Source organism: Amblyomma mixtum, chromosome 5 (genome assembly GCF_055824585.1).
Source record: "Amblyomma mixtum isolate Tamu chromosome 5, ASM5582458v1, whole genome shotgun sequence".
Taxonomy (NCBI): Eukaryota; Metazoa; Arthropoda; class Arachnida; order Ixodida; family Ixodidae; genus Amblyomma; species Amblyomma mixtum.
The window spans coordinates 89,720,694-89,842,589 of NC_143016.1; the positions used below are offsets into that span (position 1 = coordinate 89,720,694).

Here is a 121,896-nt window from a genome sequence, read left to right on the forward strand (position 1 = left end):
CTCTACAAATGCACGGCAGAAACCTTAGCAAAGGTAAGCTCTTAGCAAATGGTAGCACACAAGCTATTAATTCGTCAAACGATGAGGACATTCATTACAGTGGGCTATAAGAAGAATATTGCCCAGCTAGCACTGCCTCCGCCTATGAACAGTAAGAGAGCTGCATAAAATTCTTTTTTTTTGTACCTAACATGCATCGTCTGGCCCAAGCAGTTACATGACCAGAACACTATGCAGCCATTGTGGAGAAGGTAATGTCCCCGAAAGATGGTCTTCCACGTGGCATGTGTGCATCAGCTGTCCTTTTCTTAAGCTGCGTAACTGGCGAGTTCAGTCGGTTTTTGCATGGCACCTTCAGACAGGAACTGTTCTCGTCACTCAGAGATGGCTCGGCAGACCACACCACCACATGAAGCTCCTTGTGCATGTTGGTACACGTGCCGTAAATTCCAGAATACAGCTTGCAGGCTATGCACTTTCAAAAATGAAAATTTTGGGACAAATGAGGCCTTGGCTACCGAAGCCTTCATACGAAAGCGCTCAAATGAAAGTTCATGCCCCATTCTGTGGGCATCCCGACATTTGCCAGACCCGAACACAACCAAGTTGGACCCCACTTACATATGCACTACAGTGTGTGCGATACGTGCCTACACTTCTCTCCTGCTTTCACCAGTCCTCTATTCCTTTCCTCGGGTATCCACCCTGAGTGAGCCTAATTACTATGCCTTTCCTTTGCCAAAAATTGCAACCACTACAACCACTGTTTCTTCTGCATCCCCATCTACACTTATTTCCTATCGGCAAAATGCAAAATGACACCACTTCGAGTTAATGATCAATTCGCTCTCGCCCTACCATAAGTTTGCCGTCCCGGTTAGCTCAGTTGGTAGAGCGACTGCTCCGGTGAAGCGGTGGTCCCGGGTTCGAACCCTGGACCAGGACTAATTTTTCTTTAACTGCGAAGTTTCTGTGAAAGCTGTATAGCTTTCCTTTGTAGCCGTATGGCTGCGCTTGGGTGGATGCCAATGAGTAATTACTCCCATTTTACCAGCTTGTTCATCGCACCACACTCTGATGAACCAGTGGCCCACCTTCTGGTGCAAAGTAGTGTGGCAGACGACCACCTCGTCGAGCAGGGCCAGGTGCAGCGGTGTGTGCTCTGTGGACAGCTTGAAGTACGAGGGGTCCGACACTGTGTGCTCCACCCAGTGGACCACCCCGAGGGCCACCACAGGGTACCGCATGGCCTGAAACAGGGCACCCAGCTCTGGCACCAGCTCAGAGGAGCCCCGGCGCTCTTGGCACAGGGTGTGCACCTTCTCGACTGCCTGCTGCGTGGCCCGCAGCTCGTCCCGGTTCAGGGACTTCCGGACACCCTTGCGGCGCGTCTCGTACACACTGCCCGCGTACGCCAGCAGGTAGACATACTTGGGCCTGTGCTCGGGGTTCAGCCGTGAGCCAGGCCTGAACAGCGCGTCCAGCAGGAGGTCCAGAAAGTGGGGTTCTCGCAGGAGCTCAACGGGTGGTGGGTCGGGTGCCTGGTACATCTTGTGCAGGACGGTGACGTCGGCTGGGTTGAGGGCGTCCCGTGACAGCATGGCTGATAGGGCTTGGCAGGCACGTGGGTATGCGGCCGCACCATTGAGTGCCATGGTGATGGGTGTTGGGTCGTGGCCCGTGCGCTGAGCGTAGCGGCTGATCTCCTGTGCGAGCCGCTTGACGTTGGAGCCTCCACGGGGCTCCTGTGTTGTGGGAGAGGTACAAGGATGTGAAATAGCATGAAAAGAACATTTAGGAACTGGAGAACTCCCAGAGTTGCTGACACTGCAATAGCTGTAACCTCCTGACCCTATGAAAAAAAAAAAAAACGCACTCAAAGGCTTACATTCACCCAGCCACTACTTGGATTATGTTACCACACAAAGGATGCTCCTGATAGTGCCCCCTCCCTGGCCCACCTAAACAATACTCCCATTGGCCACTAGGTAGGTATGGGAATTTTCTGTCCAGATATATAATGATGACAATGCTGTCTGCCCCAGAAAAAGTTACATACACATCTGTCACTATGAAAATCATTATATTTTTATTTTCACTAGGGGTGTGCGAATATTCGAAATTTTCGAATATATTTCGAATATTATATTTTTAGTATTCGAATTCGATTCAAAATCCAAGTATTCGTGTTGTTTCGAATATTCGACCCGACGCGAATATTCGTATCTAGCCGAATATTCATTGTGAGCACCGGCGTGCATTTCGTTCCGCAAGCCCTATCGACAGATATATAACAACATGGCGGCGCCTACACGGAAGGAAAATTCTTTCTTCCTCCAAGGGCCATGCCGTAGCTGACTGCGCTGGTGAGCTTTTTTGTTGCTATACCTGCGAAGCTGGTGTAGTCAGAGCTGTGCACGATGTACCTCGCAATACGTGCCAGGTCAGTGCCAAGTGAGAGGGCATTTTCTGTAGCTGGAGGAGTCGTTCAGTTAGAAGGGAACTACTTCTGTCTGACCATGTGATGCAGCTGGTTTTCCTTCACGCCAACCTTTTACGTCATCCCAGCAATGCGCTTTTGTGCTGATGGCAAGCTAGCCTTAATCAATGCTGTGCACTAGCCATCTTCTCTGATATTTCCACTCTTCTAAGAATAATGTTCGAGACTTTGATACTTTTTGTGCAGCCATACACACGTTTTGTGTTCATTTGATCATCGATAGTTGAACTGTGACGTTCTTGGGTGCCCAAATAAATGTTTGGTAGTGACTAAATGCGTCTGTCCTTGATTATTCGATATTCGATTCGATATTCGGAACTAAGTATTCGTATTCGATTCGTATTCGAAAAATTTGATATTCGCACACCCCTAATTTTCACCCAACCAAAAAAATGAAACTACAAATATGTAAAGTTTTCGTAATCAAAGAAGAAACAGTCAAGCTGAGTGGAACAGGCGTTAACTAAAATCGGAATATGGTCCCTCCCATTCCTTCAGGCGGATCACATGAGATTTGTAGAGAAAAAGAGTATTTCTCTGTGCTTTCCTTGCCTGACTTATCAGTAAGTTAACATGCTGCTGGGCATTAACATGCTGCCGAACATCAATCGTGCTGGATTGAACAACTTCACCAGGATGTATGGGTACAGCTAGAGAGACAGAAGACCGATGACAATTTTTCCAATGGCTGAAAGAAGCAGTGCTGAGGAGAGCAATCTTGCCTCCATAGTGGGTACTCTTAGTTCTATCCTCGTTCCCACATTGGGACTCCCAGTACGGAATCATTGCATGTATCAGTGAGCAGCATATCCTGCTGAGCAGCAATAAAAGTGCATTTTGACTGACTACAAATGCCATTTTTCTTGACTGCCTGTAGACATTTTCATGACCCTTGGAACACCTTACTTTTGGACTGTGGGCACAGTGTGCAAGGGTCACATGCCACTTCTACACGCAGGTGTTTACCGCTGATCCCACAGTCCAATGCTGAATGCAGCAGTGGCCCTCAATGTCTTAGTGGAAAAGTCTATGGCCTAGTCTCTAGGCCTGTACCAGTCACTTTCTCCTAGGAATATGTGTTCTCTTCACCGCTCAGTTCGCTCACCTAGGAAACAGGAAACATTAGGAAGCAAAGGTAGACACAAGGGAGTTGCTCACCTGTGCGAGCGTGTGCAGCACTGATTGGCTGTACAGGTAGGTGTGCTCTCCGTGGCAGACCATGCGTGTGAGCTCGGATAGGTTCTGGCTCATGCGCTCCTCGCCACCCTCCAGGAAGTTGTCCGTAGCAGCCCGAAGCACACGTGAGAACACTTCTAGCTGCTGTGAGGCTGTTGAGATGGACGTGATCTCAGCCTACAGAGGCCATAGCAAGGGAAAAGTGGGTACAATGTTTTGTGTAAACAGCAAGCTTGTAGCACATGTCCACAAACGTGATTAAAAATAAACAACACACACACAAAAAAAACTGGCACCAGCAAACAGAAGCGTAACTGCAAGGATGTTCCTGATAGTGCCTCCTTCCTGGTCCACCTAAACAATACTCCCATTGGCCACAGCTTACTCAGTAAGCTGTGGCAATGGCAACCTGCACTCATGATGGACCCTCTGTCTTTTTGCATGTTAAATGAAACCTTTCCAATTGTGCAGTCTTTGCCAAAAGTAACCAGGCTGTCATGAAGGCTGTGGGAGCAGGTGCACGGCCGTGCGGCGGCGTTGCGTTCGCTGGTGCTTGCCGGTGATCGTTAGCACCGAGGGTATAGCAGCTGATGTAACTTCGCACTCTCAATCTCGTTCTTTGAATGATAAAAAACTAGGCGCATATGATGTGTGGGCTGAGCTTTCACGTTTTCGGAGCACGGTTGCGCCGAGCAAGGGTGCTCAGTAAGAAGTGGTGCTGTTCGTTCTTTTTGAGCAACTGCCCTGAGGCGGATATAATTAAGTCGTGTTTCTCGCTACATGATTATGCATGCTTAAGTTATGCGCACCGCCGCTTAAATAGATCAGCAAAGTAGCGCTTTTCTGCACGTTTGATGTGCCTGTAAATTAAAGCAGGGTAACGGACCTCGAAATTTCAACATGCTTTTTCCAGGGCGCCTTGCGTACTGCCACTTTATGCAGCTCGAATACAGAAATATGCTCTATTTTATATTTGCAAACCACGCCTGTTAGCCCCTCCGGTTAGTCCTCTGGTTTATTCTTCTAAAACAATGTTATTCCTGGCTTACGTCACAACAAATGCATGACACTAGAGCAAAGAGAACAGCTGTCTGCTCAGAAATCAGCAAAGTAGAACCTCTAATGTGAATGCTATTGGGCGCATTACGCCCGATAGTAAAGCTTACCGGTCTGTCTTTTACTCTGCTACTAAGGAAGACATATGTTAGAGGGGGTCAGCTGAGAAGTCATCTGAGTGGTTGGCTTGAGCCTTCAAGAGCATCCTAACCGGGCAATTCAAAATGGGAGGAAAAGGCTCAGTTGTCACTATGCCTTTGGGTTGCACGAAACAGTTGCCCTCTAAAGTGTTGCTGATGCCTTGGTGTGTCAATGGTCTCCAAGCGATCAAGGGGGTGGTCAGATAAAATCGGAAAACACAAAAGCAGGCAGTAGCTCTGACACCATGAGCTTGGGTTATTCATTTCTATGGCGAATGTGTTTGGTTTGCGAGACATTGTTGCCCAGGAATAAAGGGCTCTGCCTATTGAGAAAATTAATCAAGTGCACCTAATGGTTGAGCATGAGGAAGGCTTCATCACAGTCTATTTCTTGAATAAAAATCTTTCCCACAAGCAAATGCAAGAAATTATTACAATCAAGCATTGCACAGATTTATACAGTGTAACACACACAGCGTAACTAAGGAGCTAGCAGGCATGGCTTGTAAATATAAAATAGAGATAAGAGGGCTTGAAAGGGCTAATAAGCTTCCCTATATTTCTGTACTTAAGCCGCATAAAGTGGCAGTACGCATGGCGCCCCAGAAAAAGCATATTTAAATTTCGTAGTCTGTTACCCTGCTTTAATTTAGACACATCAAATGCATAGAAAAGCGCCATTTTGCTGATCCATTTCAGCAGCGGTGCAGAGAACTTAAGCACACGTAATTATATAGTGAAAAATGCGACCTATCTGCTTCATTCAGGGCAGTTGCTCGAAAAGAGCAACCAGCACCGTTGCTATACTGAGTGCCCTCGCTCGGCACAAACGTGCTCCGAAAACGTGAAAGCGCAGCCCGCACATCATATGTGCCTAGCTTTTATCATTGAAACAACGAGAGTGAGGGTGCGAAATTAGATCAGCTGCTATACCCTTGAAGCTGAAGAACGTCAGCGAACGCAACGCCACTGCACGGCCGCGCACCTGCTCTCGCAGCCTTCATGGCAGCCTGGTTACTTTTGGCAAAGATTGTACATTGCTTCTGCCTACTGCCTTGCAAAGATGAAATAAAGATGGGTGACTGCTAGGTGCTGCCTTTTACTTGGAATTGCATTAAAGCAGCGCAAAAAGATGCAATGAAGCACTATAGCCCTCAGCATCAAATTTGCGCACACTGCTTTGTACACAAGTGCATGCTTTACAAGTGTGGTTCTCCAGACAAAAATGGCAGCGTTACATGGTGAAAGCAATGATGCATAGCATTAATGAGACAACCTGTACTATGCTATTGCCAAGGAGCACCACTTCATTTTTTTCTGAGGTTCTGGTTCACTCTCTTCGATATTCATGTCTGTTGTCAAATATGGCACACTATAGGGGATATAGACATTCTAGCAGTCTGGTGAACCTCGTCAAGCCTGCAGCCTAAGCTTTTATTTCTTGAAGATGTGGAACTAGATTAAAGAAAAACAGGGTGCATGAGCACCCCATTCCCCACCACTGACCCTCAGTACATCCCCATTATACATGTTATAGTTAGTATTGTCCCTCTGTTTATAATACTCTTTTTTCATGCAGCTGTGAGCCGGGCTTTTCTACCTGGAACCCGGCATCTGAGATGAGCTTAATGGTGAAGTTGAGCATCAGGCAATCCGGGTACTCCTCAGCCAGCTTGTAGATGAGCGAACGCCAGGTGGGGTGCTCAATCATCTCCGTCAACCAGCCGGGTGTCTCGCCCTCGTCGTTGAAGATGGAGTCGGCCTTCTTTGGGTCGAAATGCTTCAGGATCATCTGCTTCAAGTGGTCTTCCACAAGGCCCTGGACCTGAAGCCATGATCGAAGCATCACACTATGACCAACTACAAGACAAGCCTTGACTGCTATTAAGTATTGCACCAGTTTTGCTAGATACTGTTACCACAGCGCAAGGGCACGCGGGCAAGGGGCCACTGTATGGGTGATATGCAGCACGTCTCAACACAGCAAACTTATGGCATTCATGTGGCTGCAAGTTAAAGGTTTGCACTGTGAAAAAAAAAAAAAAAGTTGAAATTGAAGACTAACACCATTGGAGCATTAGAAGGTTAAAAGAATTATTAGCTTCTGCTGATTCAAATACGTTCGGTGAGAAAGTAGGGTGGGTCGAGGCCGCCGCGGTGGCTCAGTGGTTATGGCGCTCGGCTGCTGACCCGAAAGACGCGGGTTCGATCCCGGCCGCGGCGGTCGAATTTCGATGGAGGCAAAATATTAGAGGCCCGTGTACTGTGCGATGTCAGGGCACGTTAAAGAACCCCAGGTGGTCGAAATTTCCGGAGCCCTTCACTACGGCGCCCCTCATAGCTTGTCGTTTTTTGACGTTAAACTCCCGTAAACCATCAAACAATCAAGGTGGATCGAAAGTCAGCTACGCAACATCAGTCTAGTTTAATCACAGCACCCGAAAAATGTCCAGGGCCAATTCAGATTGCTTGTTTACGTTAGTCACGTTACGCTCGTGTTCAAGACAGCGCTCCGCGAACGGCGGTCATGGAGACGATGGTACGTGACAGGTTGTCCGAGTTCATGGAATCCAAACACCTATTCGCAGACACCATGTTCGGGTTTCGCCCACAGAGATCTGCACAAGATGTCCTGCTACAACTCAATCGGGCTGTCCTCGACCTCGTGGAATGCCCTCACAATGACAAGGTCGTACTCACCTTGGATTTGAAGGGTGCATTCGACAACGTTACCCACGAGATCATTCTCACCCACCTCTCTCAAACTAACTGCGGCAGAAATGCCTTTCAATACATTCGGCAATTTTTAACCGACAGACAATCTTACATTCGGATCCAGGATAAAGAACATGGCCCTTTTCATTTAGGAACCAGGGGTACACCCCAGAGCGCGGTGCTCTCTCCCCTCTTATTCAATTTGGCTATGATGCGCCTACCAGCCCAGCTGGGCGCTGTCGCCGGTGTGCTGCATGCGCTGTATGCTGATGACATCACCCTGTGGGCCACGCAGGGTTCCCTTGCAGACATTGAGGCTAACCTGCAGGAGGCGGCGACCATAGTGGACCGTTATGCTCGCCGCTGCGGCCTCCAATGCTCCACCCAAAAGTCTGAATTTGTGCACATACGCCCCTCACCAAAGTGCACAGCCAAAATTTCATTGTCTCTCGAGACAGGTCCAATCCCTGAAAATATCGAAGTCCAGGTACTGGGGCTCTTTATACATCAAGACAGACGGTCAGAAACAACATTGGCCAAACTCCATCAGGTGGGGGACCAGGTGGGCCGCTTGGTACGCCGGGTTTCTAACAAGCGCGGGGGTTACGATGTAAGGACGCCTTGCGGCTGGCGCATGCATTTGTAACCAGTCGAATTCTATATTCGACTCCATACCTCCACCTGCGGAAGAAAGAAGAGGATTCACTCGAAGTCATCCTCCGCAAAATTATTAAGCGGGCTCTAGGCCTCCCCGTGACCACCTCCAACAAGCGCCTCCCGGGGCTAGGCATGGTGAACACATTTCGGGAGCTCCGGGAAGCCCACTTGACTAACCAATACACACGTCTCTCGAAGACATCGTCGGGTCGCCGCCTCCTTGCCCGACTACACATCCAACACACCACTCTCATGGAAGAGCGCGTACGTATTCCATCCCAGTGGAGATGCGCCCTCCACGTGCGCCCTCTTCCCGCGAACATGAATCGTGAGGACCATAATGGCCGGCGCCTGGCGCGGGCGGAAGCCCTGGCCCGCCACTATGGATCGAAACCCGGCGTATTCTACGTGGATGCCTCAGGCCCCCACCATGGGGGATGGTACACAGCCGCAGTCGTCCACCAATCCACAACAGTGAACGGCCTTACTTTCCGAGCCCGTGACATAACACACGCGGAGGAGGTCGCCATTGCGTTGGCTGCATCTGATTCCAATTCAAAAACAATTATTTCCGACTCGCGAGGGGCATGTCGGAACGTCGAGCAGGGCTGGGTATAGTATCTAGCCTACCGCATTCTTCAAAACAGCGTCTACACCGGTGACCCCGCGCACCGGCGTATCGTTTGGGCTCCCGCTCACATGGGCCTTGAGGGAAATGAGGCAGCTGACGCCGCCGCCCGCGCGCTCTCTCACCGGACATTCCCCTCCGACCCTGACGATCAGGAACTCGAATTTATTCCAGCTTACACCTTCAAAGACATCGTTTTACTCTATCAATCTGGCCATGGTCTTTGTCCCCGCCCGTGTAAAGGTCTGTCAAAGGCGGAGGAGCGGCTTCTGCTCCGCCTGTATACTAATACTTTGCTGTGCCCGGCAGCTCTGAAACACTTCGACCCTTCTTTCTTGGGCAGCTGTCCGCACTGTGCGGAGAAGTCTTCGGACATCTACCACATGGTGTGGGCCTGCCCCTCCAACCCTGCTATCCCCCCTCACCCCAACCCAACCCGGGAGGACTGGGAGGCGACCCTGCTCGGCTGCTCTGACCTGCAGGCCCAACGGGCCTTGGTCGCGCGAGCCTGGGCGGCGGCCGATGCCACTGGGGTCCCGAACTAGGGACCTCCCCCTAGTATTTGTAGGGGCTGGCCCCCTCTGGGTCAGCTCATGCATAACCTCCTGTATTATACCTGTACACCCTTCCAATTTTTTAACCTGAACGCGCGAGCGTCGACTGCCCGGTGCAGCGGTCCATAGGCGAAGAAGAGCGGAAATCTGGAGAGGGAATGAGCATGCGCGCCGATCATGTCGCTACAGCTATCGTCGTCTGCTTGGCTGTTCCGTTTCGTGCGAAGCAACCCCTGCGAAGCAATTTTTGTGGCCGATTTCTGTGAGCGTTTGTTTCGTGTTCTAACTGATGCGTGTTTATGGCTCTGGGATGGTGCAAACGTGTAGCGTTCCAGGCACGAGTCTAGGCTGCGGTTGCATATGTGGGTACCGTCTCGAGAGCATTTGCTTTAAGTAGCGAAATTAAACCGTAAATAGCAAGGCTCCACTTCAGTCAGGCTTTTTTGTAAGCAACGATTGCAACTGGTTTCTTGGCCATGCTAGGCTGTTCCCAAATGTATTCTCTTTTCAGAATCACCCACGCTACATGCAGCGGATAAAATCAATTGCTCGCAGCTTCTTGGGGCTTCGATGCATAACAGCCGATGATGGGCACGGGTTGCTCCGCACTAATCAGAACAGCCTAGCAGATGAACCGTACTGCAGCAGCATGAATTGAGGGCGTGCCGTTGCCCTCGCAAGCTATCTCCTCTCCTTCTTCCGGCGCCGCAGCACCGGGCAGTCGACACTCGTGCGTTCAGGTTAAAAAATTGGAAGGGTGTACATAAATGTTTTCCACCACCACCACCACAGGCTTACCTCTGTGATCTTCATTCCAGCCATAATTAGCCACTCGGCCAGAAGGTTTGCCGTCTGGGCTACGGCCTGATAGTTTTCAAGCAGCAGGTCCACGACTTGCTCCGGGTTTCCGCCTGCCTGGAAATAGCGTTTCAGTTGCACAAAGATGCCGGGTTCCATGATGAAGTCCAAGCTGCTGAACTTCTCGATGCACTCTTGTTGGATTCGCTCCACGAGCGCCTCCTGATCTTCACCCAGAGGTGAATCGGCGTCGCCTTCTTCCCATGCCCGGTCTTCATCGTACTCCTCCATCATCGACCTACAGAATATGTCCGGTAACTACTACAAACTTTTTTTACTGAAAGCAAGCGCTATTCGCGCTTCCGCCTGTTGCTGTTTCTCAACTTGACTTGGCTGAGATTGGCGTTGTGATGCTGGTACGGATTGTTTTCTCTTGTGAAGCACCGCCCACATTCAGCCTCCGCTCACAGAATCCCTCCACGACAAAAAAGTAATCCGATGATTAAATGTTTCTTCTTATGTAAACAAGAAGCTTAACAACAGATAAAAATTATCAGCTCTAGAATTCTGTTATGTGGATTGTTTGATTTAGTCAAATATTAAAAAACTGATTTCGTTCACAGTTGCAATTGGCTAGCAGAGTAATACAAAACGCCACGGACCGCGGCCCAATGTTAGCAACTGCTGTTTTTTTAAGTTGGCCATGGCGTTGGCCTTCTCTTTCAGTAATCTTTAGTACTCAAATGAAACGTCAGAAATATCTCCTGTGAGATCGTAGACCTCTGTTGCAAAGTTTTGATTATAGATCTTTTATATTTTTCATTTGATTAAAAAGTTATCTATAATGCTCTTGAGTCAACCTTATTCCTTGTTTCAACAAACTAATTATTCGTCAAAAATTTTGCGCGTAACTTATCACCTTAATGTTCTTTTTCATTAATGACAGCTTGTTTTGGGGGGCTGAAAGTAAATGCAAAGTAGATCTTGAGGTCTTGTCAGACGCTGGTGTGATCAGGCAACAATGTGCATACCGAGTTCGCGCTCGACAGCTGACAGACGTTTGTGCATTTTTTCTTGGCCGCTTCGTGTCCTTGTAATTTTAGTGAAGAAAAGTAATTTATAAACCTGTGTGCTCGCAGTGGGCATTACAGTCATCTGTCACCCGTAAAAAGACCGCACTAGTGCATTTTGACTCCCCTCTGGTTCTTTTTCGAAGTTTCCATCATCTTCTCGTAAGTTATACGTGTTCCGTTCTTACCGCCCCATTCATCGCAATCTCGCCGCACGAGCCTTCGTCCTGTTGTTCGTTTGGTTTTGCATTTGCTTTTGCATGTTCTATGGCCGCTTTGCTGCGTGACATTGTTTGCTAGCCATTTGAGTTAACTGCGAGCGCTTGCGACTACTGTGAAACCCGTACACTACCATACCTCCTTGTAGGAAATCTGAATTATGTTTGCCGTAACGCTTTTCAGCTACTTTGAGGCTTGCCTTCTGTTTCTATGCCTTCGCCTTTATTTTTGAATTGTTAATAAGCTAAATTATACTATCTATATAATTAGCCGTTATCGAGACACTCCTGCATTTTTTGCTCTAGGAAGTGCCCACCTTGCGTCGAATCCCTGTGACCTCTCCCCTTTGGTTAGCTGGGTCACTCACGGAGATCTGCCCTAAACTTATTTTGTGTGTATTATCACTGGAGTTTCCGTGCCAAGCTATACTGTGAAGGGCATGTTGACATTTTCCTTACTCGCATGCCCCGCATGACTGCCACTAGGTTTGAATTAAGTTTTTTTTTTTTTTCGTCTCATACTCGTACTTTTTGTTTCTGTTGAGATTGTGTGAGCTGTCGTTTGTCACGTTTGCGTAATGTGCCCGATCGCGACTGCAACAGGAATCATTTCTGAGCGAAAGAACTGGGTCGACGAACCTTTTTACCTTTTTTTAACGAATGCGTGCGGAAGTTGAACAATGGCTGCCTCCGGTCGCTCCTCTCTTGTAGATAGTACCAGCGAAAAAGAAAAAAAAAAAAGCTTTTTCTCTGGCATTACTTATTTTTATGAACTTAGAGCACGCTTCCCTCAATTCAACCGACCCTGCGTTCCATGAGGCTGATAGCGCCTAGCTCACGTTTGCGGCTACATTTATCAGCGCTGTTTTCCGGGCGACTTGTGCGCCTGTCTTTGAGACGGCAACAGCTTGGTCTTCTGAAAAGAATCTGCTAAGCCGCCGCGGCGCTGTGCTACCGGCGAGACGCAGCACCCGAAGAGACACTCCACCGAGGGAGCTAGGATAGGATCGCTGCCGCAGTGATGTTTGTCTGTGCAATTTGATATAGGGTGCTGGGTGTTGCTTTCGCCCTGTTAATGCTTCTGTCACTTTTATGAATAGTGTTGCTTTGAGCACGAAGTTGCACCTTCGGCTTTTTGTTTTCTTGATAATTATATTGTAAGCTGCCTATTCATGCTGCCATCTGTCTAATTTAAAATTTTTCTTTTCCCAGATACCTGCTTTGGTCAGACTGAAATTTCGCAGAGGGTCGCATTTTTGGTCTTCCTCACATAGTGATACATTCGGCATTGGACTTTGCAAGGTGTGCTTAGCACAAATGCTCGTCGGCTCTTGAAAAGCCAGCTTGTTTAGCTGCAGAGATTGGTGTCACCATCTGCTGGGCAGAGGACAGCCCAAGAAGCGGGCACTTGCATTGGTGGTTTTGGCGTTTGGCCGCTGATCTCAAGGTTGTGGTATTGAATCCCAGCTGCTGCGGCCACATTTTGGTGGAGATGAAATGCAAAAAATGCCTGTTTGCTGTGCAACATCGGTGCACATTAAAGATTCACGAGTGGTCGAAATAAATGCAGAGCCCTTCACTTCAGCGTCCCTCCTATTCCATGTGCAGATTCGGGATGTTTAACACTGCATGATGTAGTAGTAAGAAGCACGAATGCAGGGACATTGTGCTGCCAGTAGTCATGCGTTTCATCCTGAATGAAGTGAAATGTGTGTTGTGCGACTTGGGACAAAGCAGACCGATAAAACGGCCTTTTTGTGACAACCGCTTGGCCCGTGCAGCCACTGTGCCACTGCGCCTTGCACTACCAGTCTTCCATTTCAGGCAGACAGCAACACCACTCTGCATGCCTGAACATTTTTTCAGGGGTGGTCTCATATTTACAACGGCAATTTATTATTCCTACCACCTCTAGCAGCAAAGTAATGATGCTCATTGCATTATTGTACGAGGCAAATGAAAAATTTTATTACTGCGTAAAATTTGGCAATGATAAAATCTGAGCAGTCTAATAAAAAAACGAAGTTTAATAGGTGGAAGCATACTAATGCATCTCGTAGCATAAGTAAAGCGTGGTATGATATGATCTTTATAAATTAATTGAGCATTTATTTCTTTGTTGTAAGACCTGAGCATGTGAACATTCAGCATTTGAGCTTCTTGTTTTTCTCTCTTTTTTTCTTGCAATTCGAAACGTCCGTATGTACTGGAGCATATCCCATAGTAAACTATGCAGTGAGTGCTGGTGGTCACCATGTAATTGCTGTGTGCATGCTGTATTGGTGGTAGGTATGTATGCAGTTTATATATAAATGAGCCGTAAGGAAAGCAGTCAGCTTCATCCTTTGCATCGCTCTTCAAAAGACTAGTGACAGCAGCAACACCCATGAAACGATGGCAGGCCATGTCGTGTATAGGTTAGACACGCTTAGTGCAGCTCAATATCGAGGCATGTTATCAATTTAACTTTCAAGGTAACTTCAAAAAAAGTACCCCGAGTCTTATTCCTCAAGAAGAAATGGTTTAAGTGCGCCGCTTTTTCCCAGCTACTGATGTTTGCGATTGCAAGGAGGCTTCATTATGTGGTCCAGTGACCATATCTCTGTCGAAATAAGTTGCAAAAACACGAATTGTAAAATCCAGACATTTGTCCAAGAAACAGGCTGACTTTATGCTCTCTGCTTTTTGTGCCTTAAAGCTTGCAATTCTGGCATGGCTTCTAGTACTGCACGAGTTTGGAAACAGGCTTCAAGTGAACTTCCAGTGATATGTGTCTTGGGCAAGTGCACGTTGGAAGGGAACCTCATTTTGAAGCTACCATTGCAACCTTTGGTTCAACCATGCTGGCTGCAGTAAAATGCAGCTGCTGTGAATTGTTTGCGGTTACACGCAGAAATGAGGGCTCCTCCTTCTGCTTGGGGTCGGCCTTGCTACAGTAATAAAAACCTTGAGGCTGATTAGAACGCAAGCAGTAATGCGGAGAGCATTATGAAGGAAACCCATAAGAAGCCTCCAATTCACCAGAAAATGCTTCTAGAGCATGTGGTCAAACCTGTGCTAGACCTGGACTTTGAGGATGTTACTCCGTTACTCCTAAAGTCCCAAAACTGAGGTGACATTACTTCATAACTTTTCATAGCTGTTATTGGACATCTGCTATCCAATAATCGTTTTGCACAAGCTGGCCCCCAAATTTGCTGCTGTTTTGGGACCGTGTCTCTCGATTGACATTTAGTCTTTTTCTTTTGAGCGTAGAAGAGGGGACCATGTCACTGTCATCCCGTGCCCCGTCGCCGTCGACGGAGACCCGCTTGGAGGCCCTCGAGTCGTCGCTGCTCGTGCTGTCGCAGAAGATGGAGACGCTGCGGCCGCTGCTGCACCGTGTCCTGGAGAACAGCCAGGCGCTGCACCATGGTGGTGCGACTGCCTCGTCATCCTCCTCCGCCTCCCGTGGGGACGATGATCCAGCCACCTCGCAGTTCCTGCACGACTTCTTCACTGAGGACTACGATGAGGGTGGTGGAGGCGACTTCTCTGAATCGGACAGCCAGGTTGGTGACAGGATGGGGGTGAGGAGTATTCGTCATTTGATTGGCTGAGTTGCTCAGAATGTCAGTGGCACAGTCGCGTCATGCCTGGAGATATTTTTACTGTGCCAGACACAGACAGTGGCGAAAAAGCCACAGTCTGTGTGAAGCCTCCACACCCCAGTACCTGTGGTGTACTGAGGCACCTTGCACGAAAATGCATCTCCCACCTATGAGCCTTTACCCTCCAGATGCCCCCCCCCTACTCACCAGAGGACCGCACAGCAGCAGAATAAAAAGGCGGTACTGAAACAAAACTCAGACTCAATGGGAAGGCAGTCAGTGTAAAAGTGAAAGGCACCACCAATGCATATTTGTCACATGACATCATATGACTGCCTGTGCATTTTTTTCTTCCTCTCTGTTCTTGTCTCTGTGGAGGCCATCAATTTGTTTCTGATTTGTCTTGGGGGAGCTGGCACAAGTCAACAGTCTTTTTAGTGTGATAAAATTTGTTTACCATGTTAGCCTTCTCTTCCATGCAGGAGAGCCAGTGGGCAGAGGAGGACTTTTCCTCCAGCCGCCCAGTGGCGCCTTACATCGGCCGCTTCGTACGCCGGTGCTGGGAGGCTCGCGGGCGAGTTGTGCGCTGTCGCAAGGCTCGGGCTGCCTACCCCAACCCCAACCTGCCTTTCCTCAAGGTTTGTATATCTGCTGCCTTGGCCAACTTGACACACATTGAAAATTACAGCTGGTGCCGTCAAGGGAGGGATTGCTACGCACCTGTTTCTTAAAAGCCTTGCTACTGTATACCAGCGAATTCTTCTACAAGGGCAAGGTTGTGGGTTTTTGCTTCAAATCAATACATAATGCTACCACATGGAAACTAGTTCTTATGTGGGTGGTACCTGTACTGTTTTTAATTCATCAGTTTTAATCCCAGGTTTTAGTGTCATCTTGCATGTGATTCAAATGAGGTGACATAAAAGCATTGTCATACTGAGACGTGTCCTGTTTCCTTAGAAACATTAATATGGCAAACTAATAGTACTCACACTCTAGAGATGCTTGTTATAGTGAACTCCAGTCGCAGATTCGGAGTTTTTCTGGGTTAACTCCTCCTGCTCTTTTTTTTTTTTTTTTTTGGAGCAAGGCTGTTTTAAAGGGACACTGAGGAGAGCTCTATTAATATTTTTTTTTATAGCAAAATCCGATAGTTCGGCACTTCATGGCTTCGTTGCCACTTGGCCGGCAGCGAAAGATGCATTTATTTCGAAGAAATTTGGATTCGAAGTTGAAAAAGTTTTTCCCGCCGCTCTGATTCAAACTTGGGATTCTCCTATGATGACACAGGACTAAGTGACGTGAAACATGACGTGAACATGACGTAACGCACCCTCCGCGATTTCTGGCAGCCAGCAGTGCGGCCATGGAGGAAGAAAGTGCGGCCCAGCAGCAGCCGAAAAGAAAGCTTCGTTTACGTTCGCACCGGCGTTTTGCCAGCGTTTCAATGGATCCCATTCTCGAAGTCGTCAACGAAGTTCTCGCAAATAGACACCTTTAGCATACCGTGTACCTTGTTACCGTTAGCGGAATACCGGGAGCCCGCATAGCGCTGCAAGCAGGCGCTGATTGGTCCCGGCGCTGCAGGAGCGCGCATAGCTGTCGGGTACGTGGCGCGATCTGGCGACGTCAAGGAGATTTGGGCATGCATTTGCTGCGCCTCAGTGATTCGTGGCTTCTCGTGTTCTAGTGTTGCTAGAACTATTGGTTCTAGCAACACTGTTTTGTCCTATGACGTCATGAAGCTTGTACTTGCGAGTTTGGCCTGTGGCGGCGATACCTGTATTTTGGTACTTGCTCTTTTCTACGTTACAAGAGCTTTGTTGTCAGTATGAATGGCGTTTTTGTAATCAGGAGCTGGTATTCTGTCGATGCAAGTCAACTTCAATTTCTCCTCAGTGTCCCTTTAATGGCAGATTGGGATCACAGGTTGAGTGCAGACTGGGAGCAGCCACCAAGGTCACTCTATGGCGCAGTCTTAATTGCTCCGCTGAATCGGATATTCGACTGGAAGTCTGAGTGATGGATTTTGCTTCAGCAGTGCACTTCTTTCCAGCACCTTGCCATTTCTTGATCCATCGCAGACAGCTTGCATGGGAGAGCACAAGTAACGCCAGGTACTTTTTCTGTCGGTAGTGCGCGAGCACTCCTGGCATGCTCGGGCTGAAGCATGAGTGTTCCAGATGCAGATTTGGGGCGGGTGCTGTTCACCGGATTTAGGTGCTGCATTGCAGAGTGGATGGACCGCTGTTGACCTTTGATTGAAATTTGAGCCTTTGTACCGTAATGAAATTTCTACAGTAGCCTTTCATTTGATTGTAACTAGGTCTCATTGCCTTTTTTCATTTATCAGGTGAATAGTTTACAGCTGTAAACCTTGCATCACGGTGCTGTTTTGTAGCCGCAGGGCTGTCAGAGGCATTAAGCACAGAAGGCTTTGATTATCCTGTTTTCCGGGTTTTAAGACTTGAATTGCAAGAAAGTAGAGCTAAGTTCGCAGCTTAACTCAATGTCTGCTCACCATTATGTCTACAAAATTTCAGTCGCGAGGTCAAACTTTTTGACTCAGTTAGAAATTTTCTCATGGAGCCCCTGCAGTGGAGGACTGACGTTGATTGTACCATGCATGGCCATGAAAATTGTAGTGACATTAGGCTCTTCGCATGCTGCCATATCGCTTTTTCTTGCATACACTTTTTGCAGTGAGATAGACTGACAACTTTACTTGCTTCATATGTCTGACATTCTATTGTGAGGAGGCTTTATAGCGCATAAGGTCCTTGCAAGTGCACGTGTCTTGCTTCAGGTGCCCCGGCTGAACCCTGAGTTCGAGGGCTACAGCCGCTTCCGGGCCATTGGCCTGGACCGAGTGCGGGATGAAGCATTTGGCCGTACTCAGGCATCGGTGGTGGGCGCAGTCGGGGCCCTGGTGGACTTGCTTGACTGCTGTGACCGCTCTGGTCCGCACGTCGCTCGGCAGGTAAGCTTGCACCCAATAGGAGGGGAATTGTGGAAATGCACGCGTACACCACAGAGTGGTTGATTATGCCTCACTGATGTTGTCTGCTGGTGGAAAAAGATGAACTAACCTTATAAGGATGAGGAATTATAAGGAATTGTACTGCTAGCTAGGGGCCAAATCTGCCAGCTTCTTGCGCCCTTAATGATATGTGTTTGTGGGGGGGGGGGGGGGAATGTTAATATTACGTAGCTGATGAGCTATGCACTGTCTATTTCAGCACCCCTGAAACTCCTAAGGTATGAAGGGTCGAGAAGTAGTCTTTTGTCCTTACCCTTTAATAACTTCGTCCTTCACTGGTGCTGTGAGATCCATCTACACAGTTCAACAGCAGACCCTGATGCGCTGCCGCGGTGGCTCAGCGGTTATGGTGCTCGGCTGCTGACCCGAAAGACGCGGGTTTGATCTCGGCCGCGGCGGCTAGAATTTCTTTGGAGGAGAAATTCTAGAGGCCCGTGTACTGTGCGATGTCGGTGCACGTTAAAGAACCCCAGGTGGTTGAAATTTCCGGAGCCCTCCACTACGGCGTCTCTCATAGCCTTAGTCGCTTTGGGACGTTAAACCCCATAAAACCTAAGACCCTGATGCCTATCTTGATCAGAGCTGTACATTATGCAGAGTGTTAATCACCTATTGTAATCGAACCTTAAGTGCTGCATGCCATGATGTCTTCACACTGGCAGCTGACCACGGTCGGTATTTTTAAATGTGTCAACACTTGTGGCAACTCTGGTATGGCAGGCAGTGTGCACTTGCAGGGTCGGAGCCATCTGCTCCTCGTGTGTCGTAGGAGACATTCTGCTCGGTTTCCGGGCCCAGATGCAGTCGCTGGCTGCTCTCTGTCATGTCCTGGGCAATAAGTGTGGCCATGGTTGACTCGCTGGCAACCCTCGCCCACTCTAAAGTGCATCCACCTTTACTGTTGCTCTCCTGCTCAAGGGTAGCATGGGGAACGTGCAAGTGTGTGCCACTGCACCATGCCAATGTGTGCTCCTTTTTTGATGTAGCTTGACATGACAACAACAGCATGTCTTCATGTGTTCATAACGTGTACTTTTGGGGACAAAGGTCTTCAGGACACGCAAAAAGTGGTCTAGGTATGTCTGCCTACAATCGCCTCGTTTGACCACCACATATTAAGGCACCTCCATAGTGTGACCTTGAGCCACCGGCTTATAAGAGCTGTTGGTTGCTGCTGATGCTTCCTGGAGGCTTTCGTCCCTGGTAGTACCGTAAAAACCCGCGTATAATACGAGGTTTTTATCCCATAATTAGCGTCCTAAATTTCCGCCTCGTACTATTTGCGGATCTGAACAAAAATTTTCGAAGTTGCTCGAAGTTTTGGCTTCGTTTTTGCGGCGTGGCTACGGCTTGGCTTCGCTATTGGCGCGTGGCTACGGCTTGGCTTCGTTACTCTCGACAAACGACGTCACGACGTCGTTTCTTTGTTGATCCGTTGGGTGCGCTGGGGGGTCGCGGTGTGCCGTGCGCCTGTTGACAACGCACGTGCTCGCATGTAAGGCACGCTTCGTGAAGTGGATATTGTTTTAGAGAGCACGATGTCACAGTCTCGAAAACAGTACTCGGCTACTTTCAAGCGATTTTGGCTGCGGAGAACATCGGCAACGGTGCGGCCGGGAGGCAGTTTGGTGTTGTCGAAGGAAGCATTCGTGGATGGCCACAGCAGAAAGAAACCCTTTTCGCGTGCAGCGGAACGCGACAAAGCTTTCGCGGCTGTTTGATGGTTGTGTAAACAAACCGTTCAAGGACGCAGTCAGGCGGTGCTATGCAGAGTGGATGCGCTCAGGTGAGCCTGCAGTGACGCCAACCGGGCGGCTGAAGCGGGCTTAAGAAGTGCGGCATCTCGAACGCCCTCGATGGCACGGAAGATGAGTACATTTGGGATGATTTGTCGGACAAAGAAATGTCCGAAGAAAGCGCTACTGAAGAACAAAGTAATTGAAGTGAAGTGCGGGATGCGATTTGAATAAATGTCTTCTATGAGCTTGTGTTACTCGTATTATACGCGGGTGAAACTTTTTTTCCCATTTCGCGTCTCTAAAACTTAGCCCCGTATTATATTCGGGTTCGTATTATATGCGGGTTTTTACAGTACATTCTTACAATGTGGCCATAGGCTGTGATTACAGGAGAATGTGGCTGCTCTTTTAGGCTGTGGCCGAGCGCACGGGAGCCGCGCTGGCACACCTGGGTCGGGCCTTTGAGGCATTGTCGGAGGAGAGGCGCACCATGGTGCTGTCGCGGGTGGCACCTGACCAGCGGCGCCTACTTGAGGGCCTCGGTCCGGGCAATGCTGGTGGTGGTGACCAGTCGACGGAGTTCTTGTTTGGGCCGCGGCTGCGTGACCGGGCAGCCAAGCAGACGGAGTTTGTCAGCTTGTTGGACTTCCTGCGTGCTCGGGGACGTCAGCTGCAGCAGCAGCAGCAGCGGCAGATTGGGGGGAACCCGTCGGGCGAGAGGCGGCGGGCATCGCGGCGGCGACCGAGAACTCACTTTGGTGCCCCTGCCAGGCGTGAGTATGATGAGGCTGCTTGTGTGTGTCCCTGCATAATGGCTGGTATTTCGAATGTGCTGGTGCACTAGAATTTCGTTCCTTGCAAAGAAAAATAGTTTCTCATGGAGTATTTATTCGTTTTCCTCTGTTACAAAGATCGAATAGGAGTTCATTTGTTTGTTCATTATTTTTCTCATTCCGTGTCAGGAATGTTGACATGCTGTTAGCCTATTTACCTGTTTTTGGCACATGCTTTTACGGTTTTAATACCAGCATAAAGGCTGCAGCTGTACTTGTACTAAAATAATTCATTATCATCGCTGCAGGTACCGCCAGCCCTTGTCTGCAGAGCGTACCAGACGATATGTGTAGAAGTGAGCTTGAATTTGTTGCACAGCTGTAAAAAAATGACAGGTAAAAAGTTGGCAAGGAAGGTTAGCGTTCAAGCACCTGCTTGCAGTACTGAATTATTCCCTGACCCATGGGTTGGAGGGAAGCAGCGGTGTTAGGAGGCAGAAAGAGCAGCTCAATATTCTCCAGCCCTGACACGTTGTTGTGTGCACTGCAGTTGTGGAGGACAAGCAGTACCTTGTGTTTTTTCTCACAAAAGCTGTGGTGCAGTTGGTGCAGCCAGGCTTAAAATATTTTGGATATTTTGGATATTTTAGCCTTTTTGTTGGATTGGTAGTTGACGGGTAGCTGTTTTATATTCTTGAAGCACTGCAGTTTCTGCGATCTTCCAACTTTGTATCCTCAAGCACAAACTGAAGAATGCTCCTGCGGACTTGAAATTTTTAGCCTATTCATCATTAATCAGACCCAAGTTAGAATACGCTTGCATTGTCTGGGACCCATTTACTAAAACTAACATTCAAGCGCTTGAAATGATCCAGCGCAAGGCCATTCGATTCATCTTTTCAAAATACCGTTCAACCGACTCACCTACTGCCATAATGCGAGCAAACCGAATTCAAACATTGCAGGTAAGACGTAAATTCTCAGATTAAAATTTCTTTTCCTTCTCAAACATAACAAGTTGTCAATGTGCCCGGATCCCTACGTCAAGCCATTTTCCGCTCCACGACCAACAAGACATCACCACTCTGATTCACTAACTCCATTCACCGCCAGAACTAACCTATTTAAATACTCCTTCTTCCCCCGCACCGTAACTGAATGGAATGCTTTACCTTTAACAGCACTATGTGACATTGACTCCATTGAAGAAATAGAAGATTGACGCCATCTAACTTATTTGCTTTGTGTTTCGAATTTTCTTTCAGTGTTTTATTTTTGTATATTCATTTTGCACTGTATTGCCCCTCCTGCTAGGGCCCAGAAGGGCCTGCAGTATTCTGTAAATAAATAAATTAAATTAAAAAAAACCAGCAGCGGCAGCCATTCCGTGCCGGTCGTATTCGCAGCAAGCAAAACTGTCGCCCTGTCCTTACTGCGCTTGCCACCAACGCAAGGGTCTCCTTAAAAGCGATTGTCCTATCTGGCTGGGCCTTGTAGAAAAGTGCCGTCTCGTCGGCATTAAATACATTGCAGGGCTTATAAGCAGCGAGGTGCCTCGGAAGCTGTCTTCCAATCGTTCTCCAAGCTCGCATCCACAACACCTTCCTCGCGCAAGACCAAATTATGCCTCTTCTTGATGCGGTCAAACCACCCTTCTGATGCACTGAAACTTCCGATGTCCATCATTAGGGCATACTTTCCTGCTTATATGCAGATGAGAGGTCAGCTCAAAAGCAGCTGTGAATTTCCTGCGTCCGCAATCCAACGAAGCAGTGGTTCTTCTAGCTACGGGTATGCTACCGTTCGGAGTCTCTTCCGCTTGTTGGAGAACTGTTGAGCATCGTAAGCTTGAGCTTCAATTTTGATGTACGAGCTCAGCGTGCTATTCTTCGCGTTAATTCTTGTCATGATGGCCTGTCGCAGAATTCCTTCCTTGATAGCCTTCAGTATTTCGACTTTCTCTGCCAAGTCCTTTGTCACATACTTCGGCTGCTTCGCTGGGGCCGAAGAATTCAGCGTTACCGGGATTGTTGCAGAGAAGAACGCTGTCAACACAACACCTCCAGCACGTGCACACCTCGCTCCACGGCACATACACAAAGGGGAAAAAACGTTGAGGCACAGCAGCGCAGCCAGGCAACAAAAAAACAAGAAATAACCGATCCTCTGCCTTCTTGGCTGATGTTTACAGTGATGCGAATGGTGCCTTTACATTTCGGTTTAACACCAGCGCTGCTCTCGCTATCATCTCACCTCTGCAGCGCTCATGGCCTCAGTGTACACATGTAAGCTCTGCTGTCTGTTCGAATTAATCAAAGGGCGGCCAAATTCCTCCAAATTAACGGATTACGCCATAAAATAGTATATGTGGTTTGCGTGAACAGATGGGCTGTCTGAATTATCCTATTTTCTGAATTAGCGAGGGTCGAAGGGTTATATTAGTAATGTGCGTTTATTTGAAATTTTGAATAGCTTGTGAATAGTGGTTAGTGATTTGTGCGTGTACTTTTTGAAGGGTTTGAACTTTTGTTACATTTGAAAACTAAAAATAAATGCAGTTGGGCCTTGTTATAGCAAATGGATCAATATAGCTGAGATTGCAAATATCTGGTTGCAGATATCTGAGATTGCAGGTTTATATCTTGCAGATGTAAACCTGGCTGCAGCTGCCACAAGGATTCCGGTAGATAACACCAGGGAATTTGATACCTGGAAGGCAGTCCTTGACATTGACTATGGTGTTTCTTAGCTTGCAGGTTGGCACATGCCCATTGTACAAGTCATACTTCGTAAACACTCGGGACAAGGCTTTCCGTATCACCTGAACGTATGGAGTGCCTGCGCTGGCAGAAAAATTCTTCAACTCGGCTGTCTTTAGTTGCAGTACTTTCTTTTCAGTTCCTGCAACAAAATGGTCAGGGTAGCCATATCCGCAGAGTTCCCACCACGCCATCTTCAGCTCCAATTGCAGGCGGTCTTTTTCTGTGCAGGTCCGCATGGCACGCATCAACAGTGACGAAGTGACCGACTTATTGTGAGCCACAGGATGACTGGGTTAAAGCTAAGGTAGCGGCCCGTGTATGTAGGCTTGCGGTATATGGTGAAATACAGATAGCTCCCTTTTCGATGCACGAAGTTGTTAAAGAAGTGCAGGAAGTTCTCTCTTTGATTTCGGCAGTAAACTGCAAACTGGGGTTCAGTGCGTTTAATTCATTTAGAAGCCTTGTAGAATGCGGTTCTCCTTGAATCACCATTTATCCAATCAGTGAACGGGGCCATGAACCGCAAAGCAGGGGGCATGCCGCTAATTACACCCTGTCATTACATCACAAACTTTGCCCTTAAAATGCCACCTACTCATCTTGTCCACCTCATTGTGATTAAGGAACCCATACAGGTTCTGAAACATATTACATCATTGTTTGACATGGTTCAAAACTTCAAATTACGGTCCCTGCTGTAGTGGCAGGCGTAGGTCGGGCAACAAGAGGGCACAGGCTCGTACACCTGCCTGAACACAGTGTCTTACGCTGCATTCATTTTATTCAGCTGCACCTTTAACATGGCTGGCAGTTCTCGTAATGTGCCAGTCAACATGCTTGTTTTTTGCAGGAAAGCACAGGCACTTGTCAGAACTTTTGAGTTCAGCTGGAATCATGGAAAGGGACAAATCAACTGACTTCTAGCTGTCTATCTGTCATGGTGGCTCAGTATTGGCTATGGCATTTCGTTAATTAGCATGTGGTCACAGGATAAATTTGGTAGCAGTGGCCACATTGTGATGGATATGAAATACAGAAATGTTCATGTACCAAGATTGCAGTGTTCATTTACTCCCATGTGGCTAAAATTCACCTGGAACCCTTCTTCACGTTGCCCCTTATGGGCATTTCATTGATTTTGGCATGTAAAAACTGGTTTATATGGGGTATTTATGGAAGCAAACCGTGTGTAGTATTTCATGAATATCAAGTTGCCATTGCATACTGTAGCTACTGCACAAGATAGCTGTGCACTCATTGGCTTCTCTGGTGAAATGGTACATTTGTGAACCTGCTGTGTATTTTTTTTTTGTTGCCATTTTTCCTTTGTGCAGGACGAAGGACATAGCAGTCATCGGTTCCGTAGCCCCCTGCCATCCCTGTGCCTGTCAGCTCGATTTTCTCTGCAGTATATAATAAATAAACCTCATGAAAGTTTTGTGCAAAGAATTGTCCTGCCTCATTGTCTTTCTTACCTTTTTTGCTTTGTGATGCTTTGTGATGAGAGGGTGTGGTGAAGCCAAGTTCTGGTGTTTTGAAATCGACAAAACAGGACCGGTTTGCTTTGACAGCTTCACGTTTACAGGAGGGATGAAACATACATTTTATTCGCATATTTTGCCTTCCAGGCAGTAAAATGAAGTGCACGTTGTGACTGACATCATAGTCATTATACTTACATTATACATTATACTTGACCCAAACAAATAACGCCTTGCTGGGCTAGTTGTTTCATGTTATTCAGTAGTAAATTAACAGCACAAAGGAAGACTAGGCACAAGAGAACTGACTGGAGTGCTTGTCCAATCTGTTGCCTCTCTCTCTGTCTTGTTTTCTGTGCTGTTAATTTACCACTGAAAAAAAGAAAACATTTGTATAACGTATTCGTGCTACCAGGGACAGGCCCGCCCTTTTTTAGCTCTTTTAATTGTCCATAGTGTGGTAGTAATGCAGAAGCCCATCGGACAGCTGATCATCAGCCAGACTATGGCCTCTGCAGGGCAAAGGCCTCTCCCATGTCTCTTCAATTAGCCCTGTCTTTTGCCAGCTGCGACCACCGTATCCCTTCAAACTTGTAAATCTCGTCCGCCCACCCAACTTTCTTCTGCCCCCTGCTACGCTTGCCTTCTCTTGGAATACACTCCGTTACCCTTAAGGACTAGCGGTTATCTTGAATTCGCATTACATGCCTTGCCCAAGCACATTTCTTCCTCTTGATTTCGACTAGGATGTCATTCATCCACGTTTGTTCCCTCACCCACTCTGCCCGCTTCCGGTCTCTCAACGTTACACCTATCATTTTTCTTTCCATAGCTTGCAGTGTTGCCCTTAACGTAGGCTTAACCGGTTTTCATTAGCCTCCACGCTTCTGCCCCATAGGTGAGTACTGGTAAGGTACAGCTGTTGTATACTTTTCTCTTCAGGAATATTGGTAAACTGCCATTCATGATCTGAGAGAACCAGCCATGTGCACTCCACCCAATTCTTTCTAGTTATTTCCCTCTCATGATCCGGGACAGCGGCCACTACCTACCCTAAGCAGATGTATTTCCTTGCCACTTCCAGCACCTTGCTACCAATTGTGAACTGATTTTCCCTTTGAGACTGTTGAACATTACTTTGGTTTTCTGCATGTTAATTTTAAGACATACCGTTCTGCTCTGCCTGTCTAACTCGTTGATCATGCTTTGCAGCTCATCACCTGAGTGACTTCGCAATGCAATGTCATCAGCGAATTGCAGATTACTTACGTATTCTTCATTAGCTCTTATCTCCAACTGTTCCCAATTCTGACCTCGGAATACCTCCTGTAAACAGGTGGTGAATAGCATTGGCGAGATCGTGTCTCCCTGCCTGACGCCTTTCCTTATTGGAGACTTTATGAAGGAATATGGTAGCTGTGCAGTTGCTATAGGTATCTTCCAGTGTTTTCACATATGGCTCTTCTACACCCTGATTCCGCAATGCCTGCGTGACTGCTGAGGTTTCCACTGAGTGAAATGCTTTCTCGTAATCAATGAACGATGTATATATATATATAGGTTCGGTTATATTCTGCGCATTTCTCTATCACTTGATTGATGGTAAGGTCTATTAATTGTTGAGGAATCTTTACGAAAGCCTGCTTGATCATGTCCTTGAATGAAGTCTAAGGGTTTTGAAAGGTCGAGACAATAAGTTACTGCACGGTTACCAGTGCGTGCAGGACGAGGGGCGGAATTCAAAATGCGAAAAGTATAATTAAACCTTGCTAGAGGACAGCATCTCGTTCACGGGACAATGGCGTGTTGTATGTTCTGGAGCGAACTACGGTTCTCGAAGCACAACTTGAGTTGAAGCCTTCTCTCACAAAACTTAGCACAAGGTTTTAAGAGCCACGGTTAATCGTACCACACGTGTTCGCGCATTTGAGCCACCTACGATAACATGCGCGTTCGCAGACTGACGCTCGAAAACATTAACGCGCCACATGTTCAAATGCCACGGGGTAAGGTGGATGCACCTGTTAACGATCACATACAAGTTAGGACGTTCGGTATCGCGCAATATGGCAAGCGCCGCTTGTAACGGTACTCCATGGTCACCTTGACAACCCGCGTTGCCCACGAGGTGACAATCGTCTGCTGTAATCAAAACCGTAACTGTAATGATCAAAATATATAAATATAGTCAGAAGTTCAGAGTAGTTATCACGCTCATAAACGAATCAAAATTTAGTTACTAATAAAAGTGTCTTTAGTGGCAAAATAGCTAGCGTTATTTATATTTAGAACGGCCAGTTTGGTCGTGGTGAGTTCTAGCGCGATTATTGCGCAGCGAGAGCCTCAGCCCACGCATAAAAGCAACTGCGAGAAACGGGAAATGAAAATCGCAACCTTTGCGCCGGTTTCATTGCAATTAAACCAACGATTTGATTCCAGACACGTATTTGCTGTTGTTGTTCACTCCAGATGACTCATAGGAGGGGTGGAGGTGGGTCTATCTCGTGACGTCACAGCCTAAAGCAGCGTCCGTGCAGCGTCCGCCGATTTTTTTTGTGCGTCTTTTTAATCCCTTTGGATTGTGCGTGTGTGTGTGCGTGCGTGTGTGTGTGGCGGTCGCGATGGTGGTAAAATGTTGTGGGAGATGCTAGCAGCGACGAGTGGACCTGGATCTGAAAAGGCGTGGATGCGCTAGAATGAAGGTGGGTTGCATCGCTAGGTGCGAACCGAAGGACACTCAGGATCGACGCAGATAGTCCTCGGTACTCGGAAAGACATCGGCACCTCCGATCGCGGAGACAGCACTTCGCGAGGCGGGTTCTCGCCGCCTCACCCCCGTGTAGTGCGCTTTGCCATCCTAAGGAGCGCGGCTTTTGCGCTAGACTCGTTAGCTGGAGCCGGATTATCCGCGAGGAACCGTTTTCGTGGCCTGCATCGAAATAAAGCTGCCGGTATCCTGAGCAAAACGCCAGCGTCAGTGTACCGCGATGCCTACGGTCCATGTGCACTCAGCTCTGCTGCTGCTGTTACGATGATTGACATGCGAAGCTAGCTGAGCGAGCTCGCGGTCCCCCACGAAGAGCCTGTGCGCCGTGCCGTCGGTTTGCGACTGAGCTGATTTCGCACGCTCGAGACACACTCGATTCTTCCTAAAATCATTGCGCGTTTTCCCGGGGCTATGCGCGTGCAGCGGGGAAACCGTAAACCGCGGTTGCGCGTGTCGTCGTCTCCCGTATCCCCGCGGTGCCGTTATTCTAGCGGCGGCGATGTGCCTCAACAGGCGCCGTATCACCTAACCCTTATCGTGTGAATTCCTGACGCTCGAATTGCTGCCGCCCCTACGGAGGTGAGGCGATCCTCGGAGGTGCGCCTAGCCTGAAGTCTCCGAGTCAATTTTTCGTGAGGTAAGCGCGCGCGCGCCGGCGTGTCGGCCTTCGCGGGTGCGAGCTCGTGGCTGAAACCCCGGAGCTGGCAAAGCCGCCGCTGCAGGCGTCTGTAGTGTAAACAATTCATCTGAGCTGATCGTGCGGAGTGCTGTTTGCGGGCGAGCTGTTGTTTATTATTTTGGTTACGTGAGCTGACCCGTTTCCCGAGGAGGGCCGCTCATTTTTCATTCTACGTTGCCTGACACCGATCTGACAGCTTCCTTCGCCACCGGCTGTTCTGAGCCAGAGCGGAAAAAAGTCACTGGTCGTCTTTGAGCCGTATTGCAAAATGGCAGGCGCACATCGCTTGAAGAAGTAGTTTGTTCATTATCGGTTTAGTGTTGTCGGAGAAATGCTGATATGCAGGCATCTCAGCTACAGTGATACATGTGCAGTGCTTCACACTGGGCTTCTCTTTCACTCTGCCGGGTCCGGTGAGCGCGGTTATGACGCCGAGGAACTTTCACCTATGCTTTCACTTTTGAATGGAAGCCGCGCATTTTTTTTTTTTTAGTTCACAAATATTCGCACGCATTGCATGTTATCTAGCGCTACGTGATGACGTATATGTCATATGCTGCTGGAACCTAAGGCTTATGCCCTCTCACCGTTAATAAATCCCATTACGCATGCTTGTGCCTACGCTGTTCAACTTTGGACGCAGATGCATTTGTTTAACATGTGTTTGTTCTGAAATCTGCAAAGAGGCTTTCGGTCATAATATGCATCATAACTGCAAGCCACAATTGCTCACGTGACAATGTTCACCACATTGAATAGTTTTTTTGTTAGTGCACTAATCTTTCACGGATTGCCGTAGCCTTGTAATGACAAAGCATGAGCTCTTCCATGGGGCTGAACCTGTGTTGAACCTGAGTTTGTTCTGTGAATTTTTAGCTGTGGCATTGAATGAGACTTATATAGTTAATGTGTGTGGTACTCCTCTGTTTTTTTTTTTCGATGAGTGAATTGTGAATTTTGGGGCTTAACATACCGAAGCGACATGGGGGCTATGAGGGACACCGCGGTGGAGGGCTCTGAAGTAGTTTAGACAGCCTGCAGTTTTTTTAAAATGCGCTGACGTCACACAACACACAGGTGTTTTGGTATTTTCATCTCCATCAAAATATGGCTGCTGTGGTCAGGACTAAACTCAGCAGCCAGAGGCCAAAGCCACTAAGCTACAATGCTTCCAGACTAAGCCCGATAGCTCTGACATGCTTTGCTTTTTAGAAGACACCTGCCAGCATCGCAGCTCATTAAAATAAGCTTTAAAAAAACGTTCTCAGTCATAATAGAATTGTCTATGTTGAATGCACCTCTTGTTTGTGGTAAATTGGCAAACTTCCGGCTGAACTATTAGAAGGAAAATGCACTTTTCAGTGTGGCAGCTGTGTTTTGGCTTTTGAACAGAACAGTTTTTTTTTCTTATTGCTTGCACATGCGCTTCTATTCACTATGCACAGCTGGAAGGGAAAAAGAAAAGAGTGCTGTGCAAAAGCTTTCTTGGTCACAGCAGTTACACATTTATGGAGACAGGGATTGAAATGCTTCGCATGCTCTCCAGAAAGAAACTGAAGTGCCCCTCCACTTGCAAAAAATTTGTGGCAGTTGCGACAAAGTCATGCGAGTTAGTCGTGGCCATATTGTGAGCTGAGATGTCTTCACGCTTTGGGGCAATCACATGAGAGCGAGGGGCGAGAGGAGCACCACTGTACAAGCCATAAATAACACACAGCCACGCCTTTGTGCACAGTCTAGCAGGATGTCGCTGATAACTTGACTTGCTGACAAGAATACTGTGGTGACATCACTTTTGGATCTCTAGGTGTTTCAGAAGGCAGTGGAAATCGGGCCAGTTTTTCTTTTTGAACCCTTGCTGGAATTGCAAAGGCCTGTTTCTTTTCACAATGATTGATTTTTCTTTTCTGAGGAGCAGCAGCTCGCATGTTTTATTTTCATATACATTTATTTAAATGAACATTGACCTTGGAAAGGTGCTGAAAGGAGCTCAGGAACAGTGTTCATCTCCGTAAGACCTTTTGTGTGCTGTCTGCAGCTCTGATGGACACGTATCATGAGGCATCTGATTCACAGGTTCCGCCATTTCATGTGCCAGCTGTGCTACTCTCTCCAGATTTATTTGGGCATTAGCGTTGCGGAAACAGGATTCTTCCTCAGGCAGTTAGTGTTTTTTGAAATGAAGGTGACTGGTGTTAAAAAAATGCTAGGTTGTACGTTCCTTCTGAAAGCATTTCAGAGGCTATTGTGAGTCACAAGTAGTGAAGAGTGTGTGTTATCACTTATCGCTGATAAAAGCTGGGCAAGGTGCCTCCACTGCTTCATATCTTTGTCACTCTGCATATACGATGTCTTGGCTGATGTTGATTCCACCCTCTTGTGCAAAGAATACGGCTAAATCGCTGACTACGGCCACCTTACTTGATTTTATTGTGGATCTGAAGCTCTTGCTGTATTAATGTTGGTGTACTGAGCTAGAGATAGTCATTTGCTGTATGAAACATCAGCTGTTACCTTGAAAAACTTTCTGAACTGTTCTTGAAAGTCACTTGAGTTGTGTTTTGACATTATCAACCTCATCGTCAGTGTCGCAGGCAGCTACACAGCTTACAATACGTTTATGATCTGTGGAAAGTAAGCAGTGCTGTTGGTTTGCTTAGCCATGTATGCCAGAAAATGCTGCATTCGACAAATAAGTTAGTCAAGGAAATCCTGCACCTTGTTACGCCAGCATGAAAATGCAGAATGTGTCACCAGTAGAGCTATATCATATTGTTCCGGATATCCGAGAGGTTATCCCAGTTGAATTAGTATTTATACTGCTAGCAGGTTTTGCTTGCACATTTTGCTGCAGGATGAGATTTAGAAAGTGAGAGGTGATAAAACAGAAACTTGGCATGTTCTGTTTTAAAACTTTGCTAGAAATTCCTTTTTGAGGTCCGTCCATTCTCATCGCTTCAGCTTCGAGTTAGATTGCCAACCAGTATTTTGATGTCAGCTGTGTGGAGTTCTTTAAGCCAGCTTTTGTGGGTTTTCCCATACCTGCTATGAGTAACCAGCAGGCTTTACTTTAATATATATTATATGGATGTATGCAACTTTGTTGGCTGATGCCATGTGGTAATGAAAGCAGTGCGTGCAAGTTTTTGCGAGTTCTTTTTATTTAACAGGCAGCAGCCATAGATTATGCTAAAGCAGCAGCACTTACTGTAGTGTTTGGCGAAACATTATCACTTCTGCCAAAGGTGCAGGTGTCACAGAGGGAAAGGGCCATTCTACGCTTTAGATTATATATTGGGGATTCCTTAAACTTGCAGTTCTTACTCAGTGGTGCTTTTAGGCACAAAAAAAATACATGAAGAATAAACCCCGATTTCTTTTCCTTAAAGTTTCTGTGAAAATTTGATTTATTTTTTGTTCAGTTGATGTTGTCTATAATTATATCATTAAGTTTTAGGGTTTTGTGATTATTCATATCTTCTAAACATCAAATGAACTGATAAAATACTGTTCTCATGATCGGTCATGAGTTAATTTATTCTGTGGGCACTCAAATCATAGAGTAACAATGTAATTGACATCAGCCTAATGTCTGTTTGATATACAGGGTAAATGCACTTATTTGATATACAGGGTAAATGCACTTGTTTGTTACAGGGTAACTGCACTTGTTTTTTAAGCCTGTTTTGTTATTGTGTGCAGATTTTGAAGGTTTTGAGTGCCCGTCATGGAGTGAGCTCAGTGTGTGTATACATCTTCTGCTGTGTCTAAAGTATTGTTTCTGCATTACCTGTTTGACTTTATTCTTTCCGGGCTACCATGCGCTGTATCATTTTGGCAGATCTATTCTTTTTTAGGGCTACTTGAGATGTGTTATGAACAGATGCCAGACAATTCAGTGAACATTGTGCTGACACATGGTTTGTATGCCTTCATATGACAGTAATCTACTGGGAGCTGTTTGCCTCAGCCGGAACACTGTTCTCATTCCCTTAAGGAACGGTTGGTGGCCTGACCCTGCGTCCCTCTTGGGGCCAGTAGCAGTGGTGGAACATGGCTGACAACATGGATGACAAGCCGCCCGCACCCCCTGTTCGGCTCACCAGTGCTAGGTGAGGCTGCATTAGGCTTCTTTGAGGATCAAGCCCTTTTTAGCTCTAGCAGCAGTGTCATGACGTTTGATTCTAATCAGTGAATTAAACCATGCATTTTTTTTTGGCACTGGTAGGAAGCACAGCACTAAAGTAATATTGTTTTCTTAACCCCCCACTGTAGCAATATAGGGTAGCCATTCCAGGCACATCTGCTTTCCTGTGAAAGTTATAAGCAGAGGAGACTAAAGTTACTTTTGAGGCGATGGCTGCCTTTCACTTGCAAGGCTCCTTCTCACTGCTAAGTACCGCTGGTGCATTGCGTACAATCTTGTGCACCATGCTTTCAAAGCTGACGTCGGAACAACCAGATTTCTTTCATGCCAGTGCCACACATGCCAGTAGAAAATGCCAAAGCTGTGCTGCTAGCACGCTTTGGTCGCGGCTTCTATAACTGCACACAAACAAGGTCACTGATGGCTCTGTGGGAAGGGAAAGTTCGGGGAGCTCAAGGTTTAGGTACATGTCTCCACAACCTTTGTAATGGCCAGTGCGTCAGCTGGGGCAAAGCACGTGTGAAAATTTGCACATTGAGGATTATGATTTCATTTGAAATGGTGCTAGGGCAGCTTGGTGAAAGAGCACCTTGGCTAAAAAATTTTCCTATCACATATTGACGAAATATCTAGCATGAAGTGGAGCTAACTGCTCAGTAGATTTGTGGAGCTCACTGGTTCAGGTTTGTCTTACACACACCTATTATTTGTTTTTATGTTTTAACCTAGCCACGTGTTGTGTGTATGTTGTCTGCGGTATATTTTAGTTTGCTGCTGTGGAGGTGAAGGGGTGGGCTGTGAAAGCTTTGTGTGCAAGCGCATGCATGTTCTGCACTGTAGCACGGTGCGGGGCGCAAGTGTAACACCGGTGCGGGACTCGTCCTCGGTGCCCGTGGACATGCGGCCGCTGCCCAAGGAGCCCGAGCTGGAGAAGAAGGGCAAGCTCAAGCCCTCCAAAGGTACTCATCACACCCTCTTCATTTGTCTGTCTGACTGGGAGGGGTGCTATGTGTTGACAGTTGTACTATTGTGCTCAGTATGAGTTGCAATGCGTCTGGAGTGAACCAGCTGAGGATTCCGCTTTATTGTAAAATATTTAGCCCCGATACGGAGCTCTTAGATTCCACAAATATTGCGTACACATTCTTCCTTGCATCAATGGCTAAGTGCACAAATTTCAAGCAACACGGGTCTGGCACTGCTTTGAGAACTGACCTCCTGTCACAGCTCATACTGAGTGTGATAGTACATGAATGAAAATGACCAGCATGCGTATTCTCTGGCGATGCTGGTGTTTGTCTGGCAGGAAAAGACATATATTGGCGCGAAAGTTGGATTTCAAAATTCTGTCACCATTTGATCCAAGACTCGTGATGTCCAAAACAAAAAGAACCCCATGATAGCCATTTTGAAGTGGTGTAGCCTATAGTAGGATGCAACTTAAAAAAAAAACAGTGCTGACACTGGGCCGCGGTCCGCATCGTCCTGTATTACTCCGCTGGCCAATCGCAACGGTAAGCGAAAATAGATTTTTAATGTTCGACTATATCAAGCAGTCCACGTATCAAAATTCTAGAGCTCATAATTTTTTTTCTTGTGATAAGCTTCTTGTTTACGTAACAAGAAACGTTTAAGCAGCGGACTACTTTTTCGTCGTGGAGGAATTCTGTGCGCGGAGGCTGAATGTGGGCGAAGCTTCACTGCAGACTTAAGTTGTATCTGACTATAGCAATGGTGGAATTGCTGCTCCATTTGCGCCAAACTGTGCCAAATGGGCAATTCTACCTCATGCTGCCTCCAAGTCCTATTTTCGCTCACGTTTGCGCCACATCTACCGCAAAAGGCCACTAAGGAGTTCCGGCGAGTTCAAAACCGAAACCAAAAGTTGAGCTTTGACCCACGTGACCCGCCCGCGTTTGGCGGGCATGGCGGGTCGCGTCGGACCTGCGTCAGCGCGCTGCTTTCAGCGTACTCCCAGCCTGGACGAATCCTTCCTTGCTGCAATGTTTTGGTTGAAGCTCAGAGGTAAAAAACACGTGACCTAATATACCGGAGGAACTTTCTGTGGCAGTGCATTGGAAGCTGTTAGCGCAAGCTCTGGGCTTTCGGCTCCGCGTTGGCCCGCGCGGTCGTATGATGCCGGTTCTTTCAAAAGTGCTGGTGGCGTTCACTGTTGACTTTCGCGACAGTGCCGCAGAAAGTAGAGGTCGGCGGATACGCGAAATAGAATCGAAGTTTGTGAAGAGTGTTTTTTTATTTGATATTGACGGCGCTTTTGCCGTTCGAAGTATTGGAACGAATATTCGAAAATCGCGGATTTCCCTTCTGTCCTAAACTCCCGGGTTGACCTCGCGGTGTGTCCGAACGGCGCACATTAGTTTCTTACGCTGAACTGTCACATAAATGGACTTTCGCCTTTCGTGTTCTTAGGGCCATTGTTGGCACGCTTCAAAAGCGCGCTCGCGGATCGGAAAAACCACGTGGTGTGTCATCGCGCCAGACTGCGAGACAGTCGACGTTCTGGCTGTGAGCGCTTCGGCGAAGAAACTAAACGGGCGTCTATCGTTTTCGACTGCTTAGTTGACGCGGCGCATACTGACACGGGATTTGCGGAAGGTAGAGGGGCGAGCGAAAGGGGAAGGGGGGGGGGGGGGGGGGGGGTAAGCGTGCGCTCCTGCAGTCGCGGCGTTCTCTTTCAACCCGCACGGTTTTAGTTTTTTAGCCGTTTGGGACAGCAACAATCGGGTGACGTAAACGAAAGTATCAAATCCTGCTCGCGCAGCTGCGCTTCGTGCAGCGCGGCTTAGTTTCGTTTTCGCGCCATCGGTCGACCGCGGCCACCCCACTGTAGCTATGGATCCGCATCAACAGCCGCAATGAATATCACGTTGCCAATCTGGATACAGAGCGTCGTTTGGGAGTTTTCCTGAAAGTTTCTCGGACTCTAGCTTGCTAGTGCTGTTATGAAAGCTCACTTCAAACTCGCATGGGACTGTTCTCGTGAACAGTTTAAAGGAGCTATAAAGTTTTGTGTGCAGAATTAAATTCCAACGCTAAGGTCTCAGATCAGTCAACCGTTTTTCAGGTGCTGATAAGAAAACGTCACTGCACGATTACGAGTTTGTTACCTGAACGGTTCAGTGTTAGCTGGCTCGTGCTCGCAAAGATGTAAGACATGTTAGACTTGATATATTAGAATGAATGCTTGAACCACTCGGCCATCATCAGCTTAACTGATGATGATGAATGCTTTTAAGCATTAGAACCCCATGTCTGGTATGCCATCTGTAACCATTATTTACATGTCCAACCACCATGCAATGTTTAAAAGCATTCACTGTCAGTATTGAGTTGTACATAGTATAGTTTAAACCATTACAAGCTCAAGAGGCATGTGCGGCTGCTAAAATGTTGCTTCCGGCTTGGGTGTGGGTGCAGGTGCCAAGAAGGAGCGCAAGGAGCTTGAGAAGCCCATCATCTCGCCGCCAACCAACTTTGAGCACACGGTGCACGTGGGCTTCGACGCCGTGACGGGCGAGTTCACAGGCATGCCGGATTCGTGGGCGCGGCTGCTCCAGAACTCCAACATAACCAAGCTGGAGCAGAAGAAAAACCCCCAGGCTGTGCTGGACGTGCTCAACTGGTACGATGCCTCCACCAAGGACAAAGGAGCCTCCAAGTACATGACCATGAACCGGACACTTGGTGAGTCTCAGCGGGCAGTCTTACTCAGCAGAAGCACTCTCTCGGCTCCGTGACAGTGGAGATTTGTGGTCGCCCTCTTGTTGTTGTTGTTGTAGCCTACGACAGAATGGCACATACCCACTCTGGGGGATCGGCCAAGAATCGGGTGGTAAAGGTTGGTATTCACCTGTACGTAGTAAAGGCAAAAGGAAAGCACACGGGAGAGGAACACCGGGGCCCTCTTGAGGCCGAACTGCTGCTTAGTCTTCCTTTTTTTTTCTTCTTAGTTTATTAGTACTCTTGGAGGTTACCCTATTAGGCACTGCCTGGCATGAGCGTGATTATAGAAAAGGCGATAAAATGCCATTTTCACTCAGCACTTTCAGAATTCTGTTGGCTTTTTCCATAAAGGCGCTAACATTTATTTATTTGTTTCGTTCAGGTACTCTCAGTGCCCAGGGAGCATTTTTGGGGGGGGTAGTAGTGCATTAAACAGAAAAACTGTCAAATAAATGATGGAAGAATGAAAACATAAGGAAGAGAAAAGTGAACTAAATGCAAAAGTAAAGGCTTAATGATATTGCAAATTAAAACGAAACAGAAAAAAGAAGAGGATAATGAACAATAGCATCTTCGTGTAGCTGTCTCTGAATGTGAAATTGTGAAACAAAGACGTCAGCATCACTAAAGGGGACTGGTTTCACATCTGCCAAACTAGACTGATAAACATTATCTGGTGTGACAGTCAGTTGCTCTCCCATTGACTTGGCAGTGAAGGATGGAGCAATCAATGTGCCAGCTGTGCTCTTGTATTTTGTTCTGCTTCCTGAAATTGAGCTGCCTTGGAGAATCTAAATTTGAGTAGGTGAAAGCTAAGTTGCTTAGCCTTCATTTTAATTCTGAATGTACACCGGCCAAGCTGGCTCTGTACAGCATAGGACTTGAGCCAGTGGTTTAACGCTGGATTTGGTCGTATCCCTGACATATGATCAGTTTAATGCTCATCAAGGGCGATCATCAGTGGTATTGGAGGGCCGTGCACATGACCAGCTGTTTCACATCTTTGCAGTCTCTCTAAAACATGCATGTTATTTGACAGATATGAAGATACTTCAAGGAAAGCAACGAATAGATCAATAACCATATTTAGAAAATAAGTATTCTGTCTAACTTAGCTGTGTGGAAAGTACTGTTCTAAAATTTGTTTGGCATCAGCTACAGGCCAGCTGATGGTAGGCGATGCTGCATGCCTCATTTCAGAGCCATACCTTTTTTTGCAAGCATAGCTGCCACAAATTAATAAAAACGAAAGATGTCTCTGTCTACAGCTGTTGCTATTGCGACATTGGTGCGGGGTTGCTCTTTTCGTTTATTGCAGCTTTTCTCATTCATCATAGCGGCTGGAAAGGATAAAAAAGAAATGTACAATATATGAAAAAAGAAGAACATCATGCCACACAAATGGAAGAGCATTGTTTACATCTTACAGGCTGTGGAGCTGGCATTTTGTTTTGAACAAAATAAGTGTGAGTGAGTAAACATCTACAGCAATAGGTCTTGTGGTACACAAACTGTTTACTTTTATTGTAGCATTGTTTTTTTTAATGCTCTTTTAATCAGTGTACATCTATTGTGGCTATTCATGAACACCATCGAACAAAGTTAAGTGCTGGACTGTGAACATTCATAAAGCTGGTGGCCACTGTAGTTGGTGGTCAGTGGTCACAAGCTCATTGGGATTGGTTGTGTGCCAGAGGCTTGGCATTGTGTTGTCATTTTGGGGGATGGGATTGCAAGGTTCATTCTGCTAGTGCCATTGGTTCCGTGAGTTTTTATTACTTATGTGGCTTTGTTTCCAATGTTTGCCTGCCCTCTCACTGTGTCATGCTCTTCTCTTTCTAATGTGTTCCCACTCCACACCTTTTGTTTCTTCACCTCCTCACTTTCCACCTGCTTTACACTGGAACTCACCAGCTGAGCTTGTAGAGCTGTGGCAGATCTCACGTACGTAACACTCTGGCATTGTCTCTTCCAACCCTGCTTCTTGTTTACACTCCTACAACTGCATTTCATGGGGTTTCCTTTTTCCTTTTTTCCATTCCCACAATTCTCTCTCTCTCATCTATCTTGTGTTGTTTTAGTTTTATGACTATGTAGATTTGGGTGCCATTTTTCTTTTCTTTGTGCTGCAGCATGCTTTTGTGCCTTCTGTTCTCTTTCCTCGGAATGCTTGTCCATTATTTTACCCTTTTTTTATCCTTCGAAGTTTCAGCTACTGCAGTTGGTATGCTATGTCTGCAAATTGTCTTTCAGCAGAAGTGATGTCTTCAGATAGCAGCTGTAGCAGGTCCATCACCCTTGACTGGTGTAGGGATAACCGTGCAGCTACTGCTGCCCCTTACCTTAGATAGGGATGAGGGTGATAGCAACTGTGCATTTCATTTTTTTTGACCGAGCTTTGTTTACACACACCATTATCATTCGATTTAAGAGGAGTATCCCAAGAACAAGCCTGGGTCTATAGAACTCTTTGAGTTACGCACTATTATCATTTAGCGTAAGAGAAGGAGAAGGAGCAAGCAGTGAGCTTGAGACCGAAGAAACGTAAACTCACTGCTATGGGGCCTTGATCGTGCCAGTGAGGTAGTGAGGTCATGTGAAGCACACGCTCGCTGCTCTTTGTCTCCTACTTGCAGATCCCTCTCCCCGCCCAAGTTACTTGGGAGACAAGTATGCTGTCGCGACGACGGTGATTGGATCATCCACCTCGGTGAGTCAGGCCCATGGTTATGACCCTACCTGTGTGTTGTTCAATGCAGATGGCTTGTGTGTGCCTGTTGAGTCTGGCGGTCAGTTAGGGCACACACCAAGACATTTACCTCCTGCAACCCTTTACTCTTGGCATCACAGGAGGACAGCATATCTGAGCCAGAAAATGCACCCAAGTTCTTGTCGCCCCACGAGCCCCGAAAGAATGTCCCCGAGAAGATCATCTATAAGGTTAGTGCTTGTGCTCACATGGCGCCTGCTCTTTTCTTTTTTTGTTATGTGGTACTGCAGGTTTGTTTTAATTATTAAATGTGAATGCCGATCACAGAAGTGGAATCCTTAGAACTCTGATGAAGGATTCTTGGTAGTTCTGGCATTATTTTGGCCCTTGCCTTTCAGAAAATTAGTGCATTTCACATACCCTACGCTCCGCAACTTTTTCTGGCCATTGAGCAGAAGCTAGAAAGCGAAACACACCCTGCCCCCTCTCTTGTTACACAGTGTAATATTGTTCCCGCTTGCAGCTTTTAGTTTTCTCTTAAAACTTAGTATATCATCAATAGTCATTACTTAAGGAGTATCTTTAGCACAGCTGCCAGCTTTCAATCTTGAAAGTAAAATATAAAGCAGTTTTCATAATTACAACAAATTTGCTAGGCACATCTTGCTACAAGGAGCTTCAACAAATGGCACCAGCAGCTCGAGTAACAGCATGAAGTTACCGCAGGGAGGGGTACATGCCAGGTAGTGAGGCGCACGGTTTGGCGGAATAACACATTTGACGGATGCCCCACTCCTGTAGCCTTCCTTTCATTTACAAGAAAAGCTATTGTTGAGTATACAGATACTGCATGCATGGCTGTCGTATTCCCTGTCTCCAGCATACTGCATTGCTCATTACTATAGCTGGCAAATTTAGATGCATAGGTATGCATGTTAGGTGCACTGATAGAGTGCGAGTGCACCTCTCATTCAGAAATTTTGTGTTAGCATTTGCTGTTGGTATGCAGTTTGGGGGCAGCACTGACTTGGTGCTTCAGATTGCTAGCTCTAATGGGAATCTGTTGTGAAGGCTTAACTGCAGCGTAGAGCTTGGTCTCTTTGCAGTCTCAGCAGGAGCCGTCTTCTCCCGAGGAAGATGATGACGAGCCAGGCCCGCCACCCCCCATTGCCACCCGGCCAGACAAGACCAAGTCTATTGTGAGACACTGTCTTCTACCTCTGCTGTACTGTTTCACATGCTCATTCCTCCCAATTCGAGGCTGCATGAGACTGCGTGTACTAGGTAGACCGAGTGGTCTGAGCTTGGCTTCTGAAAATGTTGCCTTTCGTCATTGTGTTGCCACCTCTCGAGCTTCCATAAAAGCCATGATCGTTCATCGTATAGACTGTGGCACAGAGGGCATCGTGGACTATCACTTAATAACAGGTACTGCGACACTGCAAGCGCAAATCTATGTGGGAAACATCGTCGCACTGCCTACATAAAAATTAAATGCGAATGCATTTTCTATATTATCACTCAGTTCATGATGTGCCATTGTCACTGCTATCTATTGTGCTCCAGGCACACCTTTTCATGCCCAAGCTTGAATTGTGTTAGGTTCCTACTCGGGTGGATGCAGAAGTGTGAAAGAGCATGTTATAGGAAACAGGAATTTCATTTCATATGCTGGTAGTACTACATGCTATTGGCATCAAATGGAATGCAGATTAAGGAATCGTATTTGGGAAAAATGAGTAGATTCAGGTAAGAACAGCAAATGAAGAGTTGTCAGTTTTAGATGATTGACAGCCATCAAGCTGAGTGATTTGCTAGAACCTGGCTGGCCCCACACGATGTGGCTGGTGGACACTGGTCTTGCTTGTAATGGTTATCGTAGCACAGTGCCAACACATTATATTTCAGTAAAGCTTCTTTTGCATGAAAGCAGTTTGTTTGTATAAATACCAATAATTCATAGGTTTTCTGTGGCCCGTAATTTAAAAACGTAAATTATTCCAAATAATTTGAGCAGCCAGTATGCCTCCGGCCAGAAAATCTGTTGACTTTAGTAGCGGCCTCGAGACTCCTGATGCATGCAACACTCTGCTGTTTCTAGGTTGCCCTGAATGCCAGAGTGGCATTAAGTTTGCATGCTGACAGCTTAAAGTGATGTTTCGACACCTAGTTTGACCCACATAGCTTGTGGTTTCTATCCTTCAGGTTTTGTAAATTTTCTTTCTTTTAGTTCCTCCCCTCCTCTTTTTGTCCTCTGCAAACTGCAGCATTAGCACTGGTGTGCATTTTTCCTACAGCTACAGCTCCTATTGGCACTTGCCGTGAGATACGGGGCAGTGTCGTAGAAAAATTCACGTCACCTTGCTGCAGAGATCATTGCTAGTAGAGACTTACGTCATTGTCATATGATAATTATAAACCTTGAGGAATAATTCCTAGCATATAGTAGTTCGAGGTACAATCGCGCTTAGCATTACTTGCGACATACCAGCGGTGGCCTTATTCTAGTTTGTACTTGACAGCTAATAAATACCTCGTGATGACATCGTACGTGTTGGCACACTGCAGGGATGCTGAGTGCATAACGTTTCTGCAGAGCTTTGAATTGCACTACTTCATAAAGTGAACTCCGACCACCTGATGTTTGTTGCAGGTTGTACTGAGCATGACAGTACCTTGTACATCATTGTGTTGTAGATTTTGCAAATGCCCAGTGATTTCTGTTATGTGTTGTAGTTTATGCAAATGCCCAGTGATTTCTGTTTCAGTTTGGTTCAGAACAAAACGTCTGGTAATGTTCAGGGTTTGGCAATGGAAAACGCGAAAGTGCAATGCTTTTGTACTGCTCTTATAAAAGCAAGTCTAAAGCGGTTACCGTCTTTGCCGAAAGTAACCAGGCAATGGGGTTTGTTTATTAGCTGCGTAGCAGTGCACTTCTGACACCCTTAATTCTTTCCCTACCGCGCCCATTGAGCATCGTTAGCCCGCTAAAGTTCATTCATATCCCGATTTCAGAACCTTCTGCATTGCTAATGACCACGCTGCAGATGTAGTTTGTAGACCAGGAACCAAAGTTTTGTTTCCGATGTAGTTTTCTTTTGTCACGCGAGGGGGCACTTTCTAACGCGCTGCGAAGAAATGAAGATGCGGACTTGCGCTCATTGCCCGCCATGTTGCCCGCAGATGACGTCTTCGCCGCTCGACTTCGGAGCCTTCCGCGTTGCTTACAGGCACGATGCGCATCTGGCTTGTAGCCGTAGAACTGAAGTTTTGTTTCCGATGTAGTTTTTTTTGCCCCTACAAAACGGCATTTTTTAAACGCACTCCGAAGATTCCGTACCATCAAAGTCGCTTGGCAGCCTCCACATGCGCACCACGCGCTCTAAGACATAGCAAATCTCAGGACTCCATTTGGTCTGCGAGTGATTGAATTGACGTCCTGTGCAACAACGAGCCTGAAAATGTTGCATGGTGCTGAAGATGATTCAGTTTTCACATCGGTGATGATGGAAACCAGCCTGAAACACAGGCGGCTGCGCTCCGATGCACAACTATAGGGTTTCCAGTTATTGTTTTGTAGCAACAATACTATTCAAGATAGAAATGATTTTTTTTTTTGCAGAGAGTGGCCAATAGAGTAGCAAACATTTTGCATATTTCAAAAGATTTTTAACATTTTTTTTCTTTTTAAAAATACAAGCGCGTTTTTGCAAGTTTTGTTGAATTTTTTTTTGAAATCTCGTTTTTAGCAAATACTAAAATTTTTTGTTGCAACATGCAATTTATTGTTTAAACGTATATTAATAGAAAGCACCTTTATTCAGCTCTGTTTCTGGGTATTGCAATCAATATTGAATGCAATAGTTTTTACAGAAAAAAAAATGTACTGAACCTTCAGAAAATGGTCCTTTTCCCCATGGTACGGAAAGAGTTAAGCTGCAAATCTGTGCAAGGTCTGGAAAACCCTTGTCTTCACCTTATAAAGGGGTGCCGTATGGGCTCCTCTATTCGGCTGACAAGCAAATCCTGTTGCGTGGTTACTTTTGGCATAGATGGTACATGTTCAAGCAGTTGTGCAGCCAGCGTTCTTGAAAATGCATTAACCGGAGTTGCATGTTCTTGATTGAACTTTTCAATGCACCACACACTGTCACTCAGATGCCGGTGCATCAGGAGAAAAACTTTGCCGATAAGCAGCAGTGAATTTACCAGTCATTGAATAGTGATAGATACGCACGAGTATGCAAGGCCGGTTGTTCACTGCCAGTGTCTCAGCGGTTGTAGCTTTCACCTGCTGAGAGATAAGTTCAGAGGCTTGATACCAGGTGTTGCAGTTGCGTTTATATTCAGGTGGCTTTGTTTCTCCAGTGGTTGTTCACTCAGTGAGAATTATGCTGCATTGTGGTGCGCAGTACACAAAGCCCATCGAGGAGGAGAACAAGAATGGGGCGGCCCTGGGCTATGACGCGCGCGACATTGCCAACAACAACAGCACGGCTGCTGCGCCGGGTGCGGTGACACGGCCCCGCAAGAAGAAGATGACCGACGAGGAGATCATGGAGAAGCTGCGCAGCATCGTGTCCGTAGGCGACCCCAACCGCAAGTACACCAAAATGGAGAAGATCGGGCAGGGCGCCTCAGGCACGGTGAGCATCCGTCCGTTGCATGCTGAAAGGGTCGCAACCCCGAATTGTTGGGCTTGGAACTGCATGTTTCACCTTATAACTCCTTGTTCCAAGCCATTTCTCTTCAAGATATAGGTTCGTTCGATTCGTCAGACATTTTAAAAATACTTTTAAAAATTTCTCGTAAATAGCTGCCTTCGCTGTTTAATGATGAAATGATTACCGTCGTCAATAACCAATACTGGCCGAACCTTGTGTCGTCTGCTGCTTGTTCTTCTTCTTCTTCTGATTTCTTCTTTCTTTTTTGAGAGGTGAAAAAGTTGTTTTTGAGCAAGTTCTTACGTTTTGTACGTTTAAAGAGAGGATGTAGTGTTACTTTTGCGGTACCTTATGAGGAGCAGTTGTGCAGTGAGTGATGTAAAAGTGATGTGAAAGGCTACGAAGAAGGTTTGAAGTGAAATGGGAGGGGTGTACTCTGTCTCTCTGCAGGTGTTCACGGCAATCGAAACGTCGACGGGTACGGAGGTGGCCATCAAGCAGATGAACCTGGCACAGCAGCCCAAGAAGGAGCTCATCATCAATGAGATCCTGGTGATGCGCGAGAACAAGCACCCAAACGTGGTCAACTACCTGGACAGCTACTTGGTGGGCGACGGCGAGCTCTGGGTCGTCATGGAGTACCTGGCGGGCGGCTCGCTGACGGATGTCGTCACCGAGACGTGCATGGACGAGGGGCAGATTGCTGCGGTCTGCCGCGAGGTCCTGCAGGCACTGGAGTTCCTGCACCGCAACCACGTCATCCACCGCGACATCAAGAGTGACAACATCTTGCTCGGCATGGATGGCAGCGTCAAGCTCAGTGCGTGTCCCCAATTTGCTCCCCCTTTTTTATTGCTCAAATTGCACCCTTTTACTGTCATGCTGACTGGAAAGACTTGAAAAGACAGCAGTCTTCCTGTACTGGTGACTTTTTTCTTTCTGTGCTATTCGTATTTCTTTTTTGTATGCTTGGTTGGTCAGCTAGCAGCTTATGGCTTGCTTCATCCTTGAACTCTGCATTCTATGAAATGGTGCCAAAAGTCTGAGGGGTGAGAGCTGTTGCAGACCAGCAGGCTTCTGTTCTGAAGCCATTGCGTGCCTATCTTGAAAATCTTGGTCTGCCCAGGGTTACTTTTTATAGCTTTGGCTGATGTGAGCCACACGTGACTCATATTGGGTCATCCAATGCCAAACACACCATACTTTATGCTTGGCCTTCCCCAATTTCTGACGAAAAATTTATGACTCTTTATTGCACTGCGCAAAGTAATTTCCATCGAGATTTCTGCGAAAAATAATTTTCTGGTCGTGTGACACCCCTTTGTGTTTTCCAGAACAGTGCAAAACTAGATCTCGTTAAAAAATTTACATAAGGTTAGTTAATTTACATAAGGTTAGCTCATTTTCTATGTATTTTTCCTGAATAGTTTAGGAGCATTGTACTTCAGTATCAGCCACGAAACTCTGTTTATGTATTTTCATGTCTTTGCTTGATCCTAAAAAGGACCACAATTTTGCAGAAAATGTACATGACATTCATAAGCAATATAAAACGCTTCATTGGCTGTCTGGGATGTGTACGATTTGGTAAAAATGTAATTCAAGTAGAACAGAATAAATGAATGAAAACGAATTCTGGATATGCAAAAAAGTGTGATTTGCCTCACGTTCAGCCTTAAATTACATACAGAGGTGGTCCAAGTAAAATACAAAATGTGGCTTATTCATCATCATCATCAGCTTGACTACGCTCACTGCAGGGCAAAGGCCTGTCCCATGTCTCTCCAATTAACCCTGTCCTTTGTCAGCTGTCACATAGCCAATGTGATTGTAGTTAGTGATGCTTATCGGGGTAATTTTCGTTTTGGGCGAGCAAAAATTTTTGAAGTTTAATGTCATCACCGCGGGTAATTGCAGTCCCATAGTGTCGCTGCATTGCATGGCACGCTCTGACCACTTTTAAAGAGGCATATGCTGTCTGTTATACAGGGTGTTTCACCTAAGACTTTCTGCAATTTTTAAATATAAGCTATTTGAATTAGATGCGCGCTTTTTCTGGCATAGCATCGTCAGTGGTGTAGTACATCATAATGCAGCTAAGACGTGCTAACTAGCAGGCTTGTTAACCAATATTTAATAGTAAACTTTTAAACTATTACCGTTAGGCTCCTTAATTAATGAGAGCCATGTAGCCCACCGTAAGTAATGTCCATATCCGTTTTTAGAATTTCGAGAACGCGATTATCCTCGGCGCTGTGGCCCAACAAATTTTGGCTATCTCGACGAGTTAGGTTCACTGGAGAGGTTGCTTTGCCTGCAAGCTTCTCAAACCGCATGTATTTTGGCGCGATGTAGGCGAAATTTGTTGGGCCACAGCGCCGAGGGTAACCGCGTTTTCGAAATTCTAAAAACTGATATGGGTATTACTTACGGTGGGCTACATGCCTATCAATAATTAAGGAGCCCAACGGTAATAGTTTAAAAGTTAACTATTAAATATTGGTTAACAAGCCTGCTAGTTAGCACGTCTTAGCTGCATTATGATGTAGTACACCACTGACAATGCTATGACAGAAAAAGCGCGCATCTAATTCAAATAGCTTATTTTTAAAAATTGCAGAAAGTCTTAGGTGAAACACCCTGTATGCTGTGCTTTTCAAGTGGATGCTGAGAGCTGCAGAAACAAGGTACTTCCTCCAGCCACAGGTGTCATGACTGATTGTCATGACGTCACGGTTAATCCCCTAGCCTATGCCAGCCTCTTGTGATGTCATGCTACCAGGTACAAGGGGATTAGTACTAATCACAACATAATGGCAATTGATCATGCCGTTGCCTGGAGGGCCTGAGAAGCAGTTTCTGTTTTGCTCTTGACTTATATCCAGCTATGGATGCACTTTGCCTGCTTGCCCAAATGTGGGGCTGTTAAAGAAGTTTGGACCCTTTTTAAGTGCTTTCGAGTTTGCACTAGTAGCTGCAAGGCCGCCTTGGTGACAGACATAGGTAATGGATTTCTGTGGTCTCACTTGCATAATAGCTTCTGCCCATGCCCTCTTTCATGTATATTATCTCAGGTATCATCCTTTACCAGGTCAATGAATATATTTAGGCCATTTTCGGTTAGGGCATGTTGGTGCTTTCCACATAGTTTTTCCATGGTCTCCTGAGGTAGTACTTCTTAACGAGGTTTTGCTGTATTAGGAAGCTCATAGTGCCATGCCAGTCATCAATTCCCATGTTTTGAAGCAGAAGCTATGCTCCTAGGAGAGACGAAGTGCTTCTAATGATGAAAACGTCCACTTGAAGACACTGCTAGCTGTAATCATCCTTTTTTTATGTGTGTGCTTATGTTGTTCACGGCTATCTAACCGCTTCTTCCCCTGTGCTGTGCAGCGGATTTTGGGTTCTGCGCCCAGATCTCTCCCGAGCAGAGTAAGCGCACCACCATGGTGGGCACACCGTACTGGATGGCACCTGAGGTGGTGACGCGGAAGCAGTATGGCCCCAAGGTGGACGTCTGGTCCCTGGGCGTGATGGCCATTGAGATGGTCGAGGGCGAGCCCCCCTACCTCAATGAGAACCCCCTGCGTGCCCTCTACCTCATTGCCACCAACGGCAAACCTGAGATCAAGGAACGCGACAAGCTCAGCGCTGTCTTCCAAGACATGCTTGACCGGTGCCTCGAGGTCGACGTGGACCGCCGCTACTCCGCCTCTGAGCTGCTCAAGGTGAGAGGGAGCTGCTTGTGCCTTTATGTGATTCAGTTTGGCTGTTCTTTTTCTGTCCAAAGAAAAATTGTGAGTGGTCTCTAGCTGACAACCAAATCAGGAGAGAAACTGTAAACTCTGTTGCCCTATTAAGTGTTGTTGTTTGGTAGCAGTTATCGTCTCATGGACATAGGTGCAGGGAGAGTCCTTCAGTGGCTAAAATAGTGGTCCAATTCAAGGCATTCCATCCTGAGGGGACATAATTGACAGCTGCCTGGGGCAAATGACTGCACAACTTGAGAAAAGCCAGGCGTTGTGTGCAGCCAGTGCATGCATTCTAGGTCGAATGATTTGTCTGCATTTTTTATGGTGACGGCTTAATGGCACCTCTCAGTTAGTATAAGGTGAAAGTACTGGCTCATAAGTTTAACTCCTCTTCTAGGTTGTGGACTTGCTTGCGCTGTAATCCCTCAATGCTGTTTTGCTTGTGTGTGTTCCTCTCTACATTGCTTAACCTGAAGTGATTAGTTCTTGTCTGATAGACTAGGCCTGAAACTTTGTAGGCTGTCTGCCGTTCCCTGACGTGCTACTACTGTGCACATTGTTTAGGGTTTCCTCTTCATCATCTAACCAGCGTTCTCTAATTATCAGTTTTTATATTTCTTACTAATTTCGCATCCCTGTCCCTAGATATCTAGGCTGCTCAAACTTGCAAATGTACATACATGAGGTACGATTTTTAAAAAATGGTAGTTTGCATTTACGGCTGCACTTTCCCATTACAGCAGCACTGAAAACGTGATTTTAGCACTAGGCAATCCTCACTTCATTCTCTTTTTTAACCTCACTCTCTCTTTCTCCCCACTCCAGCATCCATTTCTGAAGCTGGCACGACCGCTCACCAGTCTACACCCACTCATCGTCGCCGCTAAGGAAGCAGCCAAGAGCCACTGAGGAACTGGTACTCTAGAAGAGGCAGGCCCACCGCCCCCTTCCACCACGCTGCTTCGGTCTACGTGGCTAACGGATTCGTGGTCCTCTATTTCAAGAAGGGGGCCGATTCTAATTATGTCCTCAGAAAGGGGGGGGGGGGGGGGGGGAATTGGGTCTGGCTCCGTCACTGTAAGGAGCACAGCCTCGAGAGCTGCAGGAAGGGGCTCCGAAAATGGGCCTATCGCAATGGCTCTGGTAAGCTGGCCCCGACTCGTTGGATTGGTGGCTGGCCTATCTGGTCGGTGCTGCATTCACTCTCAGGTGGCTTTTCACCAGTAGTGGCCTGGCTGGTAGCTGCCGCACACTACTAGCCCTGCAAGCTTCGCCACTGGGTGTGGCAACACTATGATTTGCTTTCCACGTCAATATTGGGATGGCTTTCTGTGACCCGCTGTTGCTGCCTTGGACACTCACGTGCAAAACGGCGTCTACGCACTGCACGACTTGCAGATGCCTTCTTCGGTTTCCTGTGAAAAGCTGTGTGAATCACTCTACGCACTGGATGGTGAGATGCACGCATGCTGCTGGGCGTAGCATTTTTCTGGCCCTCGGCTGCCTCGCGTGAAACATTGCTGGGCTGTCAGCATGCAGAAGCTCCGGACATGACTGGAGACCTTGACACCGTCACCGGAAGTAGCAGAGTGACCATCAACCACTCAGCAGGTACCTCGTTCACAACGTGCTGCAAGAAAGATCTCATCAAGGCAAGAGACGAATCAGGCAAGGGCCCATGGCAAGTGCTGTAGGTCTCACACTCGGAACGCTCGTGGCGTGTCGGCCACACTGCTGGGCTTAGTGTCTCTAGGGAAGAAAAACCAATTGTCAGCCTACTCTGCATTTAGGAACGCGCTGGTTATAGGAACCATGCACTGCTGGGGCATCAGGATGGTTTCCGAGGATGTAACTTATTGTTGGGTATTTGGGGTAGATTTTTTGTTGCAACAAGGTGAGACAAGACTGCATACAACAAAGCAGTACGGGGTAAAATTATGGGCCAGTAAGCTGCTGCGTTTGTCCAGTAATGGTTCCCACCATACTCTTAAAAAGTGACCTACAGAGTGTTGAAGGTGCTTCTTGATGCATGTCACTGACTTTCACAAACGGCCCGTTCTCAGTGCACTGTGGCTCTGTTGTAGGAAGCCCTCCCATAAATGATGAGGCACTTACAACACAGCTATTGCTCCTGCTTTTGGGAAACTTGAGCATGTAATAACTCCAACCAGGACAGAAACCTGGATGTAGCAAAGAGATGTCGCCGATTCGCTTTAATGTTAATTTTTTACGAGCAAGTTGCACTGCATAGTCCTGCGTCAGCTTTATTATGCTTGTTTTGGATTTTTTGAAAGCTCTTCTCTCTTGTAACGGCACAAATATTTATATAAATTGCTAGAAGAGAGCTTCCACCATGAGTGCTTGCAAGAAGGTGCCCATAAACTTACGAGCAGTAGCATATCAGTAATAGCAGGAACGTGCAGGACAGGCTAACCAAAACTTAAGTTAACCTCTGAGAGTTATGCTAGTGACGTGCATGTGGGAAGACGTCTTGCACTCAGTGTTTTGCTTTTCCATTGTGGCAAATGCAGCGTGCTGCTGCTTATTGCAATGTACAGCCACTTCGCTCAGTACCAGAACAGGGTTTATAGCTGAGCATTCAACCTTGGTTGAGAGTAGCTGTGGTGAGTGGTCAGAGCAGCTATGACATTGATGTGACATTGACGCAATGACATTGATGCTGCTGTATTAGATGCTGCTGTGCAGATTGGCAATGGGTTAAAATTCAAGCCATGAAGGCATGAAAGTGTGGCATCAGTGGCATGTGTTATCAAGCTTTGAATGAAAAATGTGCAAGTCATATCTTTGCTGACTTCACGAAACAGACAAAGAAAGGTCCTTCTCCTTGCTATACAAAACTGGCTCTCTGGCGAGTTTTATGGCTAAGCCCCAGAACTGTGATTGTCGTCATGTGACTGTGCTTTCTTCATTTACAATATTTTTGAGTAAGCACAGAGACACTGTGTGTGCTGATGATTAGGACGTGTGACTTTTGACAGGCATCAATGATTGCGGCTGCTGTTCCAGTATAGGCTGCATTTTGTGATGTGTGAATGCGTGAGGCTTCTGCGGTTGGTGCAGTTGGCATTGTCACGACTGCTTCCGTGTGCACTTGGTTGCGCCTCTTGATTGCACCTGAGAGTAGCAGCAGCAGCAGCATCAGCTGTGCTTTTATCTTGGTCTATTTCAGTGTCAGCTAGAGAGTTAGTATTGTGTGCAAGTGTGAACAGTCAGCATTGCACACATTACATGATCCTCTTTCATGGCTTATGTGCATTTTTGCTGTACTCAAAGCAGCACTGTGAGGATTCGGCTGGAGATTTGGTGGTTTGTGTCGAATTGAGTGCTGGGTTGGTTGGCCAGTCTATCATCATTGCACAGTTGTCCTTTGCAGAACTGGCTTTAACATACCTGTTCTATAGCTTGCATCTGTTGGGGCCCAGGACTAGCTAGAAGCATGCCTCAGTTTTGCCGGGTTGTTGGCAGCTCTTCGTGCGGTAGTGCGGTTTTCATCAGCAGTAAGAGACATATATAACTACTTTATAATAATGCAGCTCGGAAGCAGAATATTTTATTTGGCAGTGGAGAGTTTTTCAACACACCCACTTCTCTAGGGGTTTGCATTGTCGAGTGGCAGTCTTGTTTAATTGTGTTCACATCAAATCGAGCTGTGACTTTTGCAGTTTGTTCAGTTTTATGACTATATAGTAATGCTATTTACTTTTTAGTGTTGGCTTCTATTTATAATCGGTCAGGCGCCCTAGTATTTACACAATTTCTTTTTGTCACTCTCCACGCAGCCTTTACAACTGACCAATCGAGCGTGGAAGTGGCAGTGAGAGTAATCGTCAATGAAGTTTTTTTTTTTTTTGCTCTTGGCATTGCTGGTCTTCCAAACCTTGGCATGTGGCAGCATCATAGCTTATGCAAATGGTACCAAAGAGATGAATGATAGGCGCGATTGGTGATGTGGCAGTTGGCTTGCATGTCACATTTTCTTTTGCCACGGCACAGTCCTTATTTTCTATTGCTCGGTTGTTTGAAAAAACCTTTATAAGTTCTATTACATGATCTATTGCACTTGACAAGAGAAGAAAGCAGACTGAGCACGCACTGCTCTGAAGTCAGCTGGGAAAGTGTATGCGTCCACTTTGAAGTTGCTCTGCTAACAGCCATATATCGAGTCAATGTGAGGCAGCCAACTGGGGAATGTCACTCACTCTATTGTGCTGATGTATCTCCCACTAACACTAGTTTCAGGCTGTTGGGTTTTGGAGTTTTCATTGTGTTGTGTTTCCTGTGCAATATCGTTTTGTGTCACGTGGCTTCTTAATAACCAGTGTATTTTGGTGCATAATTTCAGTAAGGATCGTCAAAGTGGTGTTTTGCTGGTCACCGCTGCATAACAGTGTTGTATGGCAGCTCTTAGTTCCCTATTTTTCAGTTGCAGCTGCTCTCATATTCTTTGTTTCGTCAAGTTTTGTGGTTTTGTTTCTTGTGCCGAGGCGTCACTTACATCAGATATTTGTACGGGGCACGCTCCAGCTGAATTGTTGGATTGTTTTTGCACAACATAGAGTTTTTCTAGCACTTTGTCTCTGTGTTCTAGGGATGATTCATTTCGGTGCATAATGTTGTCTTCGCGTGTCGAGGAATAATTGGAAAGAGTACAATGGCCTATATTTTATGTTTTTCTTGAGACTGCATGCACTGCAAGGCAGAATTGCTGGCTCTTGCTTTTTCTTTTTAAATTTTGCATAATGATAATTTGTGCATAAATAGCACTTGTTCCCGTGTTCAACATTCTTAGTCAACATTCTTAGCTTTTACATCCTTTCTAAAACTGTGCCATCAGTTTTCTTGCTTCCCCAGTTCGTGATTTTTCGTTTTATGCGTCTTTGTTTTAGGAGTTTTCGGTACTAAGAGCCAGTGCTTACTTCCTAACCGCTACAAGCCGAATCGTGTTCTATTTTGTCTTGCTGTACTTTATTATCGTGTGCTCATTTTTTGTTAGAAGACAGCAGTGCGATCTTACATCCTTTCAGATTATTTGCACTGTGTGCAGTTGGGCAGCTTCGTTGCTGATTGTGTTTGTTTGTTAGCTTTTTTTTCTACCTTTTGTATTTACTCTTCTGGCAGCTTGATTGTCAGGTGTGTTGCACCTAGTGCACTGAAGCAAACAAAATGGTGCGCAGTTGTAGTACCGGTGTGCAGTTCTGTCTTGTTAAGCTGCTTGGTGCATGCAGTTTTTTGCATGAGGATATTATGTTTTCTCTGCTTGCTTCTTGCTGCATCTTGAAGTTGAACTTTGTGTTGCTGCTGGGATCTGTTTCTCAGAAGTTCAAGGTGCAGAACTCTTGTGCTTTGCATACAGCTAACTTCTTGCATTATTGTACAGCTTGCACATTATTTCAGTATAGTATGTTGATTGGCGTCCACTTTTTTTTAGTTGCCACCAGAGCATCACAAAAGCACGGGACATAACGTCTTGGTGTGATGTTCTCTTCTGTACGCAAAGAAAATTACCATTCTTATGTGTTACATGCTGGCAGTATGTGCCTGGCCTGTTATGGTCATGTCGCCATTCTTGCGTTATGCTTTGTGGATCGGTGTAACAATCTGTGGGCAGGAGTGCGTTACTGTTTGTGTGGTTACAGAAAAAAGCAACGGGAGGCAGAAAATTTTCCTGCCTCTTTTCACCATTTTAAGAACTCTCAGTTTGAATTTCCTTGTGCTGAAATATGTGCAGTGTTGAAATATGTGCGGCTAATGGGGTTACTGTTACCATCACCATGAGGTACACTGCAATTCTTTTGATTTCACCAGCCATGATAGAGAATGCAGTTTGCTCACTGCAGTTGCAGTCCGCCTTGTGTGAAGCATAAGAAAGATGCGTGCTATATGATACAAAGACTTGAGTGCATGAACAGAGAGGGTTTATAACTCATATTGCATGGGGTCATGTGCATATTGGGAACCAGAGTGAGAATTGGAATGCATGGGTCTCTTGTCGTTTGTTTCTTCAATGGATGTAGCAGGGGCAGGCAGGGCAGTTTACGAAAGGAATAATCTGGGCATAGTTTGCCTTGTTTAGTCATCGGATCGTGTTACACATGATTCAATCTTGCAAACATCTCCTGCCATTTAACCCCTTGGCAAGTCATTGTGCAGCCACTTCTCGTCTATGTGAAACTAGCATGATTCTTGAATGAGAGTCTTGCATCTCTACAAAGGCAGAACATCAAACAAACAAACATCCTTCTTGGAACTAAAACACTGAGGAAGCCACACCCTTGTGAAGTTTGAAAAACAACTTGCCCCATGGCATTTTTAATCTGAGAACTATTCACCGGCTGTTTAGATTACTGATCAGTAGAGTAATCATTCTTGCGTTGTTTGGCTTTTACACGACATGCTTGCACCTTTATAGTGTCGTATCATGCAGTTAAACTGCAGATTTTCATATCTTCTGTTTCCTTTTAAAATATTCTTAATGGTCATTGACAACTAGCCCTCCGGTTTTAGTGTAGAGCTTACTGCATTTACATGCTACGCATGCTTTTTTTACCTTTTGGCTTATTGCTTGCAATGTTCCTTGCATGCAGAGACTTTGTACGAGCTGCAAGTCATGCCCGACATGTAAATATATTTGTGCCTCTGCCTCCTTTTTTCCTCCTGTTGTATTTTTTCATTGATTTCTTTTCTTATTATTGTGTCTGTCACATAGCCTATTTTCAGTGTTTGATAAAACAAGCCTACCCCTTCCCCCCGTTTTTTTTTCTCGGATGATGAAAACATGCATTGTTTTTGGCTGCACCTGTGTGTTACACCTGCTATGTGCCTAATAATGGGGTCATTAATATTAACTGTGACATTGACGTTTAGCTGGTGTTTATTTCTGGCAGCTTAGTTTTCTTACATTCTTTCATTTTTTGAATAAGCCGCACTCGAGGTTCAAATTCGAAATGTAAATTTTTCCCACAAGAAGTACTGCTAAGTGACCTTTCATAAGAGGGAGGACATATTAGCATACAGATGGTGTAATGGCGCACTTGGTTTCCAAGAAATGCAATCTAAACCATCAAAGCACTTGTTGAGACGGCGTTGTCGGTGGACAAGCCGCTCCCGGTCGATGCATCAGACAGCGTGGCCAGGCCGGAGAATGACGCTTTATTCTCGGATCAAGGGATATTATATAGCCAGAGGGGCGAGGGAAAGAGGGGCGAGGGAGAGAGAGAAACGAATGAAAGATCGGTGTCGGCACGGGTTCAGTTGGTGGCTTATCGCTTCTGCTATCAGCAGCATCCGTTCCTCCTAATAGCCATAGCGATCCACTGGTTTCTTCACCCGGGCTGACCGGCGCAGCGTCGTCTCCTGGGGTGCAGGGTCAACGGGTGCTGACGTGGGTGCGTTGTGTTCAGCCAGCGGATGTCCCGATGGTGCTGCTGCTTGACTGTTTGTCCCTGTGTGTGTGGAGCCCTCGTCGTAGCGTTTGCGGACTTGATCAGCATGACGACGAACCACCACCTCATCTTCCGTCTTGACAGTAACTAGTCGAGCGCCTGTTGTTGACTTCACCTTTCCGGGTGTCCACTTGTCACCCACTCCATAGTTACGGACTAGTACTGGGTCCCCCGGAGCGAAACTCCAGCTGGCGTCGTCCGAAGTTCTCTTAGCTTCCCTGCACAGCTGCGCAGCTTTGTTCCTGGGAGGAAAACACATGTCAAGTCGAGTGCGTAGTCGATAACCTAACAGTGTTTCTGAAGGTGAAAGGCCGGACTGCCGCGGGGCATTCCTGTAACGACACAAAACTCGCGCGAGTGCGGTTGAGAGATCCACGCCCGGCATCTTCTTTAGTCCATCCTTCACCGTCCTGACTGCACGTTCTGCGAGTCCATTGCTCTGAGGATGGTAGGGCGGTGTCTGAATGTGGGCAATGCCGTTTCTTTCCATGAATGTGGCGAAATCCGACCCCGTAAAGGGCGTGCCATTATCAGTTACTACAGTGCGCGGTAGTCCGAACTGGCTGAACAGCGTACGCAGCGCGTTTACCGTGCTACTTGACGTTGCACGCGCTAGTGGAATTGCCTCGATCCACTTACTGTGGGAATCTACCACGATTAGCAACATTTTATCTCTGATAGGTCCGGCAAAATCCAGGTGCAGACGGGACCACTTTTCTTCGGTTGCTGGCCAGTTCACTGGCTCACGAGCTGGTGGCATTGGTAAAGCCTGGACACAGTTTCTGCATTGAGCGGCAATTCGGCAAATATCCAGGTCAATCTCCGGCCACCAAAATTTAGACCGCGCTACCTTCTTCATGGTGCAGACGCCCTGATGGGCTTCGTGCAGCATCATCAGCAATCTAGCGCGTGCCTGTTTGGGGATTACTACACGATGTCCCCACAGTAGGAGGCCATCCTGAACAGATAACTCCTGCCGCTTTTTGTAGAAAGCCATCATCTCAGAGTTACCGGTTGAACACGCGTTGGGCCAACCCTCACGGACGTACCTGCATACAAGGGGTAGCACCTCGTCCGTTGCTGTAAGTGACCGCAATTCATTTATGGTGATGGCCGACTGGTCCCACTGGTCGATGGCGAGAACAAACTCTGCGTCGCCTTCCGGTGCAGTCTCGGTTTCCTGCAAGGTTCAAGGTAAACGGCTTAGGACGTCCGCGTTGACCATCATTTTACCGGACTTGCAAAGCAGCTTGTATTTGTACGCTCCCAGTAAGAGCGCCCATCTTTGTATTCTGGCGGCGGCCATGACTGGGGTCTGGCGATCCATTCGCAGAAGGCCAAGCAGAGGACGGTGATCCGTGACCAGGGTGAAGAAACCAGTGGATCGCTATGGCTATTAGGAGGAACGGGTGCTGCTGATAGCAGAAGCGATAAGCCACCAACTGAACCCGTGCCGACACCGATCTTTCATTCGTTTCTCTCTCTCCCTCGCCCCTCTTTCCCTCGCCCCTCTGGCTATATAATATCCCTTGATCCGAGAATAAAGCGTCATTCTCCGGCCTGGCCACGCTGTCTGATGCATCGACCGGGAGCGGCTTGTCCACCGACAACGCCGTCTCAACATGTGCCTAATAATGGGGTCATTAATATTAACTGTGACATTGACGTTTAGCTGGTGTTTATTTCTGGCAGCTTAGTTTTCTTACATTCTTTCATTTTTTGAATAAGCCGCACTCGAGGTTCAAATTCGAAATGTAAATTTTTCCCACAAGAAGTACTGCTAAGTGACCTTTCATAAGAGGGAGGACATATTAGCATACAGATGGTGTAATGGTGCACTTCGTTTCCAAGAAATGCAATCTAAACCATCAAAGCACTTTTGAATGACTGTTTGTTATACCTGTGGCATTAATAACGTGTGTGGCTGCGGGGATTAAATTATTATCCAGCTCTCAGAGCAATGCTCCGAATATAGCAGTTCAGTTTTTGTAATTGGATTCTGTGAGGGCCACTCAAGCAAATTATTGCTAATGTTAGTCTTTAAGGGAGGCTTAACCTGAAGGCCAAATTCAGCATAAATGCAAAGGGCACAGAGGAAAGGTCATCAGAGGACAAGCACTGCTCTGTGCTGATCCTTCATTTGTGTACTTGTCCATTTATGCTGAATTGCATTGAGATGCCGTGTACACTACAGTCACACAGAACAGTTTCATACTTATTGTTTCTTGGATAGGGACATTCACTGTTTTTATTGCCTGTTTCACTTTTGACTGCCTGTTTTATGTTGTGAATATTCCTGCTTCTGCCTGAATTAATGCTCGTGTGCCTGCTGTTAGATTGAGAAAAATTTAGTATTCTGAAAGGCGTGCACATTTTGAATAATGAAGTTTGGTTTAATGCAGATTTTTTTTTGGTTGTGATTAATGCTTAAATGCTTGTTTGTCGTATTTCAGGAATTTTTTGTAGATGTAGTCAGCTTGCAATTGAAGGTTATGGGTAACTTAAGCAGCTTTGCCATCGAACAAGTTGAATTGGCTGTCGCAAAATTAATTGACAGCATTGATAGATAACCTCATCCTTATAGCACACCCTAATACAGAGCCTAAATTGTGTATTTGCGAATTGCGCCCTCATGATTAAATAATGTACCGTTCCCACATTACCGTTGCTAGTGCCAGACAGGATCTTGCATGTGCCGTGCCATTCTTAAAAGCAGATTACATTGACGTTGTGGAGAGAATATTATGATGAATATACTTGGAATATACTTGCTAGCATGACCTTTCCAAATGAGGTGTCAGGTCATTTCTTTAAATTTGTCCTGCTTTTTGGTTGAAAAAAAGGTTGAAAAGCATTACCTGAAATGGTATCCTTATAAACCGTGTACAATTTGCATACAGATAAATAGTTAAAGCTGTTAACTTTAGCTAAATTTGAGCTTGTGGCTTTATGTTAGGTTTGGCATGGGTGCAGAAGTGACATTTGCTCTGGCTTTTCATTGTTTTCAAATTTATTTAAGCAAGGTAGTTTGCATTGCTTATCAATGTTTAATTTTCGATGCTGCCTGTGAGTTTCCAGAGGTTATGGCATTGCTTGTGGGTGCAGGAATCATAAATCCATCAGTGCCTAGCTTTGAGACCAGCAGAAATCGGCATAGCTTTTAACTGGGGCATTGCATTGAGATAAATTGTTGTCTGGGCACATTGTAATGCACTGCTAACACTGTGACACAAGTGCTACATTCTGTTAAACCAGTTTCACATGTGCAAAAAGAAAAAGCAGACTTGTCAGTGCAGCTATGCAAGATGCAGTAGCAGATTGTCAACCATTTTTGAGACTAACCTTCAATGCATCTACTATGAAGAGGTTCCATCTCTGGACAAATTGACATGCTGTTGGCATGGCTAAAAGAATTGGAGGCAGATGTCGGACAGTTAAAGACAGTTTTATACAGTGCATTGTTTGAGAGAAAACAAAAGCACAAGTCCCTTTTCATTGAGGTTTTAGCGTTTGTAACCCTCTGCATTTTGCAAAACCTGTAGAAAATTACCAGTTTGAAGTTCCAAAAACATAACTGGAGTTAGCTGGATCCCAATAGATTGCCACACTGTTGTGTTCTCGGAAGTTTCCTTTGGTTGTTTCTCGTTTTGAGTGTGTCGATTTCTGAACACGGCAATTTGTGTAACATGGCAAATGGCTTATTTCGGCTGTACTCGCTGGTCTTGGGTGGCTTGAGAATAGCGTATGGCCTGAGCTGGCAAATTGGACACAGTGAGCTTTCAAGAAAATGTCTGTGCTGTCATTGTTGTCTTGTATTGCAGAAAACATGGGAGTCAGGATTCCATTTAGAGTTGATCTCATGCTTTTAGCACATTCACTGTGGCAGTAATTTTTGGAGCCCTAATGCCTGTGCTTCGTGGCTCACTGGTGGGCCACCCTTAATTTTTTTGGGTGCGGTGTCACCCGCCAGTGAGCCTCTGGAGAAATCGACTTATTGGAGCCAAAAGCAGATGGGAACAGCAACCTGGGATGTGTGTTTTTCGCAGGCTCTTTGAAAAATGTGAGCTGTTCCACTCCTTCGTAGCGCCACTCAGTTTTTGCGCTGCAGAGCAGGGGTACACATCATGACCCGGTGACCCACGACGCAGTGAACGTGTTAATGAGACATTGATAAGCCACGTAAAGCATGCTGCTAGATTAAGCTGCAGGTTGCCTTTTGTAGACAGTTCGATCACAGACAGGCAAGACCTGTTGGCAAGTCAGAATCGGTGGATTTCCATATGTCACGTAAATGCAAGACAACTACTAGTGGAAGCACCGGCTGTTATAGTTGGATCATCCTTAGTGCCGTTCAACCCTGCATAGTGACCATGGCAGCAAGGTCCCTTTATTTGTTCCAGACAGCAGTTGGCATAACCCTGCTTCTTTTGCCAGCCCTGTTGGTCTTGAGCACGCTGCTTAGAATGTTGACACTACAGGTAGGCTGCCGTTCACTCTTAGTGCGATGCAGAATTGCAGAATCGAGGCAGAATAGAGCTTCAACGCTGCTAGGCTGGCAAAAAGCAGGAACTGATCGTGGCCAGCATTGTATGACCCCTGACTGCACATATGCACTGGCTAGCCTCTGGTTTCCACCGCCACTGTGATTAATCTGGTAGTGCTTCCCAGCTCTTTTTCAGTCATTACAAGTTCGTTCTACGTCTTGGTATTAAGGGCTTTATTTTTTCTGGCATTGCCTTGGCAGCTCACAAGTTCATACGGATTGCACTCTAGCTTTGTAACCGACGCAGTGTCTCTTGCCAGCGTGACTGCTACTCCAAGAATCGATAATGCTTGCATCTATCGAGCAGTCAATGATTGCAGTAGACTGTCTGCGTTCCTGCTCTAGTGGCCGTTGTGTGTACTGGCCATGAATCGTGTTTGGTGTAGCAAGAGCACGCAGCGTTTGCGTCGGGTATCTTTGACTCGGGCTGGTTTCGAGCGCGTCGTGTGGTGCTGCGAACATCCACGCGCGAGCTCGTTTGGTGTGGCTGTGCTCCGCTACTGTGCTGTCTTCGCAGATTCGATGCACTTACAAGATAGGAAAATAGACGCGTGTGTGCATGCAAGTATGTGTGTACCGCCTCCTTGTGGGTCGTCTGTGTGAGAACGTGTAGCAAGGTCATCGGCCATGTGACGATTACCTGGCGCTGGGGCGCGCGCCCGTCGTCACCGTACTCCGTATGACGTGCCTCTCCCTTCTAGTACGTACTACTGCTGTTCCTCTTCGTTTCACAGCTGTATGCCACCTCTGGCACCGCTATGGTGCTGTGCACTGTGCCACTGGCCGCAGTGCGAACGTCGGCACTGCCCCCGCAGGTGTGGCTGTGGCGATGGAATGGCCGCGAGACTTTGGACTGCTTTCATCGAGACGTGTGTGCATCTTTGCGTGTGCGCGTGAGTGTGCGGGTTCGAGTGTGACTTTTCACTTTAGCGGTAACGAACAACAAGGATGCAATAATGCTGGGTGAATAAAAGACTTTTATAGGAACTTAGCCGCACGGTCGTGTCCTTTTGGTTGCCTGTGTGATGCATGCAAATGACCCTGCTTATCCATGGGTTGGGTTTGGAGCTCGATTCTAAACAGAATTTGTCAGAGCGGATATGCACTGTCGTTTGCCCGAGTAGAAGCACAGCGCTTGCAGCTGTCACTGATGAGCCAAACTGGAGGTGTAAGAAAGGACAGGCGCATGTGCTACGACACTGACGGCGCACCAGTTGGCATTCATGCCTGCAAAGAGTGATTTTATTGCTCTTGGGGTGCTTCGATACAGCGTTGCTTTAAAGGAAGCTGCATTGAGGCATCTAGCTGCTGTCGCGTGAGAGCACAGCTTTGCAGATTTTAAGGCGAAAGCCTTTAATGGCTCATACTGTCGGCTAAAAATCAAACTGATGACGTCATCAGTGGTTCCTACTGCTCATGCGCTTGGCGCCTGACAACTTCGAGTCGCACATGATGGAATTCAGTGAAGATACATCAGTAGAATGATTCAGCCAAATGCATCAGTAAATAAGAATTGGCAACAGAAGAGTAGTCTTTCATTCGCAGACAGCGTGCAATCAGCAACAGAGGCAGTCAAATCGGCGCGAAAAGGCTTTCGCCTCGCTCACTTCAGACCTTCAAAGTGCCCCCCTAATTTTTCATTTATGTATGCATCTCAACTAGCTCAAAGCGGACCGAAAATTTGTTTGAATTAAGTGGAGATTGAATCGATCGAACTCGTGGGCTGTCTGAGTAGCGACGGTGCACCGAGTTGGACAAATCTGTCCGCACTAGGCCTAGCGCGCGAACATTTCTCCCGCCTAATATGTAATGCCAGAGTGCGCGGGAAAATGTTAGCCCCAATAGTAGCCAACCAGGTCAAAGCAGTTGTAGCCAACGTTGTGTTTACGGAATCGCCGACGCATCATTAGCCATTTTAAAGTGGTACGAGCATTTCTCTTTATTTCCTCTTTACACTCCAAACACAATAAACTAAAGATCCGGTGACACAACAGACGGTGAAGCATCACGCATGTGCCAATTGTTGCCCTTCAATAACATCACTACTCGTACATGACTGCGCTTAAATTTTCCGAGAAACTCGTGCTTGGCTCAAAATTTCTGGAGCACACTTACTCATATTTAAACCACATCGCACGTGAAGTATCATTTCTAACGTACACGCGCTCAGTTTGTTGCGGTGGTCGTTTTTTTTTTTGTTACGGTGACCTTCCTGAAAACCTTCTTTACCATTCCGACGTCTGCACCACACCGGACATCTCTATCTGCCACTGCCTCTGGCACTTTCAACACAACCTCTGGACATCCCTGCACCCCGAGGTGTGCGGGAAGCTCACCTCACTGGCGCACGGGAATGCCGCCGACGCCTGGCTCCAAACACAACCCGGAAAGCACAAACGTCAACACCCCAAATCTCGAGTGGGTCGCCCAAGATGGTTCAGCTCCGAAAGGGACTCCTCAGAACAGCCTCCCCGAAAGCAGACCCCCCACCCAAATGCGCATGAGGACAAGTAAAACGCCGGTCAGCAAACAATACGGGACGACCAAGGGGCTTGGTCCACAGTTGGGAGCACCGCCCTCACGATCACAGGTGATCTGGTCAGTTGTTACCTCCTCTGCACCAAACACTGAATCTACACAAATCGCCCAACTCTAGGCAAAAATATCACGCCTTATTAAAACATAACTAGGTCAACAAACCACCAAGCCCACGCCACATCCACAAGCTCCGGGAAGCCCATCCACGCCTGCTCCAGTAACGCCCCCACCAAACAATTCGACAGCCCCCCCCCCCCTAAACATCCGCGCCCTTCACTCTTGCCCAGTTAGAATACGTGGACGCCGTGGAGAAAGATATCTTATAGACCGTGCCGCAGCAACTCTCACGATACCGACAACAAATGCAGAAGCAAATGGCCACCTTCTGCAGCAGATCCAGCAACAGCTGGTTGCTATGCAACAACTCCAGCAACAGATGCAGGAGATGTACATCACCCTAACAACTTTCATACGCCGCCTACCGCGTAAACGAATATCTTCAGACCCCCTAGTGATCCCCACCAACGTCGCATGTGTCTACCGTCGGAAGTCAGTGATTCGGAGAATCGGGACAGCTTCCCGGCACTAGACAACCATCATGGCGCCCAATAACGCATCGACACCGCCGCTCCACCACCTTGAAATCTGGCAGTGGAACTGCCGTTCTTTTCGTCCTAAAGCAGCATCTCTTCTCCAGTAAATACGTTCCGCCCCACCCAGTCCCCCCAGACGTCATTCGCCTCCATGAAGTCGACGAAGGGCCCGCCCGCATACGACGCTATTACACGCTCCAGGCTCACCTCGCATCCCCGTATAGACATCATGGTCTCGAAAACCATAGCCGCTACTTCCGATATCCTCAACTCGTCCGAAATCGATCACGAACTCATCGAAATTATTCCCCGAAAGGCCCGCAAGCAAAGTACGTTCATCCTCAATGTGTGCAGTACCCCTCAACAAGAGCACGCTTCGTTTGACCCCTGCTCTCGGGATGCCACCACACAGCCTAACGTAATCGTCTCGTGGTAGTTGGCGACTTTAATGCTCCCCACACCGCCTGGACTTACCGATTCGATACAGGCAAGAGGACCACCCTCCTGGATGCCGTGGACACATAGCTTAATAATCGATCTCTCAGTACCCACAAGACTAGTTAGTGTCTCCCGCGACACCTCTCCAGATCACACTTTCACTAAGAATGTCCCCCGCTCTACCTGGAATAACCAAGGGAAACCCTAGGAAGCGATCATTACATACTCCCAATCAGCATGTCCCCACAGCACCGGACGCACATCGGTATCATCAAGATCACTGGGAAGCCTATAGAGAGCCACGGCTCTACGTTTCAGCTCTATAACCGATATCGCGGCTTGGATCTAGGCCATCTGTGAAACCCATCAATCACACACGCAAACCCTCCAACAGACCGTCGATAATCCCGCAGTCGGCCCCATGTCCTCCACCTCTGGGGGGCCCGTCATGGCCTGCTGAAGAGATGGCGTCGACAACGACATAATCGAATCCTCAAAAAGCGCATAGCGCTGCTTACCTTACAAGCCCAGGACTACGCAACTGAACTCTCCGCCCGAAACTGGCATCAATTTTGCGACTCCCTCCGTGGCACCCTGAGTACTTCCAAAACATGGGCCATACTGCGCAGCGTTCTATATCCTGAAGCAACAAAGGCGGCTACCAGTAGAACCTTGCAAGCAGTGGCCCATCAATTCACCGGCACTGACCAAGAACCTCTGGACGCCCTCCGCTCCCAATATTTCGGCGCTCAACAGACAATTACCTCAACTGCCCCTTGTACCGGCCCCACCAATCCGAAACTCGACGCGTTCACCACTTATGAAGAGGTCTTCGCAGCTGCCCGCGCTTGTAGCCGCTCTATAGTGCCCCGGCTAGGTGCCGACAAAATCACTAACGCAATGCTACGCAACCTCTCCAATGTTTCCCTTCAAGCACTTACCCAATACATCAGTGATGAACTAAATACCCCTTCAATGGAAACATGCAGAAGTGACACTCATCCCCAAACCTAAGCCACCCTTCCCTCTCAGCTCTCGGGCTCATATCGCTCACCTCCTGCTTAGGCAAGCTATACGAGCGAATCATCCAAACACGCGTGCTAAACTATATTGATCGAAGATCATAATCTCTTTCCTCCTTTTATGCTCGCTTTTCGACCAGGTCTTTCCACGCAGGACGCGTTTATTCTCCTCAAACACGAAGCCCTCACGGGGATACCTCTCGAAGGAGAGAACCTTCTTCTAACACTTGACATTATGGGCGGCTTTGGCAACATTTCCCACTGTGCAGTCTTAGAAGGTCTGAATCAGATACACTGCGGATCTCGCATGTTCCAATATATATCCACCTTTCTCACTGCCCGCACAGCCACGATAGGCATCGGATCTACTAGATGTCCTCCCTTCCAAACACCTGACAAGGACACTCCTCAAGGTGCTGTACTATCACCACTGTATGCTATTCAATATAGCCATGGCCCCTATCGCCCGCAAGCTCTCTACTCTCTCCGACATAGGAAATACCATCTATGCGGATGACATCACCATCTGGTCCACCCGAGGATGCCTCGCCGCAAAAGAGCAAGCCCTACAAACAGCCATCACTGCGGTCGAGCAATTTGTTCAGATCAGCGGTATGAAATGTTCACCGGGCAAATCGGAAATCATCCGTATTCCGAGGGTATCATCCGAGGGTTCCCGCTATATAGTTCCCGCGGCCCTAGTCGTGTTCGAAATTGATGGGCTTGGCAGCGCAGCAGCGATGGCCACGTACGCTCACCTGCGTCTCCTCTTTGTTGCGCAGGTACTGGCGCTTGCACCGCTAGGTTCGACTGATGGTCTCAACACCGGCATCAAGGGGGAAGTGGGCGCCTCGGTCCTCCTGGCGCCGCCGCTCTTCCGTGTCTAAACAGTGTTGTTTAGCGATTGCTTATGACTGTCTCAGTGTCATCCATCAGTTACTAATCTTGGCAGGTGACGTCGAGGAAAATCCCGGACCCAACACCCGCTCTACTGATGCATCAGAAGAACTAATGGAAGCCTTGAACGAAATACGTTCTGGGCAAGCAGCTTTATTAGGCGAAATGAAAAGCATTCGTTCGAAAGTAACCCAGAAGGATAAAATACTCGAAGAAATTAGAACAAGACTCGTCAAAATTGAAGAAGATTGTGCATCTTTTGCCGCAATTCGGGAAGATATTAGCGATGTGCGAACGCTTGCGGAGCAAAATTCGGGTGAAATTGCAAATCTATCTTCCAAAATGGCTGATTTTGAAGATAGATCACGCAGAAACAATTTATTATTTTTCGGCTTGTCAGACACTGACAACGAAACATGGGCCGAATCTGAAAAGTTGGTTCCAGAGTTATGTAGAGACAATCTCGACGTCACAATCAGCCCCATGTATGTTGAAAGAGCGCACAGGCTTGGAAAGTTTCAAAGTGACTAGAAACAGCCGATTATCGCTAAATTCGCTCACTTTTAATCTAGAGAGAAAGTTCTTTCTTGCGTTAAGAAACTATAAAACAGTGACTACAGAATCTCGGAAGACTACTCAAAACCTACTTTCTTTGGCAGGAAACAGTTACTAGAATTTGCGAAACTCCAGCCAGAAACATACAGACTCCGCCATAATAAACTAATCATTGATAACACTGTCTATATTTTCGACCATTTCTCACAGAAAGTCGTTCCCCCCCCCCCCCCCCCCCCCCCTCCGTCCGCACGCCATAGCTACTGCATAAACCTCTTGTCAGTCCGAAGCTCTGCTCCTTGTCCTTCCTTTACACTAATATCCCAAGCCTCCTGCCCAAACTTGACGCCAGTGAAAGTCTTGCGCGCACCACAATAGATAGCAACATAATCAAACTCACTGAAACCTGTCTAACATCATCCGTACATGACTCTGAAATACTTACCGTTTTTCCTAACTACACTATTTTCCGTCGCGATAGAACAGATAGACGGGGAGGAGACGTGCTAATAGGAACCCATGATTCGCTCTAGGATTATTGTTTTCAGTGCCACGCTTCATTTACTCCCGTATTCATTGGCGTTTGCTATCGTCCACCTGATTTAACCCATTCTTCCTGATTATTCTGATTAGTCAAGCCGCATTAATCACCATAAAGCCGTCTACGCCCCCACCGCAAGAACTACCGCTCATTCTCGATCTTTTTTTCGTCACGTCATCCCGGGACTGAAATGATCTGGCCGTGCAATATATCAACGCCACCCATTTTAAGAAAGTTATCAAGACCATTGTCGTTTAACTGCCGTGCCCATCACTCATGTAATGCCCCATACCAGGGGCCTTTGAGGTATCAAATGAAGAAAAAATTCACAACAACTCAATAGGCTTGACCTCTGGGTCCAGCATGACGGCAAGCCCACCCACACCTCTGCCACTTACGCACGTCCGTGCTCAATATCGCCCGTATGGTACGAAGTATCGCTGGACATCGCAAGGGCATGCGTGAGGACGACACTATCCGCATCATCACGGTCCTGACCATCAGTCGATTCCAATATGGCCTCCCATACCACAATATTGATCGCCATCATGGAGGAAAGAAGGAAAAGAGGAGAGGCTGCTACGTCACATTTTTTGAAGCCGGAAGCGAGGGCTCCGCCATGACACTTGGCCGCTGTCTCAGCCAATGGCATGCTAGCGCCGCGAAGATCAGCGCGAGCAGACGATTTCGCGCCGCGCCTGGCTGTCGGCTGCTGTCACACACAGCGGAAAGTGAGGCTTCTGCTCCGATTGACAACAAAGACGCTGCGATGCCCAGCTGCTGCGTTCCTGGGTGTCGGTCGCGCACGCCAGGACAAGAACCGGGCGTCACTTTCCACTCGTAAGTATACTGCATTTTGTTTTCGTATTTAATCGACTGCGTAATGAGTAAAATGAATGCTCGCAGAACATAACGCGCGACACCGCGTGAACGTGGTATTTGTACCGCCCCGGACTTATTCGTGGCTCTTTGTCCGAGTGCAGTGAATAGTATTGTTTTCAAACAGGTTTCCGAAAGATCCAGAGCGAAGGACGCAGTGTACTGAGGCCGTTAGACCAGGCCAATGCGACTGGGAAGCAGCAAAATGGACCTTCAAAACATTTTCTGGCCGAGCTCTTCGATCGGATGTCGCCGCTCGTAGTTCGTATACGTGCGGATGCCGTCCCCCTTCAGGTGAGGAACCACCTCGATACATTCTCAAGAGATTGGAAAGAAATGCTCTTATTGAGAAGGTGCTTTATTATAGCATTGACTGCATGTATGCTTTCAATATGACGTTCTAGGTGTTCATGAAAGAAATAGAATGAATGGCTTTAGCTAGACGTTATGATCGAGTAGCGCGGCTGCAGTATTCTCGCACTGATAAAAAGTAATCATTACTGCTAAACTGGCTGCGGTTTGTATATGGCTCTGATGAAACTCTGCTTACTGTACATGATTATTTTTTTATCAGCTTACGCACTCCTTCATTAGAAGAAAATAAAAAGAGATCCTTGTCATCTATAGCATCGAGCACACCACAGTTTCTTTGGGGCATCATTTCCACTTGATATTATTACTTGTAGTGTGCAAATGTTTGCGCCTAGCAGTAATCTGTATGGCGGTGCATTTTTTCTTGTTATCTCGGCCATAGCGCCTGGGAAGTGTCACTGTTTTATAACTAAGGGAGCACTGTGATTCCTTAAAACCATAGTTCGTTTGCAAAATAAATCAGAAAGAAGTTCCTTAAGGCATAGAGCACCGTACGTATTTGCTCGCGTAATTTGAGCACGTTTTTTCTTTAATTAGGGCTTCAAAAAGCGGGTGCGCAATTTACGCGCAAGCGAGGTATCCGAACACATCCTAAAAAAGAAAAGGTTGGCACCCCTCGCTGGCAAAACGAAAAGGTTGACTCGTCCTCCCCACCCACGCTATGTAGCTCCCCGCGGGGTGGCATGACGGCACGTGCTTAGCTCAAAGCAATAAACGCGCAAAGATTCAATCGCGAAGTAAGCAGTGGGAGGAGATAACGGGCAATAAAACGGGGCCCTTGCGTGTGGCCCGGCTGACTAGCGGCAAACCGTATAGCAAACGCGGTACGGTAGAGTTTTGGATTTGGGCGCGCGCGCAACTGTTCGTCCGGGATAGCGACCGCCAGCGTGAGCAAGCCGGGTAAAGGGCGCAAAGTTCGCACCCGCGTATACATGCTAGTGGTGTGGCTCAGCATAGTGTGCAAAATGTGCGAGTATTTTTTTTTTAATCCGGTTAAATGTTTGAACTTTTTGGGGAGCACAATCTAAGTGCGGGAGCAAATTACACGAGTAAATACGGTAAATGTCTGACTTTGTCAAGATAAAATTCTATTCAAACGGCCGCTCACAATTTAGAGCACATTATAACCTGTCATACTGAGTATTGAAAAGAATAGCTTTGTAATGTGAATGCGTCATGTACGGTCGCCGTCAAAAGTAAATGGAAGGCGACTTTGTCAAAAAAATTTAATTTCTTTAAATCTAAAGCATAATTGTCCATGTTTGTTGGTGCTCATTGCAATTCGCACAATCCCAATTAGTCTGCACATATGTATTCAAGGATGCATGAATTGAGCGGGCAATGATTAAATTTTTGTGTTAATGTTGCCTTCCATTTACTTTTGACGGCACCTGTACACCACCGACTTAGGCTCATGCTTGATGGTAGTCACTGTCAGTTTTTTCAGGAGTAATCAGGGGTTTGATTTAGCTTGATTGCTACTGAATCAACCGGAAATTACCTGCTTCCTAAAATCAGATTTTTGTCTTTTGTGGTAAATGAACAATACGCACATTTTCAAAAATAAGTCAGTTAAGTAGCATCAGCAGTACATGTCCAGAGTGCAAATGCTAGTTCTTGTTCATGAATCTACATGCTGTAGCTTCACACATGGCCATGTACTATTGATCACTGATGTTCAAGAATAAGGGCTGCAGTTAGCAGTCTCCCAGAGCTTTCTTTAGCATGCCTGCACTACTGTCCTTTAGGGTACAGGGTGACTGAAGTATCGTATTTTGTAAAAATGTGGAGTGCATGGTTTTCATACTATAGAAGCCGGAATAATCAAGAGAGTAATTAGTGTACCATACTTACAATTTTAGTTCTAGATATTCAACACAACTGAAGGTGATTTTGGCCTTTCAAACTAGTAGTGTCAAAAGGGGGTGATAATCCCACTGCACGCAGCAACAGAGTAAGCACTAGCATATAAGTTCTAGCATATAAGGGAATTCTTTACCACGCAACACTTTTAAGAGCAAAGATTTTGTGAAAGGACTAGAAAGCCATATTTTGCATACTTAACATATCCTGTTTTCCTTCCAGAAGAGTTATTTGTCATGCGTTTCGCATTCTTATCATACATGAGACGTGTTGTTGCCATTTATTATCCAATATTAGTTTTATCATATAGTTTTTCTTTTAAGAAATGTGTTGTTTCCCATGTGTTCTTCCTCGCATTGTATATGTTCTTCTTGTTGTATTCTGCATTTGTATGCCCATCCTGCTTGGGCCAAAACTGCCTGCAGTATATGTAAATAAATAAAATATATAAGTTTTGCAACCTGCAACAAATTCATGTTCTTAAATGATGAAAACACTTTTCTATGTGCACTTGGTACATATGCATACAGAGGAAAACCTTATCATTCTACCAGCCACAATTTGTACACTATATTAATCATTCTTTAGCTGTCATCATGCCTTAGTTGTGCACAGCTCAAATGCCCGTCTTATGTGCAGACTATGTTGGTTGGCTCGTGGTTTTGGCAAATATAGAACAGCATGTGCACACAAGTAGGACATACCACACAACAAACAGAACAGAAAATTGGACAGAAAACTATGTTATTTCTATACTGTTCCAGGCTAGGCAGATAAGAGTGGAATACAACAATGCAACAATAGAAATAGTGTCTGCAGGGTACTCTCTTTCTTTACATATATTACAGAAAGGAATACATGAAGCAAAAGGGAGGGAAATGATTCACTTCTTCCACCAGCTGTGACAACTGTTACCAATTTCTCAAGTCACTTAATTCCGCACAGTGCTCCAATTACTTTGCATTTACATTGCTTAAATTTTCTCAACTTTGTGATACAGAAACAACTACCGAGAAATGAAAGATTTCACACAATTTAGCAAGATCGGTCCGCAAATATTCTTCTGTCTCAAAGCCCTCATTTACTGCCTTCCTATATGTTTTTACTCTCTCTGTTCGAATAGTTCATGGTTACAAAGTGATCTAATTCAGTTGTGCATTTCTTCTTCTTTCTAGTCTTTTTGTTGAATCCTTTTTATGTGTGTTCTCATTTCATACACGAGTGTTATCACTTTTGTTAAAAGATTTTGCTGGCTTCAGGTAGCAAGCTATGTTTTGTAATAAGTGTCATGCTGTATCAAGCCTTTTCAAGGCTCATATTTTGATTTTCCAATAAACTACAAATTTTGGACTTCACTAATGCGTTTAATCAACTGAATGCAAGAAAGTGCAACTCGGCGAAGTGGTCGCAGGTCGACTCGGCATCTCGGTAAACGGTAAGTTGCGAGGTACACTCAATCTTACAATGGCATGGCCTTACACTTCACCACCCTTAAGAGCAAATGTTTTAAACCTAACACTCCGCCTCCTAAACCCGGCTTTGTGTCCTTACGCTCGCACAACAGCACTCGATCGAGACAGCAGCGCGGGTCGGTCGATCCAGTGGGTCCATATCGGAGAAAATTTGCGCGCAGTTGACATATCGCTCGCACAGCGTACCGTAAACATATGGTACGCTTCAGACTGCTTCGCGTATCGCTTTGCTGACGGATACCATCGGATGCGGAGCGGCTTTCTTGGCACTGCACGCTTCGGTGAGCACACCGCGGCCCACGCATATCGGTCGCCAACAATTCCGTCATGCATAGGGGAATGTAGACGCAACGGGTATACTTACAAGGACACAGTCTGGACGAGTTTGTATTTATTCGTGGTTAAAACAGCGCGGGAAAAATACACAAAAATGAAGGAACACGTATACATACACCAAACGAGCGCCGACTCGCAAATGGCTTTCTTCCCGCGCTGCTGTAACCATAAACCAGCGTGTCACCGTCGTCTATCGCTTTATGAGCAGTCGGCACTGTCAATTTCTCCTTGGAACACGACTAGCAGCGTTGAGGGACGCAACCGCACAAAGCCGAAAGAGAATAGCGAAGCTGCAGCGCCAAGCCTTTTCAGAGAAAGCTGTCGCGGGCTTCCAAAACAACCGCTTTCGTCGAGACGGCATCCTGAATGAACTAAGCGCACAGCAGTGAAGACCAGCACCGACTGCAGGCCTCTGGAACTTTGTGCCTCCCGCGGACCACAACGATTGAATAAAAATGCGGATTTCCAACTCTACTCGACCGGCTCTGCCGACAAGGGTGATGCGTGAAGCAGACGACGTCGCTGCGCCCAACGCTGCTATTGGCTACGCCGTCGGCCAAGGAATCCCAGTAAGCCTTGCAAAACCACGTGACTTCCTCCACGTTTTTTGTCAAGCGGCTCGGATAGCGAGGGCCTCTCCTATGGTTAAGAGGAGAGGCTGCTACGTCACATTTTTTGAAGCCGGAAGCGAGGGCTCCGCCATGACACTTGGCCGCTGTCTCAGCCAATGGCATGCTAGCGCCGCGAAGATCAACGCGAGCAGCGCGAGCAGACGATTTCGCGCCGCGCCTGGCTGTCGGCAGCTGTCACACACGGCGGAAAGTGAGGCTTCTGCTCCGATTGACAACAAAGACGCTGCGATGCCCAGCTGCTGCGTTCCTGGGTGTCGGTCGCGCACGCCAGGACAAGAACCGGGCGTCACTTTCCACTTGTAAGTATACTGCATTTTGTTTTCGTATTTAATCGACTGCGTAATGAGTAAAATGCATGCTCGCAGAACATAACGCGCGACACGGCGTGAACGTGGTATTCGTACCGCCCCGCACTTATTCGTGGCTCTTTGTCCGAGTGCAGTGAATAGTATTGTTTTCAAACAGGTTTCCGAAAGATCCAGAGCGAAGGAGGCAGTGGACTGAGGCCGTTAGACCAGGCCAATGCGACTGGGAAGCAGCAAAATGGACCTTCAAAACATTTTCTGGCCGAGCACTTTGATCGGATGTCGCCGCTCGTAGTTCGTATACGTGCGGATGCCGTCCCCCTTCAGGTGAGGAACCACCTCGATACATTCTCAAGAGATTGGAAAGAAATGCTCTTATTGAGAAGGTGATTTATTATAGCATTGACTGCATGTATGCTTTCAATATGACGTTTTAGGTGTTCATGAAAGAAATAGAATGAATGGCTTTAGCTAGACGTTATGATCGAGTAGCGCGGCTACAGTATTCCCGCATTGATAAAAAGTAATCATTACTGCTAAACTGGCTGTGGTTTGTGGCTCTGATGAAACTCTGCTTACTGTACATGATTATTTATTTATCAGCTTACGCACTCCTTCATTAGAAGAAAATAAAAAGAGATCCTTGTCATCTATAGCATCGAGCACACCACAGTTTCTTTGGGGCATCATTTCCACTTGATATTATTACTTGTAGTGTGCAAATGTTTGCGCCTAGCAGTAATCTGTATGGCGGTGCATTTTTCTTGTTATCTCGGCCAGAGCGCCTGGGAAGTGTCACTGTTTTATAACTATAAGGGAGCACTGTGATTCCTTAAAACCATAGTTCGTTTGCAAAATAAATCAGAAAGAAGTTCCTTAAGGCATAGAGCACCGTACGTATTTGCTCGCGTAATTTGAGCACGTTTTTTCTTTAATTAGGGCTCGAAAAAGCGGGTGCGCAATTTACGCGCAAGCGAGGTATCCGAACACATCCTAAAAAAAAAAAAAAGGTTGGCACCCCTCGCTGGCAAAACGAAAAGGTTGACTCGTCCTCCCCACCCACGCTATGTAGCTCCCCGCGGGGTGGCATATGACGGCACGTGCTTAGCTCAAAGCAATAAACGCGCAAAGATTCAATCGCGAAGTAAGCAGTGGGAGGAGATAACGGGCAATAAAACGGGGCCCTTGCGTGTGGCCCGGCTGACTAGCGGCAAACCGTATAGCAAACGCGGTACGGTAGAGTTTTGGATTTGGGCGCGCGCGCAACTGTTCGTCCGGGATAGCGACCGCCAGCGTGAGCAAGCCGGGTAAAGGGCGCAAAGTTCGCACCCGCGTATACATGCTAGTGGTGTGGCTCAGCATAGTGCGCAAAATGTGCGAGTATTTTTTTTTTTAATCCGGTTAAATGTTTGAACTTTTTGGGGAGCACAATCTAAGTGCGGGCGCAAATTACACGAGTAAATACGGTAAATGTCTGACTTTGTCAAGATAAAATTCTATTCAAACGGCCGCTCACAATTTAGAGCACATTACAACCTGTCATACTGAGTATTGAAAAGAATAGCTTTGTAATGTGAATGCGTCATGTACGGTCGCCGTCAAAAGTAAATGGAAGGCAACTTTGTCAAAAAAATTTAATTTCTTTAAATCTAAAGCATAATGGTCCATGTTTGTTGGTGCTCAGTGCAATTCGCACAATCCCAATTAGTCTGCACATATGTATTCAAGGATGCATGAATTGAGCGGGTAATGATTAAATTTTTGTGTTAATGTTGCCTTCCATTTACTTTTGACGGCACCTGTACACCACCGACTTAGGCTCATGCTTGATGGTAGTCATTGTCAGTTTTTCAGGAGTCATCAGGGGTTTGATTTAGCTTGATTGCTACTGAATCAACCAGAAATTACCTGCTTCCTAAAATCAGATTTTTGTCTTTTGTGGTAAATGAACAATACGCACATTTTCAAAAATAAGTCAGTTAAGTAGCATCAGCAGTACATGTCCAGAGTGCAAATGCTAGTTCTTGTTCATGAATCTACATGCTGTAGCTTCACACATGGCCATGTACTATTGGTCACTGATGTTCAAGAATAGGGGCTGCAGTTAGCAGTCTCCCAGAGCTTTCTTTAGCATGCCTGCACTACTGTCCTTTAGGGTACAGGGTGGCTGAAGTATCGTACTTTGTAAAAATGTGGAGTGCATGGTTTTCATACTATAGAAGCCGGAATAATCAAGACAGTAATTAGTGTACCATACTTACAATTTTAGTTCTAGATATTCAACACAACTGAAGGTGATTTTGGCCTTTCAAACTAGTAGTGTCAAAAGGGGGTGATAATCCCACTGCACGCAGCAACAGAGTAAGCACTAGCATATAAGTTCTAGCATATAAGGGAATTCTTTACCACGCAACACTTTTAAGAGCAAAGATTTTGTGAAAGGACTAGAAAGCCATATTTTGCATACTTAACATATCCTGTTTTCCTTCCAGAAGAGTTATTTGTCATGTGTTTCGCATTCTTATCCTACATGAGACGTGTTGTTGCCATTTATTACCCAACATTAGTTTTATCATATAGTTGTTCTTTTAAGAAATGTGTTGTTTCCCATGTGTTCTTCCTCGCATTGTATATGTTCTTCTTGTTGTATTCTGCATTTGTATACCCATCCTGCTTGGGCCAAAACTGCCTGCAGTATATGTAAATAAATAAAATATATAAGTTTTGCAACCTGCAACAAATTCATGTTCTTAAATGATGAAAACACTTTTCTACGTGCACTTGGTACATATGCATACAGAGGAAAACCTTATCATTCTACCAGCCACAATTTGTACACTATATTAATCATTCTTTAGCTGTCATCATGCCTTAGTTGTGCACAGCTCAAATGCCCGTCTTATGTGCAGACTATGTTGGTTGGCTCGTGGTTTTGACAAATATAGAACAGCATGTGCACACAAGTACGACATTCCACACAACAAACAGAACAGAAAATTGGACAGAAAACTATGCTATTTCTATACTGTTCCAGGCTAGGCAGATAAGAGTGGAATACAACAATGCAGCAATAGAAATAGTGTCAGCAGGGTACTCTCTTTCTTTACATATATTACAGAAAGGAATACATGAAGCAGAAGGGAGGGAAAATTATTCACTTCTTCCAGCAGCTGTCACAACTGTTACCAATTTCTCAAGTCACTTAATTCCACACAGTGCTCCAATTACTTTGCATTTACATTGCTTAAATTTTATCAACTTTGTGATACAGAAACAACTACCGAGAAATGAAACATTTCACACAATTTGGCAAGACCGGTCCACAAATATTTTTCTGTCTCAAAGCCCTCATTTACTGCCTTCCTATATGTTTTTACTCTCTCTATTCGAATAGTTCATGGTTACAAAGTGATCTAATTCAGTTGTGCATTTCTTCTTCTTTCTAGTCTCTCTGTTGAATCCTTTTTATGTGTGTTCTCTTTCCATACACGAGTGTTATCACTTTTGTTAAAAGATTTTGCTGGCTTCAGGTAGCCAGCTATGTTTTGTAATAAGTGTCATGCTGTATCAAGCCTTTTCAAGGCTCATATTTTGATTTTCCAATAAACTACAAATTTTGGACTCCACTAATGCGTTTAATCAACTGAATGCAAGAAAGTGCAACTCGGCGAAGTGGTCGCAGGTCGACTCGGCATCTCGGTAAACGGTAAGTTGCGAGGTACACTCAATCTTACAATTGCATGGCCTTACACTTCACCACCCTTAAGAGCAAATGTTTTAAACCTAACACTCCGCCTCCTAAACCCGGCTTTGTGTCCTTACGCTCGCACAACAGCACTCGATCGAGACAGCAGCGCGGGTCGGTCGATCCAGTGGGTCCATATCGGAGAAAATTTGCACGCAGTTGACATATCGCTCGCACAGCGTACAGTAAACATATGGTACGCTTCAGACTGCTTCGCGTATCGCTTTGCTGACGGATACCATCGGATGCGGAGCGGCTTTCTTGGCACTGCACGCTTCGGTGAGCACACCGCGGCCCACGCATATCGGTCGCCAACAATTCCGTCATGCATAGGGGAATGTAGACGCAACGGGTATACTTACAAGGACACAGTCTGGACGAGTTTGTATTTATTCGTGGTTAAAACAGCGCGGGAAAAATACACAAAAAATGAAGGAACACGTATACATACAACAAACAAGCGCCGACTGGCAAATGGCTTTTTCTTCCCGCACTGCTGTAACCATAAACCAGCGTGTCACCGTCGTCTATCGCTTTATGAGCCGTCGGCACTGTCAATTTCTCCTTGGAACAAGACTAGCAGCGTTGAGGGACGCAACCGCACAAAGCCGAAAGAGAATAGCGAAGCTGCAGCGCCAAGCCTTTTCAGAGAAAGCTGTCGCGGGCTTCCAAAACAACCGCTTTCGTCGAGACGGCATCCTGAATGAACTAAGCGCACAGCAGTGAAGACCAGCACCGACTGCAGGCCTCTGGAACTTTGTGCCTCCCGCGGACCACAACGATTGAATAAAAATGCGGATTTCCAACTCTACTCGACCGGCTCTGCCGACATGGGTGATGCGTGAAGCAGACGACGCCGCTGCGCCCAACGCTGCTATTGGCTGCGCCGTCGGCCAAGGAATCCCAGTAAGCCTTGCAAAACCACGTGACTTCCTCCACGTTTTTTGTCAAGTGGCTCGGATAGCGAGGGCCTCTCCTATGGTTTCCTTCCTCCATGTTGATCGCACTGCCGAAAGTAGGATTAATATCCTTATCCGTAACTCTTTAAAACAGCTCTGGGTCTCCCCATGTGTACTTCAGCATGCACTGGGGGTACACAACACGTTTGCGGAAATCCAGGAGGCTAACTCCCAACAAACTCGTCTCCTCATTGCCTCGGCAGGAAGGGCTATCCTTTCAAGAATAGACGATTCACAAGTCACCAGGACCATGGTCCTGACAGGAATTCTTCCCAGCGCTGTCCGTTTCCGCTTTTACATGGACCCTACCCTCGTCACATGAACCACAAGTCACAGGGCCCCCACCTTCGGGCCTGTCTTCGCAACCTCTGTAGGCAATACGGCCACGACACCTCGGTTATGCACGTGGATGTGGTCTCCTATGCACAGCCCCACAGATATGCCTGCGCTGCTGTGAATCACACCAACACCCCTAACCTTGTAGCGTCCTTCACGGCAACGGATCCGGCGGCCGCAGAAGCCACTGCAATAGCCATCGCCATCAAGATGAGCGACACCCAACACCACGGCACCCAAATTTTTAGGCCCCCAAGCCGTCTGCAGAGCCTATGCGAGTAGACGTGTCTCGCGCACGGCTCTCCGCGTTCTGGGCGGCCATATCCAATATGATCCTGTCATCACCTGGGTCCCAGGGCATGCAGGTCTCGATGGCAATTTTAGGGCAGATGCCCTGGCTCGAGATTATACCAACCGAGCGGGGCATACTGACTCTACACTCTACCCCCTCTCAACCCATTTTTCAACCCTCCTAGAGACCCTCCGCCTAAATAGGCATCTCTACCCCTCGCCACATAACAAACTTTCCCCGGCGGACTCCCACCACCTATGACACATCAAAACACTCACTTTCCCCAATCTCCACCACATACACCGCATTCATCCAAAATTATACAAAATTATACGCAGATACATTTCCTTGATGTGGCGATATTCTCACATTCACACACATTACATGGACATTCTCAGATAAACTGCCGTACAACACGGCGCTGGTGCAGTGGGAGGTGACGCTGGCCTGCGGCACCCTGGAAGACCAGGAGGCGCAAGTCGCCGTCCCCAAAGTGTCGGCAGAAGCCACTGGAGTCTTGGACTGAGGACTCCACCCACAATCCGCTCCGGTCTCCTTTTTACAAATAAATGTTTATTCTCTCTCTCTACTGCAGCGTTTGACACTGGCAAGCACAGAAGTGCGAAGACTACTACCGGAAAGTTTGGAAAGAGCGTTGGTACAGTGTGGTGGGTAGGTAAGTAGGAAAGACTTTTATTGCTCTAGAAAGGTGCTAGTAGCAGACGAGAAAGAAGAGGTCCATCTTCCTTCTTCTCACAGGGTCGGTGCCCCTATTCCAGGGCTCCGCTGAGCTTCGCTGCTCGTTGGGCGTGCTGGATCAGACCTTGTTGGCAACCCAGATCGCCGCTGGAGAGCCGGCTCTCCCACTGTTCTGCACTCGGATCTTTGCGAAAGTTGTCGTTTTTACTGCATTCCCACGTGATGTGGTACAACGATGGTTTGCTGCCACACCACGGGCAAGTGTCCCGATATTGCGTCGGGTAAATCTTGCTAAGGATATGCAGGTTTGGGAATGTTCCTGTCTGCAATCTTCGCCAATACACTGCCTCTAGTTGATTTAGATCAGGATGAGGCGGCGGATAGCGGATCCGTACCCCCTTATAGTAGTTGAGAATGTCTGAGTACGTAGGGCTGACTCGGTCGGGTAGATCGTCCGATTGGGAGGAAGCTCGGCTCGTATACCCTCGAGCTACCTCGTCGGCGCGTTCGTTCCCCGCTATGTCGGTGTGTCCTGGCACCCAGTAAATGCTATGTGTGACTTTTGGTGGGGTCGCGCTCTGGAGGAGCCGGAGCGCGGCGCGACCTATGCGGCCGTTCATGTAGTTACGGCACGCTTCTCTCGAATCTGTAAGGATGGTAAGGGACATGTTGCTTCGATAACCGACTACCGCCGCTAGAGCTACGGCCAGCTCCTCCCCTTCGGTTACCGTGCAATCCCTCACTGAGGCGCTAGCTAATTCCTTTAAGTTCGAATCAATAACTACCGCCACTGTGCTGTTATGTGAGCTTCCTGTATACGGAGCCGCGTCCGTGTATACCGTTGTGGATTTTGTAGCTAGATTTTGTTGTACATACCTCGCCCGGGCCGCCCTACGGGCCGCATGCAAGTTGGGGTCCATGTTCAGGGGAAGGGAGCGAACCTTTAGCGTCTGGCGAATTGCGTCCGGTATGCTCGCAGTACGATTTTCGAATTCCGCCGTTCGGCCTAGCCCCAGTCGCCTAAGGAGCGAGCGCCCCGTAGGAGTCTGCTGGAGCCTAGCTAACTGTGTGACCAGTTGGGCTTCTTTGATCTCTTCGAAGGTGTTGTGAATTCCAAGAGCCAGTAGTTTTTCGTTGGAGGTGTTCATTGGTAGATGCAGGGCTGTCTTGTAAGCTTTGCGGAGTATGGTATCTGCACTATCCACTTCTCCTTTGTTGAGGTTGAAGTACGGGAGGGCGTAACCCACGCGACTGACCACCAGGCTCTGAACCAGGCGCAGGGTATCCCCCTCTCGCATGCCGCTCCGCTTCTGCGACACGCGCGTGATCATTCTGGCGACCTGAGTGGTGGGGGAGCAGCCTCATCAGGTGGCCGGAAATGTAGGCGCTTCCCATCTTGCTCTCTACTTTTTTGTTTAAAGCAGGGGTGCGGACGCGAGGAGCAAGTCAAGGCAGCTTAGGTGAAAATTTACAACCGGGAATCTGCTATCTTGGGCTGATATTTGTTGGTTTCATTTGACCCCAGCAAGAACTTTGTTGGTTTTGTACTGCGCCAGCGGGTGCTAGCAACAGAGCTTGCTGGTTTTCAACTTGTCCAACTGCTTCCAGCAAGAACCTTGCTTGTTGTAAACAGGACCAACTGGTGCCAGAGGAACCCTGGTGGACCCATTATAGAGCTTGCTGGTTTTGAAATGAGATTTGCTGGGTCCAGCAGATGCCAACCGGATGCGAAATTTGGAGGTCGTGGTTTCGGATCCCATCGGCGGCGTGTGGTTGTTTTTCTTCTGCTTTTATTAATATTATATTGATAAAAACCACAAAAATAAGAAAAGACATCCCATATGCTCCTTGGTTTCGGTGACTGTTGCCTTCTGTCATTTAGTTCTGGGCAAAAGGATTTTTGAACGGGAAAGAGTTTACAAACGCATTTTTTTCATACATAGTAAGATTTCACTATAACAGTCAATATATTCGCGGATCTCCCGTCGGCAGGCTTGCATTTTTTTTGCTGGTAACGTTTTTGCTGTCGTCAAAAATGTTCCCCATTGGTTTTCTATGGCAGTCTTAACTGCTCGAAGCGAGCAATGAAAAAACTTCAAAAGAAAGATTTTGCCTCACATTGGAAGAATGAACCAATACCTTCAATCTTTCCATAATAGTTAATTAAAATTTACCAATGTTCAAAATTTTTATCCAAGAACGTTCGACATGGTATTCTGAGAGGCAAAACTGCATGCCATTGCATTTAGTCGAATCTTGGTGACATCTATGAATGAAGAGGTAGTTTTCACCAGTATGACTTATACGAGCGAATGTTTTTAGGAAAAAGAATCGATTATTAAGACTGTCTTTCCCTATAGCGTCAAGAAATGCACAACACCTAACTCACCCTATGATGGCAACACGTACGCTAGTGGTCGTTTCCTAGACGGCCACCTAACACGCATATTCGACTCGTCCATGTGCGCATAGAATAATTAAGCGGTGGACTAACGAGCAGCGTATGCTTCGTCGCTGCTAACGCCTTATCGCTGCAAAATACGAAGCTGTCGATTAAGACTGTTCTCATTTCGTGACCGATCATACTGCCCTAAACTTGTACAAATGTGTGTCGACGTCGACGCGGAAACACTGCGTTCGTCGTGCGCTGAGCAGACCGCACATTTTGCGGAGCCAGCTTTCCCTCCCTACACGTGCCACCGCGCTAGACGCGACGAGGGCTGCAATCGCGCGAGTGTAATCTGAGGCGCCCAAGACAACGCGGCCCAGACGTCAGGCAGGCCGGCCTGCTGGGAACCCGAGGACATGGATATGGACCAAACTTGTTTGGTGCAATAGGAACTCTGGCGACGACCGGTTTGCGGCGCGTTTTGGAGACAGCACGGTTGCGGTGGAATGAGCCCGCAGTTCTGATAAGCTGAACACAGGTCCGCGGTCTTCCGGTTAGATGCTGCGAAAGACAAGACACAAGTGAGGGCTCACTACGTTAAGTTTTTGCACGTCTTGATTGGATATAGCGACGGGCAGCAGACTTCATGCAGTCGAGCGTTGCTGATTGATCTTTCCTCGGGAAAGAGAAACGTCCACTTACGAGAAGCGTTCAAGGCCTGTTTTCTGCTACGCGGAGCCATTCGATCGCTCGGACCAGAAGGTGTAGTTTAGGAAAGACGACAAGCTTTGAAATGCGAGGTCTGCGAGCCATAGCGCTACCTCTGCGGCGGCACTGTGCCTTATTCTGCTCGGGGCAGGGCAAGCCCCTGGACTTCTCGGACTACAGCGTGGCGTACCAGCACAAAAGTCTTTGGGAGCTGGTGCGGGCCCTGGGTGTGCTCAAGGCATGCTCGTACGAGAAGCTGGTGGACAACAGCCAATGGGTGAGTGCTTAGCTTTGGTCACTATCGAGGCTCAGAGCTGACAGCAGTGCTATATAGCACTGCTGTCAGCTGGGAATTGTTCCATAAACCAGTTGAGCTGGGAAAGATTGTCACCTGGGATGATGATGGGACGAGGACCTGGTCATGAGAGGTTACATGTACGGGAAGAGAAACGGCGGTGCGTCTGTATCCACAATATTCAGATTACCGGATGCTTTAGAAACCTATAGTACCGATAGTACTGTATGCCTAGCTGAACCGCGCGGCGACTTGGTGCTAGCAAATCAGGGTCTTTGAGCTATTATGCAACGCACTCAGGGCTCGAAGACCCCCTTCAGTGAAGGTGAGATGGGGATGTGGGGCTTTAATGTGCTATAGTGTGCATTTCTCTGAATTTTGAAAAAAAAAACTATGCTAAGATTTTAGTCGACGTTAGAACATGATAAGGTCGAAATAAACTGGGTCACTACTCTCCAATACAGTGTGCTTACTACCACGTGTAAAGTATTGTTTTAGCATGCTAGTAGTAAAAAACATTAACAAACATGAATTTGCTGTCAAAACAAGCTTTGTTTAACAAACACGCGCACGTAGAAACAATTAGCTGTTGGCTAAATGTTTCTATATGTGCGAAAAAGCCTTGTCGTGCACGAAAATAATGCATTGGTCGCTATCATTTACTCATTCAGGAAAACTTCCCTTACATTTTACTGACGGAACAATTGAGGGAGTGAGCTACGCGCTGCACGCATGAGGTGCTGTTCTTGCATAGCTGAGGTGCTGTACGCGACCTCAGCGCCGTGTTCCGGCATCGACACTGCAAGATACGCCCCACTCGACGAACTTCGTCTTGTTCACCGATACGTCGGCGTTTTCAGTTTACTGCCGGCAGGCGCGCGAATAGCTGCGCTGGTGCGTGCTGTGTATGCGCAGTGGCTAGGTGGGAAGACGAACCTGTTACTGGATACCCTGCTGGTCTTGTATACGTCAACGTTAGCATGACTTCAGAAACGCTTGTAAACAGGGCTTCAGCATAGCGGACGTGTACTAGCGTATGGCGGATGCCAGCTGCGCACGCTTAGTGGTCAGGTGGTGAAGACGCACCTACCACAACGCAGGCGCAGAAGGCACCTTGCAGGTCCGGAATACGTCTGCGTTAGTAAATCTCCGCTAATTTACGGTTGTGAGGGATTTTCTGTGAAAAACGATGAAAACCGCAAATTTTTTTAGGCGAAGGAAGTCCAAGAAATTAACTGCGCCGTTAGGACTGTCCTTTCCAACGGCCTCCACCAAGAGTCATCCATGAATCCGCCTCTCACTCTGCCGTACTGAAACTCACCAATAACACCTTGCTGCTTCGAAATTGTTTAGATTCATAATAATAATGCTTATTTCACCACTATGCAGTATACACGATGGCAGGGTGTCAAAGCTGTCATATCTGCATAGCTTTAAAACGCCATGGGCATCCGGTGCATTGCAAATCTTTTCCTTTACCATCAGAAAAACTGCTGTTTCTTCTTCATAGATTTATTCATGGATCCAACTGGGAAACACCCCTAGATTTAGCAACACTGCGGCACGTAGCGTTCGTTCCGCGTTATTGCTGCTTACGTTGTGGTTTATTGAATTTTAGCTAATTCGATTATTGCTTGCGTCCCTGTGTGCGTGACATCTATACCGCAAACGTCAGTGTGCACGGGTACAGCGGTGGACACACGTCTCGTGCTGAATGCTCTTGCGTCCAACCCCAGCTGCTCTCCACTGGCGAGCGCGTGCTCGGCCGCTGGCTCCTGGGCACCCTGGTGGGGCCCACGTTCTACCGGCACTTCGTGGGGGGCGCAACGCCGGAAGAAATGCGTGCCTGCGTGGGGCGCCTGACGGCCTCCGGAGTGCGCATCATGGTCGCCTGCTGCCTGGAAGAGGACGAAGACGGAGAGCAGGGCACGGACGCCTTCCAAAGGTGAGGTGAGGACTATTGTTGCGAATACAACTAAGACTGCTGCAGCTGGTCATACTATTCTTGCTGCTTCTGTAAAGAAAAAGCTAGCAGATTAAACCACAACAAGGTAACCATGTGGGCTAGCTGGTGTATTTCAGACATAACTTCACCAGCGAAAGAACGAGACACCCGGAGAAGAACACAGGACAACGCTGGACTAACAAGTGAAGCTTAATCGAGCAACGGCCAACCTAGGTCACCAGAAGACGCATGCGTATCAGACACACAAAAAAAGGCACAAATACATGTGTGGTGATTCACCAAGGAATGGATACACGCTACATATCTAGCAAACAGCAAAAGACAGATATTTTGCCCATCAAAAGGTAAAAACAGGGAGGAGAGGGAAATCCTTGAGGCCTACCATATTAGGGTGCAAGGCAGTGACACATGCGTCAGTGCACCGCCTTTGCTTCTCACTAACAAGGATTTAATTTCCTAAGCAGAAGTGTGCGCGTGCAAGTTTGATAGGCAAAATATCTGTTTTTTGCTGTTTGCCAGATATGGAGCGTGTATCCACTCCTTGGTGAATCGACACATATGTATTTGTGTTTCTTTAGTGTGTCTGATACGCATGCGTCTTCTGCTGACCTAGGTTGGCCGTTTCTCGATTAAATTTCAGTTGCTAGTCGAGCGTTGTCCTGTGTTCTTATTCTCCTGGTGTCTCGTACTTCCGCTAGTGAAATGTCTGGGCTACTGGATTACTCTGCTGCATGAAATGCTGCGGGGTATTCCTGTATGCAGTGAGCGCATTCTTGCTACGCTCCTCTCAACGAAGCTCCCATCATCATATACACTGTAAACAAAAATATACCAAAAAGGGGGTAAAAAGGGTGGCGGCCACCCTTTTTACTCCATTTGTGAGAAAATTTACTCCATGTGTGGGGAGTAAAAAGGTGGACTGTCCTCCATTTTACTCCCATGAGAGAATAAGTGTAAGGGTTCGGTAGCGTTCGCGGGGGTCATCGGAACGCGGCTGGGGGTGCTCACAGCGAAGCGTCTCCTTTCTTGGAACGCGGCCGCTCGCGAACGCGCCGGGGGGTACGGGTGTCCACCCGCCCCGCGGAACCGATTAGAGCACGTTCTGGCACGAATGTATATTTGTGTTCTTGTTTTATTTTGTGGTGGAGAGAGCGCTCTACCTTACGGAAGCTGGAGGGCTGGCCATGCCCTGGATGAACCAACCATGTTAAGAGCGCAACATGATTGGAAGTTACCGAATGTGGGCCGGGCCTTTAGGGCTTTAAAACCGGGCCCCGGAGCTGGAAGCGGGGTTCTGCGCTAAGGTGAGATGCAACGCATCTTCGGCAACGCCGAGTAGGGGCCTCCCCTAGTATTAGCCAGATCCACCTTTTTGTTGTTTGGTTTGTCCTTTTTGCTGCTTAATGTGTCTAGTGCCTTAACTTGTATCTATTGTAAATACTGTGCATAAAATTTGAAGTGTTCGCCTTACCCCTGCGTCTCAACTGAACACAAGACCGTCTCTGACGGGCACCCCTGGTGCGAAGAGCTTCAGTCTTCGAGTTATCAACCGTCTCTGGCGGGGCACCGCTGGTGCAAAGAAGAAGAAGAAGAAGAACCTGATCTTTACTGGCGCAGTCGACGAGGATCCTGCGGCCATCGGAAAACGGCGCAGGAAGAAGACAAGGCAGGGAGAAAGGTGACGACAAGGCGACAGGTCAGCGTTCGTGAACGGACCTGCGGAGACACGGCGGCAAGGACGCAAGGACCACGGCAGTAGTCCAGCGACGCGGGACTGCGTCCGGTCAAGGAAGCAGCGCGTCGGGAACTCGACGATCACCGGCGGCGGACCAGCGGCGTGCGACAGCTCATCGCAGCGTCTGGGGAAAGTGGCGGTGGACCCCGACGCCAAGGAGCTGGCAATGCGGATCGACGCATCGAAACCGTGAGTTTCCTTGGTCGCATTGTTCACGTCCCTGTGTTCGAGCCGATAGGACATCTGAGGGGTACGGAAGGCGGTATGGAGAGCTATCCAAGCCTGCCCTCACTTGATGTGAAGTACCAGGTTGAACTGGCGAAGGCGCGGTTAGCGTACTTTCAGGCTGAACTTGCGAAAGTGAATGGAGGAAAGGCGCCGCTGTGCGAGGAGAAACCTCAGAATGTTAAGTGCGTCTTAGAGGAATTAGAAGCAAAGCGCCAGCAGCTAGCGCTGGAGCTCGCTGAGCTCAAAGAGACTAAGAGAGCTAGTGAACTAGCGAGGGACAACTACTCCGAGTCGCGAGACGAGAGGCCACCTGTGCTGGAAGGTAATGCCTTCTGCTTGTCATGCACAGGTCACGAAAATAGCAGTGAGGACGCTGAAAGCAATCAGCCGGTATGCGGGAACGCATCTTCGTTAGGAAAGGCCGCAAATGTTTCAGGAAGTGAGAACGAGATTCCTGAAGGGCGCGGAAATATCACAGCTTTTCCGCCAACGCGGGCGGCTAGTAAGGAAAGGGAGCAGCCCGAGTCAGATCATCTGGGGGCGATCGAGACCAAACTGTGCGACAACAAACAGGGCAACGATCAATCTGTAGAGATTAGCTCTACCCCAGATAAGACCAGGGACGCGGACGCGTGCTCAGGATTGTTGGAAGTGAGTCTCACAATTCCAAAAACGCAGTCTCAAGCAAGCTGCGGAAAGAGCATTTAGCTCAGCAGGGAACGGCCAGCGACGACAGATGTCAGATCGCGGACCTAGTGACAGGAGAAAGTCTAGCGTTGCTGGAACCGCACACTGTGTCGGTCATAGGGCATGAAGGGCCCCGTAGCGTCATTGATGGAAAGAGCGTTCCATGCGAGCCAGGGAACGGAGGCGGGCTTGCTGGGCCGACCGGGCAGAGCACCACACAGTTGTGGAACGCACCCGATGTGTGTCTGGCCAGGTCATTTGAGGACCCGGAAATGAGTGGCGACTTGCCGCAAGGCAAGCTCGGGTCAAGCGACGGCGAGTCAGCTCGTGCAGCAGACGATGCCACGAAGCCGGCCAGCGTCTATCAAGCAGGGAGCGGCGATTTAAATGTTTGCCCGTGCAGGAACGGTGCAAATAGCTCCAAACGCTCCAAAGTACCAGGGGACAGGCGCATAGCCTTCACAGTGAATGTCGGCGTGTGGAACAGTACGTTCCGTGCTGCGGTACGCCAAATTATGTTCAGCAAAGCCGGCCGCACTGTTACAGCTGAACTCGGCAAGAGAGATGTTCCTTACGCAGCACGCGGTTCGTACCGGCGCGCCAGAGAGAGCGGGCCCTCAGGTGCGTCGTGTAGTGAGGGGTTTGGACCCATCAAAACCCGGGACGTTTTTGATCCTGGAGGGCACCATCTTTTCAGTTCGCGCCCCGTTGTGGCGCCAGCCTAATGAGTGAGTTACCGTTTAGGCGTTAATTGTGTTACTGACAACACGTGGTGGCTCGAATGTACACAGGGACGCTCGGTGCGACTAGGGAGGCTCACGTGGGCTTGGGCGAGTTCTGTGAACGCTCCAGTCGCGAGTGTCTGTGTCTGTGTGCTCATTCGCGAGCAGGACGACGGCGTGCATGCAGGCGAACTGGGTGCAACGCACCAGCTTGGACGCTGTGTTACGGCGCACGGCGGGCATGCCACTGTGTGTATTTAGGTGTGCATTTTGCGTGATGTGTTGGTGCCCGTGTGCATTTTGTTGTTTTTGGTTTTGTTCGTGCGGCTGGTCGCAGCGCGACAGCTTGGACTTCGGTGGGTGCGCTGGTTTTACAGGTGTGAGACGCGCATTTGAATGTGTACGTTTTGTTTATGTTATGTCACCCGAGGGGTAGTTTCGTGTCAGACACCAATCCCTTTTGTTTGTAATTCTAAAAGTGGCATTTGAGCCCTTTGTAGAATCTTGGGAAGGGCGTGTAAGGTATCGGTGGCGTTCGCGGGGGTCATTGGAACGCGGCTGGGGGCACTCAAAGCGGAGCGTCTCCTTTCTTGGAACGCGGCCGCTCGCGAACGCGCCGGGGGGTACGGGTGTCCACCCGCCCCGCGGAACCGATTAGAGCACGTTCTGGCACGAATGTATATTTGTGTTCTTGTTTTATTTTGTGGTGGAGAGAGCGCTCTACCTTACGGAAGCTGGAGGGCTGGCCATGCCCTGGATGAACCAACCATGTTAAGAGCGCAACATGATTGGAAGTTACCGAATGTGGGCCGGGCCTTTAGGGCTTTAAAACCGGGCCCCGGAGCTGGAAGCGGGGTTCTGCGCTAAGGTGAGATGCAACGCATCTTCGGCAACGCCGAGTAGGGGCCTCCCCTAGTATTAGCCAGATCCACCTTTTTGTTGTTTGGTTTGTCCTTTTTGCTGCTTAATGTGTCTAGTGCCTTAACTTGTATCTTGTAAATACTGTGCATAAAATTTGAAGTGTTCGCCTTACCCCTGCGTCTCAACTGAACACAAGACCGTCTCTGACGGGCACCCCTGGTGCGAAGAGCTTCAGTCTTCGAGTTATCAACCGTCTCTGGCGGGGCACCGCTGGTGCAAAGACGAAGAAGAAGAACCTGATCTTTACTATAAGGGAGTAAAAATTAGGATTTACCAGGATTTACTCCAGTCTAGAAATGGAGTTAATTGTGCCAAATACTCCACCAGTGCCGAAATGGAGTAAAAAAAACACCAATTTGTGCAATCCGCCCCGCCACCTAGCGTCTCGTCTGCTTCTGGTCAGTCGTCTGATAACGGCGGTGAGTGAAGACCGCTTGGTTACCATCGTCGCCGGATCTCTGCTGACTTCTGCTCCTTCACGGGCGCCAGCCGCGGTACAAGATATCGGCTTGTCGCCGTTTCCGCTTCATTACGGTACATAATTGAATTGCTCCTGTGAAGCCTCCAGTGCTCTAATGATAACTGACTTTCCTTTGTGTCGCCACCCCGTTACAGCCCCCGCTTAGGCCTAATTTTCACAGGCTTTTTTAGGTGTGGTCCTCGCAATGTGTTGCAGCAGATTATGTGTTGCATGAACAGGGAACTGTAATAGAACATAGTGTCAACGCTGAGCTCTTGATTCAGCTCATGAGGCCACATTTTTCCTCAGCCATGTTTAAAATCCAAGCCTTAATGAAGTGAATATGAAAGCCAACACTGCCATTCCAAGCTACCATCAGGTGTATTTTCATCTTTTCTGCTCTGGTTTTGGGTCAAATATAGCGTGGTGCATGACCGTGAAAACTACCCAGCGTCTCCTTGTTAGTTTTGAACTACTGATTATGATGTTACATCCCCTTATCTACGAACATGGCCAACGTAACGAGCTCGTACAGCAAAAGGAGACGACAAGCAGACGACTCCTGCCGCGTACGCCGCCGCTGGGCTAGCAGACGGCGGAAAGAATGCGTGACGCGGGGTCCAGGGCAGCGCAGTTTCCCAAGTTGGGTTGCCGGCGGCCCGCAGAGCTACTGCCCGTTTCCGCCGCTGTCACTGCTGTAAGAGTGAGCCTGAATCAGGATAAATAAACATGACGCCATTTTTGGGCTCCATTTCTGTGGGTAGTAAAAAATTTACTCCCTTTTCACTCCAAAATAACTCCCTTTATACTCCAAAATAACTCCCTTATGTAAGGGAGTAAATAAAAACACCATACATATGGAGTAAAAAAACATCCTTTTGGGTGTGCGTTAGAGGAGAAGCCATTTACTCCTTTTTGGGTGTTTTTTGATAACAGTGTACGCTATCATATACGCCGGTCAGTACATGACCCCGTCCCTTATTGTTACAGCCCCGCACCTGCCTCTGGAGTTGATGCTGCCAAGGACGTGGACAGAGGCAGTAAGGTTGAGGAAAAGATATCCTCTGGCATTTGACGTCGCGAGTTTTCTTACGCAAAGTCGAATTACGGGTCAGTCATAACCACAAGAAAGCTAGACGCATATTTCACTGCAGTGTAACCATCTGTTCTGGCCGACCCAGTCTGAGGGCTCGTCATGTTAGATGACGTCACGCTTAACGTGTCTTCACAGAATGGTACGTATAAGTGCATCGTGCATCTCTTCCCCTTCCCTCTCTCCCTCTTCTTTCCTAACCATCTTTTCTATTTTCTCCTCTGCTCAATCACGGACATTTTCGCAAGCCGAACTGCTGCGTCCTTGAGAAATTCGACTCGGAGTGACATTTCGAAAATGGGTGGAGTATAGTAACCTGCGTCAGCATGAACAATTGAGGCTTCTTGACGCCTGAATTATTCCACTTCGAGTTATTGAATTCGGCCTCGCCCTTTAATCTACTGGCCGTCCTGGGTAATTTAGTAGGGAGAATGATCTGCCACACGTTAGTCCTATAGCTGGTCCCGGCTTATATTCCCGGCATAGGACGAGTTTTTCTTTCAAGTACGAAGTGTCGGTGGAATGTGCATAGCTATCCTCTGTAGCCGTATTGCTCCGTTTGGATGTGTGCTGATGCGTAATTACTCGATTATCAAATATCTACTCCACCTGGGGAATTCTCTTAAACACATTCGACTGACGTTAACCGTCCTACATGACGTAACAAAGAAAGGCCAGCGCTGTAATCTAACGCAGTTGTCTTTTAAATCGACGCTGGAGCCGATTTCATACCCCATTCTTCTACTACTCACTACTCACTGCTTTCCATACGCGTTTGGGCGCGTTTAGCTGGCAAGAAAAGCTCCCACCATTTGGCCATTTCTATCTCTCGCGCTCTAATGCGACTTGTGACGTCATCCGCGGCGGAAAGTCCCGTTGTATCCTCTATAGCCAATTCGCCAGCTTACAGGCCCAGGAATAAAATATTAAGTATAACGTAAGTGAGCAGGCTACATGGCCGTGCAATTTACATTGTGTACAGGTACTCAACGTGGGTTCCTATCGGTTTCTAATAGAATGTGAGGACCAGTCTTCCGAGTAGCGCGGACTAGCCTCGAATAACTTCGCGGTTTCCGGCCAGTCGTCTGCTGTCGGACATTCTGGAGACCGGGCTCCAAGGTTTTTCGTCCGCACTCGTTGCTGGCGAAGCGTTTAGACATTTTCGAACCTGCAGTGCGGCATGGTCACTTTTCACATGCGGCCAGGTGTCGCATTTGATCGTGTATAACCGCGCGCGTGCCCAGTGCAGGCGTGCGGCGATGTACGGCCGCAACAGCGAGACCGTGCTGTCGTGCCTGCGCATGTGCTCGGAGCTGGGCTCGGAGGCGCCTCTGATGCAGATCAAGATGAGCGGGCTGCTGCCTCCGCACCTGCTGGTACGAGAGCAGCTATGCGATCAGTCTGCCCTCAGTCTTATCCGCTGGACGTGTTCGCCTGCAATATCTTGCTGTAGAAAGAGAGAGAGAAAGAGAGAGAGAAAGAGAGAGAGAGAGAGAATCATCTCCCTGCGGTATTGCGCGTGGAGCGCCAGATGGAAAAGGATTAATCGGTTGTCACTTCTCGTTATTGGGTCACTGAAAAGGACACTAAAGGACAAAACGAAGTCTACACATACTGAAAGAGTAGTTTCCCAATATTGCAGATGTCATTTTTACCGAGAACAAAGGTTGGATACGGCAGAAAATTCCGTAAAAGCGAAGCACTATAGCGACGCCATTAGAAGATCCCGGCCACAGAGCTTTTTCAAGTGAAATCTTTCTCTGGCCACGATCGGCTCATTACTTTTCACGTGCAACAGTATTTCGAGAATGGGAAATACCGTAGACGCAGGAAAGCAGTGCGGCGAGTTATGATGAAATACAAGTATGCGAGGTGGTGCTTGCTTGGCATGCCACTCAGCCAGCTTGCGTGAAACCGTCGTGCGAGGTTACTTCCGAAGTGTAAGGTAAGCGCGAACTTGAAAGGTCTTTCGCGCTCTTACAGGAATAATGAGTTTAGTTTAGTTTAGTTTAGTTTATGGGGTTTAACGTCCCAAAGCGACTAAGGCTATGAGAGACGCCGTAGTGGAGGATGAGGCCATCGTTAGCATAAAAGGTGATAAATTGGGGTTCATGGCTGACATTGTTGTGACACAGTCTGTTGATAAACATCTTGTAATAAAGATAGAGCACGTCTGTTTGAACGTTTGATGAACTGTTTTAATGTCGTGAGCAGTGCCTACCCAGCGCCGCCGTGGTGGCTCAGTGGTTATGGCGCTCGGCTGCTGACCTGAAAGACACAGGTTCGATCCCGGCCGTGGCGGTCGAATTTCGATGAAGGCGAAAGGACTCAGGCTATGAGGGACGCCGTAGTGAAGGGCTCCGGAAATTTCGACCACCTGGGGTTCTTTAACGTGCGCTGACATCGCACAGTACACGGGCCTTTAGCATTTCTCCCCCATCGAAATTCGACCGCCGTAGCAGGGATCGAACCCGCGTCTTTCGGGTCAGCAGCCGTGTGCCATAACCATTGAGCCACCGAGGCATCATGGAATATGTTAGGAACTACCGACAGTTGATATTACTATTCTTCGAAGAGAATAGCGTGGCAGTTGAAAATTTGTTGAATTTGTTGTCTGTAGCAAAGGCTGTGCTACAGACAAGGCTAGGCAAGGCTAAGCTATAGGCAAAGCAACGCAGCGCAAGGCAAGGCGGACTAAGGTAAGGGCAAGCAAGACAGTGTGACTGTGATATAACTTGAATTTTTTAATTATTCAGTGGCAAGACTCTTGATTCGCAGTTGAAAAAAAAATGATAGAACTGTGTCAAAAATACGGCAAAGTGTTCGGCCGTTTTGTCCGAATGATCTGTTGTTTTGTGGTATTTTTCTGTAGCACTGCAGTTTTTTTCTGTAGTGCTTTTCTTTAGTCCTGTAATACTTTTCTGTAGCAACTACACAAACTTCTCTTGTTATTACGGGCTCATGGGTAAAAAGATTGCAGAAAATGTGTTGTGATGACAGAAAACTTTCTTCTGTGGTTTTCGCCTTGGTTTTGCTGCACTTTTGCGGTCGTATCAATTCGAGGTAGCACGCGAATTCTCTCGGAATTGGTTACTCAAAAAATGAGCGTCACCACCACGTGCGTAGCTTGAAAAAGATGGACCTTTTAGACCACAAGTGTTTTCATTGATCGGTCTTCGAGTTCTCAGGCGGTGCTGTCTGCGCGAGCAAAAAGGTTGCCGCTCACTGTTTGTATCGACGCAGGTTCACTTGACTCGAATCTTCCAGTCGACGGAGCGACCCGAGCGCATATTGAGTTGCCTCGGCGACACGTTGCGCAGCGACCGCTACAAGGTATGTAAAGTACACGATGATGGCGCTAAATCGACAGTGAAAAACTTTTGTCTGCAACGCGAAAAGTGTATCAATGTGTGCACAAACGTGCGCGCTTTCATGGCTATAAAACGGCCCTCTATACAAGTCTGCTCGTATACCCTTAAGTTACAGTTTAGTCTGGTAATATCATTTGTAAGCACGTTCAAAAGGGAGCAATGAAAATATCTATCGATGACGGAACCGACCCGGAATGTTGAATGCAATGCTGGCAACGTCCAGGATGAAGAAATATAAAAGACCGAGAGAAATTTACTGACATGAAGCTAACGATTACTTCTCATCTATGAGTAAGATGCATAGCTTTATTTTTCTGTGTAGTACTTCTGTATACGCGCGATCCCTTTATACGCCTTTTCAAGTTCGATGCGGGAATGAAGCAAATTTTATTTTTAAGAGCGAACTAAGTGCGGATAGTTTTGGACGCTCCACAATAACTTTCTGTTTTTTATGAAGTAACTAGGCCATGTGTACACATGCCTGTATGGAGCGCAATATAGAGTAAAACTAGAAAATATTCCGATTCTATCGCGATCGCTTTTTCCATCCTATGTCCATGTTTTTTCTCGCGCTCTGAACGTTAGAGAGTGTATTTAACAGAACAAACTCGGGAAATGTACGCGCGGCTTTAAAACTAAAAAGATTTCCGTGATGCAATTTTGTACTCAGTCACTACATATTACGGAGTGACAGCAGTGTCCTAATCTATATAGACTATAATAGGTTCGACAAAGCGTGGGCGATGTGTTTTGATGGTTTCAACAGGAGTGCCCTGACTTGAAACTGGAAAACCATGACCACAAGTTCCTCGACCTGGCATTGAGTAATCTCCGGAACCTCTGTAAGGTGAGCATGTCTGATATCGCCACATAACATTTCCGCTTCGCAGCGGTATGAACGTATTCATGTTCCGTTTCGAGAAGGAACTAATGCGTTCAAACAGAAAAAGAAGTTTGAATTCGCTTTTTGGCGTGGTTGGTTGTTTGTAATTTATTTATTTATATTACTGCTGGTGGGAGTTTATGTGGCTACAAGGCAGCGGGTTTAATTAGTTAGTACAACGCGAAATGGAAACACATACATTAAATCAAACATAATCAACCAGGACATCAGCCTTGTTGCTACAGAGGGTGTTAGGATGGGAGCAGCGGGAATTCTTTTTAACTGAAATTACACGCACAGACGCACACGGGCTCGCAAACATGCATATACGCACGGAATACAGTCAATCATTTGTAAACAATATATTCACAGTGAAAGTGTACTCCACCCAACCCTCCACGTCATCATATCCCCCTGAAGGGTGAGGGCTTGCTGGAATCCGTTCACCCACTCAGAGACAGCTGAGCGTTAAGACGGCGTGCGACTATGCTAGGCGAATGTCTTCGGGGCCAGATGAGAATTTTTTTTTTCTCATCTCAGTGAAAACACAAACTTTGACGCGATGGTTCTGCGCTCGCAGGCCTCGAAGGAGACCGGAGTGAACATTCTTGTGGATGCCGAGTACGCCAGCATGAACGAGGGCATCGAGCTTCTGGGTCTCGCACTCATGGTCGCCTACAACGAACGCGAGCCGATGGTGTCGAACACGTACCAGTGTTACCTGACGGTGAGGAAAGCAGAACTCTTGGAAAACCGTCTTCTCCGCAGGTTGAACTCGGCGATTAAAATCCACTTCTTTTTGCTAGATAAAGGTGGGCGAACATTTATTGCTATTTTTTAACGCGACAGCATTAAAGGCCCCGTTATGCAGAAAATTCAGCGTCGACGTTGTGAGCGGTAAACAGGGTGGCGTAGGGTGACCCAGACAGCCACCCCAGGAGAGGCAACCTAGGTGGACAACCTTGGTCGCGTGACCTTGCGGGGTGGTCTCAGCTATACTATTCTAGGCACTATAGCTATACCCATCGGATTATGAGAAAACTAACTACGCTGCCAGGGGGCAGTTAAATTAATGGTTGACCACGAGAGATTGCTCGGAAAGAGCAACTTGGGTTGCACAAGACCAACCGGTGGGAGCACCTGCCATCGCAGAGCAGTGGCGCATCCCTTAACCGCTGCACCATTGCGCAAGGAGTGATATGAGGGCTCCTAGGGACATATGATGTAAAGCTGAGAATGACCAATTCCTCAATTCCTCAAAGTTACTACTAGCTCTGATCACCTTGGATTTAATAAAAAAATACTAAAAAATGCCTCTCTAAACCTCTATCAAGTATTGACATCACTTTTTTCACAATCATTATCATCTGGTGCAATTCCTGGCCACTGGCGTACAGCGAAAGTAATACCCATTTTCAAATCCGGAGACCGCATCATTCCACTTAACTATCGCCCTATCTCATTAACCAGCAACATCTGTAAACTCCTGGAACACATAATTCATACTCAAGTAATTAATTATCTAGAGGAGCACGATATCATTTTCAAATACCAGCACGGTTTTCGCAGGGGTTGTTCATGCGACACACAACTCGCTGGATTTACTAACGACATATTTTCCGCAGTAGACGCTGGCTTACAGGTTGACGCAGTATTTTTAGACTATTCGAAAGCTTTTGATCGCGTTCGCCATCACAGGCTCCTAACCAAATTGACAAACTTAAATCTCCATCCCAACGTTATTTCATGGATAAAACAATTCCTCGATAACAGAAAACAATTCACCTCTGTCAACGGCTTTAACTCGTCTTCTGTCCCCGTAACATCTGGAGTCCCCCAGGGAAGTGTACTTGGCCCTCTGCTTTTTTTAATTTTTGTTAACGATCTACCCAAGTGTGTATCGTCTCAAATTAGGTTATTCGCGGATGATTGTGTAATATATCGTAATATTACTAATGAAACCGACCGCCATTCACTTCAAACTGGTCTTGACGCTGTAACGGCTTGGTGTTCTTCCTGGCTTATGTCTCTAAATGCATCTAAAACAAAGCTAATGTCGTTTACTAGCCGTTCCACACGACTTGCTACAGCCTACTTCCTCAATAACGATAGAGTTGAACTTACAACAACTTACAAGTACCTAGGAGTTCACTTTCAGTCTGACCTAACTTGGCATTACCATATTAACACAATCTTAGCATCAGCAAATCGCGCACTCGGCCTTCTTAGGCGTAATCTCAAACACGCGCCTTCACACTTAAAAAAACTTGCTTACATCACGCTAATCCGCCCGAAAGTTGACTATGCTTCTGCCATATGGGACCCTCAACAAGCTTACATCATAAACAACCTTGAATCCCTGCAAAACCGTGCTGTTCGCTTCATCTTTTCAGATTATTCACGCTTCACCAGTGTCACTGCATTAAAACAACGTGCCGAGTTGGAACCGCTATCATGTCGACGCCATTTCGCTCGCCTAACCTTACTTCACAAACTGTATCACCATCCCACCCTCCATGACGACTTCTTTTTGCCACATCCTGCAGCCTTTCCTCGCCGCGAACACGATAACAAAATAAAACGCATCACATGCCGTTCATTGCTCTACGCGAAATCATTCATTCCTCGCACTATAATAGATTGGAATAACTTGCCATCACACATAGCTACTGAGGTTAACCTACAATCGTTTCAGCATTCGTTAAAGCAAACCATGGACTAACTGATTTGGTATTTTTGTTGTATTATGTGCATTTACTAAGTATTTTATTCTGCGTTGTTTGTTGCGTTATTTGTGTACATTACTAGTTTTAATTCATTATTACGTGTATTTTGTTTCAAATGCCTGTGCCATATTTTTATGCTTGTATCCCCCCCCCCCCCCCCCTATGTAATACCCTCGCACGAGGGCCCTTAGGGGTACTGTAAATAAATAAATAAATAAATAAATAAATGGGCATTAACTCATTAGCGGTATTGCGTCTTATCTTTAAGGCGGAGATTAAGTGTTCCCTCCAATTTTTTTCGAGGAAAGAAGCTTAATTGCTTATGCAGACATTGTTAGTTTAGTTTTATGCACGCGTGGCTTTGAACATTTATTATCTTTTTAGAGCAGATAAACTCAATGTCTTACTCGGGCACATGACTTTCGTTTTCTGCATGCATCCCACTTGACAATTTGGTGCAGTTAAAGGAGGTCCCGTCTACAGTCTCTGACTTTGGGACCTCCTTCTGTATTCCAGTGTTTTTTTTTATTCTTGTACCATAAACATGCAATAAACGAACCTTGAACCTTGAAAAAGAGCGGTAGCTCCATTTGGCCGTGGTAAACGGCGTCGCAGCGAATCTTGCAGTATGCTGCGAAACTCTGCCGTCCCGTACCTTGCGCAGGGGACACCCATCAAACTGGAGCGGCAGATGTCGTTAGCCACACGCATGGGCGCCTCGTTCGGCGTCAAGCTGGTGCGCGGCGCCTACATGGACAACGAGCGGAGAAGGGCCAGGGACGCGAACCAGGAGGACCCCGTATGCGCCAGCTACCGGGCGACCAACGAGAACTATGACAGGTACGCGCCGACATGCGTGTTGCACACAACTGCGCTAGTCAGCGCTATGTAGTGACTGAACAGTTTATCACAGACTCCGTGGAAATGTATTATGCTCGGTGGCTGTCTGCTTGTTGCTTCCTCACCCTGGAGCCTTTTTTGGGAACCACGGATGCCACCGCGGCTACTGCCTCTGAGTTGCAACTTCTCTGTGTGTCGTTCGTGCCAGTTGCTTATGCGATAAAGCGAGTGAACAGATGTGGGGTCTGACTTGTTGCTTTGTTTCGGCTCCGGCGCAGGGTCCTGTGCTACCTCCTCGAGCACATACAGCGGTCAGGGGAACAGTGCCACCTGATCGTTGCGTCGCACAACGAGGACAGCATACGCACGGCGACCAACAGGTGCAGCATTCTGTGGGGGAGAGAGAGAGAGATAGAGAGGGAGAGAGAGAGGGAGATACGATGTATTTGTGTAATAGATGTACGCAAAAGACGGTTTATAAAGAATTAAATCAGATGCACGTATGGTATAGAACTTGCATAGAATGCAGCCCTTGTAGGATCACACCTTGCTAACTAAAAGCAGCTATAAATATGTACTTATACGAATCACGCTTCGTTGCCCTGAGGTATGCAGTTACTAGAAGATGCGACTGCTTGTGGGAATAGGTACTGCCGCTTAAAAAGCCTTACTACGAGATATAGGATGGGACGGGGTAAAAACTGGACTAACAAGTGATGCTCACGCTGATATTGCTAGTCCACTCAGGTTTGTTGTACTCGTCTTCTCTGAATGAAAAAAAAAAAAGGGTCGCACTTTTATGTGCGATGGTGTTGCGACTATATGTCCTCGTAAGAAGTCATACAAATGCGTTAATCGTACTTAAAAAGATGAAGAGGCAGTGGTCAATGGTGCAGCTTAGATAAACACGGCATGACCAGTTAGTCGGAAAGGCCTTTCCCGCGGTCTAGTAACTGGCGGACGCTTGAACTGTACCTCCTTTGCTCTTCGAACTGTTGCATTGATTTTTTTTTTCATCATTTTCATAACGTTCTTCTTTCTTCAGCAGCGGTCATACGGCTGCGAAAGAAGGAAACCGATAATAAAGACTTTATGAAGGGCATTAAAAAAACTACACATACATATATGATTTTGTGCTAAACTGAATAACTGTTGATTCGTTGTAATCATGTGCCTCCGCGGTGGCTGAGAGATTATGATGCTCGGCTGCTGACTCTAATGACGCGGTTTAGAACCCGGTCGAGGCGGTCGCATTTCGATGGAGGCTTCATGCTATAGACGCCCGTGTGCTGTGCGATGTCAGTGCACGCAAAAGAACCCCAGGTGGTCGAAATTATCCGCAACCCTCCCCTACGGCGTCCTTGATAGCCCGAGTCGCTTTGAGGCGTTAAACCAAGACCATAAAACAATCGTTGTACTCATGCTTGCGTGCCAAAACTAGAATGTCGTGAGCAATTGAATCTCCGTTTTGCCATAGCTTTTCTTTAATTTGTCGAAATGGCATGCGTCGTCCATTTCCACCTCCCGTTGTTTGTTTTTGTTTCAGAATGCAGGAGCTCGGGCTCGCTGTTAACGACAAAAGGATAAGCTTCGGGCAGCTGCTAGGCATGTACGATCACATCACTTTTCCTCTTGGTGAGTGACGTCAAACTGCTCCTCCTTGTTTACGAGCGCTTTGATGGAGGACATTACGAATGCGCAGCCGGAGTTGCTTAATCTTACGAGTTATGAACCACTGAACCACCACCCGGACATGACTTATGTCAGGTCTCGGTATACATTGAGACAGTCGCAGCGCTTCCAGTGTGCTTTGCAGTTAACTCTGATGGCGGCCACTTCCCGTCTTTGGCAGTATTTTGAGCAGTTATTTCTAAACTCGCAAGTGTGACGTTTTTGACAAAATCGTACACGCGGTCGATTTAGTGCCTGATAGTTTTTTGTGCCGCACTGTATATGACTGCACCCGGCCCTAGAAGACCTTAGCTGGAAGTCTGCATTTGTGCTGTCTGTATTCTTTTCATACTGGAGTGTTTTCTCGTGAAGAGTTTTTGATAAATGTGAAAAATAAAATTAGATGTAAGATTCTACCAGCAAAGGATTTCCCCATGCGTTATCCACGTAACAATGGGTAGAATTCGTTGTAGCAAAGCAGAAAACGCTCTTTGGAAGTTTACATTACGACATGCACGGTTAAATACTGCACTCTAGCTTGACAAACGCTCTTCTTCACCCGAGTGCAGCAGTCCGCGGCTACAACGTGTACAAGTCCGTACCGTACGGCCCTCTGTACGAACTTCTGCCGTACCTGGCTCGTCGTGCAAGCGAGAACAGAGCCGTGCTGAGCAGTCCCGTCGTGGAGCGACGTATGCTGGCCACGGAGATCCGGAGGCGTCTGCTGGGGAGGAGGACAACACTGACGTTGGCGCGCTGAACGACGCCAAGGCACAGGGACGACGAAGAGCATGCAGTGATGCCTAAGGTCCACCTCGAGAGCCCTGAACGTCAGCGCTGTTACTGCTGCTCATCGCAGTTGGAGTGCTTCTGTGTTGCGCGACAAAGTGGTGCTGGAAACACGCCTCCATGATGCGAATGACGTCGCCACTATAGTGGCAGCGGTGCTATATGTTTTGTTGAGAGAATATTGCCTGGACTCTTCAACAAATGTTTTGGCGTTTTACATTCCTGCTTCTGATTGGGATAGCGGGAATTTCAGGGGCACGGGTTTGTTGCTGTTGGAGGATGTCTACATCTGAAGAAGCACAACGGTCGTAGAGGCTAGAGGCTATAGAATACCGCACTCTAAGATGTTAAATTGTGCACCACGGCTGACACAGAATTCACAGCACCCACATATCTTAATGCTGGGAGCATCACATGCTCAGCTGCCATATTAACGCCTCGAGAAATTTATGTGCAGACGCTTGATAAGGTACCCTGGACTTTCCTCAGCAAAAGTAGGCGCAAGGCGCGAAGCACTTCACACGGAGTAACTTAGCCTTTTGAGTAACGTCAAGAGCAGGAACCACACCCAGAAGGTAAACGTGGTACCGCTGTCAAGGTGCTGCCCATGCTCTGAAGGATTTAATAAAGATGCTTGTTATTTACCAGTATGCAATGGGCACATATCGCTTCTACTTGTTCTGGCGCTGCACACTGAACACTAATCACACCTATATGTGAGCAAAGAGGGAGTAATCTGTCATCCAGTGCTCTCCCTTTTATAAAGAAAAGTGCGCTACAAGACAACTTTACTCCCTCCTGTTTAGAGTGCACCACGAATGACTGACTTTGCCTCAATGATGCTCCATACGGCAACCAAAAATTCCGTTGACGAAAAAATCCCCCTTGGGTTACTTTATCTCTGCGCAGTTTTGGGAATCACTTTTTCTTCGAGTTATTTCAACGTACTTTTGTTTCGTTATTCGTTGAGGTTCATGGAGATTAATGAAGACCAAAGTGCAAGAATTTTTAAAGTCTACTGGTTACGCGTGTTTATTTTGCTATCCGCGCTACCCCACGTATTTGGGGAGGTGAACCGATGAGAAAAGTTGGCCGCCATCACCACCTAAAGCTACATGTTAAAAGAAGGCAGACGTCTCTTTTCAAGCCTCATTCAATCAGAATGCATCTCCTTTAAAAACACAAAGAAAGCGAGCTCGTGAATGAATAGCTAAACTCGCATTTAAGGCCAGTGTCAGAACAACAAGACTACACTGTTTACTCCAAAATTGGTATATTCATCGTTTTGGTCGACATCATAACTTCGGGAATTGAAAAAAAGAAATTAGAGGTTTGAATGCATCATCGGTCTGAAAAAAAGAAATTAGAGGTTTGAATGCATCATCGGTCGCCGAACGAAAGCTCTGAGAGGCCATTATGCGATTAAGGTGCCCGGTAGAGCCTATCGCGTGTCACTGACGCAGCGCCTGTGAGAACACGTCACCGGAGACGGCGCTGCATTTCCGCTCAGCGCAAAGACGAGCGTGACGCTCTCCACCTACCGCAGTAATTCTCCTGCTCCTCTTTCCACGGTAACTATCCACCGGCTGCTTCCCGTGGCAACCACGTACCGGTTGCACCTTTACACGCTCTCGTCGTACCCTCCTCCTTCCACGGTAACCACCCTCTGGATGGTTCCGATGAGAACCCCCCACCGGTTACGGATTCCTCCACTCAGGTCCAACTCACCTCCTTCTATGGTAACCATCATCCTCCTTCCAGGGCAACTGGTCCCCGGGGCAACCCCCAATAACACCCTGTCCTGGAAACTTCATATAGAACATATAGCATCTAAAGCAAACAAAACGCTAGGTTATCTTCGAAGAAATTTTACACTTGCTCCATCTTCATTAAAGTCATTACTATACACGACCTACGTACGACCGCAAATGGAATACGCTTCATCCATATGGGACCCTGGACAGGGCTCACTGACACAGGTTCTGGAAACTGTCCAGAATCGTGCAACTAAATTAATTTTAGTCCATTACCATCGTACATCTAGCGTCACCCAAATGAAAAGGTCTTTAAACCTCCTGCCACTAGCTACCCGCCGTAAGCACTTCCGCATCTGTCTATTCTATAAGGTTTTCTACTCTAATTTTCAACTTCGCTCTCGATACATTCAACCGGCACCGTTCATTTCTCACCGTCGTCATCATCAACAAAAGGTCACAGTGCCTCATTATAACACAGTGACATGTGCGCAATCCTATTTTCCGCTAACCTCTATGGAATGGAATTCCCAACCCGCGTCACAACTAGCATCACTGATACATCTCAATTTAGAAGAATACTTGCCACTCTGATTACATAATGATCGCTTTTGTATTTTATTGTAGTGTTGTGTTCTCCACCTACTAGTATTATTCTTAAACTATTTTATTATTCTGTTCCGAGTTAATTTTGCTCACTTCTTTTTATCTTGCCTCAGTTGTTCTGTAGTTTTGTATGAATTGTGATTTGTTTACTTTTTCTTGTCATAAACTGCCCTTCCCCTCTGAAATGTACTTTGTACCCAGAGGGTATAATAAATAAATAAATAAATAAATAAATAAATAAATAAATAAATAAATAAATAAATAAATAAATAAACAAACAGGTTGCGCCTTCTTCCGTTCTCGCCATACCCTCCTCCTCTAAAGCTGCCGCTGAATTTTTTAGGATATTCTCCATCAAACTGAAGTCAAGAATACGGCACCTATAAAAAATTACCGTCAACTTGATCACACACCATGTTCGCAGCGGCGTCGTACAAAGACCGTACTCCTAGGACAAGGCGCGCGGAAAATTTTGTCAGTTCCAGGTTGTAACGCTGGCGCTGGGCCCATATTCTCCTGTGTTAACTTGACAAAAAAATGTGCAACGAAATGAAGCTGGACTGCCTAATGGAAATTCTACGAATCAAGTCAGGTCTACGGCTTCAATGTTCTACTGGTTTGTTGGCTCGAATGTGGCAAAATTACTCTCTCATGGTGACTATCTAGGAGCATTGAGGATTTAATAAGTCCTCAGTGCTTCCTGTGGCTCGAAGACCAAGCAAAGGGGCAAAATTTTGCGCTCTTCATTCTGTTTCTTGCAATGATTCAAGATGCTATTATTTTTTGTTCTTTAATAAGAACTGCGTTGATAATATCGCTTTTGTGCTCCTTGGGTACAAATTTGGCTCTAAGGTCAAATGGCATGGCTGCTATGGCTACATTTAGCACGAGTTCTGGGTCCTTTTAAAAGGTATCCAAAGGGAACCCTGTGTGCTGTGGCGCTTCTTTCTCTCTTCTTTCTTTCACTCCTTGTTTCATTCCATTCCTTCAGTAGCGATGAAGGACTCTCCTCCGATTCAAGCATCTGAGTTTTTCATTGAAACCCATGGGATCAGTGGTGTGTTATGCTTCATGTATTACTCCTTTCTCGGATGCGAGACAATGAGGAATAGCCGAAATGACTATATTGCTTTTCTGCCGGTGCTGGATACTTGTATAAATGTTTTCGTGCTTTGTTTTTGCGTTTACTCAATGAAAGTTATTTTGGGGTTCTTGAAAATTTTGATGGGTCCAGAACACTTATGAAGAATTTTCGTGTGTGTCTATGAGATGTGAATGATCTTTCACTCTATATAATCGGTAGAATTTCTTGTCCATTCAAGAATTTTCATCTGAGCTCCTACTGGGTTTCAGAAGAAAATCTTCAGCAATGTTTCTGGCTGGTACCTCAGGTGTGAATTTTTTTCTCGATTTCTAATGTGCGCAACAGGTCGGCTTCAGAAGCGATGTTTTCGAGAATAAACATTAAATACCATAGATTTCCAGGGTAATTTCTTGGGCCGTGGATACTGATACCACCAAGCACGCATATGGCAAGAACGGACACTCTAATCAACCAGACCACGCTGGGATTCGAACGCAGTACCACTAGGTTGGCAGCAATACTGAAAAAAAAATTGGCTGGGGCTTAGTTAAGGTTAAGCCTGGATATCTCGAAGCGAAAAGCTGGAATGATGCTTATGGTTTAGCTTATGGTAATGCTTTATGATTTATGGGTAGTAGTAGCAAGATTATCAGCCATAAACATTGCGATTGTCTTTGCTGCGTTGTTTAGCGAGACGTTCTTCTCGTTGTTCGGGTGTCTCGGACGCTCGTTGAGCTTTCAGCCTTTCATCGCTCCTTTTCAGTCAACTCCCGTGGTAGCACTTCTTTATCGGTAGTACCACTCTCTCCTCTTTCCATGTTGAATGCGCACGCCTGTTCTCTGGCAAGCGGTTATATAGCCGGCCTCCGCGATAAACACGCGCTTGCGGCGAACGTCAAACGATGACGCATATACACGCGGCAGCGTGCGCCTTTTCTATGGGCAAGCGCGCCTTATACACTCCTCCCACGGCCGCTAGATACAAAGCGCAAAGCGAGACCTTGCTTTGCGCTTTGCATCAAGCGGCCGTGCTCCTCCTTTCAAATGCGCACTGCGCACGGCTGCGGCGAAAGGTCAAACGGTGGCGCGGAGAAGCGGCGGCGCACATGCGCAGTAGCCTGCGCCGTGCGTGACGTCACTCGTGCTCTGGCATACGCCGGCTCAAGCGAAGCGCGGTGTTGACTAGCGTAGTGAAGCTTTTCGCTTCAAAAGTCAAGGCCACCATGGCCATGCGTCCTTAGGGAACAGCGTTATATGTGAACTGTGCGCTAGTTGTTGGAGTATACAGCTCTCACCACAATCTTATCTGCTTTTTATCAAAAATATTGTTACGGGGATGTTACGGTATTAACGTTACTGTAAGTATATATTGGCAGCTGCTCTGAGATGGCCAGCACTCAGCTCAGACTTCAAGGGCCCAGCTACCCACTGCCAACGTCGTCGTCGTCCAGCGCACCGCCACTTCTTCGTTCACGATTCGTTCACTTATTCAGTAACCGGCAACACTATCCCCCTCGGCTGAAGGCAACGTCCCGGTGCGTGTTAGGCGTGCGATGTCGAGGGTGGGTGATAGGGCTTTAGGCGAGCCACATGAACGACTTCAGATGTCAGTGGAGCGGACGGGGACTTTGGGTGGAGCGGCGTGATCCCGTACGTTACGTCGGTCACTGCCCGTAATACACGATAAGGACCTGTGTAGCGTGGCAGAAGTTTTTCACATAACCTCACACGACGGGATGGGAGCCACAGCAAGACGAGAGATCAGGCAGGGTAGTGCACATCGCGGTGCAGGCCATCGTAGCGGTGTTTTTGAGCCTCTTGGGAGGCGGAGAGCTTGTGACGAGCAACCTGGCGGGCGGCGTCTGCTCGGGCGATAGCGTCACGCGCATATGTAGTGACAGGGCCGGCTGTGGGCAGCAGAGTGTCAAAAAGTAGTAAGGGGTCTCGTCCAAAGAGAAGATAGAAGGGCGAGTAACCAGCGGTATCATGGCGCGAAGAGTTGTACGCGAAGGTGACAAAAGGCAAGCTGATGCCCCAGTCCCGGTGGTCGTCGGATACACACATGGCGAGCATGTCTGTCAGCGTGCGGTTGAGACGCTCCGTAAGGCCGTTCGTCGGAGGATGATAAGCCGTGGTGAACTTGTGACGAACGGAGCACGAACGAAGGATTTCGTCAACAACTCGGGAGAGGAAGCAGCGGCCACGGTCGGTAAGGAGTTGACGGGGAGCGCCATGGTGTAATATGACGTCCTGCAGAAGGAAGTCAGCGACGTCAGTGGCGCAGCTGGTTGGAATGGCGTGATTGTGAGCCATGTGATTTTCTTTACATGTCTGGAATAAAGTTGACTTGACTTGACTTGATCACGCACCGCGTGGCATAATCGGTGGCGATGGCAATCCACTTGTTCCCTGAGGAGGACTCCGGGAAAGGCCCAAGTAAATCAAGCCCAACACGAGAAAACGGGTCGGTCGGGATGGGAATCGGCTGCAGGTGTCCAGACGGCAGAACAGCGGGCTTCTTTCGGCGCTGACAGAGGTCGCAAGCGGCCACGTAGCGTTGGACGGAGCGGTACAGACAAGGCCAGAAGAAACGCCGGCGCACGCGGTCGTACGTACGGGAGACATCAAGATAACCAGCCGTAGGTGCGTCATGCAGTTGTTCGAGGATAGTGGAGCGTAGGTGTCGGGGAACAACTAGCAAGTGCTCAGCGCCATCAGGTCGCATGTTGCGGCGGTACAGCGTGTTCCCGTCCAGCAAAAACCGGGCCAGAGAAGTGTCGCGCCGGTCTGTGCTGAGGCGGTCGATGAGAGAGGTGAGGGTGGGATCCAAGCGCTGTTCGTCGGCAATGTGAGAGAGGACGGAGATGGAGAGGACTTACAGTCTGTAGAAGAAGGAGGATCGACTCGATCGGATAGCGTGACAGGCAGTCTGCATCTTGATGGAGGCGACCGGACTTGTGAACCACAGAAAAGGTGTATTCTTGCAATCGCAGTGCCCACCGGCCAAGACGGCCAGTAGGGTCCTTGAGAGAGGAGAGCCAACACAGGGCGTGGTGGTCGGTTATAACAGTGAATGGTCGACTGAACAAGTATGTGCGGAATTTTCTAATGGCCCAAACAAGAGCCAGGCACTCGCGTTCTGTGATGGAGTAATTCTTCTCGCCGGAAGTAAGAAGACGCAATCACGCAGTGATGGGCGCGTTGTCGCTGAGCAAGGATGGCTCGAATTCCGTGACCTGCATCGATGCGAAGTTCAGTCGGGGCAGACGGGTTGAAATGGGCCAATACAGAAGGGTTGGTGAGGACGGCGATAAGGTTGAAGAATGCAGTAGCCTGCTCTGGTCCCCAGGAAAAAGGAACGCCTTTCGGCAACAGATTGGTAAGAGGGCTAGCGACGGCTGCGAAGTTCGGGACGAACCGGCGAAAGTAGGAACAGAGACCGATGAAGCTGCGGACATCGCTGGGCGAGCGGGGACAGGGAAAAGCACTGACAGCATGAACTTTATCAGGGTCAGATTGTATGCCACTCGCATTCACCAAATGGCCGAGGACTTTAAGTTCGCGGCGGCCGAAAGTGCATTTTTTTTTAGTTGAGTTGAAGACCTGCGCGGCGGAAAAGTGCCAAGATGGACGAAAGGAGAAGCAGGTGGGTTTCAAACGAGGGCGAGAAAACAATTACATCATCCAAGTAACAAAGACAGGTCGTCCACTTGAAGCCGCGGAGTAACGAGTCCATAATCCGTTCAAATGTGGCAGGGGCGTTACAAAGGCCGAAGGGCATAACCTTAAATTGGTAAAGGCCATCAGGGATGACGAAAGCTGTTTTCTCGCGGTCTCTAGCGTCAACAGAGATTTGCCAATACCGGCTACGAAGGTCGATGGAAGAAAAGTAGCGGGCGCCATGTAAACAGTCCAGGGCATCATCTATGCGCGGAAGGGGATAGACGCCTTTCTTCGTGACCTTGTTGAGATGACAATAATCGACGCAAAACCGCCAACTTTGGTCTTTCTTTTTCACGAGCACGACAGGAGATGCCCAAGGGCTGTTGGAAGGCTCGATGATATCGTTGGCCAACATCTTGTCGACCTCCCGCTGGATGACCTGGCGCTCTGGTAGCGACACACGATAACGCCTCCGGTGTATAGGTCTTGCATTGCCGGTGTCAATGCGGTGAGTCACTACCGATGTTTGACCCAGAGGAGCAGAAGAAAAGTAAAAAATGTCGGTGTAGGACACCAAAAGGGTGTGAAGATCCTGTGCATGCTCGGGGCTCAGGTCAGCAGCAATCATCGCAGAAATGGATTGCGGAACGTTGACCGGGATGTGGGTGCTTGAGAGACAGTAGAAGGCGGTCCAGGTGAGAGAGCACTGACGTTACAGTCGGTGAGAGAAGACAAAGCAGCAAGCGATATGCCTGCAGGAAGAACTTGTGGTGACAAGCTGAAGTTGAGGTTTCGAGTAAAACATGAATATTATTACACTGTGTGATGTTACATAACACACACACACACACACACACACACACACACACACACACACACACACACACACACACACACACACACACACACACACACACACACACACACACACACACACACACACACACACACACACACACACACACACACACACACACACACACACACACACAAACACACACACACACACACACGCACGCACGCACGCACACACACACACACACACACACACACACACACACACACACACACACACACACACACACACACACACACACACACACACACACACACACACACACACACACACACACACGCCGCCGCGGTGGCTCAGTGGCTATGGTGCTCGGCTGCTGGCCCGAAAGACGCGGGTTCGATCCCGGCCGCGGCGGTTGAATTTCTTTGGAGGAGAAATTCGAGGCCCGTGTACTGTGCGATGTCAGTGCACGTTAAAGAACCCCAGGTGGTCGAAATTTCCGGAGCCCTCCACTACGGCGTCTCTCATAGCCTCAGTCGCTTTGGGACGTTAAACCCCATAAAACAAACAAACAAACAAACAAACAAACAAACAAACAAACAAACAAACAAACAAACAAACAAACAAACAAACAAACAAACAAACAAACAAACAAACAAACAAACAAACAAACAAACAAACAAACAAACAAACAAACAAACAAACAAACAAACAAACAAACAAACAAACAAACAAACAAACAAACAAACAAACAAACAAACAAACAAACAAACAAACAAACAAACAAACAAACAAACAAACAAACAAACAAACAAACAAACAAACAAACAAACAAACAAACAAACAAACAAACAAACAAACAAACAAACAAACAAACAAACAAACAAACAAACAAACAAACAAACAAACAAACAAACAAACAAACAAACAAACAAACAAACAAACAAACAAACAAACAAACAAACAAACAAACAAACAAACAAACAAACAAACAAACAAACAAACAAACAAACAAACAAACAAACAAACAAACAAACAAACAAACAAACAAACAAACAAACAAACAAACAAACAAACAAACAAACAAACAAACAAACAAACAAACAAACAAACAAACAAACAAACAAACAAACAAACAAACAAACAAACAAACAAACAAACAAACAAACAAACAAACAAACAAACAAACAAACAAACAAACAAACAAACAAACAAACAAACAAACAAAGCACACGCACACGCACACGCACACGCGCACACACACACACACACACACACACACACACGAGTTAGTCGAAATTTCCGGATTCACTACGGCGTCCCTCATAGCCTGAGTTGCTTGGGGCGTTAAAACCCATAAACCACACACACGCACACACGCGCCCGCGCACGCACACAAACACAATATCTCGCGAGAAATACTCGTTTCGGCTGTGCTCTCTATTCCCAAGACAGTGGCCCAGGTGGGACGCAGTGTGTAAAGTCGAAACCTAGCCCAACAAAAGGAGTGTCGTACGTGCAACTGGCTTCTTATCGGGCTCTACTGTGCACATAGAACGACGTACAGATTCGCAGCTCTTTCTCCCGATCTTCAATCGTGAGGAAAATTGTGAGGAAAATTGCTGCTGTGCCGTAACCGCAATTCTGCGAGGAGATATCAATAATCTTGGTGGCGTGGTTTTCTTCTGTGTTGTGGCAACATCTTTAGTGATCAAGGGGATTTCGTTTGATACAGCTTCTTGTTACGGCCTGAGAACGAGCTTTCTTACTGGTGCTGTACCATGTGGCCACCATCTTTTGTCGGTCTTGTTAATAGGCATTCGTGGTCAAACGCTGTGGTTAATGCACTGACGACAAGTAGTCTTTAAGCTATGTTGAGGGCTCTGACCTTAAGTAAATAACACCGAACTGAAGCTTCATTTGTGCACGTTTTGCTAGACAGTGAATTTTTTGTTTTTACTTTGGACACATCAAGATATCTCACTGTTCACGCATGTGAACAGCTTTGGGTCACATTGGAGAGAATGCGGAATGTTAGCAACACATGCCTCTTAGTCTACAATATTTTATGCGGCCCTAACAAGTTTGTTGCGTGTGAGAAGAATTTCGTTTAAATGGACTCCGAAAAATATTTAAAAAAAACCCGAAAAAGGTCACCGAGCCTTGTAAAACTAGTTACGTCTGCCGTGTCTTTAGGTGGGATGCCGGGGCCTCTGCGCTTACTGAGGCCGGTAAACGAAATGTGGAAGACCAGCTTGCGAGCTTTAGCTACACTCCTTTTTGCTTCAACCCAGTTATGAGTTCGACTGAAGCAGGTAAGAACACCGGTGGGAATACGGCGAATGCTATATTAAAAAAGCTGATCCAATTCAAGTCCGAACGCCAGCTTCTATAATAGCAAGAATAACAAGCCATTGTCTTTTGAACGCAAAGTCGTATAAGCTGTCTTTATTACTCTTTTCTTTGCACTTCTATTACGAAAGCTCCTTCTTCACCTAGTGCGAGCTCACGGATGGGGGACAATCTGGTGGGGCTAATCGGTGCTACACCTCAGTTATCCAAATGCATGAAATCAGTATGATATTCCTTTATGCAGTAGGAAACATTTTCCTTAGACTTCTCTTAACGGACCTCCCATTGAGGCACATATATTCTTCGAGACTATTATCTTCGTGAACTACTTCTTTCTCTCGTTCGGTTTCTTTTTTCAAGCCCATTTGGATAACATGCATTACCTAGTCTTCAGACTATGCTGCTACTCTATTATCCACTTGGGCTTGGACCTGTTTTGTTATGCGTATAAGGTAGACTTTTACAGAAACTCTCGTGATGATGATGATGTCAGGCTTAATGGCACATACCGACGACGGGGGATTGGCCAGGGTGCATAGCGGATAAAAACGCACTCATGTACAAGGAGTGGAGTATTTGGTTAATTTTGTGTCTTAGACTAGAATTTGTATAAAAAGTGATGAAAGACACGGAAAAGAAAAAGGAGTGAATTCTCATCCTAGCGGATGAATCTATGTGATTATATAGGCGTGAATATAATCGCACACCGGTTTCAGGACATATCCCTTGGTGCATGCCCCGAAGGACAGGAGAATCGGAATATACAGAGGAAGCTCTAGTGAGCGAGGGGACCTCCAAGTAAATTCTACGAAGAGCAGCGAACCACCGGCAGAAGAGGAAAAAGTAATACACGGACTCAATTTCTCCACAAGACTCACAAAGTTTGGTCATAGATAACCCCGATCGACGTAAATAAACATTTAGCCACGGCATTTCGCAGCGCAAGAGGGTCATTGCCTCGAACTGCACATCCGCACACTCCAAGGAAAATCCAGGTGTTGAAAATCCGCTGCAGCAAGGAGAGGCTAATGGCTCAAGCAGTGGAGACGTCGGAATCGTTGAAAGCGTCATCTATCGAGGCTAGCTTCTTCGTTCACTACTTTTTTTCTCGTGTCTTCGATTTCCCTAGCCGAAGGCGAAGAGTGAACTACCCCTTTCACCTGTTGCTTTGTGCCGGAGGAAGAAGAAACGCCACATATGCAACAGGTGCGCAACACCGAGGAGAAGTTTCTCGCCAAACGTCACCGTCTCGTGTGCGAAATAAGAGACAATTGACTGTGAAATCAGGAGGCGGATATCCACGAACATGGGCGTTTTAAGAAATGGAACAATCGTAGAATACTGCCGCTTTAGGGAGATATAGAGAGACAGAAGAAATGAGATTCAAGGAGGTCAACCCATGGCTTGTGCCTGGCTGGCTGTCCTACACTAAGGGGAGGAGGATGAATGATTCAAAAAAGGATTGAGAAGGGAGGTTCAGCTCTTTGTATAGAGCAAATATCTAAATTTATAATATATGAAAATGTGCGCCAGTTGATGTGACTAGCACGCACAGTTATTAGTTTTAGTGAAATATGAATCTGACGGTGACGATTATTCTCCGACATGACCATGTAACCTCCTTGAAAAAGCTTCTGATAAAAACCGATAAAAAAGTAAAAATACTCAGTCTAATTTGTACACCCAGTACGACAAACATAGTGAGTTTCTGTATCTACCTTTGGCTGTAGTTGTACAACACGAATTGGCGGTGTGAAAACGGCGCGAGGAAGAGAGAAATTAGACAAAACTGACTAATCAAATTTATTCGCAACACGAAACTAATGTTTATACAGAACCCAAGCAGGGACGCCGGAAACGAGGGGGGTCTCTGCGGTAGTATTCTTATCGTGAGGCGGGGTCGATGTAAATGGGCATTTGCATTTAAAACTGTGCAAAATGGGACAAGAGGGGGGGGGGGGGGGGGGGGCGGAGGGAATCCCCATACTTAGGAGAGCTCTGACCCCCCCCCCCCCCCCCCCCCCCCACGGGCTCAGGAGCCCTGATCCCAAATGAATGTGCCCGTGCTAACCTGTTGTACGCATGCGCAGAACTTAACGCCTTTTCTTCGTCAGTGGAAGCAATGGATGACGCGGTGACGCATGCCGACCCATTATTAGGGACGGTTAGCGCCTCCAAGAATACGCGCTGTTGTGGCTCATGTTTACCGCAGCGACATCTCCTTGTGTTTCGTCATTTTTCCTCGTGCAATCTTCATAACTGAATTCCCAGTGCAGCGTACCAACGTGCTCAGCACCAAGCTGTGCTGCATTCACATTATGTGTTATTACCAACTTATTCTGACAGAGCGATGACCATTTTTATTCTGCAGCGTCAATAAGCTGATTACGGTTGCATGTGGCAGCGGTAAACACGTTGAGTAACCTGCAGTAAGTTGTTTGTTTCGCTGTAGCGATTGCTTCGGCGCATGGAACCGGTTGTATTTCCTTACAGGGGAGGCATCGCTGTCCGAGCGCTTTCTTTTTTTTTTTTCGCCTGCGCTCTTTCTTCGGCGTTTATTTGCCTTTTATTGTTACGCAGACGCCTTCCTGCAAGCGCTGCGGTATTTTACTGGAGTCTGCCGTTGAGCAGTGGTATAGCGTTCACGGTGAGGTCCCTGGAACGTGCTGCCGTCCGTGAGTACTCACGAAACATTTCTTCTATGGCGGAAAGAATCGTAAAAATATTCAGGGCAGCATCTACATTTAAAAAACCCGAAATATAACAAAGAAGGGGGCAGAAGTGAACGTTTTTAAATTCTTATAAACGTAGGTGGCGGTTTTGAGCGTTTATATCCAGGATTATGCCTTTTAATGGAAAATAATTGTGAATACAATGGGGGCAGATAAAACAGATGATTCAAGGGTTGTTACAATAGCTAGCCACTCTGTTTTTAAGGCAGTGGAGTAACGTAACATTAGTAAAATTTTTGGTGAAAGTTGGGTTCCTAAGAAACGTAAGACAAGCCAAAAAGCCTCGACAGTGCAGAAAAATGGACAGGAGATTGGCTGGAATAACCACGAAGGTTTTGCATAAAAACGGACCACCAAATCATCCGAGCACTTATACGCCACTGTAAACGGAACCTTAAGTTTTTAGTCCAGCCGCCCTCCTATGGGCACCTCTATCTTGTGCTGCGTCCATGTCCAAGGTTTTTGGGCAAAAATTTCCAAGCATGAAAAACTATAAGGTACTGTTATTAAAATATTTAAGGCAATAGTAAATTCTTCGGACGTCTAGGAAGATCTTTCTTTGATAGTCTTTCCTTCGCTCGCATCGAGCTGTTAAGGCTGCTATCGAAAAGCAATGGGGAACGCTTTTGACGATAGCAAGAACGTCAATAGCAAAAAAAATTCAAGCCTGCCGACGGGAGATCTACGAGTATATTGATTGTTACAATGAAATCTTATGAATCGTTATAATGAAATCTTATGTATATGAATTGATTGCGCTCGTATATTCTTTCCCGTTGAAAAATATCTTTGTCCAGAATTGTTGGGTATGTCTCTGGCCGGTTTTGTACCTTTCCCAACAGTTTGCGCCACCCGGCTCTTCATTTAATTTAGAGGAGGCCGAGCGGCCTTGCATTGCAGCGGCCGCTGCAAGGCCGCTGCAAGTATATTGCAGCGGCCTTGTGCGTTTAAGTCCTTGGCAGTTCTTCTAGCTAGCCGTCATGTATTGTGTGCACTTCGCGGAATGAAGACCAAACAAAAGAAAAACAACGAAACTATGATTTATGCCTAGGCCATTCGTCTTGACCCGTGTTTACTTCAACTTTTTTTAATGTCGGTACAGTTTACCGCGAAGTTAAGTAACCCATTCTCGCTCCCATCTACGGGGTTTTAAGCATGTGTTCGACGCGTTAAGCCGCCGCGGTGGCCCAGTGGTTATGGTGCTCGGCTGCTGACCCGAAAGACGCGGGTTCGATCCCGGTCGCGGCGGTTGAATTTCTTTGGAGGAGAAATTCTAGAGGCTCGTGTACTGTGCGATGTCAGTGCACGTTTAAGAACCCCAGGTGGTCGAAATTTCCGGAGCCCTTCTCTACGGCGTCTCTCGTAGCCTGAGTCGCTTTGGGACGTTAAACCCCATAAACCAAACTAACCAACCACGTTTCAATGTGCCGGGTATCTATAAAAGGCTAGAAAGACAGCCAAAACCTTTTCTTAGCGGTAACACTTATTTCTTCGCAGACGCATTCCCCAGTAACTGACGCTAGAAGTCATCAGTTTGTGGTGCGATTTAGAGACAAACGGCGTTGCTGGCATCTTCTGGACATTTGTTCACACTCTTGTGTCACATTTGTTTGCGTACACCGCAGATAAAGGCAGCAACGAAGAGAATCCAGCTATGCATGGTCACTCCTTTGTCGCGGGCTGCGTTGGGCTCGCCTTTGCTGTCATGGTCTGCGTCACAGCATCGAGTCTTCCTGAGAGGAAAGCTTATCTTTCGCCTCATCAGGATTCGTGGAAGGTAATCTGTAGACCTGTTGAATGCATTGCTTGTGGAAGATGGTCAATAGATTAGTAGAAGCGTAAACAAAAAATTGCAATGAAGGCCGTATGGTTGCGCTTGGGTGGATGCCAATGAGTAATTATTCCCTCATTACAAACCTACTCAACCTTGGAGTATTCCCCTAAACATCTGACCAAACAAAAACAACTTGCTGACAGAGATACATGTACGCACGCCGATGCAGCTTCGCTTACGGCTGAAGTTATGAGCCGCAATAGTGTGTTGATTTGGGATGCTTGGTACATGACTGAAAGAGTCAAATAGCGCGAAAGAAACGAGAGAAGTAAGAGCAAGAAGTGACTCATACGGGCGCCGGCTATCAACCAACTTCATGGTGGTCTTTCGGCGAAGCTGTATATAGGGGCGGTCTGGCACCTGAATTCGAGTACACGTGAATTTTCGCTTGCAGTAAAATCCTTTTTTAAGCTCTTTGTGCCAGTTCGCCCCCTCATAATAAAGTTGGTTGATAGTCAGCAGTCGTATGTATCACTTATTTCTCTCGTCTTCGCGCTGTTTCACTCTTTCGGAAGTTACGAGACTTTCCTGCATCACTGCCCATCGTTTCTTTCTGCGTTAATGCTAAGCACTGCAGGTACTGCTGCTTGCAACAAACATCCTGCTGTTTTCGGCGCATAGCCATTGCAAAATGGCGATTGCAGTGTGTCTCGAATTCAGCTTCGTAGCACTTTCTTTCGCTCGCACGGTATAATTAGGTGGGAAACCCATGGAGTGCATTTTCGTCGCGACTTCAGCGGGGCCATCGCCCAGTGCCTCTTGGGACATTTTCCAGGAAACTTGGCGACGTCCTTCGAAGCGAGAGCAGCCTGAGTGTCGCCGATACCGGCATACATGCTTCAGTTCTCTTTGCGACATTCGTTGAGAAATAATACGGCTCGGTGCTTTCATATTTTTTCCATCATCATCATCATCAGCCGGACTGCGCCCACTGCAGGGCAAAGGCCTCTCCCCCATGTCTCTCCAATTAACTCTGTCTGTTGTCAGCTGCGACCACCGTATCTCCACAAACTTCTTAATCTCATCCGCCCACCTAACTTTCTGCCGTCCCTTTACCGTCACGTAATTCAGAAGTGAGAGATGATGAACTTCCCTTGTTTCCAAGAATGTGGATTCAGCTCCCATTAGCGGCATATTGTCTTGTGATTTGTGAAATTACCCCATATATGAGATTGCTCATTTACTTGCCCCTCGAACAACAGCAAGAACAACAATAATATTTTCCGCGTCTCTCATGGCCCATGTGCAGCATGGTGCGTTAAACCACCCATGCCATAAATATTTTCCCGTGCTCTCTCGTTGAGCTCAGAAACTGTTCGCTTCTTTCATATGTGTCATAACAAGCCCGTCATCTTTAATTTTGCTTGCTGAATCATCCAGTTGTGATAACGCATTGCCGTGACTGCCTGCCACGTGGAAAAAACTGCGTTACCAAAAGAATACTCCCACTTCTGACTTTTATTTTCTTCTCCAGACCTTCTTGCAACCTTCGGTGTTCGTTCTGCGTCAGAGGTCGTTTGAACACGATCCCCTTGTGGGATGGGACGGCCAGTGCATCCACGGTAAAATTCGGGAATGGGACTTCGAAAGAAAGCGGGCCGTCGCCGACACGTTCTACTGGGACAATGCAAGCGGCAAAATGTAGGTAGCCCATTCTGCGCGGCAGCTTTTTCGCGGGCTCAAGTTTGACTGACACTGCTGGTGGTACCAGCACATCGCTGTTGGCCACTGTACTGTAACCTACCGCTGCAGTCGCTAACAGCACTCTTATTTTATTTGTAGAGGAGATTAGAGTTGTTTACGGCACTGCAATGTATATACGACGTTTTCCTTCACCGGTTTTGAGTAATGCGGTGTTATTGTGTATGAGACTACCGTACAGTGCCACTTAGCCGCCCACCTCACCTGAATTTGACTACAATAAGGGACCCCGCAGGTGGCCTTAGCCAAAAATTCGCTGCTGACAAACAGCGGCTGGCGGCCACCACGTACCGCGTTCACTTTGTTGCTTTGGACACGAGTCGCGACAAAGACGCCACGAAGGAAAGGTGCAAGCATCCCGAGAACTGAATCGTCACTGACTCTCTTCTCTTTCTCTCTGACGTGCGTGGTTGCTACTACTAGCGACAGATCTACTTTACATTTTTCCGCGGCGACAGCAAATGCTGCCAAATGCTGCCTGCTGTTAGTCGCTTACGTTTTCGCAGAACTGTACCGACTCGAAGCATAACAGCGTCATTTATTATTTCTCGGGAGGCTGGACGGTGTCGGTGGTTGCGCGGATATGACTGGTATTATACCGTATTTCTAAACTATACTACCTGCGAAGCATATGACGCTGTCACCAAAGGTACACTGTAGCAAGATTTAAGTTCATGGTTTTCCAGAGCAACAGCACATGGCCAAATATGGGAAGAGGGACGAACACAGCTCTGTGTTCGTCCTTCTTCTCTTACTTTACCATGTGTCGTTGCGCTGGAAAACTATGAACTTAAATATACAATACTAACTAGCCCAACAACCAACCCTACCGATGTAACGCAGCTAGTAGAAAGCGGATACTTGACTTTAAGAAAAAGGAAAACCTTCAGTAGACGAACGCCGAAGTGTTTAATCTACCCCATCTGGCAATCAAGTGCATGATATTTATACCACCATACGCTTTGAAGGAAGAGGTCCTCTTGACTTCGCGGCTGTTAGCGAGAGCACCACGCAGCAGTTGCGAAAATTGAAAGACACTGATTAAGATGACATAAGTAAGCAGAGGAAGAGTTGAATGGATAGCGATTCCAGCTGTAATTGTTCTCCAGTCAGTCCATGCTTGTTTCTACTTCCAACTATTCGGTTAAACCTCTGACATCTTTCTCGCGCCATCATGAGACATGAAACAAAGGAAGCGCGCTAATATGCAGGTAATGTAGTATTTAGTATTACTTATACATGTGTTTATTTTATATTTTATGATCACGCACTAGATTTGCACTTACTGCGTACAGAGAGAGGTTGCTAGTCAATTGCACTGCGTCCCATTGTCTCCGAAAAAAAATAATCGCTCACTCGTTTTGCAACAATCTGTGCAGATCAAGGTAGCGCATCCGGTACTTTACCCCATTAACGGGCTTTCTCAGTATAGGGCCTATACTCTCCTTATAGTTTTGTCTAACATCTTGCACATGCAACACAGAACAGTGGAACTCCGGCGATATCACATGAATGGTGTTTCAAGCAATCTCAGCATCTACAAGGTTGAAGTATTAACACTGTTCATTTTCATTGACAAAATCAATGAGCAGTATTACTGTTGGTGCAATAAGAACACCTTTAATACAGAATTACGAGTGTAACCAGGGTTTCATAATTTATTGCAATACGTACGAAATTATGAGATTCATGTGTGGCTGGATTGGTTAAAAACTCTACAGAGATTTACGTATGCCGAGAAAAACGTTGAAGATTCACTGCTCAGTAACAGCTCGTCGTTTCGTCAACGACCTTGAAGAACTGACAGGCGACATTCTTTTATTTTCAGGATAAATCGGACAACATACTTACATACAGAGGCCACTGAAGGTTATTCTGTTCCCAACGCTATGGCGGTGTCTCTGTTCAATGGTGAGTGCTCCTCGATAAGCAGGCAAGACGTGCCTTCCGTGACACTCTTTAGCGGACACACTCTATTGGTAGGTATCAAAACGATAACAACAGAATGAAAGGAAAGATAATTGCCTCGCATGTAGGAAGTGTGGGGTTCGATTCCCAGTGTCGCCGGATACCCACCGGTGGTAGAATCGGTGCAGGTTTTCTCCTCGCCTGATGCTCGGTTTATCTGGGGTGACACGCTTGGAAAATGGCTCTCGGTCCCCACCCTGTACCATGGCCCCTTTGGTCAAGGCTGCCCTTGTGCCATAAGAAAATCATCATCATTATCAAACAAAGGATAATTTCTCTTAGCGCCGTGGTAAAGAAGAATAACCTTCAGACGACTGGCCAACGTGCCCAGGTGGCAGCGAAAGCTTTTGTGCAAGAGGACGGCAGAGGAAGGAAAGAAAATTTTATGGCGAATTCCAATCATCGATACGGAGCAGATTTTTTTTTTTACTCTGCGGAGGCGAATGCGAGTTTCACTGGTCGCTGTGGATCGGGTTTGCGAGTTCCACTTGTCGTTACGGATTAGTTCGCTCCACGGCGGAGCGCTCCCTCTTGATCCGCCGATTTAGCGGCGGATTCCAGGGCGCGGTGTCGTCACCTCGGGAATGGCCAAGTTGTGCTTGCCTGTTTTTAGCGCGTTTTGAGACATTCCGGGTGTTTGTTTACATTCCAACAGCGCCGTCGAGACGGTCGAAACAAAGGTGACGCATCTCGCCCCCACTAACTTGAAAAACGGTCGAAGGAGCGCGGAGACCAACGCCGGCGACGGCGGCGAAAAGTATATCCCATTAGAGGTACTTGTTAAAAAAATGTTTCTTGAATTGCCTTGAAAACGGTCGAAAACTCACTGGCTACATTGACGCGCAACGCGCAACTACTCATACAAAACGGTAGATGCATACATACGCAGGACATGCAATCAGTTCCCATGTTTAGCCCAGGTTGTCACTGAAAATTGGACATGACAAAACGCGGCGCACCTGACAAGCTAAGTGCAATATACATCTGAACTGTGTCACCATATTTGGCGATCGTCAAGCGAAAATGGGCAAACGGATGCTAGGGTCAACTTCCTGAAACGGTTTGCACATGAGAGCTTCCATCGGGCTCCTTGCCGGACCATGTTCGTGTTTCGGTGGTCGATCTGGAGTGGGACGCCTTGTGGCAGATTTGGTCGCTCTGGCGCATATTAACCACCCACCCCATTCCCGTTCAGCCAGGGGAAATCGTCATTCGTAAACTGCCGGAACCGGTTGCACATGAGAGCTTCCAACGGGCTCCTTGCCGGCGCATGCTCGTGTTTCGCTGGTCGATCTGGAGTGCGTCGCCCTGCGGCAGATTCGGTCGCTCTGGAGCATGTTAACCACCCCGCTCCTATTCAACAAGCAGGTTGACACCGGAGCTAGGTTTGGTTTGGTTTGGTTTATGGGGTTTAACGTCCCAAAGCGACTAAGGCTATGAGAGACGCCGTAGTGGAGGGCTCCGGAAATTTCGGCCACCTGGGGTTCTTTAGCGTGCACTGACATCGCACAGTACACGGGCCTCTAGAATTTCTCCTCCAAAGAAATTCCGCCGCCGCGGCCGGGATCGAACCCGCGCCTTTCGGGTCAGCAGCCGAGCACCATAACCACTAAGCCATCGCGGCGGGCCGCAGCTAGGTTTGATATGATGGTTGTCCAGCACGTAGGTAATGTCAACCACCAAGGGTGACCATTGCGTTAAGCGCTGAGTGCAGCACATGGAGAACAGCTCAGCCGGGAGTTAGGAAAGTGGCGGAAGAGAAGTTCGCTTGGCAAGTATAATTGGCTCATGAATAAGACAGGTATGTGACGATACTGGCGGGAAGTGTCCTGTAAGGGATTCTGCGGCGCGTCTGGGTGTCTTGACCGGACGTGACGTAGATTCAGAAGACTTCCGTGACGACAGGGGGCTTTGTTATTTGCCGTAGCCCTTGTCGCTTGATATCGTGACGGCGCTGCACAAGTTCAAGCTATCAGGAACTGCCTGCATGTCTTCTTAGCAAAGATTGGCTCCTTGTGCTGTGTGACACCTTTCCAACCTGGGCGCTGCCATATTGTTTCCGGCGGCGGAACCGGTTTCTAGCAGTCCAGAGAGGAGGCGTTTCGCCGCTTCCACCGTGTTAGCGGGAGGTGCACACAGCAGTCCAGGGAACAATATGGCAGCGCCCAGGGAGCCCTTTTTGGAAAGGTCCATAAAAATAATTTTTTGTTTGCAAACATTTCTCAGCAAAAAATCCACATGGTTTAGCTAAGCATATGTCTGCACAAGTTTTAGTTCTCAGTTCGCACATCTAGTGCAGCACTATGGCTCATTGCTATGGGCTAGGCTTCTTTCATTTGCCGTGGCATATGTGACGATAAACCACTAACCGAAACATATACTCGGGGATTATCGCAATGGACCCAGGATGAGTGGCGTTTACAGTATTACAGAACGAATATGCTCGGATATGTTTGATGGAAATCTAGCATTTACTGTAATGAGGCCATTAAAATGCGTAAAACAGCAGGTGCGATTACAATAAGCCGCGTGCCAGTACCCCATGCTGACGCTTTATTTCTTGAGTGCATGTCTTAATCAAAACGGCACGGTTTTATTGCAGACAACCCCCTGTCCGTCTACTATCCCTTGGTGGCGTCCGCGTACGACAACTGCGACATTGATCGCGCGCCGCATCGGAACAATGGTAAGCACACCACGCGATGACGACTGCAAACGAAACTTCCTTTCTCCTGTTGTCACTGGCCCATGTAGATGCATTGTAGACGCGTTGCTTTACGCGCTGGCGAGACGGCACAAGTGGTTGAGCGGCCAGCCCAGCTGCTGCCTCCTCTCAGGCATTCGGGAAAGTCTTAATTCACCGACGAGATCAGAAAGTTTGCAATGATAAGGTGGCTGCAGCTGGCGAAGGAGAGGCCTTTTGTCCTACAGCGAACGTAGTTCAGTTCTCTTCCCCGCGCTGAGTAGCAAGCCAGCCAATTTATACTTCGAACGAATTCTCTGCTTTTATGTTAAAGAGCCTCTCTCTCTCTCTCTCTCTCTCCATGTGACTGAATGGGGTAACCACGGTACTGACCGCACAAAGATCGCAAAATTCACGAACGACAGTGGTCGCCGCAAAATAGAATGCGGAAAATGGTACTACTGGAACGCTGTGCGTGGAGAAGTCAAGCATCTGGATGGTGTATTTTTCTTCTTTCTTTTTTTGTTGAACTAGCTTCGGGAAGAAAGACGATTCATTGGTACTGCACATGAGCCCAAATATTCTTACTGGCACCGTACTGCAATCACCATTGTAAGAACTATCTCTGAGCCTCTCCTCTCTAGAGGCAGTTGAGGCCAAAGGATGTTACTGATAGGGTACTGGGTAATCTTCTTGCGAGCTCTGTGCGTAGCTTATGAATTTTGACGCCATCGCTACAATCAATTCGTACTTTCGTTTGAACGTTTTTCCTTTAACATTATGTATGTGCTGCTGCGGGCGTTAGGTAACACTGATGTCTCTGATTTCTGACGCAGGTTGTGATCTCTGGGTCACCCTGGAGGGACTGCATAATATCAGCAGCGCCTGCTTGTTCATCTACGACCTCTTATGTGGCCCCAACAAGTTTATTATGTATGACGAAGAATTTTGTTTGAATAAAACGCTCATAAGGTAATTGAAATAACGAAAAAAAAACGGCCGTTATTGGACTTCATTAGCCATACTATACGCAACTGACCTTTTATCCCGAAGAGAATATATTAGTTTGAAGGGAGTGACATAGCAGGAGCAAATACCGGAAGTAGTAATCCTAAGAAGCAATCTCGATGTAGAACCGCAGGCTAGCTTCCATAACAGCGAGAACTACAGATATGTCTGGAAGTGTGTGGAGATCTGACTGCCTCCCGTCTTGCGAGTTGTTTTCTTAAAGCCATGTAGCGTACAAAAAAAGAATTTATGCACTCAACCCTGACAGATGGAGAGCAGCTGAGAGCAGCTGCTGTCAGCCAGAATCATGACGTAATGCGCTGAATTGAACAAGAATACTTCAGTAAAATGCCGAAATAACGATGTCTTTATTTCCAAAAAGTTACCAAAA

General features: G+C 47.1%; 4 protein-coding genes and 2 long non-coding RNA genes across 10 annotated transcripts in view; 4 read left to right on the forward strand and 2 right to left on the reverse strand.

Moving 5' to 3' along the window:
- The window catches only part of TH1 (negative elongation factor complex member TH1), a 13,194-nt gene extending 2,546 nt beyond the window's left edge, over positions 1-10,648 (reverse strand). The window contains exons 1-4 of the mRNA XM_089545525.1: positions 10,225-10,648; positions 6,473-6,697; positions 3,659-3,853; positions 1,095-1,745 (exon numbers count right to left, since the gene is read on the reverse strand). Of these exons, the coding sequence (XP_089401651.1) occupies positions 1,095-1,745; positions 3,659-3,853; positions 6,473-6,697; positions 10,225-10,518 (1,365 nt within the window). The 5' untranslated portion in view covers positions 10,519-10,648. The remainder of the gene's footprint in view (positions 1-1,094; positions 1,746-3,658; positions 3,854-6,472; positions 6,698-10,224) is intronic.
- A 596-nt stretch (positions 10,649-11,244) lies between these two features.
- Positions 11,245-24,865, forward strand: LOC149342968 (uncharacterized). Of its 3 annotated transcripts, none has more exons than XM_089545528.1 (6): positions 11,245-11,456; positions 14,768-15,063; positions 15,585-15,740; positions 17,909-18,082; positions 20,294-20,654; positions 24,751-24,865. In XM_089545528.1, exons 2-6 carry the CDS (start codon positions 14,779-14,781, stop codon positions 24,762-24,764), a joined length of 990 nt encoding a protein of 329 aa, XP_089401654.1. In that variant the 5' UTR covers positions 11,245-11,456; positions 14,768-14,778; the 3' UTR covers positions 24,765-24,865. The 3 variants fall into 3 exon arrangements, with proteins under 3 accessions (XP_089401654.1, XP_089401653.1, XP_089401655.1); XM_089545527.1 differs by lacking the exon at positions 24,751-24,865 and adding an exon at positions 23,645-24,720; XM_089545529.1 differs by lacking the exons at positions 17,909-18,082; positions 24,751-24,865 and adding an exon at positions 23,645-24,720.
- A 2,541-nt stretch (positions 24,866-27,406) lies between these two features.
- On the forward strand, positions 27,407-50,367 carry Pak (serine/threonine-protein kinase PAK 3-like protein). 3 transcript variants are annotated; one of them, XM_089545531.1, is made up of 11 exons: positions 27,407-27,599; positions 32,287-32,455; positions 33,331-33,449; positions 35,929-36,195; positions 38,871-38,944; positions 39,085-39,174; positions 40,051-40,143; positions 43,357-43,590; positions 44,059-44,428; positions 47,002-47,336; positions 48,186-50,367. In XM_089545531.1, exons 2-11 carry the CDS (start codon positions 32,397-32,399, stop codon positions 48,267-48,269), a joined length of 1,725 nt encoding a protein of 574 aa, XP_089401657.1. In that variant the 5' UTR covers positions 27,407-27,599; positions 32,287-32,396; the 3' UTR covers positions 48,270-50,367. The 3 variants fall into 3 exon arrangements, with proteins under 3 accessions (XP_089401657.1, XP_089401656.1, XP_089401658.1); XM_089545530.1 differs by having other exon boundaries at positions 27,408-27,599; positions 32,341-32,455; XM_089545532.1 differs by lacking the exon at positions 27,407-27,599 and adding an exon at positions 27,671-28,301 and having other exon boundaries at positions 32,341-32,455.
- A 4,142-nt stretch (positions 50,368-54,509) lies between these two features.
- LOC149342970 (uncharacterized) lies at positions 54,510-56,005 on the reverse strand. The gene is made up of 2 exons (XR_016282688.1): positions 55,873-56,005; positions 54,510-55,065 (listed from the first exon to the last, which is right to left on the reverse strand). It is a non-coding gene; the product is annotated as an uncharacterized LOC149342970 (long non-coding RNA).
- Positions 56,006-80,914: 24,909 nt separating this feature from the next.
- On the forward strand, positions 80,915-99,602 carry LOC149342971 (hydroxyproline dehydrogenase-like). The gene is made up of 10 exons (XM_089545533.1): positions 80,915-81,214; positions 82,969-83,177; positions 90,294-90,420; positions 92,288-92,377; positions 93,182-93,262; positions 93,879-94,025; positions 96,689-96,864; positions 97,143-97,244; positions 98,411-98,499; positions 99,105-99,602. Exons 1-10 carry the CDS (start codon positions 81,023-81,025, stop codon positions 99,293-99,295), a joined length of 1,404 nt encoding a protein of 467 aa, XP_089401659.1. The 5' UTR covers positions 80,915-81,022; the 3' UTR covers positions 99,296-99,602.
- Positions 99,603-117,680: 18,078 nt separating this feature from the next.
- Positions 117,681-121,473, forward strand: LOC149342972 (uncharacterized). Its single transcript, XR_016283319.1, has 3 exons — positions 117,681-117,757; positions 120,417-120,500; positions 121,334-121,473. It is a non-coding gene; the product is annotated as an uncharacterized LOC149342972 (long non-coding RNA).
- The last annotated feature ends 423 nt before the right edge of the window (positions 121,474-121,896 follow it).

What these genes read in the sequence shown, in the direction of transcription:
- LOC149342971 (XM_089545533.1), top strand. Translation starts at nt 81,023, where the DNA reads ATGCGAGGTCTGCGAGCCATAGCGCTACCTCTGCGGCGGCACTGTGCC. An exon ending in TGCGCAGCGACCGCTACAAG is followed by an intron (nt 92,378 to 93,181) that starts GTATGTAAAGTA and finishes TGGTTTCAACAG; the next exon opens with GAGTGCCCTGACTTGAAACT. An exon ending in ATCTCCGGAACCTCTGTAAG is followed by an intron (nt 93,263 to 93,878) that starts GTGAGCATGTCT and finishes CTGCGCTCGCAG; the next exon opens with GCCTCGAAGGAGACCGGAGT.
- Pak (XM_089545531.1), top strand. Translation starts at nt 32,397, where the DNA reads ATGGCTGACAACATGGATGACAAGCCGCCCGCACCCCCTGTTCGGCTC. An exon ending in GACCATGAACCGGACACTTG is followed by an intron (nt 36,196 to 38,870) that starts GTGAGTCTCAGC and finishes TCCTACTTGCAG; the next exon opens with ATCCCTCTCCCCGCCCAAGT. An exon ending in GGCAGGGCGCCTCAGGCACG is followed by an intron (nt 43,591 to 44,058) that starts GTGAGCATCCGT and finishes GTCTCTCTGCAG; the next exon opens with GTGTTCACGGCAATCGAAAC.
- LOC149342968 (XM_089545527.1), top strand. Translation starts at nt 14,779, where the DNA reads ATGTCACTGTCATCCCGTGCCCCGTCGCCGTCGACGGAGACCCGCTTG. An exon ending in CCAACCTGCCTTTCCTCAAG is followed by an intron (nt 15,741 to 17,908) that starts GTTTGTATATCT and finishes GTCTTGCTTCAG; the next exon opens with GTGCCCCGGCTGAACCCTGA. An exon ending in GTCCGCACGTCGCTCGGCAG is followed by an intron (nt 18,083 to 20,293) that starts GTAAGCTTGCAC and finishes CTGCTCTTTTAG; the next exon opens with GCTGTGGCCGAGCGCACGGG.